The sequence below is a fragment of the Oncorhynchus kisutch genome, unplaced genomic scaffold, assembly GCF_002021735.2.
Source record: "Oncorhynchus kisutch isolate 150728-3 unplaced genomic scaffold, Okis_V2 Okis06b-Okis10b_hom, whole genome shotgun sequence".
NCBI classification, from domain to species: Eukaryota; Metazoa; Chordata; class Actinopteri; order Salmoniformes; family Salmonidae; genus Oncorhynchus; species Oncorhynchus kisutch.
The window spans coordinates 1,022,233-1,137,114 of record NW_022261983.1 but is presented as its reverse complement, the minus strand read 5'-3'; the positions used below and the strand labels follow the sequence as shown (position 1 = coordinate 1,137,114).

Here is a 114,882-nt window from a genome sequence, read left to right as displayed (position 1 = left end):
ATCAAAGGTTTAAAAAGTTTTAATAGGAGACAGAATGTGATCGGATAATTATCTAATTGGCCTTCACATAACTCTCATAAAATTTTCACGTGGACAAGGATATTGGAAATTTACCCAAAGTTTACTGGAGGACAATTTATTTTTAATTAAGACAAAATAATTTATAACAGAATTTTCCCAGTGCAATAAACAATACCAGTCAAAGTTTGGTTCACCTACTCATTCCGGGTTTTTCTTTATTTATACCATTTTTACTATCTTCTCTATACCACCCTACCTTGTCACAACACAACTGATTGTCTCAAACGCATTAAGAAGGAAAGAAATTCCACAAATTAACTTTGAACAAGGTACACCTGTTAATTGAAATACATTCCAGGTAACGACCTCATGAAGCTGGTTGAGAGAATGCCAAGAGTGTGCAAAGCTGTCATCAAGGCAAAGGGTGGCTACTTTGAAGAATCTGTATTTGAAAATAGATTTTGATTTGTTTAACACTTTTTTGGTTACTACATGATTCCATACGTGTTATTTCATAGTTTTGATGTCTTCACTATTATTCTACAATGTAGAAAATAGTAAAAATAAAGAAAAACCCTTGAATGAGTAGGTGTGTCGAAAACGTTTGACTGGTACTGTAGGTTCAGCAAATCCCTTATTGTTTGGGAAACCTTTAAATGTACCTTCAGAGGTAATTCAATTCCATTTTCATCAATAATACAAAAGCAGTTTCTGTCTAAGGAGACAAGATTAACAAGGGAAATAAATTAACTAATAGTACAGGTAGATAGCAATACAAATGATACTACAGAGATACAATATAAGTTAGAGGAAAAACAAAAAGAACTGGAGGAACTTATTCAAGAAAGATCTAATGTAATCTATTACACAAATAAAGCAAACTGGATGGCAAATGGAGAAATATTCACCAAATTCTTCCTGAATCTCCAAAAATAATATTATAAAGACGGAGTCATCTATGATTCTCTGAATTATAAACTCAGCAAAAAAATAAATGTCCTCAATGTCAACTGCGTTTATTTTCAGCAAACTTAACATGTGTAAATATTTGTATGAACATAACAAGATTCAACAACGGAGATATAAAATGAACAAGTTCATCAGACATGTGACTAACAGAAATGGAATAATGTGTCCCTGAACAAAGGGCAGGGGGGTCAAAATTAACATCAAAAGTAACAGTCAGTATCTGGTGAGGCCACCAGCTGCATTAGTTACTGCAGTGCATCTCCTCATGGACTGCACCAGATTTGCCAGTTCTTGCTGTGAGATGTTACCCCACTCTTCCCCCAAGGCACCTGCAAGTTCCCAGACATTTCTGGGGGGAATGGCCCTAGCCCCCACCCTCCAACCCAACAGGTCCCAGACGTGCTCAATGGGATTGAGATCCGGGCTCTTCACTAGCCGTGGCAGAACACTGACATTCCTGTCTTGCAGGAAATCACGCACAGAATGAGCAGTATGGCTGGTGGCATTGCCATACTGGAGGGCCATGTCAGGATGAGCCCGCAGGAAGGGTACCACATGAGGGAGGAGGATGTCTTCCCTGTAACATACAGCGTTGAGATTGCCTGCAATGACAACAAGCTCAGTCCTTTGATGCTGTGACACACAGCCCCAGACCATGATGGACCCTCCACCTCCAAATCGACCCCACTCCAGAGTACAGGCCTCGATGTAATGCTCATTCCTTCGTCGATAAACCCGAATCTGACCATCACCCCTAGTGAGACAAAACCGCGTCTTGTCAGTGAAGAGCACTTTTTCCAGTTCTGTCTGGTCCATCGACAGTGGGTTTATGCCCATAGGCGACGTTGTTGCCGGTGATGTCTGGTGAGGACCTGCCTTACAGCAGGCCTACAAGCCCTCAGTCCAACCTCTCTCAGCCTATTGCGGACAGTCTGAGCACTGATGGAGGGATTGTGCGCTCCAGGTGTAACTCGGGCAGTTGTTGTTGCCATCCTGTACTTGTCCCACAGGTGTGATGTTCGGATGTCCTGATCCTGTGCAGGTGTTGTTACACGTGGTCTGCCACTGCAAAGATGATCAGCTGTCCGTCCTGTCTCCTTGTAGCGCTGTCTTAGGCGTCTCACAGTACAGACATTGCAATGTATTTCCAAATAATAAAAAATTGAAAATTAGCAAATGTACAAAAAGATCAGCACTAAGGCCAATTTACAGAGGAATAACTTTTGAGGCTATTAAATCCTTTCATTCTGAAAAAACCTCAGGGCTTGATGGAATACCAGTAGCCTTTTTAGACATACTAAAAGCTCCATTGTTTTCTTGTTTAAACTACTCCTATAGAAATGGTGGTTTGTCAGGTACACATCAGGAAGTTCTGATGTCACTATTATTAAAACAAGACCCAGGTGGCAAATATAATGATCCAGTCTGTCTAAAAACTGGAAGCACTTCAATGTTGTGATGCAAAAATACTAGCGAAATGCATAGTACACACCTGGTTTTACCAGGTATTGTTCATTCTGATCAGACAGGTTTATTACATGGAGGATACATTGGAGATAATGTACGGCAACTACTATAAATAATAGATAAACATGAAACATCTAAGAAGGGTGTCCACTGTCACCATATTTAATCATTATGGCCATCGAAATTGTTTCCAAGTAGATTACTAAGAAAAGCTCATCCATTGTTGTTGTGGAAATTTCCTCTATTTACCAAGTCATGAGAGCAAACCACACACAAGTCAGAGTTAGTTATCAAAGTCCATCTTTAATTATATGAGCTCTATCACAACCCTGTGACTCTCAGATCAATTCAGTGTCTATCAATGAATTCTCTGAGAGTCCCTTCCATATTGCAACTGAGATCCTTTAATAGCAAAAAACACACATAATTTATCGTTCACCTTTGTCTCCTAAACTATGTTCTCTTCTCTTCTCAAACTCAGGACCATAAACAAATCCTCTATATCAACAGCCATATATCAAATCCATCCTATCTTGACAAGATCACAGAGACACCCTGACTGGCACACAGACATTGTGGAGCCAAGAGATACACGCTTGACCTCTCCCCTTTCTCCGGCCCAAACAACTTAGTCTTGACATAGAACAGATACTGAAACCCCGCCACAGTATTATACAAAAATAACATTCTGATGAGAAGTAACTTACAAACATATGATGAATATAAAACATATTACCTATGTTACCAACCAATTCTGATTATTCCCCAACATTGTTTAAAAATGTCATTTTTGCATTTGTGCAGATTGCCATGTCCCCTTTCCAATGGCTGAATTCAAATGTGCTGTTCGATAAAAGACCCGTATTTATGGAAAAGATGTTTGAAAAGGGTATTTTGTTTTTAAATGATATTGTAAATTGGAATGGTAGTCAAGGCTCAGGAGAAGACTAAGATGAAGACAGATTCGAAGTAACAAAAGTTTATTACAAAAACAGGTGGGTCAGGCAAATGACAGGTCAAGGGCAGGCAAAGGTCAGTTATCCAGGGTGGTGTGATAAGGTACAGAACGGCAGGCGGGCTCAAGGTCAGGGCAGGCAGAAAGGTCAAAACCTGGAAAAGTAGTAAACTAACAGACTAACGCAAGCCAGGAGCATGGGAAAAACCGCTGGTAGGCTTGATGAAACAAAACGATCTGGAAACAGACAACACAGGTACAAATACGCTGGGGATAATGCGGAAGATGGGCGGCACAGGGAGGGGGGTGGAGATAAGCACAAAGACAGGTGAAACAGATCAAGGTGTGACAGGTAGAGTTATGTATTTCATGAAGTAATCAGAAGGTCTTCTCAATCGAAGATTAAAACAAATTGATTACAGCATTACCCCAAAAATGGTGGAGGGATGTGGCAGCGGGAGGAAGTAGGGAACTTGCCATTGTTACTCTAACTTCCGCGACGCATATAAGGCCCTGCCCCGCCCTCCTTTCGGAAAAGCTGACCACTGACCACGAAGCTGATCCTTGCCTACAGACAGAAAATAAAACAAGAAGCTCCCACGCTGAGGTCTGTCCAACGCTGGTCCGACCATGCTGATTCCACACTCCAAGACTGCTTCCATCACGTGGACTGGGATATGTTTCGTATTGCGTCAGATAACAACATTGACGAATACGCTGATTCGGTGTGCGAGTTCATTAGAACGTGCGTTGAAGATGTCGTTCCCATAGCAACGATTAAAACATTCCCAAACCAGAAACCGTGGATTGATGGCAGCATTCACGTGAAACTGAAAGCGCGAACCACTGCTTTTAATCAGGGCAAGGTGACTGGTAACATGACCGAATACAAACAGTGCAGCTATTCCCTCCGCAAGGCTATCAAACAAGCTAAGCGTCAGTATAGAGACAAAGTAGAATCTCAATTCAACGGCTCAGACACAAGAGGTATGTGGCAGGGTCTACAGTCAATCACGGACTACAAGAAGAAAACCAGCCCAGTCACGGACCAGGATGTCTTGCTCCCAGGCAGACTAAATAACCTTTTTGCCCGCTTTGAGGACAATACAGTGCCACTGACACGGCCTGCAACGAAAACATGCGGACTCTCCTTCACTGCAGCCGAGGTGAGTAAAACATTTAAACGTGTTAACCCTCGCAAGGCTGCAGGCCCAGACGGCATCCCCAGCCGCGCCCTCAGAGCATGCGCAGACCAGCTGGCCGTAGCACTCACTTCCGTCATCATGAAGTGCTTTGAGAGACTAGTCAAGGACCATATCACCTCCACCCTACCTGACACCCTAGACCCACTCCAATTTGCTTACCGCCCAAAATAGGTCCACAGACGATGCAATCTCAACCACACTGCACACTGCCCTAACCCATCTGGACAAGAGGAATACCTATGTGAGAATGCTGTTCATCGACTACAGCTCGGCATTCAACACCATAGTAGCCTCCAAGCTCATCATCAAGCTCGAGACCCTGGGTCTCGACCCCGCCCTGTGCAACTGGGTACTGGACTTCCTGACGGGCCGCCCCCAGGTGGTGAGGGTAGGCAACAACATCTCCACCCCGCTGATCCTCAACACTGGGGCCCCACAAGGATGCGTTCTGAGCCCTCTCCTGTGCTCCCGGTTCACCCACGACTGCGTGGCCACGCACGCCTCCAACTCAATCATCAAGTTTGCGGACGACACAACAGTGGTAGGCTTGATTACCAACAACGACGAGACGGCCTACAGGGAGGAGGTGAGGGCCCTCGGAGTGTGGTGTCAGGAAAATAACCTCACACTCAACGTCAACAAAACTAAGGAGATGATTGTGGACTTCAGGAAACAGCAGAGGGAACACCCCCCTATCCACATCGATGGAACAGTAGTGGAGAGGGTAGTAAGTTTTAAGTTCCTCGGCATACACATCACAGACAAACTGAATTGGTCCACTCACACAGACAGCATCGTGAAGAAGGCGCAGCAGCGCCTCTTCAACCTCAGGAGGCTGAAGAAATTCGGCTTGTCACCAAAAGCACTCACAAACTTCTACAGATGCACAATCGAGAGCATCCTGTCGGGCTGTATCACCACCTGGTACGGCAACTGCTCCGCCCACAACCGTAAGGCTCTCCAGAGGGTAGTGAGGTCTGCAGAACGCATCACCGGGCACAAACTACCTGCCCTCCAGGACACCTACACCACCCGATGTTACAGGAAGGCCATAAAGATCATCAAGGACAACAACCACCCGAGCCACTGCCTGTTCACCCCGCTATCATCCAGAAGGCGAGGTCAATACAGGTGCATCAAAGCTGGGACCGAGAGACTGAAAAACAGCTTCTATCTCAAGGCCATCAGACTGTTAAACAGCCACCACTAACATTGAGTGGCTGCTGCCAACACACTGACTCAACTCCAGCCACTTTAATAATGGGAATTGATGGGAAATGATGTAAAATATATCACTAGCCACTTTAAACAATGCTACCTAATATAATGTTTACATACCCTACATTATTCATCTCATATGTATACGTATATACTGTACTCTATATCATCTACTGCATCCTTATGTAATACATGTATCACTAGCCACTTTAACTATGCCACTTTGTTTACATACTCATCTCATATGTATATACTGTACTCGATACCATCTACTGCATCTTGCCTATGCTGCTCTGTACCATCACTCATTCATATATCTTTATGTACATATTCTTTATCCCCTTACACTGTGTATAAGACAGTAGTTTTTTTTTGAATTGTTAGTTAGATTACTTGTTGGTTATTACTGCATTGTCGGAACTAGAAGCACAAGGTAAGTTTGAATGACACGGAGGGGCACTGTTGCTACAACTAATGCCTGTTTGCCCAAGGCTGATGCTGCACAGGTGTTTGTACACATGCATATACAAACACTCTCATTCATGTGCACATACACGGACACTCATACACACGTGTAAATAGTGCCATACATGCACTCAAACATAGTCAGTTGGCCTTGATGTCTTTAGTTTTTTATTACTGTTTTCCTTTGTTGGTTGTTGGCGCTTTGGGGGATGTGGGGGGTGGAATTATAAAACATTTCTCGGGGGGGTTAGTGCGGGGGGGGGGGGGGGGGGTTTGAAGGGCAGCTCTTTGGGAACTGGGGGGGATCTTGGGAGAGCTGGTGGCCTGGCGGTTGCGAGCTTGGGCTGATGGGTCGCTGGTTCGCGTCCCCGTTTTTGACCTTGTGGGAGATCTGTCGACGTGCCCTTGAGCAGGGCGTTGACCCTGGTTGCTTCTGTGGGTCACTGGATGGGAGTCTGTTAGATGACAATGTGATGTAAATGTTGAGCGGTTTCACTGCATGTTTTAAATAAATGTAAAAAAATATATTTAAAAAATAGAGAACAGTTGACTAAATGGTTTTCGATTCTCTCCTCAGGAACTCTCAGCTGTTCCAGTGGTAGCTCACATGATTCAACTTGTCAATTAACACATTAGCTATGGAATGTTAACAATATAAAATGGCTGACCAGAATAAAAACCCTGTATAACCATGGATCAAATGAATCTACAAAAAACATTGCAGATTGAGAAGGGTTCTATAAATAAACTTTCACCATAAAAGTTCTATAAAGAAGCATAAAAGCTCTTCTATAAAGATCCAAAAGAGTTGTAACCATAGCAGAACCCTTTGTTGGTGCTATGTAGCTTCTTCATATAACCTTCAAAAAAGGGTTCTATATAGCACCAAAAAGGTTTCCCCTATGGTTATAAGCCAAAGAACCCCTATCTGGTACTATTTAGAATTAGTTTTGTTAGTATGATCCAAGGTCCTAGTAGTATATCATAGTATATTGCATTTATATCTACATATGTTTGTTTAACAGTTTTTGAAAAGGAATGGAGGATCACACCCTGGGGGTACGTTTAAAAATACTGTGTACACTGTTCACCTCCCATCGAAACCTAACATTTAACTAAATGGCATCATTCCAAGTGTGTCTATTTGTTAAAAAGGTACTCTCGGTAATATGACAGCATCATACAAATGGGGCGACTTCCTGCTTACAGACATGCAGTAACAACAATAAAACAGACTGCAAACCAACCAAAATGGCCACTTCTGGCTCGTCACAAATTATGCCTTCCCAATTTATGTGTCAGTCTTGGCACATGCTGTTGATTTCTGTAAGCAGGAAACCGCCTGCTGTGTCATGTCGCTGAGTCTACCTCTAAACTTGTTCTCTACTCCCCTACGACAGTCAGAAAGAGGTAATACTGCAGAGATTGAAAGACTATGTTCCCGGAAACCCTGAAATTAAGAGTATCCGAGTCTTCCTCCATGGACCAGTCGGAGCGGGCAAGTCCAGCCTTATCAACTTCATCAACAGTGTCTTTCAGGGTCACACTACCAGCATTGCACTAGCTGACAGTGCTATTGCAGGTGAAAGCTTCACCAAAAAAGTTAGTTATTTACCAAGTGTTATATGAAACCCATTGATTGAAACCACAACATTACCACAAATGCCTATGAACTATTTTGAATTATTACTGCAAACTCAAAATTGCAATGCTTTCAAATCTGCATATAATTCATAAGAAATGCCACATCCTATTTTACAGTACCAAACCCACAAAATTGGAAAAGGGAAACATGGAATCTACTACCCCATTGTCTTCAATGATGTCATGGGTCTGCAGGAAAGCAGTGTGGCAAAGGTGTGCATAAGGATGACATAATCAACGCCCTAAAGGGCCATGTAAAAGAGGGTCACAAGGTAATGTGAATAAAGTAAAACACAATATCACCAAGGAATCTGTTTCAGTCAGTTAGTATTGATTAAAACACATTTTTATTCCTCATCCTTGGCTAGTTTAATCCCATGTCACCATTATCAGAAGAGGATCCTGGCTACATAAAGATCCCCAGTTCAGAAGACAGAGTTCACTGTCTGGTCATTGTCATGCCAGCTGATAAAATGGCTTTCTTGAGAGAAGGTGTTATCCAGAAGATCAGGGCCGTCAGACTAGCTGCCGCTGAAATGGGTAAGAGGGCAAAATGTTGTTTAGTAGTACTTGTTGGCTATACAAACGAATAGTATTATAGGTATACTGTGTCTTTGAGTATGAACATCATTGCATTGCCTGGAGAGAAAAAGGACTGCTGGATTAAATCAGTTTGCTCTGGCAGGGATTCCCCAAATGGTTATTCTCACCAGAGTGGATGAAGCCTGTCCATTGGTGAAGAAAGACCTGAAAAACATCTATCTGAGCAAGTACATAAAGGAGAAGGTGAGTAAAAAAAAATGCTTCCATACTAGAATTCTTTATTATAAGACAATAAGCCATAGACACACACACATATATACACTGCTCAAAAAAATAAAGGCAACACTAAAATAACACATCCTAGATCTGAATGAATGAAATATTCTTATTAAATACTTTTTTCTTTACATAGTTGAATGTGCTGACAACAAAATCACACAAAAATGATCAATGGAAATCAAATTTATCAACCCATGGAGGTCTGGATTTGGAGTCACTCAAAATTAAAGTGGAAAACCACACTATAGGCTGATCCAACTTTGATGTAATGTCCTTAAAACAAGTCAAAATGAGGCTCAGTAGTGTGTGTGGCCTCCACGTGCCTGTATGACCTCCCTACAACGCCTGGGCATGCTCCTGATGAGGTGGCGGATGGTCTCCTGAGGGACTCCTGGACTCCTGCAATCCTGGACAGTCTGTGGTGCAACGTGGCGTTGGTGGATGGAGCGAGACATGATGTCCCAGATGTGCTCAATTAGATTCAGGTCTGGGGAACGGGCGGGCCAGTCCATAGCATCAATGCCTTCCTCTTGCAGGAACTGCTGACACACTCCAGCCACATGAGGTCTAGCATTGTCTTGCATTAGGAGGAACCCAGGGCCAACCACACCAGCATATGATCTCACAAGGGGTCTGAGGATCTCATCTTGGTACCTAATGGCAGTCAGGCTACCTCTGGCGAGCACATGGAGGGCTGTGCGGCCCCCCAAAGAAATGCCACCCCACACCATGACTGACCCACCGCCAAACCAGTCATGCTGGAGGATGTTGCAGGCAGCAGAACGTTCTCCACGGCGTCTCCAGACTCTGTCACGTCTGTCACGTGCTCAGTGTGAACCTGCTTTCATCTGTGAAGAGCACACTGCGCCAGTGGCGAATTCTCTGGCAAATGCCAAACGTCCTGCACGGTGTTGGGCTGTAAGCACAACCCCCACCTGTGGACGTCGGGCCCTCATACCACCCTCATGGAGTCTGTTTCTGACCGTTTGAGCACACATATGCACATTTGTGGCCTGCTGGAGGTCATTTTGCAGGGCTCTGGCAGTGCTCCTCCTGCTCCTCCTTGCACAAAGGCGGAGGTAGCGGTCCTGCTGCTGGTTTGTTGCCTTCCTACGGCCTCCTCCACATCTCCTGATGTACTGGCCTGTCTCCTGGTAGTGCCTCCATGCTCTGGACACTACGCTGACAGACACAGCAAACCTTCTTGCCACAGCTCGCATTGATGTGCCATCCTGGATGAGCTGCACTACCTGAGCCACTTGTGTGGGTTGTAGACTCCGTCTCATGCTACCACTAGAGTGAAAGCACCGCCAGCATTCAAAAGTGACCAAAACATCAGCCAGGAAGCATAGGAACTGAGAAGTGGTCTGTGGTCACCACCTGCAGAACCACTCCTTTATTGGGGGTGTCTTGCTAATTGCCTATAATTTCCACCTGTTGTCTATTCCATTTGCACAACAGCATGTGAAATTTATTGTCAATCAGTGTTGCTTCCTAAGTGGACAGTTTGATTTCACAGAAGTGTGATTGACTTGGAGTTACATTGTGTTGTTTAAGTGTTCCCTTTATTTTTTTGAGCAGTGTGTATATATAGATATAGGCTACTGTCAAAGTGGTATAAAGGATTTGGAGACAGGTGCAGGAATACATAATAGGGCTTTTTAATATACCCAAAACAAACACGCATACAAAACACTGGGATGTACTCAAACAAAAGAGCGAGGGTAAACCTCGTAGAACGACACGGGACCTGTAATACACAATGCACAAAACACGCAGCACAACCGCTGAACCAACGCATAGGTACTCACACAACCAACGGACATGGAAACAATAACTAACGATACAACGGTGAACAGAGGGCACATATATACAATTACTAATGAGGGGGAAATAGGAACCAGGTGTGCGTAATTAGACAGTCTGGGGTTGGTGGTAATGAACCAGTTCAGTGAAACCTAGAATGCCGGTGACGTCGACCTCCGGACCTGGTGAACAGAATGAGCAGCAGTACCAGGGGATCCATGACAGCTACAGCTCATTCCATTGCATTCCAACTGTATTCTTTCATTGCAGATGGAGCAGTGCAGTGCCAAACTGGGAGTACCAGTGAACTGCATCCTGCCTGTGAAGAACTACCATGAGGAAATTGACTTGAATGAAGACATGGATGTGCTGCTATTGAGAGCACTGAGGCAGATGGTGGACTTTGCAGATGACTTCATCAAAAATATCCCTCTCAAAATAACCCCACAAGGTAACTGAGGATGCATGTAGATTAGGGCTGACCCCATTTAGTCGACTGGTCGATTAATTGGTCGATATGCTATTGGTAGTCGAATTGTTTAGTCCAGCTGTTTTTTTTGTGGCATGTCTTGATTGACGCCTGTCTCAGTGGACTAATCTATTGCAGAGGCCGTGGGGATGTCACACCAGTATCACTAGTAGTACATTTACCGTTAATTCCCAGAATTTCTAATCTACATTGTTTGTTTGGTGACCGTCATTTCTGTTAATGTATTCAATATATTATTATTAGTCTTTTACAGTTCTCATTGTTGAGCGGACACATTATTTGTCATAAAATAGGCCTACCTGATTACTTCTTATTCCTTGTGCAAATAGCCTACAGCTGTGTCTGTCCAGAGCTCACTGGTGCCGGAAACTCTGAGGGTCCAGAATATTTTATACAATGTTTTCATTTGTTGGCTTTAGTTATTTTACATAATTGGGAATCATTTTAATTAATCACATGACAATGATCAATGATTGCGATATGACGACTTTATTAATAAAACAAATGAAACTGTTGCATGAAAATGTGCATCTTAAGATCATAACTGGCACGCAGATCGGTAGAAATGTTAAGATAAACTGGCACTCCAAATGGAAAAGGTTGCCGACCCCCTGGTGAAGCACATTACCGACAACGGAGCATAATGGCAGAATCTGCAAAGGCCAGCAGCAGTGGGAGGAGGTGGTTCGGGAACAGGTTTTCACTTTGTAACACAATAAAATGTGAAGAAAGCCAAGGGATATGATTACTTTTTCAAGGCACTGTATATAAATCATTGTCTCAGACGATTGTCTTTTGTTTGGCTTTTGTTGGTTTTGGTTTTGGAGAGATGTCCCCCTCTCGCTATGCTCTTTTAGTAAATCACATGATCACATCAAACGTCTGTTAGAGACCTCAGACATCTCTAATCTGTGCTTCCTTTTCACATGAACATGGAATCAAGTAATAGAAAGAAATGTTAGAAGATAAATCTTGATGAAGGTCATTAGACTGAAACCTGGATTAAACAGATAGGACAATTTATTAAATGTTTTTTTTTCCCTCATCAATCTACATACAATACCCCATAATGACAAAACAAAAACAGGGTTTTCGAAATTTGTGCTTATTCATAAAAAAAAACTGAAATATTATATTTTTCAAAAGTATTCAGACCCTTTACTCAGTACTTTGTTGAAGCACCTTTGGCAGCGATTACAGCATTGCGTTCTTGGGTATGATGCTACAAGCTTGGCACACCTGTATTTGGGGAGTTTCTCCCATTCTTCTCTGCAGATCCTCTCAAGCTCAGTCAGGTTGGATGGGGAGCGTTGACTGCCTCGCCTGGTTCACCAACTACTTCTCAGAGTTCAGTGTGTCAAATCAAGGGATTCGGGTTGTCCTGGACGTGATACAGGAACGAGGCCACAACATCACATGTGATAAGTTCTTTACTTCGCACAAGATGGGACAGGAGCTCCTCAAGAGGGAGCTGACAATGGTAGGAAGAGTACGAAAAAACAAGCCAGAGCTCCCACATCAGCATACCACCCTGCATACCACTGCTGGCTTGCTTCTGAAGCTAAGCAGGGTTGGTCCTGGTCAGTCCCTGGATGGGAGACCAGATGCTGCTGGAAGTGATGTTGGAGGGCCAGTAAGAGTCACTCTTTCCTCTGGTTTAAACAATATCCCAATGTCCCTGGGCAGTGATTGGGGACGCTACCCTGTGTAGGGTGCAGTCTTTCGGATGGGATGTTAAACGGGTGTCCTGACTCTGAGGTAATTAAAGATCCCATGGCACTTATCGTAAGAGTAGGGCTGTTAACCCCGGTGTCTTGGCTAAATTCCCAATCTGGCCTTCAAACCATCATGGTCACCTAATAATCCCCAGTTTACAATTGGCTCATTCATCCCCCTCCTCTCCCCTGTAACTATTCCCCAGGTCGTTGCTGTAAATGAGAACGTGTTCTCAGTCAATTTACCTGGTAAAATAATGGAGAAATAAATAAAAAGCTATTGAATACAAGGAACAAGTCTATCAATTCCTCTAAGTTTGTGTTCACGGCCGACATGTCCTACGTGCCAAAGAAAGGTTGCTGTCTATATTGCTTGTAATTGATATAAATGACCTGGAGCCAGTGGGTCTGGCGATGAATATGTAGTGAGGGCCAGCCGATTAGAGCATACAGGTCGCAGTAGTGGGTAGTATATGGGGCTTTGGTGACAAAACGGATGGCACTGTGATAGACTGCATCCAGTTTGCTGTGTAGAGTGTTGGAGGCTATTTTGTAAATGATATCGCCGAAGTCAAGGATCGGTAGGATAGTCTGTTTTACTAGTGTATGTTTGGAGGCGTGAGTGAAGGAGGCTTTGTTGTGGAATAGAAAGCCGATTGTAGATTTAATTTTGGATTGGAGATGTTTAATATGAGTCTGGAAGGAGAGTTTAAAGTCTAGCCAGACACCTAGGTATTTGTAGTTGTCCACATATTCTAGGTCAGAACCGTACACAGTAGTGATGCTAGTCGGGCGGGTGGGTGCGGGCAGCGAACGGTTGAAAAGCATGCATTTAGTTTTACTAGCGTTTAAGAGCAGTTGGAGGCCACGGAAGGAGTGCTGTATGGCATTGAAGCTCGGTTGGAGGTTTGTTAACACAGTGTCCAAAGAAGGGCCAGATGTATACAGAATTGTGTGAATTAAGGCCTTCACTAAAGCAAAAGGAAAGTGAGATGCAGGAGCTCGTTAACAAAAAGGAAGTGACACAGACACAAACCAGACGACACAACCCTCCTCAAAACACAGTGCCAATACAGGGACACGCCACAGTATGGCACAAAGAGTTCAAGATATCCGGTCAAATAGGTGAACCATGCCAGATAGACAGACTCACGTTCTCCAGTCTAGCTCACCAAATCGAAAACGGACTGACTACAGGGTATCCAGAGATAGAAATAGTGGTAAGAGCTAGTGGTAAGTGGTAAGATGCAGTGGTAAGAGCTATTGCACCAGGGATGCAAATGTGGAGCTATCTGGATTGAAAGTCAGAAATTACTCTCCACACACGGAGGAGAATAGAGTGCCACAGTATGAGTCATAATAGTCAAACAGGGAAATGGGTCCAATCCTTTTTCCACCATTCATTTTAGAAACACTAATAATAAAACTGTGTTTTATGTAGGCTTACCCTAGCTTGACATTTTGATAACCGTGTAAATCTCTCTGGAACAAGGGAACTTTTAACAATATATTTGCCTGTATTTACCTCCAAAAATGAAACGCTAATTAGCTGCTAATTTGACTATTATAAAAACTACAAATGCCATGATGATCCGTACGAGACTGCTAAATCGAGGCAAAGGTTAGAATCTCTGGATTAACGATCTAATGTTAGCTTAATGCAGTATTGAAATGAATTGGCTAAATGGACAATTCTGTGAACTGCCTCGTGCAAGTTTTAAATTGAAACAATACTTGTTAGCGAAGGTGTCAGCTAGAGATGACGTGCAGGAGCTTGCAGGGATTTGTAGTTTTGTATTATGTCTACTTTGATGCTAATCAGAATTTTAAAATCTGAGTAGATAGAGCTGAATATATAGATAAGTCACCTTGCCCTAGACCTAGAGAGATTTTGGTTATCAAAACCTCACGGCAGGGTAAGCCTACACGAAACACAGACCTTATTTTAAGTGTGTATTGGAAAAATGTATGGTGGAAAAATTATTGGAACCATTTCTCCGTTTGACTGCTTCGTTTTATGGGTTTTATGAAACCTCCTGTAACGATCTTCTTCATCTGAGGTACAGGAAAGATCGGAACAAAATGTAGCGTGGTAAGTGTCCATGTTAATTTAATATCACTGAACACGAAATACAAAATAACAAAGTGAAACAACGAAAATCGAAACAGTCCTGAAAGGTGATACAACACAAAACAGGAAACAACTACCCACCAACACCAAGTGGGAACAGGCTACTATGGTTCTCAATCAGAGACAACGATAGACAGCTGTCTCTGATTGGGAACCATACCAGGCCAAACACATAGAAAACATAGAAAAACAACGTAGAATGCCCACCCCAACTCACGCCCCGACCAAACCAAAATAGAGACATAAAAGTCAGGGCGTGACACCTCCGCTGTGGGGCTCTATACTGAAATCTCTTTTATTTTTTTATATATTTTTTTTGTGAATTTCAACCCAATTTCGTGGTATCCAATTGTTTTAGTAGCTACTATCTTGTCTCATCACTACAACTCCCGTACGGGCTCGGGAGAGACAAAGGTTGAAAGTCATGCGTCCTCCGATACACAACCCAACCGCACTGCTTCTTAACACAGCGCACATCCAACCCGGAAGCCAGCTGCACCAATGTGTCGGAGGAAACACCGTGCACCTGGCAACCTTGGTTAGCGCGCACTGCGCCCAGCCCGCAACAGGAGTCGCTGGTGTGCGATGAGACAAGGACATCCCTACCGCCCAAGCCCTACCTAACCCGGACAACACTAGGCCAATTGTACATCGCCCCACGGACCTCCCGGTTGCGGCCGGTTACGACAGAGCCTGGGCGCAAACCCAGAGTTTCTGATGGCACAGCTGGCGCTGCAGTACAGCGCCCTTAACCACTGCGCCACCCGGGAAGCCCTTATACTGAAATCTCACTACCAAGAGAAAGGTGCAACAGAACCGTATAGCCAACTCACATCAGAAGTCCAGAGCAGCAAAGAGACCCCACAAAATTTTCTAATCCATTCCTTAGATATGAGACAGAAAATCCTATTTGCCTTACAGAAAGCAGTCTGTCCTCACATATGTCCCAGCAGTGGTCCAGAGCATGTTCATGCATACTGTCCTGACTGGTCAACAAAATAACAACATACATGCAGCCACATCTCCTAGACACAAAAACTACAGATGAGCTGCTTCTAGAGAAACTGAACACTGCATGTGCTAATGAGACAGAGAAACAGAACAAAAGGAAAATGGCTATGCCACAGCGGCCCGTCACCAACAGAACACACCAAAACTCCCCCCTGACCTGGTATTAGAGCTAAAAGAACTGAGGTCTGATATGATGGTGTTAAAACTTCTTATGGTTGGGGGGCAGTATTGAGTAGCTTGGATGAGTAAGGTGCCCAGAGAAAACTGCCTGCTCCTCAGTCCCAGTTGATAATATATGCATATTATTAGTATATTTGGATAGAAAACACTCTGAAGTTTCTAAAACTGTTTGAATGATGTCTGTGAGTAAAACAGAACTCATATACAGTGGGGAGAACAAGTAAATGATACACTGCCGATTTTGCAGGCTTTCCTACTTAAAGCATGTAGAGGTCTGTAATTTTTTTATCATAGGTACACTTCAACTGTGAGAGACGGAATCTAAAACAAAAATCCAGAAAATCACATTGTATGATTTTTAAGTTATTAATTTGCATTTACATGGCACTAGGTTAACCAGTAAATGCTTGCCTAACAACAGTGACCTTGATAAGGTGGCTAGACTTCACTGATGTAAGAGGGGCCTCTAACTTTTACTTTCACTATTGTCATGCCTGAAGCTGGTAGGGAAAACTGATTAGTAAGAACAGGTTATGTCCTTTTTGAAAGTAGACTTGAACAAACAATACCAAACAATCAATCCCATGTTGGTGTTCCACATGAGCATATTGTCTAAGTGTATTGACTTAGTTTAAATCATTATTTGAAAACACAATTTCTAGAGACACTATTTCAAACGGGTCTGTTTCTGTGTCCTCAGAGGTGTGTTGACGTTGCACAGTACCATATTTCCGATAGAGTTAGTTGACACTTAATTTATGAAATACATATATAGGACACATACCACTGGAATGCAAATTTTCAACGATGTCAGGTTAGTCGCGAGCCAGCAACCAGAGGGTTGCCAGTTCAAATCCCGGGTCCGATGGGACAATTCTGTGGGGAAGTGAGCTGGCAACCGGAGGGTTGCTGGTATAAAATCCCAGATGCCATAGCCTGCTGTTGTGCCCTTGAGCAAGTCACCCCACAACAACAGGTCCCAGGGCACACAGTGTGGCAGCCCCTCGCACCTCTCCAAAACCTGTATGTGTATGTATGTATGTGTGTCTTTCGGAGGGGTTGGGTTAAAAGCTGAAGTAACATTTCGGTTGGACCTTGTGTGCAATTGACCAATAAACGCATCTCAATCTATAGTCTGTAAATGTACAGTAAATTATCCAGGACTGCAACAATTATGACACTCACTTTATAAAATATGAGCATAGACATAGCTACTCAGCCATATCATACAGTAACAAGTTCACTTTGAACCTTATGATAGGTGTCAGGGATTTCCTCCTCTTCTTCCGAAGAGGAGAGGCGAAAAGGATCAGAGGACCAATATGCGGCGTGGTAAGTGTCCATGGTTCTTTTAATATGTAAATGTACACTACAAAACAATAAACATGAAAAACCTAAACAGTCCTATCTGGTGCAAAGACAGAGACAGGAACAATCAACCACAAACACACAGTGAAACCCAGGCTACCTAAGTATGATTCTCAATCAAAGACAACTAATCACACCTGCCTCTGATTGAGAACCATACTAGGCCGAAACATAGAAATACCCAAATCATAGAAAAACAAACATAGACTGCCCACCCAACTCACGACTTGACCATACTAAATAATGACAAAACAAAGGAAATAAAGGTCAGAACGTGACAATAGGTAAAGGAGGACTGAAACTATGGTTTAATGAATGTCCTACCAACACTAACAGACTTTGACAGACCATTCCCAGAGTAGAGGGACATAGATAAGCAAATTGGGAAGCAGTTGATTATACAGTACAGACAATTATAATTCAAACTCAAGATTTGAATGAAATTCTAAATGAATTTTCAGTTAGAAATCAGAAATGATGCCAACCCTTTTGTGGACGCACTGGACCATAGTTGGAGAGTAATCTGATCATGGGGATTGGATCACAAAAGTCAGGTGTAAATACCAGGTGTGAACAGGGCTTCTTTAGATGGAGGTATTATACAGTGACACGCTGTAGATCGAGAACTGTACATCCATCAGTCAGCTTGTGATAGCTTGAAGCCCTCTGCAAAGTCCACCATCTGCCTCAGTGCTCTCAATAGCAGCACATCCATGTCATCATCCAAGTCGATTTCCTCGTGGTAGTTCTTCACAGGCAGGATACAGTTCACTGGTACCCCCAGTTCATTACTACACTGCTCCATCTGCAAGAAAGAATATGGTTGCAATTCAATCAGATGAGTAGAATAACACTTGGACATGTATCTCCCAGGAAGACGAAAAAGCATAAATTAAAGTGCTCCCTCAAACCATTTATTTCATACTGTAGGCCAGGGCCTCTGGTCCAGGAGTGCTTATCTTGGCAACCCGGAACCAGTCCGAGATATGAAACTCATGAAAACTGCGAAATCGTATGTATAATCCAAATAGCCAGTAACACAAAACCAGCGCACCAAAATAATTGTTCCTCATTATCAGTCATATGACACAGTCTCCCGACAGACATAACTTGTAAATGTTTTCCTCATCAAGAGAGATTATGGAGCTCCAAATTTGCAAATACTTGCATTTCTAGCAAAACTTTCAAAATATCATTCACTTACCTTCTTCTTTATATACTTGCTCAGATAGACCTTTTTCAGGTCTTCCCTCACTAATGGACAGGCTGAATCCACTTTGGTGAGAATAACCATTTGGGGAATCCCTGCCAAATACATGGAAACCAATTGAATCTTGTGTCTCTTCCATCTTATTACTACTAAACGTCTAAAGTATCACATCAGTTTGTGAATGTATTAAATAATTTGTTAATTTTACATGAAAATATACTGTGTTATTAGTGAAAAAATGCATATTTAAAACTGGGTTCAAGACCAGGGCAACCTTCATTTTCCAAATGTTGTTGAATGTTGCAGATAGAAATGTCATGACCAGAGAGGACATGATTCCTTGGTCTATAGGTCAGAGAGGCATGTTTGTTCTACACTAAATATTTCTATCTGAACGATCCAAAACGTTGCATACTGCTGAACGCGCCCCAGGGTTCAAACTCTGCTCTGATATGGGCTGATAAGCACCGACTAGTCAAATGTATGATGAGGCCCCGCCACAACATTATATATTATAAACAATGTTCCATAAAACCTTGTTACCTATGTAACTTGCAGCTAGTCTGATGGTTCTCATCTTCTTGAAGATATCATTCGTCTCGTCATTCTTGTTGGCATTCATCATAGGTAGTTTATCAGCTGGTATTGCACTAACTAGGCAGTGAACTGTGTCAGATGGAGTGGGGGCCTTGACATAGTACTCATTCTCCTCTTCTAAAGGTGATGCAGGATTAAACTGGTGAAAAAGGAGGGGGAAACAATGTTTATTATAGACAGCAAACATATTTACAGACTGAGAAGTTGCTGTGTTGAGTTCATACCATGTAACCCTCTTTTACATGCCCTTTCAGGGCCTTGACAATGTCCGCCTCATCAACTCCTTTGTCAATACCATTCTCCAGCCCCATGACATCATAGAAGAGGAAGGGGTAGTAGGTTCCAGGTTTTTCTTTCACAATTTTGTGGGTTTCATACTGTAGAAATACATTGCAGAATTACAACTACGTACTGTATAAAAACCATACGGCATTAATTCAATACTCATGTCAGTTGTCTACCTTCTAGACCAGGGGTCGACAACAGGCGGCCCGGGGTTCAAAACCGGCCTGCAAGTGATTTTTCTTTTAGCAAATATTTTAAAATATTTGTTCCCAAGTACTCCCACAAATAAAAATAAAAGACGTGATCGTGTCTCAATGTAATCAATGTATGAAATGATAGTATTTGAAAATAACAATCTCTTTTGGGGCTTAGTTGCAGTCAATTTGCAGTGTACACATTATTATAATTATGTTCTAGCCCCCCGATCATACACTCTGACAAAAATCACCCTGTGGCTGAATCTAGATGCCTACCCCTGTTCTAGTCCATACAGTTACAGTATGTTAGATATAGGTTAATATATATATATATATTGTTGTGCTACTTTGAATGTCTCACATAATACCTAAGAATGTACCTTTCTTGTGAAGCTTGCACCTGCAAAGGAATTATCAGCTAAGGCAATGTTCATACATTTGTCCTGAAAGATATTGTTGATGGAGTTGATGAAGCTGGACTTGCCCGCTCCAGCTGGTCCATGGAGGAAGATTCTGATAGTCTTCACCTGAGGGTTTCCAGGCACATAGTCTTTCAGTTTCTGCAGCATTTCCTCTTTCTGACTGTCAGATGGTAGTAGAAACCAGAGAAAGTGTTAAAGAAAGAGTTAAAGGGTTAAAGAGGCTAAATCCTGATTAAGTTCTGAAGCACTTAATTCAACAACCCTCCACCCCTACTTAAAAATATGTCTCTCTCTGGTTCATCATAAAATATAAGTAGGTGTATTAGGGTAGATTACAACATAAACATCCACATTGGAGTTATAGTGACCTGAGACCAAACAAATTAGACTTGTGATCAATCTTACACTTCTCAGATTTGCATGTATTTTTGTGCATCTGAAAAGGTTAGTGTATGCTGAACTTACCCCCAAGGTGTGCGTCTCCATTCATTGCTAAAAGCTGTTAAACAAAAGAGTCAGTACATATTCTGATAAAGAACTTCTCACTAAATATTTTTCATTAAATATTGACATTTCATCCATTTCAAATTACATAACACTCCCCTGGACTAAATATTTAAAAGCAAAACTCTCCCCAGAACTGAAATTGAAAAGGCATGATACTCCCCAAAATTACTCCATGTACCCATTCCATAGATTCTGAAAGTTCCCTTAGCTATGTTACAAAACTATTTAGCCTCCTTCCTTGAGAAGCATTACAATGTCCTCAAACTCAAAGTAAAACCTTTTTACCTTAAGAAGTTTTATGCCTATATACAGTATGAAACAATAACGTAGCTGATGTTTTTGGTGGCTCTTTCTGTCAGTTGAAAGCAGCCCAGGTAAGGTAAGAAGTGTCAACCCTTTAGGGTAGCCTAGTGGTTAGAGTGTTGGACTAGTAACTGGAAGGTTGTCAGTTCAAACCCCTGAGCTGACAAGGTACAAATCTGTTATTCTGCCCCTGAACAAAAAGTTAACCCACTGTTCCTAGGCTGTCATTGAAAATAAGAATTTGCATGTATTTCAATGGAAGTTTAATACATTTCTGGAACAATTTTTTATGAAAAAGTTAACATTTTGGGAACATCACCATCAAGTACAAAATGGTGATTAAACCCCTGCATACATATAAACATACTAATTACCTGGTGATGGAGGTGGAGGTGGAGGGCTAGGTTTGGATTTAAACAACCCCATGCCTTTCTCCTCAAATTATTCTTCAGTTTGTTTCAACTGAAATACAAAATAAATACTCTAAACAAGCAAATAAAAACACACACGCACACGCACACACACACACACACACACACACACACACACACACACACACACACACACACACACACACACACACACACACACACACACACACACACACACACAATATAAAAATAATACATTTGATTTTCTTATTCACTAGCCTCGTTTATACCCAGTGCTCACATGCATCCTTTGTCTTCATCTTGTCCACTTTATAATTGTTCCCACATTTTTTTTTACAGGGTAGAAAATTAAAGACGCATTGTGATATGATTGTGATCTGATCTTACAGACCACTTCCGGAGGTAATCAGGGACCAATTGCATCTGTATATCAACCAAGTGTAAACAGATCTGGATGGTCAAACAATTCAAATCATAATTATACCGGCTTCTAAAATAATTGACAGGTAGCACCATTGACTTATGGCATCAATAGTTGGTGTAAACTAGAAAATATTATTTTGAAATAAAAAATATCTTTCAACAAATTTTCATACAGGCTGGCACCAGGAAATCTGGTCCCAATGCAACAAGAGACATATTCTAAAACCATGTCACTTAAAATATATATATCTATATGGACCTCCCGGTCGCGGCCGGTTACGACAGAGCCTGGGCGCGAACCCAGAGTCTCTGATGGCACTGCGCCACCCGGGAGGCCTATTTGGTCCTATCATACAACAAGTTCACTTTGAACCTTATGATAGGTAAAAGAGGACTGAATGTCCTAACAACACTAAATAGTAGACAGACTTTGACCGACCATTCACAGAGTAAAGGCACATAGGTTAGTAGATTGGGTAACTGTCACATTTTACAGTACAGACAATTTATAATTCAAACTCAAGATGTGAATTGGAATTCAAAATGTATCCTCAGTTCAATTCAGAACTGACGCAAACCCTGGTGTGGACTCCCTGGATCATAGTTGGACAGTAATCTGATCATGGTGATTGTATCACAAAAATCAGGTGTAAACAACAGGTGTGAACAGGGCCTTTTTAGATGGAGGTATTATAGTGACAGGCAGTTCATCCTTCCTTCAGCTTGTGGTAGCTCGAAGCCATCTGCAAAGTCCACCATTTTATTTATGCCTAATTTCTGAACATAACATCAACGGTAAAACAATAAACAAATGGACCAAAATTGTCTATAGCCTACCTCAAGTCTTCCAGTGATAAGATGTGTCAAGAATTCGATGAAGTCCCAAATAAGTGTCAAGGTTAAGTCTGACACTCCTTTTTATACCCTTCGAAGGATAGTTATTTTTGTTTGGTTTTTAGTTTCTGTTTTGGTTTCATCTGCATAAAGAATGTCCCACTCAGTTCTATTCTGCCAGCAGCACAATTGATGACATCGTCTTCATATGGTAACGAGGAAACCTTCAAAATACAATCCCACATTTCAACACATTGTAATATCATTAGCTGATAAGACATAATACATTTTAATCAAGGGCCACTTTTGTTGTGCCAACAAGAAAAGGAAAAAAGTCATTTATGAAAACAAATACAAAATCTGGTTTTAAAAACATATTGTAAGACCAACAATGACAAAATAGATTGGCTTAGAGAAATAACTATTCTGGGTGTAAGTAAGGAATATGTATTGTTGCTGGCAGATATAGCAGCTCTGCTTCTAGCTCCGAAGCAACTTTGCAGTATTCTTTGGGATGTGTTATTTCTTACATTATTATCCCAGAATTGTTTTTGTGCTATTACTTACAGCTGGAAATAACTTTTGCATATCAGAGCGGAGGTGAATCCCCAACATTACAACCAGCAATACGAATTTCCTAAATTGTTCGTACCCCCTACGGCAATGGAACTTTTCCCAGAGGCTGCTCCAAGACACCGCCGGCGGAGAAGAGATATACAGAGTGGACTTCTAGTCCGACTAAGGAGACGTGCACACCATCCGCAGCTTCTGAGTATATTACTCACTAATGGTCAGTCTCTGGGCAATAAAGTAGACGAGCTCAGGCGAGGATCCCCTTCCAGAGAGACATCAGGGACTGTAACATATTCTGTTTTATGTAATCATGGCTCTCTCGAAATATACTGTCCCTGTCCATACAGCCAGCTGGGTTCTCAGTACATCGCACAGACATAAATAAAGAACTCTCTGGGAAGAAGAAAGGCGGTGATGTATGTATCATGATTAACTACTCATGGTGTGATTGCGATAACATACAGAAACTCAAGTCCTTTTGTTCACCCGACCTAGAATACCTCACAATTAAATGCAGACCGTATTACCTCCCAAGAGAATTCTCTTTGGTTATAGTCATAGCCGTGTATATTCCCCCTCAAGCTGATAACACAACGGCCCTCAACGAACTACATTGGACTTTATGCAAACTGGAAACCACATAACCCGACGCAACATTTATTGTAGCTGGGGATTTTAACAAAGCAAATTTTATGAATGTTTTAAATTTTCCGGGATGTTTTAAAGGCCCTCCCCGCCCTGCCTTTGGCAAATTAGATCCGAACTCCATTTTGCTCCTCCCTTCCTATAGGCAGAAACTCAAATAGGAAGTAACCGTGCTAAGGTCTATTCAATGCTGGTCTGACTAATCGGAATCCATGCTTCGTGATTGTTTTGATCACACGGACTGGGATATGTTCTGGGTAGCCTCTGAGAATAACATTGACGTATACACGGACATGGTGACTGAGTTCATCAGAAAGTGTTTGGGCATGTTGTTCCCACTGTGACTATTAAAACCTACCCAAACCAGTAACCATGGATAGATGACAGAATTCACGCAAGTTGACTGGGAATATGGTTGAATACAAACAGTGTAGTTATTCCCTCCGTAAGGCAATCAAACAGGCAAAACGTCAGTACAGAGACAAAGTGGAGTCGCAATTCAACTGCTCAGACACACGATGTACTGTATTTGGCAGGGTTTATAGACAATCACGGATTACCGCCCCAATAGATCCACAGACAATGCAATCGCCATCGCACTGCACACTGCACTACCCCATCTGGACAAGAGGAATTCCTACAGTATGTAAGAATGCTGTTCATTGACTATAGCTCAGCGTCCAACACCAAAGTACCCTCCAAGCTCATCATTAAGCTCAGGCCCTGGGTCTGAACCCCGCCCTGTACAACTGGGTCCTGGACTTTCTGACTTGCCGCCCCCAGGTGGTGAAGGTAGGAAACAACACCTCCAATTCGCTGATCCTCAACACAGGGGCCCCACAAGCTTGCAGACAACACAACAGTAGTAGGCCTGATTACCAACCATGATGAGACAGCCTACAGGGAGGAGGTGAGGGCTCTGGCGAAGCGGTGCCAGGAAAATAACCTCTCCCTCAATGTCAACAAAACAAAGGAGATGTCGACTTCAGGAAACTTCAGAGGGAGCACTCCCCTAACCACATCAACGGGACCGCAGTTGAGAAGGTGAAAAGCTTCAAGTTCCTCTCCATACACATCACTGACAATCTGAAATGGTGATAAGAGCGCCTCTTCAACCTCAGGAGGCTGAAGAAATTTGGTTTGGCCCCTAAGACCTTCACAAACTTTTACATATGCACAATTGAGAGCATCCTGTTGGGCTGTATCACCGCCTGGTACAGAAACTGCAGGGCTCTCCAGAGGGTAGTGCGATCTGCCCAACGCATCACCGGGGGCACAAAGTGAACCCTCCAAGACAACTAAAGCACCCGATGTCACAGGAAGGCCAAAAAGATCCAGGACAACAACCACCCGAGCCACTGCCTGTTCACCCCTTTATCACCCAGAAGGCGAGGTCAGTACAGGTGCATCAAAGCTGGGACCGAGAGACTGAAAAGCAGCTTCGATCTCAAGGCCATCAGACTGTTAAACAGTCAGTCATCACTAGCACATTAGGGGCTAATGTTTACATACTTTAGAGGCTAATGTTTACATGCTTTACTCATCTCATATGTATGTACTGTATTCTATTGTATTCTATTTTAGTCAATGCCACTCCAACATTGCTCGTCCTAATATTTATATATTTCTTAATTCCATTCTTTTACTTTTAGATTGGTGTGTGTTGTTGTGAATTGTTAGATGCTACTGCACTGTTGGAGCTAGGAATACAAACATTTCGCTACACCCGCAAAAACATCTGCTAAATATGTGTATGTGACCAATAAAATGTGATTTGATTTGTCCTTTTACTCCACTCCTCCCATTCCATAGGCGGCCGAATCACATCAAGTGAGCTTACATCACTACAAAAAACCTGCTAACCAAACCACAGTGCAGGGCATGCGCACTGAATTAAAGGTTAACCACACCCAAAAATCGTTTCTTTGATTTTTTTTCCCAGATCTCAAAAGTCCTCCACTGATGTGGCTTAAGCATTGTTATGAACACAGAAAATCCAATTGAGTTGTTTTTCTATTTCAAAAGTGTGAAAGAATAGTGTAAACCAGAAAGAGAATGGGGAAATCCAAAACCTGTGAAAAAAATAAAAAACAGATTTGAAAAAGCCCTACCAATGTGTTTTGCTGTGCATGACTGCACTTTAGAGCGTGTGTCATCCTGCAGCACAGCATTTTGTGGAAGTTGAGGTCAGGTCCAACACTGACTACGCACCCAAGAGGGAAAGAGGTTGATATATCGTTTTAGTGATTATATATTATATATCAAATTTAGCAGCCGCTTTTATCGAAAGTGACTTACAGCCATGCGTGAATCAATTTAATATGATTTATAAGACCTTTTATTAAGGTATCATATTTGACCGAGTGGGTGATGTCACATTTGACATTGGTGATTATGGCACACAGTTATTCCACATTTATGAACCCTTTATAACGCATGATACACAGTTATAGATGATTTGTAAAATATTTCTGTAGTGTTTATGAAGGTTTTATCAAGCATTTAAAAGATTAACTTAATATAAAGTGGAACCAATCAGGGTCAATCCCACTTTGTAACACAATAAAATGAGAAAAAAAATCTAAATCCCACTTTGTAACACAATACAATGTGAAGAAATCCAAGGGGTATGATTACTTTTGCAAGGCACGGTATATAAATCACTGTCTCAGATTATTGTTTTTTGTTTGGTTTTGGTTGGTTGTACTATGCTCTTCTAGTAAATCACATGATGAAATCACACTTCTCAGTTAGAGACCTCTAACCTCAGACACCTCTAATATGTGCTTCCTGTTCCCATAAACATGGAATCAAGTAACAGAAAGAAATGTTAGAAGATACATCCTGATGAATGTCATTAGACTGAAAGGTGGATTAAATAGATAGGAGTAATTGATTTAATTGTACTTTTTTTTGTCATCAATCTACTCAAAATACTCTAATGTCAAAGTGGAAGAAACCTTTTTAAAATAAATTCATTCAGGATTAACATTTGCCTAAACAAATCACATACAGTGCCCGCGGAAAGTTTTCAGACCCCTTGACTTTTCCCACATTTTGTTATGTTACAGCCGTGTTCTAAAATTGATGAAATTGTTTTTTCCCCCTCATCAATCTACACACAATACCCCATAATGACAAAGCAAAAACAGGTTTATTGACATTTTTGCTGATATATATGTATTTCAAAAACTGGAATATTACATTTACATAAGTATTCAGACCTTTTACTCAGTAATTTGTTGAAGCACATTTGGCAGTGATTACAGCCTCCCTTCTGTATTTGGGGAGTTTCTTCCATGTTTCTCTGCAGATCCTCTCAAGCTCTGTCAGGTTGGATGGGGAGCGTTGCTGCACAGCTATTTTCAGGTCTCTCCAGCGATGTTGGATCAGGTTTAAGTCCTGCCTCTGGCTAGGCCACACAAGAACATTCAGAGACTTGTCCCTAAGCCACTCCTGTGTTGTCTTGGCTGTGTGCTTAGGGTCGTTGTCCTGTTGGAAGGTGAACCTTTGCCCCAGTCTGAGGTCCTGGGAGCTCTGGAGCAGGTTTTTATCAAGGATCTCTCTGTACTTTGGTCTGTTAATCTTTGCCTTGATCCTGACTAGTCTCCCAGTCCCTGCCACTAAAAAACATCCCCTCAGCATGATTCTGCCACCACCATTCTTCACTGTAGGGATAGTGCCAGGTTTCCTCCAGACGTGACGCTTGGCATTCAGGCCAAAGAGTTCAACCTTGGTTTCATCAGACCAGATAATCTTGTTTCTGATGGTGCTTTTCGGAAAAATCCAAACGGGCTGTCATGTCCTTTTTACTGAGGAGTGGCTTCCATCTGCCACTCTACCATAAAGGCATGATTGGTGGAGTGCTGCATAGATGGTTTATCTTCTGGAAGGTTCTCCCATCTCCACAGAGGAACTCTAGTGCTCTGCCAGAGTGACCATCGCGTTCTTGGTCACCTCCCTGACCAAGGCCTTTCTCCCCTTTCTTAGTTTGGCTGGGCGGCCAGCTTTAGGAAGAGTCTTGGTGGTTCCAAACCTCTTCCATTTAATAATGATGGAGACCACTGTGTTCTTGGTGACCTTCAATGCTGCAGAAATGATTTGCTACTGTGGTGGAAATTCACACCAGGGACACCTGAAGCCAATATTAAAATGAATCACTCTTTATTATCAGCAAGCTGGAGAGGTTATAACAAACACTGCACACTGTACAGGTCTATTAGAAGTTTTGTTGGGGCAGTCCCAGCAGTTGTCTCGTATACGGCATAATTAATTCATAACTACTGGTGGCTCGCACATATGACTGACCAATACCTCACGAGGCTCTCTCTCCAAGTTGAGACCTTGAAACTGACATACCTCGGTTGTTCCCATAGCAATATTCAGGATGAGGATGAGGATGATAGTGAGGATTCCTCCATATACGATCAGTCACCTGCATGAACCCATCTAATTAGTTATTAGAAAGTAGCATTGATTTGATACATAAACATAACATTTCCCTCAACTCAATCCTGTCTCAGAACTCTACAGACAATTCAATTGAATTTACCACAGGTGGACTCCAATCAAGTTGTAGATGATCAATGGAAACAGGATGCACCTGAGCTCAATTTTGAGTCTCATAGACATGGGTCTGAATTTCTGTTTTTTTAAATGATACATTTGCAAACATTCTAAAAACCTGTTTTCGCTTCGTCATTATGGGGTATTCTGTGTAGATTGCTGAGGATTTTTATTTATTTAATCCATTTTAGAAAAAGACTAACGCAACAAAATGTGGAAAAGTCAAGGGGTCTGAATACTGTCCCCTATACACACAAAATCTATAAGGTTCCTTAGTCAAGTATTGAATTTCAAGCACAGATTCAACTAAATAAACCAGGGAGCTTTTCGAAATCCTCATAAAGAAGGACAGTGATTGGTAGATGGGTAACAATAACAAATCAGACATTGAATATCTCTTTAAGCATGGCAAAGTTAATACTTATGCTGTGGATTATGTATTAAACAACCCAGACACCTCACCCAGACCTTTAAAACTGACCTACAGGACAGGAATGAAACTGCTCAGGGATGTTCCCATGAGGCCATTGGTGATTTTAAAACGGTTACAGAGTTCAATGGCTGTAATGTGGAAAAATGGATGGAGGATGGATCAACAACATTGTAGTGACTCCACATTGTAGTGACTCCACATTGTAGTGACTCCACATTGTAGTGACTCCACAATAATGACTTAAATGACAAAGTGAAGAGAAAAAAAATCTAAATATACAGAATAAATATATTCAAAACATGCATCTTGTATGCAAAAAGATTTTAAGAATGCACTTTTTAGCCTAATGCAAATTCTTATGTTTGGGGCAAATCCAACACCACACCTCACTGAGTAATTGCCTCCTTATTTTCAAGCATATTGGTGGCTGCATCATGCTATGGCTATGTTTGACATCAGCAAATACTGGGGAGTTTTTAAGGATAAAAAGAAACGGGATGGGGCAACATCCTCGAGGAAAAAATCTGGTTCAGTCTGCTTTACACCAGACACTGGGAGAGGAATCTACCTTTCAGCAGGACAATATATATATATATTTATTTTAATTTAACTAAGCAAGTCAATTAAGAGCAAATTCGTATTTACAATGACAGCCTACCAAGAGGCAAAAGGCGGGGACAGGGGCTGGGATTAAAAATAAAAATGGAGGATAAAACACACACCACGACAAGAGAAACATCACAACACTCCATAAAGAGAGACCTAAGACAAAACAGCATGGCAGCAACACAGCATGACAACAACAAGGTAGCAACACAACATGGCAGAAGCAGAACATAGTAGCAGCACAAACACAGTACAAACAATGTTAGGCACATGCAACAGCACAAAGGGCAACAGGTAGAGACAACAATACATCACGTATCAGCCTCAGTAAGAGTCCATGATTGAGTTTTGAATGTAGAGATGGAGAGCCCTTTCCTGCATTCAAATGACCTAGTGGACTAATGGCTGGGATGTTATTTCATATTTTTCATAATTTCTTTATTAAAAAACATTATTTTAAAAAAGCTTCAGAAAATCTGGTGTTTCTATGTCAAACAATTTAGTTATTTCAGTCTTCTGTGATGTATATAAAGTGTAATACTAATGTGCAAACTCAAAAAATGTATCTAACCTGGTATATGTCTTCTTTTATAAACCCATAACTAAATTCAGAAAAAAACGTCCCTTTTTCAGGACCCTGTCTATCATATATCAAAGATAATTTGTAAAAATCCAAATAACTTCACAGATCTTCATTATAAAGGGTTTAAACACCGTTTCCCATGCTTGTTCAATGAACCATAAACAATTAGTGAACATGCACCTGTGGAACGGTCGTTAAGACACTAACAGCTTACAGATGGTAGGCAATTAAGGTCACAGTTATGAAAACTTAGGACACTGAAGAGGCCTTTCTACTGACTCTGAAAAACACCAAAAGAAAGATGCCCAGGGTCCCTGCTCATCTGTGTGAATGTGCCTAGGCATACTGCAAGGAGGAATGAGGACTGCAGATGTGGCCAGGGCAATACATTGCAATGTCCGTACTGTGAGACGCCTAAGACAGCGCTACAGGGAGACAGGATGGACAGCTGATTATCCTCGCAGTGGCAGACCACGTGTAACAACACCTGCACAGGATCAGTACATCCGAACATCACACCTGCGGGACAGGTACTGGATGGCAACAACAACTGCCAGAGCTACACCAGGAACACACAATCCCTTCATCAGTGCTCAAACTGTCCGCAATTGGCTGAGAGAGGCTGGACTGAGGGTTTGTAGGCCTGTTGTAAGGCAGGTCCTCACCAGACATCACCAACAACGTTGCCTAAGGGCACAAACTCACGATCGCTGGACCAGACAGGACTGGCAAAAAGGGCTCTTCACTGACGAGTCGCGGTTTTGTCTCACCAGGGGTGATGGTCGGATTGGCGTTTATCGTCGAAGGAATGAGCGTTACACCGAGGCCTGTGCACTGGAGCGGGATCGATTTTGAGGTGGAGGGTCCGTCATGGTCTGGGGCTGTGTGTCACAGCATCATCGGACTGAGCTTATTATTATTGCAGGCAATCTCATCGCTGTGCGTTACAGGGAAGACAACCTCCTCCCTCATGTGGTACCCTTCCTGCAGACTCATCCTGACATGACCCTCCAGCATGACAATTCCACCAGCCATACTACTCGTTCTGTGCGTGATTTCCTGCAAGACACGAATGTCAGTGTTCTGTCATGGCCAGCGAAGAGCCCAGATCTCAATCCCATTGAGCACGTCTGGGACCTGTTGGATCGGAGGGTGAGTGCTAGGGCCATTCCCCCATACATGTCCGGGAACTTGTAGGTTCCTTGGTGGAAGAGTGGGGTAACATCTCACAGCAAGAACTGGCAAATCTGGCGCAGTCCATGAGGAGGAGATGCACTGCAGTACTTAATGCAGCTGGTGGCCACACCAGATACTAACTGTTACTTTTGATTTTGACCCCCCCCCCTTTGTTCAGGGATACTTTACTCCATTTCTGTTAGTCACATGTCTGTGGAACTTGTTCAGTTTATGTCTCAGTTGTTGTTATGTTCATACAAATATTTACACACGTTTTCTGAAAATAAAAGCAGTCGACAGTGAGAGGACGTTTCTCTTTTTGCTGAGTTTATGTGTGTGAGGTGTATACTTTTGTTTCAAAATAGATTTGTTTAAGACTACCAACAAACACTGTGTGACCCTGATTTAGCCCACTGCAGTAAAAGGTGAAGATAATGTGACTGGCAGAACAGGTGTTGTATGTGGAGGATAGGGGTTGCAGTAGGTATCTCAGATAGGGGGGAGTGAGGCCTAAGAGGGTTTTATAAACAAGCATAAACCAGTGCACCGGGTATACAGTGATGGCCAGTTTCCAGAGTGCAGTGATAAATCGGTGGCAAATCTGATGGCTAAATGGTAAAGAACATCTAGCCGCTCGAGAGCACCCTTAACTGCCGATCTATAAATGGGTAGATGGGTAGATGGTCATCTGAATCAGGGTTAGTTTGGCAGACGGGGTGAAAGAGGAAACCAAATCTAGGTGTAACCTTACCCTGCAGCTTGGATATGTGCTGAGAGAAGGACAGGGTACCGTCTAACCATACTCCCAAGTACAGTACTTGTACGCTCTCACATTTTGTACACAAATTTGTTTACATCCTTGTTAGTCAGCATTTTTCCTTTGCCAAGATAATCCATCCGCCTGACAGGTGTGGCATATCAAGAAGCTTGCACTGGGTACAATAAAAGACCACTCTAAAATGTGCAGTTTTGTCACACAACACAGTGCAACAGATGTTTCAAGTTTTCAGGGAGTGTGCTATTGGCATGCTGACTGCATGCTGACTGCCCATTTCTCAACAAGTGGGCAAAGTCGCTTCCAACATCGTTTTAGAAAATTAGGCACAACCGCAGACCATGTGTAACCACGCCAGCACAGGACCTCCACATCCGGCTTGGACTGAGGAGAACGGGAGCTACGGGTAGTACCAGGGTGTTAGTAGGTGACACAAGCACCCAGATGAAATTAAATACATTTAATGAAACAAAACCCCTACTGTAGCTGCCTACCTAACATCAACAGGCAGCACCAGTAGCGAAACAATTAAAAATAGACACTAAAAGTAAAGTTCCTGGTGATCATAGCGATCTGACTCCCCGATTCCGTCTGAACTTGGAATATTCCTGTTCACGGGCATTGGCCACTGACCCTCATCCTGGTTGTTCTGTTCTGCATTGTGTACTATTCTAATCATTTGAAGTTTGATGGAATAACCATTTTAACAACACTTGCTGTCTGCCATCTGCCCGGTACAGTTTAAACCGGGATTCATCAGTGAAGAGCACACTTCTCCAGCATGCCAGGGGCCATCGAAGGTGTGCATTTTCACACTGAAGTTGGTTACAATGCCGAACTTCAGTCAGGTCAAAACCCTGAAGACGGTTTCTGTCAGTTTGTGCATAAATTCCTTGGTTGTGCAAACCCACAGTTTCATCAGCTGTCCGGGTGGCTGGTCTCAGAGGATCCTGCTGGTGAATAAGCCAGAGAAAACACTGAGAGAGAAAGGTATGTGTTGCAGATTACTCCTTTGTAGAAGTCCATAACGTGAAATAAATCAAACATCCCAAGGTTAATCCTGTAGATATTGTTATAAGGGAGTGTGAGACTATTGAAACATGTAACTTTCAGAGTTGTATTGTTGTTATTAATATAGTTTACAGAGTGCTAAAAGTGCTGCTGTTGCTAGCTAGCATGCCTTTCTGTGATGCAGATGGTTAGCTGAGCTGCCAACTGGTGCTGGCGTTGCATTATGGGAGATGTAGTTTGGTCCTCTACGGTCCGAATGGAATAGAGGCGATTTCACGTTGTAACTTGTTTATGCTGCCGTGTTTTTTTTACATGAGTTGTTGTATTTTGCTACTGTCAACACTGAAAGCACCTAGTAATGTATTGGGCATGTGAGACAGGATATGTGTTTTACCTTTCTTCATGCTCCTGTGTAGAACAACTTGTCAGATGGTGCATTGGAGACTGATGTGTTCCTGTCCTGTCTTTTCACAATACTATTGCAGGTATGGTTATATTGTCTAGGAATTAAGATGATACATTCTCTGTATTAAGGACTGGTTATTATTTTATAGTATACATTATGGCTTTACGAATGAGTGTGATTGTGTGAGTCCGAGAAAACACTAAGAGAGAAAGAACAACTTGTCAGATGGTGCATTGGAGACTGATGTGTTCCTGTCCTGTCTTTTCGCAATACTATTGCAGATCAACATAAAAGTCTAAAAGACAGCCGTGGTGTCGCTCTTCATTTCTTGGTTCTCCTGTGGTACATAGGAAACCCGCTACACGAGCATGGCTTCGTTTGGGAGAGCGGTTTGCTGATGTCAACGTTGTGAACGAGTGCCCCATAGTGGCAATGGGGTTATGGTATGGGAAGGCATAAGCTACGGATAACGAACACAATTGCATTTTATCGATGGCAATTTGAATGCACAGAGATACCGTGATGAGATCCTGAGGCCCATTGTCAGGACGTTCATCCGCCGTCATCGCCTCATGTTTCAGGCCCCATGTCGCAAGGATCTGTACACAATCCGGAAAATGGCCCAGTTCTTCCATGGCCTGTATAATCACCAGACATGTCACCCATTGAGCATGTTTGGGATGCTCTGGATCAATGTGCATGACAGCATGTTTCAGTTCCCGCCAATATCCAGCAAGTTTGCACAGCCATTGAAGAAGAGTGGAACAACATTCCACAGGCCACAATAAACAGCCTGGTCAACTCTATGCGAAGGAGATGTGTCGCGCTGCGTAAGGCAAATAGTGGTCACACCAGATACTGACTGGTTTTCTGATCCAAGCTCCTACCTTTTTTTTAAGGTATGTGTGACCAACATATGAATATCTATATTCCCAGTCATTTAAATCCATAGATTAGGGCCTAATGAATTTGTATATGTTGATTAATTTCATTATATGAACTATAACTCAGTAAAATAGTTGAACTTGTTGCATGTTGCTTTTATATTTTTGTCAGTGTACATCATTGGTCAGAGAGGTATAAAAAGGAATGTCAGTCTTAACGTGACACTTCTTTAGGACCTCATCCAGAGTGGCGCAGTGGTCTAAGACACTGCATCTCTTTGCAAGAGGTATCACTGCAGCACCTAGTTCATATTCAGGCTGCATCACATCTGGCTGTGATTGGGAGTCCCATAGGGCGGTGCCCAATTGGCCCAGTGTTGTCCGGGGTAGGCTGTCATTGGGAGTCCCATAGGGCGGTGCCCAATTGGCCCAGTGTTGTCCGGGGTAGGCTGTCATTGGGAGTCCCATAGAGCGGTGCCCAATTGGCCCAGTGTTGTCCGGGGTAGGCTGTCATTGGGAGTCCCATAGGGCGGTGCCCAATTGGCCCAGTGTTGTCCGGGGTAGGCTGTCATTGGGAGTCCCATAGGGCGGTGCCCAATTGGCCCAGTGTTGTCCGGGGTCGGCTGTGATTGGGAGTCCCATAGGGCGGTGCCCAATTGACCCAGTGTTGTCCGGGGTAGGCTGTCATTGTAAAAAGTCATTTGTTCTTATCCTTGCCTAGTTAAATGAAGGTTAAAAACATTTAATTATTGGGGCATTTTATCAGTGGGAGACTTGAGGTAGGCTACAGACAATTTCTTTCCTTTAAAAAAAAAAGTATGTTACATTCAGACATTAGGCATACCATAATATAATTGAGTTACTTATTTTTTAACCACATATTTTTAAGGGTCATTTTAGTGTTGATTTTATTAGTCTACTGTTGATATGCAGCCAACAAATTGTGCATCAGCAGTAGTTTTCAAGATAGAGCACTTATAGTAAAAATCTAAAAGTGTGATTATAATATGTTTTGCATCATTTGAAGCATTTTGTACACTACACTCACATAGTCTGAGAAGACCTGGGTAAAAAATCTCAGATAAATAAAAAGCACCAATATCATAAGTGAAAGTACAAGTAAGAGACTTGTCAGTGTGTGGGTGGGTAGTCTGTGTTATGTACAGTAATTACATTGGACTTTGTCTTTGAAGAGATGTTGCTATTTATATCACCTGCACAACCTTTGCCTTGTATAGGTTAGTTGTGTAAGGTTCTGTACTTATTTTCTTAGTGAACCTTGTATTCTGTTTTGTTGTGTTCTTGAATGTATCCCTGTTTCTTTGTGTTCCCGAACGTAGCCCTGTCTTTAATTTTTGTTCATTGATTTCACCTGTGTTAGTTACTCACCTGGTCTCATCAGCTCCTTATTTAGTTCAGTTCATTCTGTTTGTGCCTTTGTGAGGCATTGTGCATTTTTACTCTACTAAGCCTTTTCCTGGCTCGTTTGTGAGAACCAGTTCTAGCGGTCAGTCCTAGTTTTGATTCACCTGCCTACTTGTGTATGACCATTGCCTACCTGTGACCACAATTCCCGGAATAAACACCTGCCAAGCTCTGTGTATGAATCGATACCTTTCTCTCCCTGACTATTCATTACAAGTTGTAGTGTGTTTGTACCTACAGTATGTGATGGACTTGTTTTTGATAGATACCTAATCACTCTGGTGTCTCTACTGTTTCAGGTTAAACTCAGTCTTATGTGTCGTGTGCATCATAGCAGCTCGGCACAGGATTTTATGCCCCCCTTATTAGCACACACACAATACTTATTTGGAGCAGTATAAAAATAAGAAACTAACAAATAAACAGAAATTGTTTAATGACACATAAGGAAGAGCTAAATGATCTAAGATCATAGTACTTAATCATAGTATGTTGATTGCATTTATTTCAACATACTCGACCGGTCAAAGGTTTTAGAACACCTACTCATTCAAGGGTTTCTCTTTATTTTTACTATGAAAGAACACTTGGAATCATGAAGTAACCCAAAAAGTGTTAAACAAATCAAAATATATTTTATATTTGATATTCTTCAAATAGCCACCCTTTGCCTTGATGACAGCTTTGCACACTCTTGGCATTCTCTCAACCAGCCTCATGAAGTAGTCACCTGGAATGCACCTCAATTAACAGGTGTGTATTCTTAAGTTCATTTGTGGAATTTCTTCCCTGAATGCTTTTGAGCCAATCAGTTGTGTTGTGATAAGGGGGGAGGGGGGGGGGGGGGGTACCTCTGCTGCAGATGGAAAGTCCATTTGAGTTACCAGCCTCAGAAATTGCAGCCCAAATAAATGCTTCACAGAGTTTCAAGTAACAGACACATCTCAACCTCAACTGTTCAGAAGAGACTGTGTGAATCAGGCCTTCATGGTCGAATTGCTGCAAAGAAACCACTACTCAAGGACACCAATAAGAAGAAGAGACTTGCTTGGGCCAAGAAACACGAGCAATGGACATTAGCCCGGTGTATCTTTGTCCTTTGGAGTCCAAATTTGAGATTTTTGGTTCCAACCCCTGTGTCTTTGTGGGTGAATGGATGATCTCCGCATGTGTATTTCCCACCGTAAAGCATGGAGGAGGAGGTGTTATTGTGAAGGGGTGCTTTTCTGGTGATACTGTCTTGTGATTTATTTAGAATTCAAGACACACTTAACCAGCATGGCTACCACAGCATTCTGCAGCGATACGCCATTCCATCTGGTTTGGGCTTAGTGGGACTATCATTCATTTTTTCAACACACCTCTAGGCTGTGTAAGTGCAATTTTACCAAGAAGGAGAGGGATGGAGTGCTGCATCAGATGACCTGGCCTCCACAATCCCCTGACCTCAACCAAATTAAGATGGTTTGGGATGAGTCGGAAGGAAAAGCAGCCAACAAGTGCTCAGCATATGTGGGAACTTCTTCAAGATTGTTGGAAAGGCATTCCAGGTTAAGCTGGTTGAGAGAATGCCAAGAGTGTGCAAAGATGTCATCAAGGCAAAGGGTGGCTATTTGAAGAATCTCAAATATAAAATATATTTAACACTTTTTTGGTTACTACATGATTCCATATGTGTTATTTCATAGTTTTGATGTCTTCAAAATAAAGAAAAACCCTTGAATGAGTAGGTGTTCTAAAACTTTTGACCAGTAGTGTGTTTGTTTAATAGTTTTTGATAAGGAATGGAGGATCACACCCTGGGGGTACGTTTGAAAATGAATGGGAGAAAAATATATTTTAAAATCATTTTCAGTTGAAAATGCTGTGTACAAGGACCACCTCCCGTGAAAAATTATGCAATAAAGTAAATGGCATCATTCCAAGTCCATTGCTTTTTTATTCACTTAAAGGTACACTCCGTGATGTGACAGCATCATGCAAAGTGGCGACAAACAAGTCAAAACAACAGATTACAAATCACCCAAATTATGTGGCAGTCTTGGAAGATTGGAATTTTGTTTTTGTTTTCTGTAAGCCTGCTGTGACATGATATTGTATCGCTGAGTCTACCTCTCTAAATCTGTCCTCTACTGCCCTCTGACAGTCAGGAAGTGGAAATGCTTAAGGAACTGAAAGACTATGTGCCTGGAAATCTTAAATGAAGACTATCAGAATCCTCCTCCACGGACCAGCTGGAGCAGGAAAATACAGCTTCATCAACTCCATCAATTGTGTGTTTCAGGGTCACATTACGAGTATCACTTTGGCCAACTTCGCTGCTGCAGGTCAAAGCATTACCAGAAAAGTAAGTTAGTTAAGTAAGCAAGTGTTATATGAAACCCATTGAGTGAAACCATAACATATTAAAGCAAATGGATCTGAATGTCAACCATTTTATTTTAATTATCAGTGCTTACTCATCAAATTGTATAATTCATTAGAAATGCACATCCTATTTTACAGTACGAAACCCACAAAATCTAAAAAAGAAAAACATGGAATCTATTTCCCATTGGTGTTCAATGATGTCATGGGTCTGGAGAAAAGTGTCAAAGGTGTGCGTAAGGCTGACATCATCAAGGCCCTAAAGAGCCATATAAAAGATGGCCACAAGGTAAAGTAAACAATGCGAAACACTATATCACCAACAAGGAATCTCTGATACAGTCAGTTAGTCAGTATTGATTAAAACACATTTTTACATTTTCACTCTTGGCTAGTTTAATCCCATATCACCATTATCAGAAGAGGATCCTGGCTACATAAATACCCACAGTTCGGAGGACAGAGTTCATTGTCTGGTCAGTGTCATACCAGCTGATAAAATGGCTGTCTTGATTGGTGTCATCCAGAAGATGAGGAACATTGGAGTAGGAGCCGCTGATATGGGTGAGGGTGCAAATTTTAGTGTCAGACCTGTGTTCAAATAGTATTTAGGATATGTCAAAAGTCATTTGGAAGTCAGTATTTTGATATATTTTATTTGAAAATACAAGTAGTTGAATATTGCAATATATGTGGAAATACACTTGGAAAGTATTGGCATGTATTTGAAAAAACACAAATATACTTCGATACTCCCATGCATTGGAACCAGGTCCGGTTGGCATTTGAAATAATCTATTTGGAAATAAGTATTTGAAAATACTTTCAAATTATAAGGTAAGGGTAAGCGTATGGGTAAAGGTTAGGGTTAGGGTAAGGATGTCCCAAGGAATCCTGGATTGCACTGACGAAAATGGTGCGTTGGGATGCTATCGAAAACTTTTATGTTTGAAACAAACATGGGAACAAGCATCAGTTGTTACACCTCTGTAATTACCACCAGTTACATGTTGTTATTACAGTGTAACTATGAATTATCACAATTCATTACAATTGCCTGGAGAGTAAAAGGACTGCTGGATTAAATCAGTTTGCTCTGATGATGAGGAACACTACAAAGTTTTAGGATATTTTTCAATGAAAGTAAAGGACAGTAATGTTAAGAGTAAAGTAGGAAGACCAGAAAATAGTCCATGTGTCATGAAAGGAGTGTGGCTATTTGCACTGGCAAAGCGGTTTTATGGGATCTGATAATTATGAGTTTTTCACTCCCCTGGTATTGGTTGGTGTCGGCAAGAAATGACGAGTAAAAATGTATCTGACACCAAGACAAGACCGAGACACTCCTAGGCCGGACTTGAGTAGGCTACTACAACACTGAAGATAACTGAGGGATGCATACATTATCCAGAGTCACTATCCTACACTGAATCATAATACAAGTGGGTCTGTCATACAGCCACATAAAACCCCACTGAATAGTGAAGGCTACTTCTTCCTGTCATTTCTTTCACATTGTTTGCTTATAACTGATGATCCCTCTTGAGTAGGACAATTTTGCCACTTGTTTTTTCTGTTGGTTTGTTTTTGTCTGTTGTTTAGGTCTTTGGGTTTGTGAGATAGTGGGTTACAAATACAATGTATAATTTATTGAAGAAATATGTTATTTATTGCATATATTATTTGTATATTTTATTTATTTATTATTTAGCTACTTTATTGAGGAAAACTTTACTTACCATGACTGATAGCTATCTTAAGATCAATGCACTAACTGTAAATCGCTCTGGATAAGAGCATCTGCTAAATAACTAAAATGTAATCGTTATTAGAGCAGGATCTTAAAGTGTTTTGAGGACAATGGAATTTAAATAAAGATGCCTTTATTAACAGTATACTTTCGTATTACTATGTTATTACTATAATGTGTTTGACTATATCATATGACTAGCCCTAGGCTTAACATTGTAGGCTACAAATATTCAGTAAAACCACATTGTCCACATAAAAAAAATGTGACGTCACCACGTCATACTCAGCTGGGCTGCATTCAGTAAGTTTTTACGTTCTGGAACGTTCAATTGAACGGAAATGGTACTGAACGACCAGTTGAATAACGTGGAGGTTGTGGGTTGGGGAAACTGATGTATAATAATAACGGTTGCGGGAACGCTGTCAGCATGGCCACTGCCCTTTAAATACGTCACTCGTTGCTTCAAGTCACACCTCACCACACCTACCAAACGGGAGCAAACGTACCTCAGTCTGTTCAAGAACGTACGAAAACGTTTTTGAAAACGTGTCGTTCAGTACAAACAGTTCCGCAACGTAGCAAACGTTCAAGTGAACTGAACGCACCACTGTTGTGAGAGGAGGGAAGCCGAGGGAAATTTCTTCCACGTCTATCGAACGCTTCCAGTGAGGGACAATTACACGGATATTGCCATTTCAATTGAAGCTTTTAAAGGGAATACACATTCGATTTTCTTAAAGAAAATAACAGAATTCATAGTGGCGGGGTAAGTGTAAATCCTATTTACAGGACCTATTTGTTCAAGGAAGGGAAGAAAATGGAGTTGGAGGACGGAGTAGTGTACCAGGACGACCCGGGGACATCAGCTATGATGTCGGAGCGGGTATCGGGCCTGGCCAACTCCATCTATCGCGAGTTCGAGAAACTGATAGGAAAATACGACGAAGATGTGGTGAAAGAACTGATGCCGCTCGTCGTGGCTGTGCTGGAGAACCTGGATTCGGTGTTCGCGGAAAACCAGGAGCATGAAGTGGAGCTAGAACTGTTAAAGGAGGACAACGAACAGCTCATCACGCAGTATGAACGGGAGAAAGCGCTGAGGAAACACGCAGAGGAGGTGAGTCCGGGCAGCGAACGGCGGAGAGAGGGAGTGAGATGGAGGACATTGACAGCGGATTTTAAACGCAGCCTCTAGCTGCAAGGCCACCCAAGCCAGTGGTTTTCATCACCAAAGCATCCCTACTGATGTCTATGTGTAGTGTAGAACATGCACGTGGTGCAACGTTGTCAACAAGGGATACCCACGAGGCTAATAATCGTATATTGTGGAAGGAGAGCCACGTTCGTAATATCTGCTTCCCAGTTAGAGGAGTAACTGTGTGATTAGTTTAGCATCATGCTAACAGTAGCCTACCCATCCATGGTGGATTGATTCACAGTAGCCTCAATTTCATCACGCACTAACACACAGAATGCCTGCGACAGATATGTTTTTCTCCTCTAAGTATATAGGTGCGCGCTTGATGTTGCCATGAGAGGACGTAGCCCCCAGTTAGTCAACCATCCATCCTTTTTTTGTCAGACTGTTTGCCTGCTTGGCTACAGTAGCCTGCAAAAACAGCTGTCAGCCGCTTATCACTTTGCATGCAAATATCTTTAGTATATTGTTTTTTCTCCAAAGATAAACAGAGCCACTGGGAGAACTGTCTTCCTGTCAAGGTAAATCCAATCATGTCATCAGAAACATCCCACCTGTGTTCTGCTCTCACACACCATTAGCTCCTGTCTAGACCAGTGATGTGTATAAACCCTGGATGACTGGCAGGGGGTGGTGTATTTAAACCACCTAGCAGTCTTCTTGGTACTTGTCACTTGTAAAAGAGACGACACATGTTACTGACCCCTACTTAATTCCATGTAATTTTGTTCTCGAAACATTTAATGTAAATACTGTAGAATTCCATTAATTCCTATGGAGGACTGCTCCTACTGGGGAGTGCCAGTGTGGCTTCAAAGCCTCTCAATTAAGTGATAATGCTCGAGAAGCCGGTGTTTGGAGAATATTTTGGAACGGGTGTTGTTACCGTGCCAATATATCCTCAAAACACTGTCTTCGAAGGCTTTGAATCACTTTTATACAATGGGTTACCAACATAATAATAATGATTGACATATTATTATTCCGTTATTATTAGAGGCTTGTGTCTTTTTTAATATGAAGGGATATTTCACTTTCTCTGGTCATAGGAGTAACAACATGAATTGGTGCTAAAATAATGCAGTGCAACTTAAGTTTGGCCATCAGCTGGAAGACTGTCCTCTTTTTTCAGTGAAGGGAGGGAGAGAGGAGGGACGGTAAGTCAGATGAGAGGCAGCTTCACGGCTGCTCTCTCCCTCCTCTCAGTGACCATCAGCTGGAAGACTGTCCTCTTTTTTCAGTGAAGGGAGGGAGAGAAGAGGGACGGTAAGTCAGATGAGAGGCAGCTTCACGGCTGCTCCCTCCCTCCTCTCAGTGACCATCAGCTGTAAGACTGTCCTCTTTTTTCAGTGAAGGGAGGGAGAGAGGAGGGACGGTAAGTCAGATGAGAGGCAGCTTCACGGCTGCTCCCTCCCTCCTCTCAGTGACCATCAGATGGAAGACTGTCCTCTTTTTTCAGTGAAGGGAGGGAGAGAGGAGGGACGGTAAGTCAGGTGAGAGGCAGCTTCACGGCTGCTCCCTCCCTCCTCTCAGTGACCATCAGCTGGAAGACTGTCCTCTTTTTTCAGTGAAGGGAGGGAGAGAGGAGGAACGGTAAGTCAGGTGAGAGGCAGCTTCACGGCTGCTCCCTCCCTCCTCTCAGTGACCATCAGATGCAGACCATCAGTCCCAGTAATTAAAGGCTGTATATTATGCTCACTCAGCAGTGCCAAGTAATACAACAAATTTTATATTACCCATGTGATCATGGACCTAAAATGTTCTATTACCCGTGTGATCATGGACCTAAAATGTTCTATTACCCGTGTGATCATGTACCTAAAATGTTCTATTACCCATGTGATCATGGACCTAAAATGTTATATTACCCGTGTGATCATGTACCTAAAATGTTCTATTACCCATGTGATCATGTACCTAAAATGTTCTATTACCCATGTGATCATGGACCTAAAATGTTATATTACCCATGTGATCATGGACCTAAAATGTTTTATTACCCGTGTGATCATGTACCTAAAATGTTTTAACATCATTTGAAAATGGTCTGAGAAAAATAAGGGTAATCAAGAGTAAATCCGATTATGTCGGCACACCCCACGTTGTCACCATAATAAGAGTTCAAAATGCCCACTGTGTTCATACAGTATTTCACAAGAACATATGAATTCTTTAGACATTCAGAATGGTGACAAATGCATGCTGAGGGCAAATAGAGAGCCACTCTACAAATGTCCACGAACTCAAACAGGTCTATAACAGATAAACATATCAAATATGTTCCAACTTCCCCCAGTCACACCTCACTAATAGTGAGCGAGCAACTTTCAAACAATGATCCCCACTTTTCCCTACCAGCATATCAAGGAAATGATGAGGAGCAATACAAAGTTTTAGGATATTTTTCAATGAAAGTAAATGACAGTAATGTAAAGTAGGAAGACCAGTAAATAGTCCATAAGATATTATAATAATTTTTTTCCTTTTGGAAAAGTTTTATTATTACATTTCCTTTAAAAACAGATCATTTATATTTGTACAACATTTATACACATAAAAACAGCATTTTAATATTACATTTACATTTGTTAAAAACTACATGCTGTTAAAAACAATAGAAACAACCATGAATAAAAGTACCTTTTCTTGTAAAACATCCAATCTGTAAAAGCTATTTAAAATGTATACTAATGATTTAACAAAAGTAATGCTAAGATATTAATGTGTCATGAAAGGAGTGTGGTTATTTGCGCTGGCAAAGCGGTTTTATGGGATCTGATAATTATGAGTTTTTCACTCCCCTGGTATTGGTTGGTGTCGGCAAGAAATGCAGAGTAAAAATGTATCTGACACCAAGACAAGACCGAGACACTCCTAGGCCAGACTTGAGTAGGCTACTACAACACTGAAGATAACTGAGGGATGCATACATTATCCAGAGTCACTATCCTACACTGAATCATTATACAAGTGGGTCTGTCATACAGCCACATAAAACCCCACTGAATAGTGAAGGCTACTTCTTCCTGTCATTTCTTTCACATTGTTTGCTTATAACTGATGATCCCTCTTGCGTAGGACAATTTTGCATAGTCAACATGCAGCGATGATGTATTGGGTCTATAGGCCACCTCAGAAACCTCATTGTTACAGAACTGTTTTTAATTGCTTAACATTGCATAGGTTTAGGTAAAAAAAAAAATCTGAGCGGTAGATCTCGGATTGCATTTTGACTCAAAGTGATTTTGAATCCGTTGGTGACCACTGCTCTAAACTAAAGCATCAGTAATCAGACAAGAGTATAGACAAATACAGTCAGGCTATTATACAGCGTCCATAAGTGGGCCGCAATTACCTATTGTAGTCTAGGAAAAGCCCTTGAAACTGTTTATGAATGAGTAGTTACACATTTACATTTATGATAAGTGAATTAGGCCTCATGTTATAGAGACAAACATTTGTAATCGGGCAAGGTACATTGGACACACGCACGCACACACACACATAGAGAAGATGCTGTATTCTGCCTCAGAAGCAGCAGGTTTAGTGACTCAGCAAATTATCAAGACTGCTCATCGGATGGAGAGAGGAGGAGAGGATGAGGTGAGAAAGGACAGAACAGAATTAAGAGGACAGGACAAGCGAGTGGAGAAGAGGGGAGATAAAACAGAACTGGGTTTTACTGGCACTTGCAGTATGAAGGGCTTTGGCTTTCATGCTATTTCTGTAGTTACACCTTTTCTCACTGTATCATCCTGAATGAGTTGTTACTTGAGTAATCATGACATTAATAGTCAAATATGTAAAAAAAAAAAAAATAATAATTTGGAGTGTATAATACTGTGAGAATAAAGTTCCATCCATCAGTCTGCATCGTTTCAACTGCTTTGGATATGCATCTTAAGCTCCTGTAGTAAAAGTAACATATTAAGCTCCTCCCTCTAGTAAAGGTAACATATTAAGCTCCTCCCTCTAGTAAAGGTAACATATTAAGCTCCTCTAGTAAAGGTAACATATTAAGCTCCTCCCTCTAGTAAAGGTAACATATTAAGCTCCTCTAGTAAAGGTAACATATTAAGCTCCTCTAGTAAAGGTAACATATTAAGCTCCTCTAGTAAAGGTAACATATTAAGCTCCTCCCTCTAGTAAAGGTAACATATTAAGCTCCTCCCTCTAGTAAAGGTAACATATTAAGCTCCTCTAGTAAAGGTAACATATTAAGCTCCTCTAGTAAAGGTAACATATTAAGCTCCTCCCTCTAGTAAAGGTAACATATTAAGCTCCTCTTGTAAAAGGTAACATATTAAGCTCCTCCCTCTAGTAAAGGTAACATATTAAGCTCCTCCCTCTAGTAAAGGTAACATATTAAGCTCCTCTAGTAAAGGTAACATATTAAGCTCCTCCCTCTAGTAAAGGTAACATATTAAGCTCATCCCTCTAGTAAAGGTAAAGAAATAGGCATCAGGAATAGAAGAGGAACTTAGCATCTGTCCAGGCCCATACATAGAGTCATGACCCTACCTCAGTGGGGAGAACGATCACCATAGAACTAAAGGTTGCCTTGCCCCTACAGCAGACCTAGGATCAGCTCAGCCTACCACAATTTTTTACCACAGCCATTTGGGGTCAAAATGACTATACTGAGCTTTGATCAGTGGTTACAGACAACTTCAAGACTGGGGCTTCACTTGCAGCACTGCCCAGTCTGGTTTGACCTATTTCTGTGTGTGTTTTGGTTTGTGCCCATGTGTGTGTTTGTTGGACCTCTTGCTGCCTGGCCCTGAGTCTTAGTGAGGGAGAGTTGGATGTGACTCGGACCGTTTGTCTCTCTGTAGTCCCATTGGAGCAAACTCAGCGTGTAGTGCTGTTTTAGGCTTCTCTGCTCTGTCCAGGCTGTGACACAGAAACAGTGAGACACACTCCTCCAGCCCGCCTTGGGTTTCTTCATCCCAGGAAGCCTTGTGTTCCCCAGAAAAGATGCAGATGAGGAGGGGGGGGGGGGGGGGGGGGGGGACCGAGGTTTTCGTATTGTTGGCTGTGTGGGTTATGATTTCCAGGTCATGTGATCCTTTGTGATGGCCAGAGGGAGAGACTTCCCTGTGCCTTGGCTTCTATTACGTACTCTTGGGCCTGGTGTTGCACCATAAACCATCCCCATTTTACTCAATATTGACCTACTCTGTTTCCAAGGGAATGGTTTGTCAAACCCTCTTGGATTTGATCCAGGAGAAAATAAAGAGCAACATCTGTTCCCCTAATGTCTTATAGGCCACTCTGAAATATAAAAAGGAAAACGCCACATTGCTGCTCATGTTCCTAAGTGATGTTATTATAACAACGTTTCCTCCCTTAGGTCTTCATCAGGCAACAGTACCTGGATGTGTGTTCTTCAGCTTTTATAGGCCCCTCTGCCACGCATTAATTCCGTTGTCGTTATTTAACAGATCGCTCAAATCGGAAACACAAACCTGGAAAAATAAAGAAGGGTGTTCAGCTGTGTGCATCTTCTCACCACTATGAGGAGTAAAGTCTCCATGATATAGTAGTTCATCACACAGTTCCCTTTGTACAAATCATACACTGTTTGACTGTTTATAGAAATGTGAGTGAGCGTAAGTAGATTTCACTCCAGTTCGACATTCATCCCTAAGGTGTGGTTATAAACTGACACTTTACAGACATGTGGCAAGTAATACTTCATCCTTAACCAATCTTTTGAATCACGATGAATCTACATGGATGCAAACAATGGCCGCTCCCTCATAGGTGGCACCTCTGGTTCAAAAGTGGTGTGGCAAAATTCGTCTGTGTCTTTTCTGTGGGGCATGGAGTTTTTCCTGATCATGACCTGGTCAGGTAAAACTCTGGGTCCTATTCGTAGGCTATGACAAAATATTCTTATTATACATAGCTTCCCTTTTCATCTGTGTTATGACTATAGGCCTGTGCTTTTAATTGTCTGGTCATGTGAATTGAAAACCATCTTTTTTATTTTATTTTATTTTATTTCACCTTTATTTAACCAGGTAGGCTAGTTGAGAACAAGTTCTCATTTGCAACTGCGACCTGGCCAAGATAAAGCATAGCAGTGTGAGCATACAACAAAGAGTTACACATGGAGTAAACAATTAACAAGTCAATAACACAGTAGAAAACGAAGGGGGGGTCTATATACAATGTGTGCAAAAGGCATGAGGAGGTAGGCAAATAATTACAATTTTGCAGATTAACACTGGAGTGATAAAAGATCAGATGGTCATGTACAGGTAGAGATATTGGTGTGCAGAAGAGCAGAAAAGTAAATAAATAGAAACAGTACGGGGATGAGGTAGGTGAAAAGGGTGGGCTATTTACCAATAGACTATGTACAGCTGCAGCGATCGGTTAGCTGCTCAGATAGCTGATGTTTGAAGTTGGTGAGGGAGATAAAAGTCTCCAACTTCAGCGATTTTTGCAATTCGTTCCAGTCACAGGCAGCAGAGTACTGGAACGAAAGGCGGCCAAATGAGGTGTTGGCTTTAGGGATGATCAGTGAGATACACCTGCTGGAGCGCGTGCTACGGATGGGTGTTGCCATCGTGACCAGTGAGCTGAGATAAGGCGGAGCTTTACCTAGCATAGACTTGTAGATGACCTGGAGCCAGTGGGTCTGGCGACGAATATGTAGCGAGGGCCAGCCGACTAGAGCATACAAGTCGCAGTGGTGGGTAGTATAAGGTGCTTTAGTGACAAAACGGATGGCACTGTGATAGACTGCATCCAGTTTGCTGAGTAGAGTGTTGGAAGCCATTTTGTAGATGACATCGCCGAAGTCGAGGATCGGTAGGATAGTCAGTTTTACTAGGGTAAGCTTGGCGGCTTGAGTGAAGGAGGCTTTGTTGCGGAATAGAAAGCCGACTCTTGATTTGATTTTCGATTGGAGATGTTTGATATGAGTCTGGAAGGAGAGTTTGCAGTCTAGCCAGACACCTAGGTACTTATAGACGTCCACATATTCTAGGTCGGAACCATCCAGGGTGGTGATGCTAGTCGGGCATGCAGGTGCAGGCAGCGACCGGTTGAAAAGCATGCATTTGGTCTTACTAGCGTTTAAGAGCAGTTGGAGGCCACGGAAGGAGTGTTGTATGGCATTGAAGCTTGTTTGGAGGTTAGATAGCACAGTGTCCAAAGACGGGCCGAAAGTATATAGAATGGTGTCGTCTGCGTAGAGGTGGATCAGGGAATCGCCCGCAGCAAGAGCAACATCATTGATATACACAGAGAAAAGAGTCGGCCCGAGAATTGAACCCTGTGGCACCCCCATAGGGACTGCCAGAGGACCGGACAGCATGCCCTCCGATTTGACACACTGAACTCTGTCTGCAAAGTAATTGGTGAACCAGGCAAGGCAGTCATCCGAAAAACCGAGGCTACTGAGTCTGCCGATAAGAATATGGTGATTGACAGAGTCGAAAGCCTTGGCGAGGTCGATGAAGACGGCTGCACAGTACTGTCTTTTATCGATGGCGGTTATGATGTCGTTTAGTACCTTGAGTGTGGCTGAGGTGCACCCATGACCGGCTCGGAAACCAGATTGCACAGCGGAGAAGGTACGGTGGGATTCGAGATGGTCAGTGACCTGTTTGTTGACTTGGCTTTCGAAGACCTTAGATAGGCAGGGCAGGATGGATATAGGTCTGTAACAGTTTGGGTCCAGGGTGTCTCCCCCTTTGAAGAGGGGGATGACTGCGGCAGCTTTCCAATCCTTGGGGATCTCAGACGAGATGAAAGAGAGGTTGAACAGGCTGGTAATAGGGGTTGCGACAATGGTGGCAGATAGTTTCAGAAATAGAGGGTCCAGATTGTCAAGCCCAGCTGATTTGTACGGGTCCAGGTTTTGCAGCTCTTTCAGAACATCTGCTATCTGGATTTGGGTAAAGGAGAACCTGGAGAGGCTTGGGCGAGGAGCTGCGGGGGGGGCGGAGCTGTTGGCCGAGGTTGAAGTAGCCAGGCGGAAGGCATGGCCAGCCGTTGAGAAATGCTTATTGAAGTTTTCGATAATCATGGATTTATCAGTGGTGACCGTGTTACCTAGCCTCAGTGCAGTGGGCAGCTGGGAGGTGACTCAAACTATCACAAACCTTGTTGTTATTCATTCTGAATATAATATCAAAACAGCCAGAGACAACAACTTCAATGGACAACATACTCTGTAGTTTAGTGGACTACTATAGCAGGGCTGAGCGTTATGCAAAGAATGGTTACAATGACTTTAAATATGAATTCCACACTACACACACACACATACACACACAATGTTAAGCAGTGGACTTTGAAAAATAAATACAGAAAGGTTTCAATGTAGAAAGTATACATTTTATGTCATCTGATTAATGATACTCTTCTGCTATTAATTCTGTAAGCTTTATGTAAGGCAGGCTTACATTTAACATTATACACGGTATACTTTGTAACAGTTTTTTATGTGTAAGTTATAAAACCACTAACCTTCTATTGTTGTCTGACAATGTTGTTATTATCATAGTTGGCCAGCCTACTGAAGCAAAGACACAGCCAAGGCTGACTCATCTACAAATCAACATACACTGCTCAAAAAAGTAAAGGGAACACTAAAATAACACATCCTAGATCTGAATGAATGAAATATTCTTATTAAATACTTTTTTCTTTACATAGTTGAATGTGCTGACAACAAAATCACACAAAAATTATCAATGGAAATCAAATTTATCAACCCATGGAGGTCTGGATTTGGAGTCACACTCAAAATTAAAGTGGAAAACCACACTATAGGCTGATCCAACTTTGATGTAATGCCCTTAAAACAAGTCAAAATTAGGCTCAGGAGTGTGTGTGGCCTCCATGTGCCTGTATGACCTCCCTACAACGCCTGGGCATGCTCCTGATGAGTGCTCCATGCCAACTCCTGGACAGTCTGTGGTGCAACGTGGCGTTGGTGGATGGAGCGAGACATGATGTCCCAGATGTGCTCAATTGGATTCAGGTCTGGGGAACGGGCGGGCCAGTCCATAGCATCAATGCCTTCCTCTTGCAGGAACTGCTGACACACTCCAGCCACACGAGGTCTAGCATTGTCTTGCATTAGGAGGAACCCAGGGCCAACCGCACCAGCATATGGTCTCACAAGGGGTCTGAGGATCTCATCTCGGTACCTAATGACAGTCAGGCTACCTCTGGCGAGCACATGGAGTGCTGTGCGGCCCCCCAAAGAAATGCCACACCACACCATGACTGACCCACCGCCAAACCGGTCATGCTGGAGGATGTTGCAGGCAGCAGAACGTTCTCCACAGCGTCTCCAGACTGTCACGTCTGTCACATGTGCTCAGTGTGAACCTGCTTTCATCTGTGAAGAGCACAGGGCGCCAGTGGCGAATTTGCCAATCTTGGTGTTCTCTGGCAAATGCCAAACGTCCTGCACGTTATTGGGCTGTAAGCACAACCCCCACCTGTGGACGCCGGGCCCTCATACCACCCTCATGGAGTCTGTTTCTGACCGTTTGAGCAGACACATGCACATTTGTGTCCTGCTGGAGGTCATTTTGCAGGGCTCTGGCAGTGCTCCTCCTGCTCCTCCTTGCACAAAGGCGGAGGTAGCGGTCCTGCTGCTGGGTTGTTGCCCTCCTACGGCCTTCTCCACGTCTCCTGATGTACTGGCCTGTCTCCTGGTAGCGCCTCCATGCTCTGGACACTACGCTGACAGACACAGCAAACCTTCTTGCCACAGCTCGCATTGATGTGCCATCCTGGATGAGCTGCACTACCTGAGCCACTTGTGTGGGTTGTAGACCCAGCATGTGAAATTTATTGTCAATCGGTGTTGCTTCCTAAGTGGACAGTTTGATTTCACAGAAGTGTGATTGACTTGGAGTTACATTGTGTTGTTTAAGTGTTCCCTTTTTGAGCAGTGTATGTAACTAGGCCTACTCATTATTATTTGTAAATTAGTCAGTCACCATTTACCCACAATGCATCACATATAAACCCAGCAAAAAAATAATCTTCCCCTTTTCAGGACCCTGTCTTTCAAAGATAATTCATAAAAATCTAAATAACTTCACAGATCTTAATTTTTAAGGGTTTAACACTGTTTCCCATGCTTGTTCAATAAACATGCACCTGTGGAACGGTCGTTAAGACACTAACAGCTTACGGACGGTAGGCAATTAAGGTTACAGTTAAGAAAACCCAGGGTCCCTGCTCATCTGCGTGAACGTGCCTCAGGCATGCTGCAAGGCGGCATGAGGACTGCAGATGTGGCCAGGGCAATAAATTGCAATGCCGTACTGTGAGACGCCTGAGACAGGACGGACAGCTGACCGTCCTCGCAGTGGCAGACCACGTGTAACAACACCTGCACAGAATCGGTACATCCGAACATTACACCTGTTACACCAGGAACGCACAATCCCTCCATCAGTGCTCAGACTGTCCGCAATAGGCTGAGAGAGGCTGGACAGGTCTTGTAGTCCTGTTGTAAGGCAGGTCCTCACCAGACATCACCGGCAACAGTGTCGACTATGGGCACAAACCCACCGTCGCTGGACCAGACAGGACTGGAAAAAAGTGCTCTTCACTGACGAGTCGCGGTTTTGTCTCACCAGGGGTGATGGTTGGATTCGCATTTATCATTGAAGGAATGAGCGTTACACCAAGGCCTGTACTCTGGAGCGGGATCGATTTGGAGGTGGAGGGTCCGTCATGGTCTGGGGCGGTGTGTCACAACATCATCGGACTGAGCTTGTTGTCATTGCAGGCAATCTCAACGCTGTGCGTTACAGGAAAGACATCCTCCTCCCTCATGTGGTACCCTTCCTGCAGGCTCAGCCTGACATGACCCTCCAGCATGACAATGCCACCAGCCATACTGCTCGTCCACTGTGCGTGATTTCCTGCAAGACAGGAATGTCAGTGTTCTGCCATGGCCAGTGAAGTGCCCAGATCTCAATCCCATTGAGCACATCTGGGACCTGTTGGATCGGAGGGTGAGGGCTAGGGCCATTCCCCCCAGAAATGTCCGGGAACTTGCAGGTGCCTTGGTGGAAGAGTGGGGTAACATCTCACAGCAAGAACTGCCAAATCTGGTGCAGTCCATGAGGAGGAGATGCACTGCAGTACTTAATGCATCTGGTGGCCACACCAGATACTGACTGTTACTTTTGATTTTGACCCCCCCGTTTGTTCAGGGACATGTTATTCAATTTCTGTTAGTCACATGTCTGTGGAACTTGTTCAGTTCATGTCTCAGTTGTTGAGTCTTGTTATGTTCATACAAATATTTACACATGTTAAGTTTGCTGAAAATAAACACAGTTGACAGTGAGAGGATGTTTCTTTTTTTTCCTGAGTTGAGATGTTCTTGACAGTGAAAACATATTTCACCCTTCAAGACTCTGCTTGCTTAGACTCACTGCACTGCTTCCAACAACACATTGTTGGGACATGAGACGGTCGATGAAACACCAACGTTTCAGATGACACAAACTGACACTGGTAGTACTCCAAAACATATTTTGCAATTTTAACCATCGGTTCAAGAAGTATCTCTGGGTAGGCCAAGGGGCCTCGTTCAGAAGAACAACATTAGATAACTAAAGTGCTGCAGTGGAGAGTGGAGATGATGACAGGGCAGTCCGTGTCCCAAATGGCACCCTATTCCCTATATAGTACACAAGTTTTGACCCGAGCCCTAAGGGCCCATTTGGTGCACTACATAGGGAATAGGTTGCCATTTGGGATGCAACCTAACTGTTGAACCGCATTAACCAGTCCCGATGAGGGGTGTTATGAATCATGGGGGTATGGAATGTTCAATGCTGTGATTCCTCATATGTATCCTCTCCTCTCTCCTTTCCTCTTTATTGTGTCCATCCTTCGCAGCATATTTTGGTTCCCTAGTACTCACGGTAGGAACTGATTTCCAGTCAAATCCATATATTCAATGATTAAATCAACTACTTTCAACATTTTAATTGAAAATAATGTATATTTCATGAAAATAATAATTTCCATGAAGTAGATTTTATTGAATGTTACTCATTCTGTTGCACTCTATTCTAACCAAACCTGCATTACCAGTTCATATCACTAGGTGTCACTATGCACTAGCTCGTCGAAAAAGATGGCTGCCTGTCTCTGTATTTGTGAAAGTTATGGTGGTGCTAGAATCCATAAATTCAATAAATCCTTTGTGAATAATCACCAGCAGTGCAAATAAAATAATATGCCAATGAACATTACTGGACGAACAAACTTTCCAGTAACTTCCGTATCCATTGTCCTTGGGTAGCAGCAGCAGATTGTTTCATCTTCTTTATCCTGGGCCAAACACATTTATTCAGTGAGTCTAAATCATAATGTTAGCTGCTGGCTACATGATTGCATCAACCTAGCTAGCTAATGTTAGCTAGCTAGCTATCTAGCAAGTCTACTCTAAAGCTAACATTAGTAGTTTTGTTAGCTAGCTAGCTATAGATTGGATCATTCTAGATAGTTTTAGATGACTAAACTGCTTTTATTAACTGCTTTTATTCACACATGCCTTGTTTTCCATGAAAATGTGTGTTCATTTGCAGGTTTAAAAATATATACTTGTGTATTGATTTTAAGAAAGGTGCACATTGGTGCAACGACAGAGCTTTTTTTCACAAATGCGCTTGTTAAATCACCCGTTTGGCGAAGTAGGCTGTGATTCAATGATAAATTAACAGGCACCGCATCGATTATATGCAACGCAGGACAAGCTAGATAAACTAGTAATATTATCAACCATGTGTAGTTAACTAGTGATTATGTTAAGATTGATTGTTTTTTATAAGATACGTTTAATGCTAGATAGCACCTTACCTTGGTTCCTTGCTGCACTCGCATAACAGGTAGTCAGTCTGCCACGCAGTCTCCTCGTGCAATGTAATCGGCCATGATCGGTGTCCAAAAATGCGGATTACCGATTGTTATGAAAACTTGAAATCGGCCCTAATTAATCGGCCATTCCGATTAATCGATCGAGCTCTAGTTTCCACTAGATAACACGACCACAAAGTCAGATTGCTCCAGGATTCCACACTGGAGAGGAGTGTGAGCGAAGAAATAAACCAAGTGCAGAGTCAAAAAACGATGTGCTGGTGCAACCAAACATAGTTGTTGAGAGGTGTGGTTAATTAGGGTCTGTAGGCTGTAGCTAGAAGACCACTGTGACTGACAAGTGAATCCACCTGTCACAGCGAGCGTGGGGGTTACCACATGAAATCCCAGGGACAGGGTTTTATTCACTAAACATGCAAACAGGCTGAAATTGGGGGAGGTACTATGTCAACTTGCCCAATAAGAAATGCCTGCTTTCTTTTCTGTTGCAAAATGTTTTTCTATGACGTCAACTATTGAATTTGTCTGGTAAACGTGTTCAGTGCCGCTGCATTCACACCAGATTGAAGTACTGGGGCAAATGCCGTCTTGCCACACGTTTTCCAGCGGCTCTGTGCTCCCTGGTTTGTTCTTCTAGGGGAGAGGAGCACAGAAGGCCTGGGTAATACAGTATGGTGGCCAGATGATTAGCTGCAGCCTTTCTAGCTGTGTTGAACATTACAGGTAGAAATGTATTCTATAGAATGTTATGGCTTTGTTTATTGATGAAAAAAGATCATTATCTGATGTACTGAAGGCAGCTCTAATTTCAATGCATCTATAAATGTGAAAACAGAAAAGAAGAAAGGAGAGGACTGAAGAGCAGGCTAGAGTAAAGTATTACAGCTGGCAGGATGTGAAAGCACACACACACACACACACACACACACACTGGATTTCTGTCCAGGACACACTTCTCTGACACACCAGAAGGATGTGGGAGTGGAGGGGACCTTCATTTCCGGGTGAACAGAAGACTTCCAGATCCTGGTCTGTCTATGTAACATAGTAGTAGACATTCCTGCTTCTTAGAGTGTAGTCTAGACTATGTTGTGGCAGTAGCTACACATGTACCCCTCTGTATAACGTACAGGGTGGTCCTGTATTTGGTCAAATAATAATTCTGCTCTCTATATTTGCAGTGTCTCTTTTAAACTGTATTATGTCATGTGTGTGTGTGTGTGTGTGTGTGTGTGTGTGTGTGTGTGTGTGTGTGTGTGTGTGTGTGTGTGTGTGTGTGTGTGTGTGTGTGTGTGTGTGTGTGTGTGTGTGTGTGTGTGTGTGTGGTGTGAGAGAGTGGTGTGTGTGTGTACAGTCATGGCCATTTTTTTAAGAATGACACAAATATTAATTTCCACGAAGTTTGCTGCTTCAGTGTCTAGATATTTTTGTCAGATGTTACTATGGAATACTGAAGTATAATTACAAGCATTTCATAAGTGTCAAAGGCTTTTATTGACAATTACATGAAGTTGATTCAAGGAGTCAATATTTGCAGTGTTAATCCTTCTTTTTCAAGACCTCTGCAATCCGCCCTGGCATGCTGTCAATTAACGTCTGGGCCACATCCTGACTAATGGCATCCCATTCTTGCGCAATCAATGCTTGGAGTTTGTGAGATTTTTTATTTTTTGTTTGTCCACCTGCCTCTTGAGGATTGACCACAAATTCTCAATGGGATTAAGGTCTGGGGAGTTTCCTAGCCATGGATCCAAAATATTGATGTTTTGTTCCCCGAGCCACTTAGTTATTACTTTTGCCTTATGGCAAGGTGCTCCATCATGCTGGAAAAGGCATTGTTCGTCACCAAACTGTTCCTGGATGGTTGGGAGAAGTTGCATTCTTTATTCATGGCTGTGTTCTTAGGCAGAATTGTGAGTGAGCCCACTCCCTTGGCTGAGAAGCAACCCCACACATGAATGGTCTCAGGATACTTTACTGTTGGCATGACACAGGACTGATGGTAGCGCTCACCTTGTCTTCTCCGGACAAGCTTTTTTTTTCGGATGCCCCAAACAATCGGAAAGTGGATTCATCAGAGAAAATGACTTTACCCCAGTCCTCAGCAGTCCAGTCCCTGTACCTTTTGCAGAATATCAGTCTTTCCCCGATGTTTTTCCTGGAGAGAAGAGGCTTCTTTGCTGCCCTTCTTGACACCAGGCCATCCTCCAAAAGTCTTCACCTCGCTGTGCGTGCAGATGCACTCACACCTGCCTGCTGCCATTCCTGAGCAAGCTCTGTACTGGTGGTGCCCCGATCCCACAGCTGAATCAACTTTAAGAGATGGTCCTGGCGCTTGGACTTTCTTGGGCGCCCTGAAGCCTTCTTCACAACAATTGAACCGCTCTCCTTGAAGTTCTTGAAGATCCGATAAATGGTTGATTTAGTTGCAATCTTACTGGCAGCAATATCCTTGCCTGTGAAGCCCTTTTTGTGCAGAGCAATGATGGCGCCACGTGTTTCCTTGCAGGTAACCATGGTTGACAGAGGAAGAACAATGATTCCAAGCACCACCCTCCTTTTGAAGCTTCAAGTCTGTTATTCGAACTCAATCAGCATGACAGAGTGATCTCCAGCCTTGTCCTCATCAACACTCACACCTGTATTATTGAGAGAATCACTGACATGATGTCAGCTGGTAATTTTGTGGCAGGGCTGAAATGCAGTGGAAATGTTTTGGGGGATTCAGTTCCTTTGCATGGCAAAGAGGGACTTTGCAATTAATTGCAATTAATCTGATCACTCTTCATAACATTCTGGAGTATATGCAAATTGCCATCATACAAACTGAGGCAGCAGACTATGTGAAAATGAATATTTGTGTCATTCTCAAAACTTTTGGCCACGACTGTATATGTTACTGATGAGAGAGAGTTACTGAGAGTCCTCTCTGTGTGTCTCTGAGCAGAAGTTCATGGAGTTTGAGGACAGTCAGGAGCAGGAGAAGAAGGACCTTCAGAACCATGTGGGCAGAATGGAGTCCCACTCCCGCCAGCTTGAGCTCAAGATCAAGAACTATGCAGACCAAAGTAAGTTTACACATCACTCACTCGCTCACTCACTCGCTCACTCACTCACTCACTCACTCACTCACTCACTCACTCACTCTCACACACACACACAGGCTGAATCCCAAATCGACCCCTTACCCTCCACTTCGCGTTCACATGCACCTCCGCCATTTGCACTAGTGTCCCAAAGCTGAGTGAGTGAAAGCTATTGAGGGTGTGTAGAGGCTTATTAGCCCCTCCGGTAGGCACTTCCACTGAGCCTGCAACACTGCCTGATCCATAGCAATGCGCAATCCCATAAAGCACTGCCTTATTTTTGTGTTCTCGCAATTTCACATAAAAGAATGGAGAGACGTGCCTAATGCATTTGTTTGTCTAATGTCGAAACTTGATACATGTAAAAGAAGAAATAACATCCAAATGAAATGTTTAACTGTTGCTGAGGTTTAGATTTTGTAAAACGACAGGGTGGATTTGTTCATTTGAATTTCCTGCTTGTTTTATTATTTAAAAGGGTAACATGAACTGCATCATTCAAGTCAGGAGTGTGTCCTGGCGTTGATGGGCTTATTGATCCCCTCGCCGCTCTCTGGAAGTCACCCTCAGAGTTTCGTGAGCAACACGTGACAACGGAGTGATTTGGTAGGGGCGAGGAGGTGGTTTTAGATTCACCATCTCACTCCTGTTTCTCCTCTCTCCCTCTCACACTGAATCCACACATACATTACCCACCCACCCACACAGCCACATACATGCATTTCACATCATTGGTATGCCTACCATTTAGCACACAGCAGTCCATATATAGCATCTCCATGGAGCCCAGTGCAAATGTATTTCCATGATATTCTCTGCCTCTGCCTTTCTCGTCTCCCATTAATCCGTCGGACAATTAATTAGACACATACACACACACACACACACACACACACACACACACACACACACACACACACACACACACACACACACACACACACACACACACACACACACACACACACACACACACACACACACACACACACACACACACACACACTATTTTTGGGTGACAGTAATGGGATTACAGGATTACTGTTACTCCCATCCTCTTTAAGTGGCAGCCAGGCACCACATCCCATTGGTGGATTTAGGAGGGGAGTCTGATGCGGTGCCTTTAGGGTACACATGCATCCACAGTGTGATGTGATAGCTCTAACCTCTGTCAGCAATGACTTATTGAGGAGGAGAGAACCATAGCTTCATAAACTGACATACTGCTGTTGTTCTTCAGTCTTAGGAAAATGACAATCTGACTGCCAGTTCCTGCTTCAGCCATTTCCTTTATTGTTGTCATGCTAAACAATTGCTAAAGCAGAAACAGACTGGCAATCCAGGCCTGGGAAATGCAGATCGTAATGGCACATGCCCAGTGTGTATAAACAGTCACGAGTCCTATTCATGTAGTTAACCATCTGTAGAGCACGCTGCCCTGGCTGCTGCCACTCCCAGTCTGTGGTGAATAATTCATGGGTCATTATGCTGTTCCAGACAGGCGTTCTCCAACCAGGGCAGAGTCCACAGCTACTCTATGTGTAGAGTTGCCCACAAGCTACTCTTGTGTGGATAGTCTTAGACTGCAGGCATCATCTCTTACTTGCCGTCTTACTTCAATTGGGAAGCTTGTATGGAGGAGAAGATGAGTGGACTTCCAGATCCGTGGTTACTTTGCAGGACAGTGGTACACTAGAATGCTGTTTAGACATGGTGTGTATCTGCTGCAGGGTTGTGGTCAATTCCATTTCAATTCCAGTCAATTCTGGAAATACACTGAAATTCTAATTATCTTCAATGCTTTTCAGTTAGGAAAATTGGAATTTGTTTTACGTTCTGAATTGCCTGGAATTAAAATGGAATTGAGCCCAACCCTGATCTGCAGACACAACTCTTGGTTTCTTTGACAATGCCGTTCATTGTCTTTTGTCAAAAAGAAACAGAATATTGCGTAGATGCAGTTCTTCCTCTCACCCAGTCCACCCAACAGAGTGAGCCAACGTTCTAAACACACTAACTCGGTCTACATCCTACCCACTCTCGCCACTCCTCAGAGAAGGACCACATAGCTGTCCTGCGGATGCCTGTTGGGCAGGCAGAGAGAAAGGCCCCTCACATAGCTGGCCACAGTCACTGTGGTTCATATGAATGGCTGGGAAGTATTTCCGCCACAATGTGCATGTTAATGTAATACACTGCACTGATGCTTAAAAACCGTGATGAATCAATCCATCCATATGTGGGAACAGTTAGACACCAGGCTAGACATGTACAGTATACATGGTATATGGGTGCAGTTGTATAGCACATGCAGTATATGGCTCTGGCTAATTAGCCCTAAGACAGGGAGACCTACCTACCTAACTAACTAACTAACTAATCTGGAGTCAGAACAATCTGTCCTCCTCTATGTGATGTGGAGTAGTGGTCCCTCATTCAGGAGATGTGTAATGGCTTGATATAATATCAATATCACAGTGAGATGATGTTAATTAGGGAGATGGGGATGGGGCCCTTATCCTGTAATCTACAGTCAGGTAGAATGAATTCATTGGTCCCTGCTATGCTGTTCCTCTCCACCAAAGAGGAACTGATCATACTGTAATGAAGACCCATGAATAACGACACGCTGCACCCACTACTGGACTGCACTGCCAGTCCGATGACATCATCATAAATGGCCCACCACCACAGCCTTGTGTGACATGCGTTCCTAGTGCCAGTCGGCTACATCATGGAAATGGTACCGTTGACCTTGTTGTAGTGGTGCCATGTTCCCATGTTATATCATTCTCCCAGTACGCAATTATCTGACTTTCCAGATTATTCTAGGGTTATCCCTGTACCAGAACATCACCATGAAAACCTCTAGCCTCTTCAACTCTGTTTCATCTAGACACAGAGTGGAGATGCTCTGTTTCATCTAGACACAGAGTGGAGATGCTCTGTTTCATCTAGACACAGAGTGGAGATGCTCTGTTTCATCTAGACACAGAGTTGAGATGCTCTGTTTCATCTAGACACAGAGTTGAGATGCTCTGTTTCATCTAGACACAGAGTGGAGATGCTCTGTTTCATCTAGACACAGAGTGGAGATGCTCTGTTTCATCTAGACACAGAGTGGAGATGCTCTGTTTCATCTAGACACAGAGTGGAGATGCTCTGTTTCATCTAGACAAAGAGTGGAGATGCTCTGTTTCATCTAGACACAGAGTGGAGATGCTCTGTTTCATCTAGACACAGAGTGGAGATGCTCTGTTTCATCTAGACAAAGAGTGGAGATGCTCTGTTTCATCTAGACACAGAGTGGAGATGCTCTGTTTCATCTAGACACAGAGTGGAGATGCTCTGTTTCATCTAGACACAGAGTGGAGATGCTCTGTTTCATCTAGACACAGAGTGGAGATGCTCTGTTTCATCTAGACACAGAGTGGAGATGCTCTGTTTGATCAGTATACATCAACAGCACATATCAATTCATCACATGAAGTTACCCCGCCCTTATTTTCCTTTCACATCAGAAACAGACACAGAATCCCTCTAGAATAGTCATGGCATTTTCAATTCAAACTTTACCATAACCTCACAGCAGTATTTTCAATTCAAACATTATCCCATTGTCCCAGCAGCGTTTGAAGAGTGTTAATGCCAGTGTAATTGATAGTATCCCTGTGCTGTTCTCCGGCTGTTGTGCTGCTCCACGCCAGGTTTAGGCTAAACCAGACAGACTAATGGGAGGATTAGGGGTTTTTGTCACCTCTTAAATCGGGCCTATTTAAAATCATTTGAGAGAGATTACTTCCTCTGTGCTGTGAGTTCCCCGCCCCATTGGCGTCACACAACAGTCTAGTGTCTGATGTCTTATTACCGTTGAACCGAGGACACCTAGTGGCAGATCATTGTCATTACAGGGAGTAGAGTATTGCTTGTCCCACATCTTTCCTTGCTGGGCTGCTTTCAATTGATGTTGATAATGTGGGCTGGCTGTAGTGGCTATAACAGCGTTGATAACAGACACAGTCGTCTCTCTGGAAACACAAGAATATGAAAGTATTTTATCTCAGTTCAAAGCAGTTCTATTTGTGTGGTCATTGAAGCTTTACCTTTTGTCACAATATGGTGTTACTAATGACTCATTGGTTAGCCTCTGTGTCTGTGTGTTTCCTTATAAGAACAGCTACTCATTTAACAGCTGACTAGACTGGCGTTGGAAAAGACTAACTGACTGACTGTCTTGTCTGTCTGACAAACGGATAATCTGATTAACTGTCTGTCTGAAAAACGGATCATCTGACTGACTGTCTGTCTGACAAATTGATCATCTGACTGACTGACTGTCTGACAAACTGATAATCTGACTGACTGACTTTTTTGTCTGTCTGACAAACTGATAATCTGACTGACTGACTGTCTGACAAACTGATCATCTGACTGACTGTCTGTCTGACAAACTGATAATCTGACTGACTGTGTCTGACAAATTAATCATCTGACTGACTGACTGTCTGACAAAATGATAATCTGACAGACTGTGTCTGACAAATTAATAATCTGACTGACTGACTGTCTGACAAACTGATAATCTGACTGACTGACTGACTGTCTGACAAACTGATAATCTGACTGACTGACTGTCTGACTGATGTTCTTTCTTCTCTTCTCCTTCAGTCGGCAGGATGGAAGAGCGAGAGTCTGAGCTGAAGAAGGAGTTCAACTCACTCCATCAAAGACACACAGAGGTAAAGAGAGAGAGAGAGAGAGAGAGAGAGAGAGAGAGAAGGGAGAAAATAGGGAACTCTTCCTATCTGTATTGTTTTCCTAAGAATAAGATTTCAAGTACCAAAAGTAAAACTAACCTCTCTGTTCTATCCATTACAGATGATCCATAACTACATGGAGCATGTAGAACTAACCTGTCTGTTCTGTCCATTACAGATGATCCATAACAACACAGAGCATGTAGAACTAACCTGTCTGTTCTATCCATTACAGATGATCCATAACTACATGGAGCATGTAGAACTAACCTGTCTGTTCTGTCCATTACAGATGATCCATAACAACACAGAGCATGTAGAACTAACCTGTCTGTTCTGTCCATTACAGATGATCCATAACTACATGGAGCATGTAGAACTAACCTCTCTGTTCTGTCCATTACAGATGATCCATAACTACATGGAGCATGTAGAACTAACCTGTCTGTTCTGTCCATTACAGATGATCCATAACTACATGGAGCTTGTAGAACTAACCTGTCTGTTCTGTCCATTACAGATGATCCATAACTACATGGAGCATGTAGAACTAACCTGTCTGTTCTGTCCATTACAGATGATCCATAACTACATGGAGCATGTAGAACTAACCTGTCTGTTCTGTCCATTACAGATGATCCATAACTACATGGAGCATGTAGAGAGGATCAAGCTCCACCATATGAGTGTAGTAGAGACTTCAGACTCTGGAACTGTGGGCAGAGTCAGGTAAGGCTTGGTGTTATACAGGTAACTGCCAAAATAATGGAAACACTTGATTAAATGAGGGTACAAAGTCTATTGAAAACAGGTACTTCCACACGGGTCTGTTTCCTGAGATAATTAAGGAATTAACATCCCATCATGCATAAATATTCTGGGCAGGCCATTATTTTGGCTACCATGGCTATGGGACAATGTCCCCATCCACAGGGGATGAGTGGTTTGATTATTTGACAATTTTTTTTTTTTTACCTTTATTTAACTAGGCAAGTCAGTTAAGATCAAATTGTTATTTATAATGACGGCCTACCCCGGACAACACTGGGCCAATTGTGCACTGCCGTATGGGACACCCAATCACGGCCTGATGTGATACAGCCTGGATTCAAACCAGGGACTGTAGTGATACATATTACACTGAGATGCAGTTCCTTAGACTGCTGCGCAACTCGAGAGACAGAGATGATGAGCATGAAAAAGTACTTCAGGAAAAATACAATAAAGTGCTACCTAAGTCATTTTTTGGGATCTGTGCTTTACTATTAATATTTTTGACAACTTTTCAAATAAAATAAAATTGTATTAGTCACATGCGCAGAATACAACAGGTGTAGTAGACCTTACAGTGAAATGCTTTCTTACAAGCCCTTAACCAACAATGAAGTTTTCAGAAAATACCCCCCCCCAAAAGTAAGAGCTAAGAGCAGCAGTAAATAACAATAGCAGGGCTATATACAGGGGGTACCAGTACAGAGTCAATGTGCGGGGGCACCAGTGTCGAGGTAATTGAGGTAATATGTACATGTAGGTAGAGTTATTAAAGTGACTATACATATATAATAACAGAGTAGCAGCAGAGTAGAAGGGGGGGGGGGCAATGCAAATAGTCTGGATAGCCATTTGATTAGTTGTTCAGGAGTCTTATGGCTTGGGGGTAGAAGCTGTTTAGAAGCATCTTGGTCCTAGACTTGGCGCTCCGGTACCGCTTGCCATGTGGTAGCAGAGAGAACAGTCTATGACTGGGGTGGCTGGAGTCTTTGACAATTTTTAGGGCCTTCCTCTGACACTGCCTGGTATAGAGGTCCTGGACGGCAGGAAGCTTGTCCCCGGTGATGTACTTTTACTTCACTACATTCCTAAAGAATATTATGTTCTTTTTACTCCAAACATTTCCCTGACACTCAAAGTACTCCTTACATTTTGAATGCTTAGTAGGACAGAAAATGGTCCAATTCGCACACTTATCAAGAGAACATCCCTGGTCATCCCTACTGCCTCTGATCTGGCGGACTCACTAAACACACATGCTTTGTTTGTAATGATGTCAGAGTGTTTGAGTGTGACCCTGGATATCTGTGAATAAAAAAAACAAGAAAATTGTGCTGTTTGATTTGCTTAATATAAGGATCTTTAAATTATTTGTATTTTTACTTTTGACACTTAAGTATATTTTAGCAACTACATTTACTTTTGATACTTAAGTATATTTAAAACCAAATACTTTTAGTCTTTTACTCAAGTAATATTTTACTGGGTGACTTTCACTTGAGTGGTTTTCTATTAAAGTATCTTTACTTTTCCTCAAGTATGAGAATTGAGTACTTTTTCCACCACTGCTTTAGGGAGATTCTGAAGCGGCGCCTGAGACTGCATTTCCTCCACCATCAACAAGACAACAAATGATGGAATTTCTTGTGGTAGAATGATGTCACATCCTTCCGATAGAGTTCCAGACACTTGTAGAATCTATGTCACGGCACAGTGAAGCTGTTCTCATGGAGGCCCAACACCCTATTAAGACACTTTATGTTGGTGTTTCCTTTATTTTGGCAGTTACCTGTAGATGATTGTAACAACTGTTATTTATAGCAGGTGGAATTTAATGACTTGGAACATTCTAAAAGTATATCTTTTTAAAGGTTTTATTTAACCAGGGGAGCTCATTGAGACCAAATATTAACATTCCAATAAAACATTTATAAACATTTAAAAAACTACAACTTCAACATCTGAGTAAATGTTGAAATTTTATCAAGACAAATGCAATTCCTATTTAACAAATTCAACATTAGACTCCTAAACTGCCCTAGCGGAACGAGGGAATCAGGACACTGGGAGTTCTGCAGGTTATTCCAAAAATCGTGGGCATTGAAACTGAAGGCGGATTCACCTAATTTGATTAGTAGAGCTTTGTAAACAAAAAGGGAATAGTGAAGTGATCTATGGGACTTTAATGAGGACCAGCCAACCTTTTGATACAGGATGCAGTGAGGAGTATTAAAACTGTCACCTGTGATAAAGCGAACGGCGCTGTGGTAGACGGCATCCAAAGGTTTAAGAGTAGTGGCTGCTGCATTCTGGTAAATGGTGTCACCATAGTCAACAACTGGCAGTAAAGTTGACTGTACAACCTGCTTCCTACTGTTTAGGGAGAGGCAAGATCTGTTTCTAAAAAAGAAGCCCACTTTAAGTCTTATCTTTTTAACTAGCTCATCAGAATGTTTTTTAAACGTTGTCAACACGAATGGCCAGATATATTTATAGTGTAGTTAGTGTAGCCAGTAATGCTCAACATGTCCCTCTGTATAATCTGACTGACCCTCTTCCTCTTCTGTCTCTCTAGGAAAGAGCGTCCCATGTCTCTGGGTGTCTTCCCCATGTCAGGAGGGGGGGCAGTTCTGACCCCTGACCTCCAGGCCAGGTCTGAGACGCCGGGCGCAGAGGCCTGGAGGTTCAACGACCTGGAAAATCCGCGCTCCAATGCCAGCCTCAAGGTGGGAGATGGGGACGGCTCGATAACAGATACACAGAGATGTGATTGACACAGCCTAGAAAAAAAGGGGGCAAATTAAACTGTCTATTTTAATGATCAGATACATTTGAATAAACCTGAGTCTGTTTATTTCTGCCTGGGTGAGGCTATAGGGCCCTGTTGAAATACATTTGAAATGCCTCTTTCTGCAAGAAGGGGGGGTTTGGACTAATCATGCACAGTGTGAGAGAGCAAGGGTGCACCTCAATAGTCTAAAGTGGCTGCCTCCTATTGTTTCCTTCCCCTCATGTGCTTAGAGCACAGGGCTTTGGACTAGGCACGCTTAGCATGCCTAATGAAGAGGCCTTTGGAAAGGGCTCTGAGAGGGGAGAGAGTCGGCACCCCTCTGTGATGTCTTCTAGAAGGATCTGACAGGGGTTTCTGTGTATTCATACAACCACCCTCCCCTCCTGCATGTTTCAGAGAGGGCCAACTTCATGAATATGCATAACTTAGCAGGATAGAATGCTCCTTATTTAGTCATTTGTCCTCATGCTGTTAGATGTCTGTCAGATGGTAACATAATGACATCATCGCTCTCTGGCGTTGGATGAGATTCTCAGTAGTATACGAAATGCCGTCACTCTCCCCCACAGACCCACAGTCACAAAGACTTACAGTGTGTTATTGTACTGTCCTGAACGGGGCTTTGCAGGTCCTTTACATAAGCGGTAGGAATAAGCATCACCACTTTGAATATTACTGCATGGAGTCTGTATACATATCTGTTTTTCTCTTCAGTGATGATGATACCCTAAAGGTGCCTGTGTTATTTTGGCTGCTGCTCCGCTTCGTTCAGAAGTGGGGCATGGTCTCCGTGACGAGGGGTAGATGGTCTGTGCCGTGGTACATTCTGGGATAGAGGCTGCTGGCAGGCACCCAATCACTGGGGGAGAGAGAGCGCAGGCCGGCACGTGATTGGATGTTTTGACTCTTTGTAAATGAGTAGTTGTATTGATTGTCAAACTGTTCTACTACATAACATTTTATGGTGTGGCCTACCTAGAAATAGCTTTTTCTTTATGGAATCGTCTATTGTCGACTGTAAGTGTAGTGACAGTGGTATCTCTTAGACTGTATTGGTTTTCTTTATATAGGCTAGAAATACTCAGTCCCAGCGGTCAAAGCTGGTTGCAATGATGTCATAAGAACAAGTTGGGGGTTATGTGCAAACCCCATGTTGACATGACCATAGTTTTCTGACATGTATTCTCTTCAGATGAACTGCTCTGAGTTCATTAACAAATGCCATCGGTCACTCACTACTATTGATTAAGCTCTGCTCTCGTCCAGCTGTCAATTCAAACAGCAAACATATGTCTCGCAGCCATGAACCAAATGCTGTGTGCCATTTCAACCAGATTACCACTGCTTCTGATGCCTGGACTTTTAGAATGGTATCGCATTGCAATAACCCGTCTCTTACCCATACAGAAAAACCTAGAAAAGGGAGATTGCAGCCACCAATGAAGGATGTGAACATATGTATTTTCAGATTTAGTTTGTAATTCGAGTGTGTTCAGAGTTTTTGGGTTCTCCCATAAATAAGGGCGACCTCATAAGCGTTCAACCCAAAGAGTCAGTATGTGAGTAACTCAAACCCTAAATTTCATTGACACAATAATACTCTGACTATGTAAGTAGGGTTCTTCTGTATGGTTCAGTGACTGGACTTCATAGGCTTCAGTCAGCTGTGGTGAGATGGTAGTCACTGGGCTAGTGGGTCGCCTCAAAACCTCCCACATGTTGAATCTATTAACCTTGACTTTCAGCCAGCCATCACCAGCTGTGAGCAATGTAGACCGACACTCACACACCCTCACACACACACGCACGCTTGGCAGTGTGTGTTGCCTCAGTGCTTCTGCAGAAATGCGCCTCTTCATTGTATCTCTCTTCCCAAGCAGTTGGATGCAGACGACCCCCCAGAGAAAAGGGATGGTTACAGTACGCTGCAGATCTCTTGGGGGAATTCTCTCCCAGACGACTGCAAGGTAGTTGTCTCTGTGGTGGTGGAGAAGAAAAGCGTCACTGCAACCCGCTTGTACATGCCATGGAGACCCCATGTTGTGTGTGTGTGTGGGCTTTAGTAGTTGTCTTCAGTGTGCTGATTCATTTTTTCAGAGCAAGCAGCATCTCTTTGCGCATTATTCAAAGTCCCTCACTTCACAGACCGCCTGAGCCCAATGCAACCATGTCAGGTTTCCCTTCAAATCCTAGTTAGATCCTCCTCAGTGAGCTAAAGGAACAGTCAATGATCACCTCCATTTAGTTTCCCCCCTAAAATGAGCTGTTTTGATCAGTCAGTGGTCTGTAGAGTGGGGAAGGCGTGGTTCCATTCAGCTTCTATGTTGTCGTGTTTCATTTTTCCAAACTGCATGGTACTAGCTGTACTTCTTAAACACGCTGTTGCTGTCCTAGCTCCGTTTCATTGTTTTCACGTGAACTTGGAAGCAAATTGTCTCACAGTATGTTGTTATCTCACAGTTTTAGCATGCATACCACTCTCCGTAGTTATAACACTCTGTAGTTTTACACAGTAGAACTCCACTCTGTACTTTTCTATCTTATTGTACTCTATGTAGACTTAACATTGGAGATTAGTTCACTTATTATTGTGTTGTCATTCATAGTGAATCTTGTGTTTGTTTCTGTTATGAGCTGACCTTTGAGTTGTGTGTGTGTTCTGTGTTGTCGTCTCTCAGTGAAGGAATGGCACTCCCCACTGGGCCCATGATTGGTTTATGTTCTGTGTTGACCTCTGACCTCTTGTGAAGTCCATGTGAACCCTGTGATCTGATGTGAAGTGTGAATTAGTGTGTATTAGCTGTTGACTGTGTTCTACCCTTTCTTGTCCCAGTCAACATGTTCCTGGTCCTGAGCTCAAACTACACAAAATAGATAATCTACCATCAAATTCATATTTGATTATTGTACAGAATAATGGATACCAATTTCAGTTTTTTAGAGCTTCTCCCAATGAAAAAGCCATCACTTCAAATAAATACCTTTAAGAAATGTTATATATTAAAATGAAACATCTTTACTCCCGAGTGGCGCAGTGGTCTAAGGCACTGCATCTCAGTGCAAGAGGCGTCACTACAGCTCCTGGTTTGAATCCAGGCTGAATTACATCCAGCTGTGATTGGGAGTCCCAATGGGCGGCACACAATTGGCCCAGCATTGTCCGGGTTTAGCCGGTGTAGGCCGTCATTGTAAATAAGAATTTGTTCTTAACTGACTCATAATAGAATACATTTTTAATGGAAGTTGATGGATCACAGGAGATTCTGTGTTTCTGTCTGTACTACTTGTATCCTCAATGTCTGTAACTAGTGCTTGTTTAGTTTTGTCCCCAGCTCCAGTGTGATTGCTTTAAGCCAGGCTGAGCTGTGGTGTTGTGGTGTCTCCCCTGTCGGACCTGTTACCATGGTGATGTCCCTGTGTTCCTTAGTTCCTGTTCTGTCTCCACTGTACCTAGCACTAGAGGCAGGAGTTTTTCCTCCGCACATGACCGTACCATGAAAAACTCTGGGCCCTACTTCAGGAAAATGGGTCAAGGTCAAGGTTAGGGTTAACCTTTGACTCTTGACCTCTCTATGACCTCTATGATGACCCTATCGGTTGTGGTTGCAGGATGAGCTGTCGGACCTTGGCCCAAAGTCGGTCACTCTCATGTCCACCACGGCCTCGGACGTCGCCATGGAGGGGGAGGGGCCAAACAGTAAGAGCATGGAGTTGCTGGCGGCACTGGGGAACAGGTCAATATCAGTGGGTATGAAATGTTACTCACGATACTGCAACTAAGTCCTCATGACAAGTATTATAATGGTAGATGACAGAGAGATTTGTCTTTATATCCATTCTTGATGATCTAATAGCACATAATGAAGGTCTCTTAGATTTGATTCTATTCCGTATGATATGTGTCCTGTAGGTTTGCCAGAGAACGAGGATAGCTCAGAGGTGCATGACATCATTGAGTCCACCCCTGAACTGGACATGGACCTCAGTGGATACAAAGCATCCAGGTAACCCCTACAGAACCATCACCATATAGTCAACTTGGGATAAATCCTCTCTTTCATTGACAAATTGAGACTACAATTTAGACCTTGAAATACATTGGGTATTACTCCTGTACAATGTGCTAAATGCTAACTGCTAATCCCTCCACTATGCAGCACCCCGACCAAAGGAGGCATTGGCATTGAGAACATGGCGTTTGACCGCAACACAGACTCTCTGTTTGCGGAGCTGTCGTCTGCAGGCATAGGGGACGTCATCGGAGACGTGGACGAGGGGGCCGACCTGCTGGGTAAGTGAGGGAAGGACCTCTTTCCTATGGCAGCAAAACACCTCCAAGGATGTGTAGTGTTTAGGATTGTAGTAACATTGTTATAACACTAGTGACTCTAATGAAATATAACACCTTTAACGATCTGTGGCTATTTTAGTAATGTTGTAGTAACATTGTAGTAACGTTGTGATAATGAATTACAACACAAGGATCCGTTTCTAAATAAGCTATTCTGTAAGAACTAAATTAAGCCTGACACCTTCAAGAAACAGTATTCATTTTCACCCAGCATTACAGCAACTTTTGGGAAGATTTATCTATTTAAAAAAATGGACGAACAAACTGTGTCCAAACAATTGGATTCATTTAAAAGTGTATCTTTAGAATATGTCTTTTGACAGATGGAGTTGAACTAGTTTTGGGATGACTTGTGTTAACCCCTTGTGAGTGTCTGAGTGTGTTGTTTACCCAGGTGACCTCCCTACGTGGTTCCTGCTTCTGTGTTCAATGCATGCTAACTCATGAATTACTATAGTAGCAGGCCACTGAGTTAGACAATAAACTGACACTATTTTACTACATTCAGCTCACTAATACACACTGGCTGTTGCACTGAAGTGAAATAACCGTTGCTGTTAGGTAAAAATAAAGCTAAACTGGATTTAGAAATTCTGCTTGTATAAGTTGAAAGTCATTCTCTGCTGTTAGCTCCATCAGTGTCTAACCCGCCTCTCTCTCTCCTCGTTGTGTCCTCTCCTCTGGCTCTTGTCCCTAACCCCAGTGGAGTACTCTGGTGTGTATTATGACCTCAAAACCTCTCCTTTGTTATTTCTCCTCTGATACCTCTCTCTATGCCCTCAGAGAAAAACTCTATTCCAGGGATGGGTATCTGCAGTTGTGGGTGCAGGATTTTGCTCCACCCTAACACACCTGACTTAATTAAAGCAAACACGGTCTATATTGGAAAACCATGGCTAGTTTATCAGGCTTTGTGAATCTGGTGTGTTTCAATGCTGGGCTGGAACAAAAGCCTGCCTGTATACACTGTGGCCCTTCAGGACCAGTTGCCCATCCCTGCTCTACATTTGGCCTGCTCTACATTTGGCCTCTCACCACCTCATATCTACAGCTCATTGCTCTACTACTACTGCCTTGACCTGCATTTGACCTCCGCTCCTCGCTAGCATTACAGTGGAAACAAAAGTTGATCACAAGATGAAACCAGACATATGAAAACTGTTAGAAGGCTAAATGCATTTGGAAAATGTTTGTTCTTCATATAACTGCTTTGGTTATACTGATTTCTGTCAAACATGCACCATAAGCATGAAGAATAACTCATCGTACAGCTTAAATAACACATTTTTTACTATACAGCTGAAGTAGTTTTAGTCTGTGTGTTTGTTTTTATAGCTTCTCTAGCTTTCCCAACTGTCTCGCTACCCTAGAACTGTAACTCATTCCTTTCTCCACTAGCCTGTTAGGAGTACCCTAGTTCTCATTCCTTTCCCCACTAGCCTGTTAGGAGTACCCTAGTTCTCATTCCTTTCCCCACTAGCCTGTTAGGAGTACCCTAGCTCTCATTCCTTTCCCCACTAGCATGTTAGGAGTACCCTAGCTCTCATTCCTCCGTTGTGTTTCTCATACATACCTCATGTCTCACTCTCTCCACCTCTCTCTCGTTCTCTTGCCTGACTTGGATTGCATGGTTTTATCAGACCTTAGCTTGCTCGGTAAGACCTCACCCGCTCGCTCCATCCTACTCTGTTGCGACATGTAACATGTTCTGTGTGGTGGCTGTTGGGGTTGTCCCTGTTTTGTACTTCTTAGAAATATCTCACTATGAGGTATTTAACACCCTGAATGGACTGATTCTTTATTATATCTATATGAATATTAAAGTCAGTCAATGTGACGATGTGTTCATCCATTGAAGTAAATGCACCTCCATAAATATAGATTTATTTTGGATGAAGATTTTAAAAACATAGTTGATTAAGAACTATTTGATACATAATAGAATCTATCCAGGCCTTCTACACATGCTGTTCTGTAAACTCCAGTTGTATGAACACAAAGCAGAAAACGAGGTCATTTCTCCCCTGGCTGGTGTTGCTCCTTGTTTACAGGTATGGGTCGTGAGGTTGAGAACCTGATCACGGAGAACACACAACTAATGGAGACAAAGTAAGAAAAACACACTGAGATCGGTGTACTTTTACATTTATTTTACATTTATACAGAACAAAAATATAAACGCATCATGCAACAATTTCAAGGATTTGATTTACAGAGTCCCATAAATTCATTAGGTCCTAATCTAGGGATTTCACATGACTGGGAATACAGAAATGCATCAGTTGGTCACAGATACCTTAAAAAAAGGTAGGGGCGTAGATCAGAAAACCAGTCAGTATCTGGTGTGAACACCATTTGCATCATGCAGCGTGACACATCTCCTTCGCATAAAGCTGATCAGGCTGTTGATTGTGGCCTGTGGAATGTTGTCCCACTCTTCAATGGTTGTGCGAAGTTTCTGGATATTGGCCGGAACTTTAACACGCTTTCCTACACATCGATCTAGAGCATCCCAAACATGCTCAAGGGGTGACATGTCTGGTAAGTATGCAGGCCATAGAAGAACTGGGACGTTTTCAGCTTCCATGAATTGTGTACAGATCCTTGTGACATGGGGCCGTGCATTATCATGCTGGAACGTGAGGTGATGGCGGCAGATGAATGGCACGACAATGGGCCTCAATATCTCATCATGTTATCTGCCCATACCATAACCCCACCGCCACCACCACCGTGGAGCACTCTGTTCACAACGTCGACATCAGCAAACCGCTCGCCCACGCGATGCCATACACATGGTCTGCGGCTGTGAGGCCAGTTGGCTGTACTGCAAAATTCTCTAAAACGAAGTTGGAGGTGGCTTATGGTAGAGAAATGAACATGCAATTCTCTGGCAACAGCTCTGGTGGACATTCCTGTAGTCAGCGTGGCAATTACACGCTCCCTCAATTTGAGACATCTGTGGCATTGTGTTGTGTGACAAAAAATGACATTTTAGAGTGGCCTTTTATTGTCCCCAACACAAGGTGGACCTGTGTAATAATCATGCTGTGTAATCAGCTTATTGAAATGCCACACCTGTCAGGTGGATGGATAATCTTGGCAAAGGAGAAATGCTCACTAACAGGGACGTAAACAAATTTCAGCACAACATTTTAGAGAAAGAAGCTTTTTGTTTCTGGGATCTTTTATTTCAGCTCATGAAACATGGGACTAACACTTTACATGTTGCATTTATAAAGTTATTAAAATGTTATTAGTCTTTTAAACTGGTCTAAAGTCTATTCCATATTTAGATGTAATTAGCTTTGTAGATCCCACTATACTGGACTATATACTGGAAGCACAACATAACACAAACAGCTTGCATGCAGTGTTGTAAGGTGTCACATTCATTCCTTTCCCCCCTTGTTTCCTGTAGGAACGCTCTGAATGTGGTGAAGAATGACCTGATAGCGCGGGTGGATGAGCTGTCGTGTGAGAAGGAAGTGTTGCAGGGGGAACTAGACGCTGTGACACAGACCAGGAAAAACCTGGAGGAGAAGAACAGAGAGCTGGAGGAGGAGCTCAAGAAGTGGGTGAATAACAACAACAACACACGATAACACACTACACACAACTGATCATGTAAGTTCTACACCTGTTGTATTCAGGGCATGTGACAAATCAGATTTGATTTGATTTGACAACAGCAACACACCATATTAATATGGCCACCCCAATTATAAGACTGTTTTTAGGCAAGTCACCAAGAGTAAACTGTCAACATGAACACATGGCATAGCATATTGTTGATGAACCAATTCTTCTGTTTTTCCAGAGTGCGTGTGGAGATGGAGGAGGTGAAAGGGAAGCCAAACGAGGAAGAGGATGTGAGTGCCTCTTACCATATGTATAACATTGTCCTGTATAATGTGACTGTACCTCTTCATGTCCTATAGTGGTGCCCTTTTCTATATTGTAATCACTGTTAAATGTATATTTTTATGATATTGCTGCAAAATGTACCTTCCTTAAAATTCAGCTTGTTACTATGATTGGTGCGTTGTATGTCCGACCAATTAAAAACACCCTCTCTCTCTGGTGTTTCAGAGTGACGTTCCTACAGCCCAGAGGAAGAGGTTCACCAGGGTAGAGATGGCTAGAGTCCTCATGGAGAGGAACCAGTACAAGGAGAGACTGATGGAATTACAGGAGGCTGTTAGGTGGACAGAGATGATCAGGTGAGGAGGAGGAGAGGAGAGAGTAGGATTGAAGGGAATCGAATAGAGCCAGTATACAATGCAATCCCTCAGCTAACCATGTATTTTTAAACAATATGGCCCATTAAACAATTTGGGAAATTATATCTCCACATTTTAAGAGGACTTTCCTCTTAATCTGAATGCTAGACTTGAAACTAGGCCACTGCCATACACTTGAGTCAGTGGCGGTCGGTGCCATTTAAGATCAGGGAGGACAATTTTTAATGAGCATGGCCTTATTTCTATTACAGCATATTGGATAAATGTTATTCACATTCCCCATTTAAGATTTAAGATTTGTTTTTCAACAGAATCGGCAGAATGAATACACCCCTGATCACCTGCAAACACAGTTCGCTTTCATAGAAGCCACATCCAAACAGCATAATCACTTTGCTTGTTGTATGATTCCTTCTCACATCCACGTTCTCTCCTCTTCTCACCTTTTCCCTTCGCTTGTGGACTTCATTGCACAACACAACAGCTGTCTGTGCCTAGGCGCAAATGATCGCTAACCACTACACCAAGCCTACATTGTTGTCACCATGTTAGCTAATGTCATAGTCAACATATCTACCAGAACTAATGTGCTACAATCATGCATTACGGTGTACAGTCAGTAAGTAGTTTAGCAGTTACACTGGTGAGCCCCGTGGCAATACATTTATTAAACCAAAAGCTTACCTTGACATGGAAGAGTTCCAATGTTGGATAGCCATAGCTAGCTAGCTAACGAGAGAGAGAGGCTCAATATATATATATATATATTTTTTTCTAGAATCAGATACCTACATGAAGGAATAGGCAAAGGACTATGGATACAACATATGAATCCTTTCCCCAGTTGTTTCCATGGCCTCTGCTATAGTAATATGCAGCAGTTGTTTCCATGGCCTCTGCTATAGTAATATGCTGCTGTTGCTTTATAACTGGTTCCCAGAGTGACGTCAAAGTTCATTGTTTCAGAACACCAAACTTCCAGAATGTTCAAAAGTAAATAAACATTTTTGGAGATCAAATGTTAATAAATAGAATGAAACATAATACTCTGTTGCCTAGTGAAGGGTTTCCTTCTCCACAACCCCTTTCATATACACTCTTTAAGCTCCACTCTGAGACTCCACTCTGAAATCATCCGTCTGCTCTATCCTTGCTCTACCAATTTAAATGAATGAGTTGAAGGGATAGTTCAGAGAAATGACATAGTTATCTAAATATCTCTATACTTAGAAGGCTTTTTATGGACAAAGAGTGACTGCGATCAACACTTTGGTTTGGTTAAACTAACCAATGTCGTAAGTAATTCTGCTGAACAGTCCCTTTAACATGATGCCATGTTGTGTTGTCTTACCAGAGCCTCCAGAGAAAACCCTTCCCTTACTGTTGTGTTGTCTTACCAGAGCCTCCAGAGAAAACCCTTCCCTTACTGAGAAGAAGAAATCCAGCATCTGGCAATTGTAAGCAGTTCTCCTTCAATGACTACCTGTACGAAATAACTCATAGGAATTCTATACATTTCTGATATGATGTATTCAACACTATCAACAAGATATCATATGCTAACATTCTGGAAATTCCATCCCTGTTTTCTTTCTTTTTGGATGTGCTATTAAATGTTCAGTCTTAGGTAAATGTTTTAAACATCATAGCCATCCCTCTCTTGTCCCTTGGTACAGTAACTACAGTCTAGCCATGGGTTTAAATACTATTTCAAATCCTTTCAAATCCTTTAGCTTTGCTTGATTGAGCTTGCCTATTGCAACGGAACCAATAGAAAATTCCCAACTGCGTATATCTCACCCACCTGGCAGTCCAGGCAGGCTAAAGCAAACGTTCAAAGTATTTGAAGGATTTTAAATAGTATTTGAACCCAGGTCTGCTACAGTCCCCTGAACAATAGACATATCCTGGATGTGTACTACTCTTTATGTTTTCCATCCAATCCACAAACAAATCAGTCCAATGTGATTCTCTTGCCCTCCCCCCCGCCTGCCCCTGTTGCCTTATGTTGTCCTGCTAGTCTGCTTAAAGACTGCTGAGAGGGAGAGGTCTATGTCAGCTGATTGTACCTCCTTCATGTCCTCTCAGAAGTTGTATTTGTTTACAGGAAAATATATGGACAAGTGCTTCGTTCTGCAATAGGCCTATAACCTGTTGTAGTGCGGAGATTTAAATATGTCCAACTCTTTATTAATGCGCATTCTTGTAAGATCTACTGTCCATTACAGTATGATGTGTAGACATATGAAGAAAATAATGAACAATATAATTGCATGCTTCTTTTGATCAACTGACAGAGGTGTCCTCCTTCATCCCTGTGAGTTTTACTGTGATTAACTGTCTTAACATGGGGCTCTTTCCTCTTACTGTGCTGTGGAGCTCATTGTAATCACATGTTATGCAGTCTATTGAAATCTATCTGCTTGATTACCATCTGTCCCACACTATCAGATTACTATCTGCTATCGACATTCAGATAACATATGCCAAAACGTATATACAAACACAGAAATACACAGGTGTAGGTGTCCTAATATACAGTACTAGTGTACTGTATGTAGGCTTATAATACTATATATTAATATGTATGACTCCCGTTCAGTTAAGGGGCCACGAGTGGTATTGTAATGGGTGGGCCTTGGCTTTGTTAATCAAGGTTCCCAAATCCCCAGCATGCTTCACTTCACTATACTTGAGGTGATGGTGGTGGTGGTGGTGGTGGGTGACTGTTTACTGTTGGTTGGTGGTTGACCCCCGGCCTTGCTCCTCCCTATACCAACCCCCCCTCCCCCTTCGCATCCCTATTGTTTCTTTCTCTCCCCCCCCGCAGTTTCAGCCGCCTCTTTAGCCCCTCCTCCTCCAGCACGGCAGTGATGAAGAAGGCGGAGTCCCAGGGGAGGGAGGTGAGGTACACGCCCCCTGCAGGAGGGGGAATGAAGAAGAGGAGCAGCACCTTCTCCCAGTTCCCCACCGAGAAGTCCAAGGCCTTCGACTTCCTCAACGAGGAGTGAGTAGTGACACAGCACTCATTCTATCATGTGTTAGTACTGTTGTAGCTCTCCTTATTCCTCTCTTGACCTCTGCCATGATGAGCTATGGTCATTCACTCCATGTATTACACAGCACTTATAATAGAATCATGGATATGTGGGTCAACTACTTATGATGGTTAGAACTGTTCATGACCTGTTCTATTATAGAACTGTTCATGACCTGTTCTATTTTAGAACTGTTCATGACCTGTTCTATTTTAGAACTCTTCATGACCTGTTCTATTTTAGAACTCTTCATAACCTGTTCTATTTTAGAACTCTTCATAACCTGTTCTATTTTAGAACTCTTCATAACCTGTTCTATTTTAGAACTCTTCATAACCTGTTCTATTTTAGAACTCTTCATAACCTGTTCTATTTTAGAACTCTTCATAACCTGTTCTATTTTAGAACTCTTCATAACCTGTTCTATTTTAGAACTTCATAACCTGTTCTATTTTAGAACTCTTCATAACCATGCTACACAAACGTTCATATACTCCTAGGGCTTGTTTCTCATGACCCATATTGGGCATATTTCTGGACCTCAAAGCTTTTTCATTGCAGAATCTCATTTGACAGTGCTTTCTAGTCCAGGATTCAGCAAACCGGCCCTTTTTGTCCTGTCTCCCTGTCAGAATGGACCCGTGCGCCTCTCCGTCCCGTAGGGAGCAAAAGAGGGCCCAGTACAGACAGGTCAAAGCCCACATGCAGAAGGAGGATGGACAGGTACAGGCCCACGGATGGAGTCTACCCAGCAAATCTAAGGTAGGAGAGGAGGGGATGGGAGGGAGAGAGTTTGCAATAATAACCATATCCAAGTTTTTATTTTTTATATGACATCTTGTGTGTCCTTTCAGGTAGTGAACGGGGGCCCAACAGAGAACAAAGAGAAGAATCTACCTGTGCCAGTCTACCTGAGGCCCCTGGACCAGAAAGATGCTTCTATGAAGGTGAGCACAGCACACACTGTGATTAAGTTCATTTTGATCTGTGAAAACATACATTACTATTGTGCACAATGCAACATTTGAATACCAAGTTGTGATACACAAGTATAATACATGTTTTGCAATGGAGGCTGCTGAGGGGAGGACAGCTCATAATAATGGCTAGAATGGAGCAAATGGAATGGCATCAAACACATGGAAACTTTGTGTTTGATGTTGTTGATACCTTTCCACTCATTCCGCTCCAGCCATTACCACGTGCTGTCCTTCCTAATTAAGATGCCACTAACCTCCTGTGGTGTATTGAGCTTTTTTAAATGCAATTTCTATAAATTTGACGTTGTTTGATTGATTGATATGTCTGCAGCTGTGGTGTGCTGCGGGTGTGAACATGTCAGGAGGGAAGATCAGAGAGGGAGGGTCCATGTTGGAAGGACAGAGCAGGAAGGGCTCTGTGAGCAGCCTGGACCATTTAGAGACAGAGAACAAGGTAAGGGGGAGGTGTTTTGAGCATGTTGGCCAAGGGGGGTGTACCCGTACCTTAAGCACCTTGACATAAGGAGGGTGTCTCATCAGGATCACAGGACAGTATATGGAAACTTCTGACTGTTTTAGAGAGCTTGTATATCAGTCAACAAAAGTACTGTATGCTGGAACTTTATACAATATAAGTGTTTAAAACAGTTTAATGCTGTTTTTGAGAGCTTGTACTGTAAATGACTGGAGAAAGCAGACTGGATGGTAATACATACAGACACAAGTTAAAGCTCTCATATTTACTGGCCTCAAGCCATCATGACAGGCCTCAGTCAAGTCAACATTGTTAGCCCTTATACATACTAGTCCTGGTATAATGGAGCTCATGATCAGTCTGTCCTGTCCTTGCTCATGATCAGTCTATCCTGTCCTTGCTCATGATCAGTCTGTCCTGTCCTTGCTCATGATCAGTCTATCCTGTCCTTGCTCATGATCAGTCTGTCCTGTCCTTACTCATGATCAGTCTGTCCTGTCCTTGCTCATGATCAGTCTATCCTGTCCTTGCTCATGATCAGTCTATCCTGTCCTTGCTCATGATCAGTCTGTCCTGTCCTTACTCATGATCAGCCTGTCCTGTCCTTGCTTCAGGAGCAGGAGAAAGGTGACCAGGAGAAGGAGAAGGAGCTGCACCTGCAGGATGAGATGTCCTGCAGGGTGTGGATCTGTACCAGTACCCACTCCTCTACTAAAGTCATGGTGCTGGAGGCCAACCAGCCCTCTGACCTGCTGGACAGCTTCTACGCCTGCAACTCACACGTCCTCTGCATCGCCAGCATACCAGGTATGTGTGTGATGTTTGTGTGTAGTTTGTGTGTGTATGTTTGTGTACAGTTTATGAGGAATTTATAGTATTAATATTCCTCATAATGTCTCAAGATGGGTCTGTATATGTCAGTGTTGGCTGGTGTTACGTTCAATCAGATGAAGGGGTCATTGTAACGTCTGAATGGAATGAATAAAACGGTACTGTGTGTGCTCACTTCTGTGTGTTTTCACATGTCTGTTTCTCAGGTGTGTTGGAGACAGACTACCCTGCAGGGGAGGAGCTACCTGTACCCCAGGACCTGGAGTCTGGGCTAGTTGATGGCGTGTCATTGACAGGCAGCGTGGCCAGTCTGGGCTCCGCGGGCAGCGACGGCGCCTTGGCAACGGAAGGGACCACCGCCGTCCTCCAGATGGCCGGGGCAGGGCTCAATGACCTCCCGGCCCAGCACAGCTCAGGTAACACAGACACAGGAACTGGCTGCGGTTCAGGACATTATAGCAGTGGTCACCTCCATCACTAGTCCTGGAGAGATACAGGGTTTGAAGGCATTTGTTCCTGCCCAGAACTATACCATTTCATTCAACCAGGAGTAGTTGAATGAGGGGTTTTAGTGTTGGCATTTTCACACTTTCACACACATTAAAACTGGGGTATGCCCTGGGTTCCACCCTGAATGATCCTTTTGTATCTAATGCATACTTACTGTAATATTTTCTCTCTACATATTCCCCCTACCTCCACCCAACAGTGGATCTGTCCAGAGAGCCCAGTCCTGCAGAGGATGGGGTCCCCACGGCGGAAGAGGCCACAGAGGCTACAGAGGAGGGGGAGGAGAGCCAGGGGCTGGTCGTCAGTCAGCCAGGCATCTACACAGAACACGTGTTCACAGACCCTCTGGGAGCCGGCCACCATGAGTCCTCCACTGCAGACACACAGAGGTGAGACTGTCTGACCTAGTACTAGTTAGTAGTGACCTGACCAGGGAGAACTCTGGTCCCTTGTTTAAGGCACTGGGTTTTTATACATGAGTGATTAATGTGTGTTTGATACACTAAAGCTCACCAGCCCTGTTCTTTCTCTCTGTCTCCCAGGGACCAGGAGGGGGTGGGTGAGGCGTCTCTTCCCGACGACATGCTCCCTGCTGGAGAGGACGTCCAGAGGATGAGCAGCGCCCTGCCCACCATGTGGCTGGGGGCCCAGAACGGATGGTGAGGACAAGGGAGTGGTCACCAGGGGCCACTAGGGCCACACAGAAATAAATGAGTATGGAATATATAGTAGAATCTCTTTGGTCAAGAAAAGAAAAACGCATTATACATTTTTTGTAATTTCGCTGTTAATCTTTATTTTTGTTTATGCACCCTGATCTGTATAATTATCTTTAGAAAATCAGCCCCATTTATTTGAGGATTGTGTTTCTTAATCTTTGTCTCCTCTCTTGTCTCCTCCCTCTCTAGTTTGTATGTGCACTCTTCTGTGGCTCGGTGGAGGAAGTGTCTCCACGCCATCAAGCTAAAGGACTCCATCCTCAACATAGTGTGAGTACTCTGAGGACTCCACTAGTACTCAGTCATTTATATACAATACCAATCAAAAGTTTGGACACATCTACTCAATCAAGGTTTTTATTTAATTTGAATATTTTCTACATTGTTGAATAATAGGGAAGACATCAAAACTATGAAATTACACATGGAATCATGAAGTAACCAAAATAAGTGTTAAGCAAATCAAAACATATAGAATATTTTAGATTCTTCAAAAGAGCCACCTTTGCCTTGATGACAGCTTTGCACACTCTTGGCATTCTCTCAACCAGCTTCATGAGTAATGCTTTTCCAACAGTCTTGAAGGAGTTCCCACATATGCTGAGCACTTGTTGGCAGCTTTTCCTTCACTCTGCGGTCCAACTCATCCCAAACCATCTCAATTGGGTTGGGGTCGGGCAATTGAGGAGGCCAGGTCATCTGATGCAGCACTCCATCACTCTCCTTCTTGGTCAAAATGCCCTTACACAGCCTGAAGGTGTGTTGGGTCATTGTCCTGTTGAAAAACAAATGATAGTCCCACTAAGTGCAAACCAGATGGGATGGCGAATCTCTGCAGAATGCTGTGGTAGCCATGCTCGTTAAGTGTGCCTTGAATTCTAAATAAATCATCAACCAGTGTCACCAGCAAAGCACCCCCACACCATCACACTACCTCCTCCATCCTTCATGGTGGGAACCACACATGCGGAGATCGTGCGTTCACCTACTTTGCATCTCACAAAGACACAGCGGATGGAACCAAAAATCGGAAATTTGGACTCATCAGACCAAAGGACAGATTTCCACCAGTCTAATGTCCTTTGCACTTGTTTCTTGGCCCAAGCAAGTATCTTCTTTTTATTGGTGTCCTTGAGTAGTGGTTTCTTTGCAGCAATTCGGCCAATTCACACAGTCTCCTCTGAACAGTTGATGATTAGATGTGTCTGTTACTTGAACTCTGTGAAGCATTTATTTGGGCTGCAATCTGAGGTGCAGTTTACTCTAATGAACTTATCCTCTGCAGCAGAGGTAACTCTGGGTCTTCCTTTCCTGTGGAGGTCCTCATAAGAGCCATTTCATCATAGTGCTTGGTGTTTTTTTGCAACTGCGCTTGAAGAAACTTTGCGGATTGACCGACCTTCATGTCTTCAAGTAATGATGGACTGTCATTTATCTTTGTTTATTTGAGCTGTTCTTGCCATACTATGAAATAGGGCTATATTCTGTATACCACCCCTGCCTTGTCACAACACAAATGATTGGCTCAAATGCATTAAGAAGGAAAGAAATTCCACAAATGAACTTTTAACAAGGCACACCTGTTGATTGAAATGCATTCCAGGTGACTAGCACATGAAGCTGGTTGAGAGAATGCCAAGAGTGTGCAAAGCTGTTATCAAGGCAAAGAGTGGTTACTTTGAAGAATTTCAAATATTAAATATATTTTGATTTGTTTAACACTTTTTTGGTTACTACATGATTCCATATTTGTTATTTCGTAGTTTTGGTGTCTTAACTATTATTCTACGTAGAAAATAGTAAAATTAAAGAAAAACCCTTGAATGAGTAGGTGTGTCCAAACTTTTGACTGATATTGTACATGATTGATATGATTTTTGGATTATTTCACACACAAAGGTTCCCAAGGAGAGACAGACAGTACTTGTAGTGAGTATTCAGGCCATGTATATCTCACCAGACATGTCTTGTAGTGAGTATTCAGGCCATGTATATCTCACCAGACATGTCTTGTAGTGAGTATTCAGGCCATGTATATCTCACCAGACATGTCTTGTAGTGAGTATTCAGGCCATGTATATCTCACCAGACATGTCTTGTAGTGAGTATTCAGGCCATGTATATCTCACCAGACATGTCTTGTAGTGAGTATTCAGGCAATGTATATCTCACCAGACATGTCTTGTAGTGAGTATTCAGGCCATGTATATCTCACCAGACATGTCTATGTGTGCTCTCTGTCTGCAGGCATGTGAGAGGAAGAGTCCTGGTTGCCTTGGCTGATGGCACGTTGGCTATATTCCACAGAGGCCTGGGTAAGGATGCATTGATTCAAGCCATATTGTGATGCAGGTTAGCGTTTTTGTAATGAATCTTCTAGCTGGCCCAGCCACAAAGTAATACAAAATTAATTTAAACCTAACCATAACTGTAACCACACTGCTAACCCTAATGCCTAACCCCAACCTTAAATTAAGACCCAAAAGCAAATGTGTGTTTATATGAATTTTTACAATATAGACAATTGTGACTTTACAGCTGGCCTATCTAGCGGAAATCACACAGTTCTGCCTCCAGGACCAGACTCTAATAAACGTTAACCTGTATTGTGATGCTCCCTGGAGTAAAACAGCTTGGCAGCCATTTTGTGTCACAAGCATATCACTTGTGTGTGTTTCTCCCTATGCAGAGGGACAGTGGGATCTGACCAACTACCACCTACTAGACCTGGGCCGGCCACACCACTCCATCCGCTGTATGACAGTGGTGCATGACAAGGTGTGGTGTGGCTACAGGAACAAGATCTACGTCATCCAACCCAAGGCCATGAGGATAGAGGTACATCATCTGATGTGGTTTATACGGGAAACCTTCTGATGGTAGAAGGGGGGACAGTGTAAAGCGATTTGTGTTTCAGAAAAGTGCTAGATAAATGGGAATCCTTATGACTTTTCCCACAGCAAATTCCCAAAAGGAAGTTTCACAAAATGACACTAAAGTTATTGTATAATCTCCCTTTTGGTTTAAAGATGTTTCGTGGTTCTTTTTTTACTAGGCAAGTCAGTTAAGAACAAATTCTTATTTTCAATGACGGCCTAGGAACAGTGGGTTAACTGTTCTGGGATTTGAACTTGCAACCTTTCGGTTACTAGTCCAACGCTCTAACCTACCCTGCCGCCCCATTCTAGTTGTCTACTTTTAAGACTTTCATCCATGAAATTGATAAAGGCCCTTTGGTGACTTATGGGCAAGACAATAGGTTAGAATAACTCCAGCCCACTTTGTCCTTTGAGATCTCATTGTCTTATGATCTAACCACTAGGCTACCCTGCCGCCCCAGGGTAGCCTAGTGGTTATAATGCTACCTTCTCTATTTCCTCCTGTGTAGAAGTTGTTTGACGCCCACCCCCGGAAGGAGAGTCAGGTGCGTCAGCTGGCCTGGGTGGGAGATGGGATCTGGGTATCCATCCGCCTGGACTCCACCCTCAGACTGTTCCACGCCCACACCTACCAGCACCTCCAGGACGTCGACATAGAGCCCTACGTCTCCAAGATGCTGGGTACTGTACATTGACTCACTGTTTAAATCAATACAACGTTATTGGCATGAAGTATTGACATTGACAAAGCAGAGGTGTTTTAGGATGATAGATGAAAAATAACTGTTTCAATAGAATGCATGGGGAATACGTGAATAATTGTGCTTAGGACTGTTGCGGTTACAGTATTACCACCACACCGGCGTCATGAGTCATGACCTCAGTAAAATTCCACATGACCGTTGATTCACAGTAATCTTCTCTCATGCACTCTGGACATGCGTTGGTACAGTAGCACCCAACTCGCTAATGACCGTCAGGTCACTAATGGTCTGGTGCTCAGGGCTCTATTGTCCCTCTAACCACTCTGACATCAATGCAAATGAAATCGAAAAACACATCAAACACATCATCAAAACAGTACCATGCTTATATATTTTGTCTTGCCCATTCACCCTCTGAATGGCACACAAACACAATCCATCTCTCAATTGTCTCAAGGCTTAAAACTCCTTCCTTAAACTGTCTCTTCCACTTCGTCTACGCTGATTGAAGTGGATTTAACATGAATAATGGATCCTAGATTTCACCTGGATTCACCCGGTCAGTCTGTCATGGGAAGTGTTTTGTACACTCAGTGTACATTGTTACCCTGTAACACTGCCAATTTAGCATGAGTTTAAGCAGTGTTATGACCCTGTCCTCTCTTCTCTCCCCTTCTCTAGGTACGGGTAAACTGGGCTTCTCCTTCGTCAGGATCACAGCCCTCATGATATCCTGTAGCCGTCTGTGGGTCGGAACAGGAAATGGTGTCATCATCTCCATCCCGCTGTCAGAAGGTAAGTCCATACCAGCTACATCTCAGTCATCTAAGATGGCCTCCTCTCCTCACCTTCCCTCAATCATTGTTCATTGCCCCTTGAAAATGTTCACGTCCCTCATAAGACCATGTTTTATAACAACGTAATGATCGACACATATTTTTCACGCCACTGTATAAAGTTGTTGGATGGTGAAAAGGTTTATCTACTTTAACTTGGCCCATTCATTCACGGAGGTTGGCGTTTATTGAGCGATTTCCACTTGATGGGCCAGCTGCAAAGTCAAAATTGGCTATATTGTACAAAGTCATTATCAGAAATGAGCTTTTTGGTCTTAATTTAAGGTTAGGCATAAGGTTAGCAGTGTGGTTACAGTTAGGGTTTAATGTCTGTGGCTGTGCCAGCTAGTGGCTATCCTGCTGAGCTGCCTCAGTACATGAGTCATCCCAATAAATACCAACCTGCTTAATTAACACTCATACAGTGAATGAAACAGCTCCAATTAGCTGTCTGTAAAGGAGAGAGTGGGTATTCATAGACTCTCTACTCCTCCGCTGCCCCATATATCCCTCCTCCTCTCCTCCCTCTTTCACTGAAGCTATAGGTCCTCCTCAGCATGGAGTCTTACTGAGGGGCCTCAGGGGTGAGTCTCCATCACACAGCAAGCTTAACCAGACTTTCCCTACTACTCTGTTTCTCTCCCTCTGTCCCTCTATCCCTCTTTCCTGCTGTCTTGCCCTTTCTATCTCTAGTGCTTCTATTCCTAGTCCTAGTCCTGGTTTGTGCTCTTTGGTCAGTTCTGGTCTCTCCCTGCCTGTTGTTTCTGATCCTAGTAGTGGGTCTCTGGTCTCTCCCTGCCTGTTGTTTCTGATCCTAGAAGTGGGTCTCTGGTCTCTCCCTGCCTGTTGTTTCTGATCCTAGAAGTGGGTCTCTGGTCTCTCCCTGCCTGTTGTTTCTGATCCTAGTAGTGGGTCTCTGGTCTCTCCTTAAGTTAGTTTTCTGCTTCTCTCTATGCGGCTAGACAAACAAACAGACCCAACTGACTGCTTCATTGTCTGTGCAGGGCAGTCACAGTCATTGTCGCTCTGTTGACGACCCATAACATGTCTTTTAGTTTGAACTTGAACTTAGTTTGAACTTGTCTGTATTGTTTCTAAATGTTTCACTCCATTCATTCATTTCATAATGACTCCTTCCTTTCCATGTGTAGCATGTTTACAGCGTGACCTTGGCTTTGGGTCTACTGTATGTGTTTTCAGGATGGCCTTGCTGTTCTTAGGCACAGCCCTTAGCCGTGGTATATTGGACTTATACCACAAACACCCAAGGTGCCTTATTGCTATTATAAACTGGTTACCAACGTAATAAATAAAATAAAAAAAAATTAGAGCAGTACAAAAATCGTGGTATACGATCTGATATACCATGGCTGTCAGTCAATCAGCATTCAGGGATCGAACATCCAGTTTATAATGGAGGCTTTGCAGTGTGCCGCTTGCTATGGATGGATAACAAGCTAAATGGATTCACTTCGCAAAACATTACAGTTAAGACATTCCTAATTTAAGGCCAGGAGTTTTTCCTGACATCATTACTCTATAGGTTTTGTTTTTAACTCCATAGTTGTCTTGTTGTTGTTGTGACGTTGTAGCCAACAAGACAGCGGGTGCAGTGCCAAATCGCCCTGGCGGTGCCGTGCGGGTGTTCAGTGAGGAGGGCACAGAGAGCACTTTGCCAGGCAGCTACGTGCCCTACTGTTCCATGGCACAGGCACAGCTGTGTTTCCACGGACACAGAGATGCAGTCAAGTTCTTTGCAGCCGTCCCAGGTAAGCAGCAAGGGGTATTGATCATTAGGGTGTGCAACGAGAAACATTTTGCAACAGAAAATTAAAATTATTCTGCGCAGGCAGTCCCTTCCTACCTGTTTCATTCAGTTTCTTCCTGAACTTGACCGAGGAAGTACTCAATACTTAACTTCCTGTTCCAGGTCAGGTGATCCCGTCCCCCGGACCCGGAGGGGATTCTGGGTCGGATGACCCCGCCTCTGAGTCGTCTGACATGGCGACCTCTGAACCTGCCAAAACCTTCCTGGTCATGAGTGGAGGAGAAGGCTACATCGACTTCAGAATGGGTGAGAGTGTGTGTGTGTGTGTGTGTGTGTGTGTAGGACATTATATGACGTATCTCTCCTCAACAGGTGATGATGTAGGAGAGGTGGATGGCAGCCTATCGGAACCCACCATGAAGCAGGCCACCCCCGCCAAACCAGAACGCAGCCACATCATCGTCTGGCAAGTCACTTCTTGCCAGGAGTGAGCCAATCACAGACTGCCACATCACTACTCGGTCGCACAACCCCCCCGCATGCCCCTCCCTTAGGTTTTAAGTTGTTATTATTGATATTATTATTACTACTGTGGATGACTACATTGTTGCTAAGGATTCTTTTAGTGTCTGTTTTAAATGTATCCATGAATTTGGGGCCTAATGTTTGCCAGGCAAGGTTAAAGTGAAGCAGTGAAGTCAACTCCTGATAAGTGCACATGGGATAGATAAGTGCACTCATTTTAAGTGCAGGGCACTTCACCGGGCCCTTTTCAAACCGTTGTTTTCACTTGCTCCAGATATCTGTAGCACATTCTAGAAGTCGACTGTGGTATAAAGGCAGCTCAGTGTTTTAAAGTAACTGTCCAGTGAAAATCTGACTGTTAGAAGTTTGTATTCTGTTAATTAACTCATACTCAAATAATATTGTTGACACTTCAAATCCCCCACCTCAAACTTGTATCTCAAACAGAATGTTTCAAAAATGCTTCCTATTTCCTCATTGAGGATGATGTCATCCTCCTGAGGAGGATGAGCTGGCCAATCAGCGGTCTACTCACATAAATATTTTTAATGACCGGTATATGCCCACACCATTCTGTTGTTGGGGTAAGTCCACACCATTCTGTTGTTGGGGTAAGTCCACACCATTCTGTTGTTGGGGTAAGTCCACACCATTCTGTTGTTGGGGTAAGTCCACACCATTCTGTTGTTGGGGTAAGTCCACACCATTCTGTTGTTGGGGTAAGTCCACACCATTCTGTTGTTGGGGTAAGTCCACACCATTCTGTTGTTGGGGTAAGTCCACACCATTCTGTTGTTGGGGTAAGTCCACACCATTCTGTTGTTGGGGTAAGTCCACACCATTCTGTTGTTGGGGTAAGTCCACACCATTCTGTTGTTGGGGTAAGTCCACACCATTCTGTTGTTGGGGTAAGTCCACACCATTCTGTTGTTGGGGTAAGTCCACACCATTCTGTTGTTGGGGTAAGTCCACACCATTCTGTTGTTGGGGTAAGTCCACACCATTCTGTTGTTGGGGTAAGTCCACACCATTCTGTTGTTGGGGTAAGTCCACACCATTCTGTTGTTGGGGTAAGTCCACACCATTCTGTTGTTGGGGTAAGTCCACACCATTCTGTTGTTGGGGTAAGTCCACACCATTCTGTTGTTGGGGTAAGTCCACACCATTCTGTTGTTGGGGTAAGTCCACACCATTCTGTTGTTGGGGTAAGTCCACACCATTCTGTTGTTGGGGTAAGTCCACACCATTCTGTTTTTTTTACATACTTTAATTTTTAAAACTAGGAAAACTATTTCACTCATATTGTCATTAATTATAGGTCATATTTCATTGAAATGTGGAAACACTGGACAGTTACTCTAAAGGGACAGACTTATTTTGCCAGGTTATTACATATGTACTGTACCATCATGTGTCGGTGCTACGTACTTCCTATAGTTCAATAAGAATCAAATCACTTCATTTTCCTGTGAGGCAAACTTCTTATATGATATTTACTGCACATACAACAATGGCACAGGATGAACAAATCATTCAAATAACAGTACAGTCAACAAAGATGAGGAACTGCATTATATTGATTTAAGATGACATTGAATAAGGGAACATCAGTATTGTATGTTTAGAAACAAGACAAAAGGGAATGGTTAAGGGGTTTTGCACTGAATTGATATCTGATGTTGTAAAGTTATGATATGGGACTGTATGTGTGCGGGTTCACTGTCGCCTTTACCGTGTCGAGCATTTTAGATCGTAACCTTTGAACAAAACACATTTATTTTTGCTACCTTTGTGGTGTTGGTAATGTGAGCAATGTTTGGGCACCTCTGTGTAGAACGGACTGTGAGATGTAATGTAGGGCCCTGTTCCAATACTTTAAAAAGCCTTTCTTATTTCCTCACTTTCTTGAAGTAATCGGGGAGAAAAGATCTATTTTGAAGTATTGTAACGGTGTCGAAGTTAGTATCAGCCTGCATGGGGAAGTCTTGTACTGTATCTCCGTCCAAAGGTCTGCCATTTTGGGTCAAACTCTCTGTTCCGCCATTTTGGGGAAATGTGCTCCTGCTGCAATTTAGGGTCTTCCCTCATGCTAGATCTCCCTGGCACTTTTAAACATAATGTAGGCCGCTTGAAGTAGAACACCCGTCCGTGGTAATGTTCACTTATACTAAAAATGTGCTAACTATTTTAGGGGAAAAGGGTGTGACGGACTATTTATTTCTGTCAAGGTGTAACCAGTTACCAAAGGACAAAAAAATGAAGTATGAAAAGAATACTAAATGTCATTCGTATCTAACATTATCCATTTGCATCTTCTCTGGGGGTTTTAAGTAAAGTCATAATAGCAATGATTTGATGATGAATATATATTTTTTAAGGTTTCATCTCTGAAAAATGGTATATTTCACAGGGAATTTATTCATGAACGTAAGTGTTTACGTTGCACCTTAAAAATCATTGTCCACACAGAACTAAATTTGCTTTGTGTTTCATTTGTTTTTGTGTTTTTACAAATGCATTCAAATAACTTTTTTGACTTTTGATGTTGTGCTCTTTGTACTTGTTGTCTGTGAGACACATCTGTATTTTGATGGTGTCTGTTACCCGAAAGCAGAAAAACCAATAGACAAGTGTTTCATTTTTATATATTTGAAGGAAAAAAACTGGGTTGGGATTGGTTAGGCCTCGGCCTATTTATTTTCCAATTCAGAAGAAATAACGTTCACATCGTGTTGTAGCCATTCCAGTATTTATTTTTCTTATTGAGCCTCGGTGGTTCAGAATGTAACTTTCTACATGAATAAACATAATAGGAGAATATTCAAAGTGATCAGTAATAATGGTGCCATAAAATGAAACCATGGTCAATAGAAAATGGAAAATACAAATATAAGGATCAACGCTAAACAGTCCTGTAACGTCTGTGGACTGATCAGGACAACTACACATTCATGGTACCAAGCTATGCATGTTTTTTTTAAAGAACACTGCTATGTATTGTTTGGTTCAAATCCTTGTTAACTGCCACCGTTTTGGGTGGGTAGATGTCTGCATGTGTGTGTGGCTTGCATTTGAGTGTGTGGGTGTGTGTGTGCGTGCGTGCCTGTGTGTGTGTGTGTGCGTGCGTGCGTGCGTGCCTGTGTGTGTGCATATGTGTATCTCCAGAGGATGGTCTGTAGTATGTACCAGGCCTTTCTCTGGGCCCATAAAGCCGTATGGCCATAACTGTGGTTTCTCCTGGTAAATGTTTGCTAAAACAGCATCATAGCCTTATTTTTAACAATCTATTAAACTCAATTTCATGGGGAATTCATGACGGTTGATTTATTGATTCAGCTGATTGATTCATTGATTGATTGTTTGATTGACATATATAAGTCAAGTTAACATAGCAGTTGTGCGTCAATGCCTTCCACAGGTGACAGCCAGGAAGCATAACATCACACAGAAATACTACATATCTGATTCAGAGGGGTTAAATGCAGAAGACACATTTCAGTTCAAGACATTCAGTTGTACAATTGACTAGGTATCCCCATTTCCCTTAATATATTATGAATTATAATGTGACCGTAAACCTAGTGATAACCTATTTCAAATACAGAAGTTACATGTAAAAACAATACATTCTCACTTTTATCTCAATGAGACAAATGTGTTGTAAAAAGTTTAGTAAAAGTGGATAGATGAGTGGCACAAATCCATTAGCAGCATTCAATGTAGCATTAACATTTTTAGAGCTTAGAGCCATGCATGTCCCATTCTCTGCCAGTAGGGGGCAACATTATTCTGCACACAGTCAAGTGCTACAGCACCTTAAAAAACGACTTCCCATGAAATTGTATTGTGATGTAATTTTACCCCACCTCCTGCTCCACCCAACTCCTCTCATAAGCCATACAGGGGCTGTGCCCAGTCTATCCTACGGACATATGTACACGCATGCTGACGTGCTTGGGTGTCTGATGTCACGCATAACCAGAGAGGGGATTCTGAGTCTGTTATGTAGCCAAGCGAGCTACTGCTATTGTTGCCATTCGTTCAGCCTCAGAGGGATGATGGTACTCTGTTAGAAAAACACCTATGATGTTCAATAGCCTGGTCTGCATCGTTTTAATGCTGTTGATGAAGAGAGAGACAGTTATAGTACACAGTCAGAACACCTCTGGCATGCCAGCTATAGCTAGTGTTTATGTAGATACATCTGTGTTTTTGTGTTCCACCCCCTCACCCCTTTCCCTCCCTCTCCTTCCTCTCCTTCTTCTCCTGCCTGTAGGTCCAACTGCTCTCCAGGTGATGACTCCACAGCAGCAGCGGGGTAACGGTATACTTGGTTATCAGGTGGATCTCACGGATCGTCTCCCACACACGTTACACAGAGGGAGATGGGGGGAGGCGAGAGAGAAAAAGAGACTGTTCCGGTGGGACATGCAGAGATACAGAGATAGAGAAAGAGATCCTGTGTACTAGGTAATATGGTGCTCTGTGGTAGGCTGTCGTTACAGCACTCAAGGGGTAGACTAGCCTAGTCTATCCTACCATATCTCCCAGACTAGCCCAGTCTATCCTGCCCTATCTCCCAGACTAGCCCAGTCTATCCTCCCCTATCTCCCAGACTAGCCCAGTCTGTCCTCCCCTATCTCCCAGACTAGACCAGTCTATCCTACCCTATCTCCCAGACTAGCACAGTATTTCCTCCCCTATCTTCCAGACTAGCCCAGTCTATCCTCCCCTATCTCCCAGACTAGCCCAGTCTATCCTCCCCTATCTCCCAGACTAGCACAGTCTATCCTCCCCTATCTCCCAGACTAGCACAGTCTATCCTCCCCTATCACCCAGACTAGCCCAGTCTATCCTACCCTATCTCCCAGACTAGCACAGTCTATCCTACACTATCTCCCAGTACATGGAGTTAGACTCGGCTGCAGTATTACATTACCAGACCAGCTGTTCTCTCTGTGTTTTCCATTTATCTCTGTCTCTCTCTTCCTGTCTGTCTAGTGGTCTCAGACAGAGGGTGGGATGAGGCTCTGGAGCCTGTGCCTTTCTCTAGTAAAACCATCTGTCTGTCTAACCCTGCCTAGAAACCAGCATAACTCTATCTCTCACCTGACTGAGCCCTAAGGATGAGGGAGTCAGATGAGGGTGGGAGGGGTGAAAAGTGAGAGACAAGGGAGAAGAGAGAGGGTGATGATATGTAGTGACAGAAGAGGGACTTGGCCCTGCTGCCAGAGAGGGGAGTGTCACAGGGCAAATAGCCAGGTCAGAGAGAGAGAGAGATGGTGGGAGAGGGGGAGGAGAGAGGGTAGATGAGAAAATGAGAGGGGGTAGATGGAATAGGAGAATAGATTGGGTGAGGGGAAGATTTTAAAGGAGATAGGAAAGGGGAGAGGCTGGGCAGATGACAGGAAGGAGAAGAGGAGAGAGAGAGAACTTCCTGTGTATGTACAGCAGCCTGTGTGTGCAAGCATGCCTACGTAATTCTGTGTGAGCACATGCACAAAATGTCTCCCACCTTTGTCTCCCCACAAACCGTTCAGCCACAGCTATTGTTGTTAATGTGTGTAAAGATGCTCACGTGTCCTGCCAGACATTTAACACTGTGTCTACTCCACAGAGCCTGACCAGACACAAAACACACACATACAACCATGTATTGAACTCTGCCCCCATAGAGGAATTCATGGACACCCATGTCCAGTTCAGTCCAGCAGTGACTGATTCCCTCTCTTCAATTACTGACCCTCACTCTAAGTGTTTCTGTGTACAGGATGTTCAGGTGCAGGGAGGGGCTGACCATTAACGGGGACAGGAGGACAACAGGACCATAAAAATCACCCTCTCACCTATTCTGCAGTGGGGATGTGTGCATGCGTACGTGCTCGTGTGTGCACTCACGTGTTTATGTTGTGTGTGTGTACCTCCTCCAGTGCTGTGTGATTTAAAGCCCCTGAATGAGGAGTGTGTGTACTCACGTGTTTATGTTGTGTGGGTGTGTGTGTGTGTGTGTGTACCTCCTCCAGTGCTGTGTGATTTAAAGCCCCTGAATGAGGAGTGTGTGCCCTTGTCCGCCCGTGGAAGCGTGCAGTATTTCACAGTCACGGCTGCAGTAAGCATTTTCCTAGCCAGCGCAGCACAGTTCAGCACATTATAGGAGGCACACACAACGCACACAAATAAACAGAAAACACAGGACTGGGCGGGGCTTGGACATGATTGACAAGTCCATATCGATCAATAAAAGGTCACGAGAGCAGGTAAACAATGATTGACCTCTCTGTATCGACCAATGAGAAGTTGTGAGAGCATATAAACAATGCTAGGGGGTGTGGCTGTGTCTGGGGACCCTGTGTGAGTTATTTGTAGACTGTGACAGAAGCGCTGAGGGGTTGAAAGGGGGATGGTATTCAGCGTAACACCATGTGCTCCGTGTGTGAGGGAGGTCATGTCCATATGGGTGCAGTGGAGAGAGACTGGTTCCTTCTATATTTATGCTGGGTTTAATGCACAGTCCTGTCAGTCCTACCTATCTGTCTAGGTGTATGCATTGGGGGTGTTGTTCTGTGGCCCACTTTTTCATGTTTTCTGAGCAAGAGAACATGGAACTGTGTTTTTCCTCTCTCTCTCTTCGTCTCTTTCTTTCAATTGAAAGGCTTTATTAGCATGGGAAACGTATGTTTACATTGCCAAAGCAAGTGAAATAGATAATAAAACATTAACAGTAAACATTACACTTACAAAAGAATAAAGACATTTCAAATGTCATATTATGTATATGTACAGTGTTGTAATGATGTGCAAATAGTTCAAGTGCGAAAGGGAAAATAAATCAACATAAATATAGGTTGTATCGTTCTCTCTCTCCATCTCTCCATCTCTCTCTCTTACTCCTTCTCTCTCCGTCTCTCTCACTCTTTCTCTTTCTCCGTCTCTCTCTCTCTCTTTCTGTCTCTCTCGCCATCTCTCTCTCTCTTTCTCTCTCTCACTCCTCTCTATCTCTCTCACTCTGCCCTCTATCTCTCCCTCTCTCCATCTCTCACTCTATCGCTCTCTCTCTCCGTCTTTCCCTCTCTCTGTCGCTCTCTCTATAACTCTCTCTTACTCCCTCTCTCTGTGTCTCTCTCCAACTCTCTGTCTCAGACTATTCCCTCCATCTTTTTATCCTATCTCTAAGCAGTGTTTCTCATGTGCCCTAGGGAGTGTGATAGCTAGGAGAGTATGAGGAGGTGAGTGAAGCAGAAGACAGGACTAGGGGGTTATACACAAGAGAGTGGGTGAATGAAGAAGTGAATAGGTGAGTTAGTGAGAGAGTGGTTTAGTGAGTATGTGAAGGAGGGAGTAAGTGTTATTGAATAGGTGATGAGCATCAGAGTGTAGGAGATATGCGTGTGTGGGGATAAAAGGGATGTGAGGGCGTTGGATTGTGAATATGTAAGAGTGAGTTGCCCACATGAAAAAAGACTACAATTTACTATAGAATACCACAGTACTTACTACAGAATTCTATACTATAGGTTACTATACTACACACTGTAGTATCCCTCAATCATGGATAATACTTACTATAGCATGTTGTAGTAGACTGGAGAATACTACAGTAAAAACTACAGTATTACAGTGCATTTGTAAAAGTATTCAGACCGCCTAAATTACAGCCTTATTATAAAATAGATTCAATTCAAAATGTTCCTCATCAATCTAAACACAATAACCCATGAAGTGAAAACAGGTTTTAAGATTTTTTTAGCAAAAAAAAACAACCTTATTACATAAGTATTCAGACCCTTTGCTATGAGACTCGAAATTGAGCTCAGGTGCATCCTGTTTCCATTGATCATCCTTAAGATGTTTCTACACTTGATTGTAGTCAACCTGTGGTAAATTCAATTGATTGGACATGATTTGGAAAGGCACCTGTCTATCTACAGTGGCATGCGAAAGTATTCACCCCCCTTGGCATTTTTCCTATTTTGTTGCGTTACAAACTGGAATTAAAATATATTTTGGGGGGGTTTGTATCATTTCATTTACACAACATGCCTATGACTTTGAAGATTCAACATCTTTTTTATTGTGAAATAAACATGAAATAAGACAAAAAAAATAAACTTGAGCGTGCATAACTATTCACCCCCTCCCCCCAAAAGTCTATAATTTGTAGTGCCAGCCTTTGCACCAATTACAGCTGCAAGTCTCTTGGGATATGTCTCTATAAGCTTGGCAATCTAGCCCATGGTATTTTTGCCCATTCTTCAAGGCAAAACTTCTCCAGCTCCTTCAAGTTGGATGGGTTCCGCTGGTATACAGAAATCTTTAAGTCATTCCACAGATTGTCAACTGGATTGAGGTCTGGGCTATGAATAGGCCATTCCAAGACATTTAAATGTTTCCCCTTAAACCACCCGAGTGTTGCTTTAGCAGCATGCTTAGGGTCATTGTCCTGCTGGAAGGTGAACCTCTGTCCCAATCTCAAATCTCTTGATGACTGAAACAGGTTTCCCCCAAGAATTTCCCTGTATTTAGCTCCGTCCATCATTCCTTCAATTCTGACCAGTTTCCCAGTCCCTGCCGATGAAAAACATACCCACAGTATGATGCTGCCACCACGCCTCACTGTGGGGATATGTTCTCCAGGGTGATGAGAAGGAAACCTGTTTCAGTCTTCAAGACAATTGGATATGACGAAAAGGGGGTACGTGTATTCCAATTTTTGGGGTCAATGGGTATAATGTGTATGTATATAATGTATAATAGTAATATTTAAATTACTAAATCGGGTAATTTTGTATACATTTATTTAAAATTGTATCGGGGTGCTTCTGGGGTGATTCTGGTAAGATGCAAAAGAAAAGTCTGCTGAATTCCGGCAGATGGAAAAGGCCTGATGTACTTGGGCCGATTCTGGGCAGTCATTCATTTTGAGGACGTCCTCTAGGGTGTGGATGTTCTCCCCATCAAAGGCCATTCCGGGTCGATTCAATCAGTTCCAGCACCCCGGAAGAGCTCCACTTCTGGGCCAATTCCTCATTGCTAGCTGGGGTGTGTGTGTGTACAGTACGTCAGTAAGTACATTCGTGCATGTAGGGTCTGATTCTGGGTCCTTGTGTGTGTGTGTGCGTTCGTAACTATGTGCATGCATCCGTGTCTTAATGTGTCTGTGTCTGAGTGTTGGGACGTGAGTGATTGACATCAGCACCTAGTGGAGCGTGACGGTAGCTGGGGGCAGCAGGAGAACATGGGTAATATAACACGCCTTCTCTTCTTTATAGATCCCCCTTGGCCCCGGCTACTGTTACACAGATGACAAACACACACTGCCTGCTGTTCTCACTCTCTCGCTTAACTCTTTCCCTTCTGTCTGTCTGTCTGTCTGTCTGTCTGTCTGTCTGTCTGTCTGTCTGTCTGTCTGTCTGTCTGTCTGTCTGTCTGTCTGTCTGTCTGTCTGTCTGTCTGTCTGTCTGTCTGTCTGTCTGTCTGTCTGTCTGTCTGTCTGTCTGTCTGTCTGTCTGTCTGTCTGTCTGTCTCTGTTTCTCTCTCTCTTCTTCTCCCCCTCGTCTCATTTGTCGTACCACACATTCCCTCTGCTCTGGTGTGCGTCACATGTCCAGTAAACACTCACCCAACGTCACCTGACCCTCAGAGACCTGACCAACTGCTGGGCAGTGGGTGAGAGGAGAGGAGGGGGGTGGACAGTTGTTGTCAACTTATCTCTCATTCCTTTTGCTCCCACCTTTCTCAATTCACCCTTTACCCTTTTCTCAGTTCTACCCTATGGTTCTTCTTCTCTACCCTGTTTTCCCCACAACCCTTCCTCTCTCTGCTCTCCTCTCCCCAATCTTTCCTTTCTCCCTCTCTCCTGTCCCCAACCTGCCTACCTCTTTCCATCTCTCCCCTCCTCTGTCCCATCCCCATTCCCTCTCCCCCACCCCTCTCTCCCACTGGACCTAAAGCTCCCCTGACCTTTCCCCAGCTCCATGGCCTGCCCACCATCGCCCCCTCACTCTGAATCACACTGACGACCCTTGAAGCCTCAGCCAGGGGGAAATACGGACTCTGTTACATCACATTCTCCATTACTCTGCCAAGCTGTAGAGCATTATGTGTATCTTTGTGTATGTCTGTGTGTTGGTTCTTTGTGTGTTTCCTCGTGTGCATCTCACCCCTTTGTTTTGTCTGTCATTACCCTTTAATGAGGAGGTGACATGAGAGCTTCCTCCTGTTCCTTTCAGCACCCTCTCAGACGTGTGTGAGTATATATAAACGGCACGACCGTTTACGGAGAGTTTAAAAAAATAATTAATGACACACTACAACTGGCAAACGAGGCACAATGACCCACACCTTTAACTAATTTAGCAGAACCAGACACCAGATCTACATCACTACTGGCCCATGTTTTGCTTTACACTCAGATTGCAATTCTATAACAAACATTTGGCAAAACACAACACACAATTCTCAATCTTTGGCACAACCTTCACAACTACGTTATTGAAAACCTTGCCATCTTCCATAACATCAGAGGGAGCTTATCAACCACAGTCCTCCATCCTTAAGAAACACCATCTCCGGATGAAGCAAATCTACAGAGTCCCATTTGAAAGGAATTCCCAGAGTGAGGGATAAATGGTGTGCAAGTAAGCAATGTAGTAGTACTACACTCTTGAAACATTAGAGATGTTGCCAGTGAACTTTACTATACAGCAATTACAGTATTTACTGTCCTTTCAGAGAATCATGGAGTTGGATGGAAGTCCCGTCCCCCAGGAACTCGTATTCATGAGGATTCAATTTAGATGAGGAAGGAAGATCATTGGTCAACGCGCCATTATTGAGGTACTGTACCTGGCCAGCGCTGGGGAAATGTCACCATATGAGCCTCAATGGGGTTCTCCACTACCATGCCACCCTTGGACCATACAACAATGCCCATCTCCTTAATTTCCTGAACACCTTTTCAGCCAGAGCAGAGCGGGCCAGGTGATCCTGAGCAGCAAATGTATGTTCTAATTTGGGACAAGGTTTCCATCTGGCTGCTCAGATCTGCAACTGGTTCCATGACCATCCCAGGTTTACAGTTCTCTATCTCCCACCATATTCCCCAGTTCTAAACCCCACTGAGCAGTTGTTTTCAGCATGGCGGTGGAAGGTGTATGATCGCAAACCCCATGAACGTATGGCCTTTCTCCAGGCCATGGAGGAGGCCTGTGGTGTCATTCCAGCAGAGTCCTGTCAGGGGTAGGTGTGTCATGCCAGAACATATTTCCCCCGCTGTCTGGCAAAGGAGAATATTGCCTGTGATGTTGATGAAAATCTGTGGCTGGAACAAAACAACAGACATTTCGGATTATGATCTTGATTTTACTGTATTTTGACAGTTTCTTTAACTATTCCATACAATTGATCTAACATACAGTATTTTATTCCTTTGCGTATGCTAAATATATTTACTGTATGTTTGCATTTTTTCTGTATGTGTGCTTACAGTATGCTGTTTGACATGTTGTCATGTTGAAATATAAAACAAAAATTGTTGTATTTGTGTTTCTTTCTTTTTGGAGTACACAAACAATATACAGAATAGCAACAACATCGTAGTCTTTACACTGAAATAGGTTCTGATAGTAGTGTTCTGAATATGTCACATTAGTGTCATCTCGGTTGTCACTAAGTTAGACGAATTTGATGTGTGTGTGTGTTTCATTTGTATGCGGAGTTTCATTTTGAGCAGGGAGTACAGGATTTTGATTGCTGTGTTTCATTTTGCACGATGTCTGTGGGGTTTGGGGAAATTGGCTAACTGTTTTGTTTTTAGAGTTTTGAGTACCTGAGATGTACTTTCAGCAAACGTGTGTTAACAACTGGGAAAAACTGTAAGTCAGGAGGCGTGAAGTGAGTTGAGAGCCGCTGCAGAAAGGTTTCCAGACGGTCTGTGTGTGTGTGTGTGTGTGTGTGTGTGTGTGCGTGTGTGTGTGTGTGTGTGTGTGTGTGTGTGTTTACAGTGCCTTGCGAAAGTATTCGGCCCCCTTGAACTTTGCGACCTTTTGCCACATTTCAGGCTTCAAACATAAAGATATAAAACTGTATTTTTTTGTGAAGAATCAACAACAAGTGGGACACAATCATGAAGTGGAACGACATTTATTGGATATTTCAAACTTTTTAAACAATACAAAAATTATTCAGCCCCCTTAAGTCAATAATTTGTAGCGCCACCTTTTGCTGCGATTACAGCTGTAAGTCGCTTGGGGTATGTCTCTATCAGTTTTGCACATCGAGAGACTGAAATTTTTCCCATTCCTCCTTGCAAAACAGCTCGAGCTCAGTGAGGTTGGATGGAGAGCATTTGTGAACACCAGTTTTCAGTTCTTTCCACAGATTCTCGATTGGATTCAGGTCTGGACTTTGACTTGGCCATTCTAACACCTGGATATGTTTATTTTTGAACCATTCCATTGTAGATTTTGCTTTATGTTTGGATCATTGTCTTGTTGGAAGACAAATCTCCGTCCCAGTCTCAGGTCTTTTGCAGACTCCATCAGGTTTTCTTCCAGAATGGTCCTGTATTTGGCTCCATCCATCTTCCCATCAATTTTAACCATCTTCCCTGTCCCTGCTGAAGAAAAGCAGGCCCAAACCATGATGCTGCCATCACCATGTTTGACAGTGGGGATTGTGTGTTCAGGGTGATGAGCTGTGTTGCTTTTACGCCAGACATAACGTTTTGCATTGTTGCCAAAAAGTTCCATTTTGGTTTCATCTGACCAGAGCACCTTCTTCCACATGTTTGGTGTGTCTCCCAGGTGGCTTGTGGCAAACTTTAAACAACACTTTTTATGGATATCTTTAAGAAATGTCTTTCTTCTTGCCACTCTTCCATAAAGGCCAGATTTATGCAATATGCGACTGATTGTTGTCCTATGGACAGAGTCTCCCACCTCAGCTGTAGATCTCTGCAGTTCATCCAGAGTGATCATGGGCCTCTTGGCTGCATCTCTGATCAGTCTTCTCCTTGTATGAGCTGAAAGTTTAGAGGGACGGCCAGGTCTTGGTAGATTTGCAGTGGTCTGATACTCCTTCCATTTCAATATTATCGCTTGCACAGTGCTCCTTGGGATGTTTAAAGCTTGGGAAATCTTTTTGTATCCAAATCCGGCTTTAAACTTCTTCACAACAGTATCTCGGGCCTGCCTGGTGTGTTCCTTGTTCTTCATGATGCTCTGCGCTTTTAACGGACCTCTGAGACTATCACAGTGCAGTTGCATTTATACGGAGACTTGATTACACACAGGTGGATTGTATGTATCATCATTAGTCATTTAGGTCAACATTGGATCATTCAGAGATCCTCACTGAACTTCTGGAGAGAGTTTGCTGCACTGAAAGTAAAGGGGCTGAATAATTTTGCACACCCACATTTTCTGTTTTTGATTTGTTAAAAAAGTTTGAAATATCCAATAAATGTCGTTCCACTTCATGATTGTGTCCCACTTTTTGCTGATTCTTCACAAAGAAATACAGTTTTATATCTTTATGTTTGAAGCCTGAAATGTGGCAAAAGGTCGCAAAGTTCAAGGGGGCCGAATACTTTCGCAAGGCACTGTATGTCATGCATCGGAGAAAAGTGGTGAGCTACTGATTAGTTCCAACCCCCAAAAGATGTTACCCTCGTGGGTTAAAAATCTGTCAGCCTTGGGGGTAAGCTAACTCAAGCCCCATAACACCTTGAGTGCGAGCTATGGTGGGAAGTGGAGAAAGAGGGGCAGAGGGAGGTGTAGGGGAGAAGTGGATTGTGAAAACAGGCCTAAATTGGGAGAGGGGACCCAGTCAGTGTGGGTGGTCCTGTTTAAAGGATGTACAACCTGAGACCATGAAAGTGTTACTCACTAATATATACATAGACATTCTATAGATACAGAATACGTGCTTGTATATATTAGTCTACACATTCTACCTATACATGGTTTATGGAGTGTCTTTCTATACAACTGATGAGACAATGCGGCTTATAATAGAGCCTAAGCACCGCATCTTTTACACAATCACCAGCTGTGAACGCCCACACGTGATTCTGATTAAATGGACCACTGGAGAAATGTAATTTAATAGATGGTGTGGGTTCTTCCAAGAGATCTGTTTGATGATGCATGATGATGAGATGATTCATTAAAATGTAGATAACATATTTTACAGCTATGAGGATCTCTCTGTCCTTGACTGCGACTTCTAAACTGAGGCCATCTATTATTTTGCTCTGTTCAAAGAATTCATGTTCACATAAATTGTGTTCACATAAATTGTGTTCACAGGAAAACATCTTGGCAGCATGTGGGCACGAGATAAGGCAAATCAAATAATCTGAGACAGTTACAGACACTCAGTCCTAACTGTAACTGTTTTTGAGGGAAGCTATGAGATGTGAAAAAAGGAACAAGTTGACACCTTGTAATCAAATCAAATCAAAGTTTATTTGTCACGTGCACCGAATACAACAGGTGTAGGTAGACCTTACAGTGAAATGCTTACTTACAGGCTCTAACCAACAGTGCACTTTAAAAAAGTATTAGGTGAACAATAGATAAGTAAAGAAATAAAAACAACAGTAAAAAAGATAACAGTAGCGAGGCTATATACAGTAGAGAGGCTATAACAGTAGCAAGGCTATATACAGTAGCAAGGCTATATACAGTAGTGAGGCTATATACAGTAGTGAGGCTATATACAGTAGCAAGGCTATATACAGTAGTGAGGCTATATACAGTAGTGAGGCTATATACAGTAGCGAGGCTATATACAGTAGTGAGGCTATATACAGTAGTGAGGCTATATACAGTAGTGAGGCTATATACAGTAGCGAGGCTATATACAGTAGCGAGGCTATATACAGTAGCGAGGCTATATACAGTAGCGAGGCTATATACAGTAGCGAGGCTATATACAGTAGCAAGGCTATATACAGTAGTGAGGCTATATACAGTAGCAAGGCTATATACAGTAGTGAGGCTATATACAGTAGCGAGGCTATATACAGTAGCGAGGCTATATACAGTAGCGAGGCTATATACAGTAGTGAGGCTATATACAGTAGCGAGGCTATATACAGTAGCGAGGCTATAACAGTAGCGAGGCTATATACAGTAGCGAGGCTATATACAGTAGCGAGGCTATAACAGTAGCGAGGCTATATACAGTAGCGAGGCTACATACAGTAGCGAGGCTATATACAGTAGTGAGGCTATATACAGTAGCGAGGCTATAACAGTAGCGAGGCTATATACAGTAGCGAGGCTATAACAGTAGCGAGGCTATATACAGTAGCGAGGCTATATACAGTAGTGAGGCTATATACAGTAGTGAGGCTATAACAGTAGCGAGGCTATAACAGTAGCGAGGCTATATACAATAGCGAGGCTATATACAGTAGCGAGGCTATATACAGTAGCGAGGCTATATACAGTAGCGAGGCTATATACAGTAGCGAGGCTATAACAGTAGCGAGGCTATAACAGTAGCGAGGCTATATACAGTAGCGAAGCTATATACAGTAGCGAGGCTATATACAGTAGCGAGGCTATATACAGTAGTGAGGCTATATACAGTAGTGAGGCTATAACAGTAGCGAGGCTATATCCAGGCACCGGTTAGTCCGGCTAATTGAGGTAGTATGTACATGTAGGTATGGTTAAAGTGACTATGCATATATGATAAACAGAGAGTAGCAGTAGTGTAAACAATGCAGATAGACCGGTTAGCCAATGTGCAGGAGCACTGGTTGGTCGGGATAATTGAGGTAGGATGTACGTGAATGTATTGAATGTATAGTTAAAGTGACTATGCATATATGATAAATAGAGAGCAGCAGCAGCATAAAAGAGGGGTTGGGGGGGGCACACAATGCAAATGGTCTGGGTAGCCATTTGATTAGCTGTTCAGGAGTCTTATGGCTTGTGGGTAAAAGCTGTTGAGAAGCCTTTTGGTCCTAGACTTGGCGCTCCGGTACCGCTTGCCATGCGGTAGTAGAGAGAACAGTCTATGACAGGGGTGGGTGATTTTTAGGGCCTTCCTCTGACACTGCCTGGTGTAGAGGTCCTAGATGGCAGGCAGCTTAGCCCCAGTGATGTACTGGGCCGTACGCACTACCCTCTCTAGTGCCTTGCGGTCAGAGGCCGAGCAGTTGCTGTACCAGGCAGTGACACAAAATGCAAAAATGCAGATGCCCAAAATAAGAAGGCCAAAATAGCTATATGAGCATTAATGGTATACTGTAGCTCATTTAAGGTGCACCATAAAAACATACAGATTATTATTAATATATATCCTAAATTATAAATCACCAACCCTAAATGTTCTGACATGAGGTGTGAACAGTTTGTTTTTCCTCAACAATAGGAGTCCTGAAGTGTTCATCTGGAAAATAGTCAAGTGTTAGAGGTGTGGGCTTCCTCTTTTATTTGAAGGTGTGCATGAGTGTGTGCATGTATCACCCTCAGACCTCTCAGCTGTAACCTACGTCTGTTTGTATTGGGCTACTTTACAGACACGGGCAACTTGACTTTCCATATAGGGCCTACAAGGAGTGAGAACACAATGTGTTGTTTACAGTATGAGTAGTCTGCCAGTGGATGTGATGTATGGCATGGTAATAGAGATATGGCAGTCACTATGCTACAGTCTGCACTGTGGAATGGGCTGACGTCATACCATTAGTAGGCAGAGATAAGGGATATCAGCAGGCCTGAGGTCACCAGCCATTAGCCCTGACAGACAGGGTAGGGTTGACATGCAGCAGGAGACGCCCAGCCAACCCAGTGTCACACTGACACACTGACATGTCAACACCTAGGGATGTGGCTGGAATGTTAATGTATGGGTTGGACTGAGGTTGTGACTCTCTCTCTATCACGATGTCTCTCGTTCTCTTACTTTCTCTGTCATGATAGACTGAGGTTGTGACTCTTTCTCTATCACGATGTCTCTCGTTCTCTTACTTTCTCTGTCATGATGGACTGAGGTTGTGACTCTTTCTCTATCACGATGTCTCTCGCTCTCTTACTTTCTCTGTCATGATGGACTGAGGTTGTGACTCTTTCTCTATCACGATGTCTCTCGTTCTCTTACTTTCTCTGTCATGATGGACTGAGGTTGTGACTCTTTCTCTATCACGATGTCTCTCGTTCTCTTACTTTCTCTATGTCATGATGGACTGAGGTTGTGACTCTTTCTCTATCACGATGTCTCTCGTTCTCTTACTTTCTCTGTCATGATGGACTGAGGTTGAGACTCTTTCTCTATCACGATGTCTCTCGTTCTCTTACTTTCTCTGTCATGATGGACTGAGGTTGTGACTCTTTCTCTATCACGATGTCTCTCGTTCTCTTACTTTCTCTGTCATGATGGACTGAGGTTGTGACTCTTTCTCTATCACGATGTCTCTCGTTCTCTTACTTTCTCTATGTCATGATGGACTGAGGTTGAGACTCTTTCTCTATCACGATGTCTCTCGTTCTCTTACTTTCTCTGCCATGATGGACTGAGGTTGTGACTCTTTCTCTATCACGATGTCTCTCGTTCTCTTACTTTCTCTATGTCATGATGGACTGAGGTTGAGACTCATTCTCTATCACGATGTCTCTCCTTCTCTTACTTTCTCTATGTCATGATGGACTGAGTGTGACTCTCTATCTCTCTCTCTCTTCATAACATGTCCTTGAGTAAAATGAGTCTCTGTCTTCGTGTTCTCTATGAGTTTCTCTCTGCTTATTTCTTACCCTTTCTCTGTCACACTCAGTAATATAGAACACGTTCACCCTCTCATGTCTATTATGGTGTGATTGTGTCATAGAGACACTGCTTTGAGGTAACATCTGCTAGTCTGCATTACCCCTGGAATGGGGTATGAAGTTCATACATTCAATGCTGCAGGGCTCAACTGAAAAAGCGAAAGTACACACCCGCACACAAACACCGTAGAGCAATGAAGAGTTCAATCTAACCGTCCCTCCCATGCAACCGTGTGCTGTTTGGGAGATATTATATACATATCCGACTCCAAGGAATGCAGAACATTGCTGACTACATGTATTTTTTCAACACAGGCTTGGATCATATTGGAAAATGCAATTCAATATATGCAGACTAAAAAGCTGAGGCAACTGCTTAGCCTAAAAATACATACAAGGATTTAAGAGAAAGACGGTATCAGAATCTGTTTGGCTCTAAGCTCATACAGGAGGCCTGATATCCCTGGCTTTTGAATTTCATACAAATACACGTGGAAGGTGGACCCAAATGTGAGCACAGACACACATAGAGAAACACACATGCAAACAATATTATCCCTAACACAATATCTCTCTCTCTCTCTCTCTCTCTCTCTCTCTCTCTCTCTCTCTCTCTCTCTCTCTCTCTCTCTCTCTCTCTCTATGGCCTATGGTATGATGTGTTTAGTGTGTAGTGTTGAGTGCTGTGTAGTGTACTTGTGGTGAGACTGTGTGATAAATCTCTGACAGGGAGGCAGACATGAGAGCAGAACCCCTGAGTCTGCAAATCATTTACCATAAGACTTTTTACCCCTTACTATACATCATTCTCACTACTACAGGAGAGAACTATACATCATTCTCACTACTACAGGAGAGAACTATACATCATTCTCACTACTACAGGAGAGAACTATACATCATTCTCACTACTACAGCAAGAGAGAACTATACATCATTCTCACTACTACAGCAAGAGAGAACTATACATCATTCTCACTACTACAGGAGAGAACTATACATCATTCTCACTACTACAGGAGAGAACTATACATCATTCTCACTACTACAGCAAGAGAGAACTATACATCATTCTCACTACTACAGCAAGAGAGAACTATACATCATTCTCACTACTACAGGAGAGAACTATACATCATTCTCACTACTACAGCAAGAGAGAACTATACATCATTCTCACTACTACAGGAGAGAACTATACATCATTCTCACTACTACAGGAGAGAACTATACATCATTCTCACTACTACAGGAGAGAACTATACATCATTCTCACTACTACAGCAGAGAGAACTATACATCATTCTCACTACTACAGGAGAGAACTATACATCATTCTCACTACTACAGGAGAGAACTATACATCATTCTCACTACTACAGGAGAGAACTATACATCATTCTCACTACTACAGGAGAGAACTATACATCATTCTCACTACTACAGCAAGAGAGAACTATACATCATTCTCACTACTACAGCAAGAGAGAACTATACATCATTCTCACTACTACAGGAGAGAACTATACATCATTCTCACTACTACAGCAAGAGAGAACTATACATCATTCTCACTACTACAGGAGAGAACTATACATCATTCTCACTACTACAGCAAGAGAGAACTATACATCATTCTCACTACTACAGCAAGAGAGAACTATACATCATTCTCACTACTACAGCAAGAGAGAACTATACATCATTCTCACTACTACAGGAGAGAACTATACATCATTCTCACTACTACAGCAAGAGAGAACTATACATCATTCTCACTACTACAGGAGAGAACTATACATCATTCTCACTACTACAGCAAGAGAGAACTAGGTAACTTAGGCTTGGATGTATATGCCACTGTTTTGTGGAAGCTACGGGCCATGTGACCTGACAAAGATGAACACTGTTTTGTTTTGAGAGAGACAATCAACATGCCAAAGCCACAACTGTCTGATGAGTTTTAATCCTGGCCAATCTCTGTCACTGTGAGTAGACTCCTTTGCCTCCTCTCCTTGTTGTTCCCATGACAACCTTCATACAGCATCAGGGACGTGAAGCCTTGTCAGAAAGTATTAATGGGAGTGTGTAAAGAGAGTTCAGGTGGGCTCAGAGTTTTCTGAAGGCTGTTTCAGTCTCTAGTATCTATACTGCAACAGTTTATGTGCTGGGGGCTAGTGTTCTGCTGTCTTATCTGGTGTCCTGTGTGATCTTAGGTATGCTACCTCTAATTCTCCCATCTCTCTTCCTCTCTATCTCTCTATCTCTCTCTCTCTCTCCGGGGACCTGAGCCCTAGAACCATGCTTTAGGATTACCTGGCCTGACGGCTCCTGGCTCTCCCTGTCTCCAGTCCACCTAGTCGTGCTGCTGATCCAGTTTCTGCTGTTCTGCCTGTGGCTATGGAACCCTGACCTGTTCACCGGACGTGCTACCGGTCCCAGACCTGCTGTTTCGACCCTCTTCCCTCACTCTCTCTCTTTCTCTGTCTCCACCCCTCTCTCTCCCTTTCTCTTTTTCTCTCTCTACCGCACCTACTGTCTCAACCTCGGAATGCTTCGCTCTGAAAAGCCAACTGACATTTATTCCTGAGCTCCTGACCTGTTGCACCCTCTATAACCACTGTGATTATTATTTTACCCTGTAGGTCATCTACAAATGGTTGTACAGCTTGAACATCAATCTGGCCTTAATGGCCATGTGCTTTAATCTCCACACGGCAGAGCCAGAAAAGGACTGGCCAACCCTCAGAGCCTGGTTCCTCTCTAGGTTTCTTCCTAGGTTCCTGCCTTTGGGATTTCCTAGCCACCGTCCTTCTACTGTACATCTGCATTTCTTGCTCTCTGGGGTTTTAGCCTGGGTTTCTGTATAAGCACTTTGTGCTGATGTAAAAAAGGTTTTATAAATACATTTGATTGAATGTGATGATTGTAGAAAATGAATATGGAACGTACATGGAGTTTTGTTGTTCAAATGTTATGTGGCGTATGTGAGTGCAAATGTGTGTGTGTGTGTGTGTGTGTGTGTGTGTGTGTGTGTTGATATGGACAAGTACATACTGAACTATGTGTATACAGTTGAAGTCAGAAGTTTACATACACCTTAGCCAAATACAGTTAAACTCAGTTTTTCACAATTCCTGACATTTAATCCAAGTAAAGCTTCCCTGTCTTAGGTCAGTTAATATCACCACTTTATTTTAAGAATGTGAAATGTCAGAATAATAGTAGAGAGAATGATTTATTTCAGCTTTTATTTCTTTCATCACATTCCCAGTGGGTCAGAAGTTTACATACACTCAATTAGTATTTGGTAGCGTTGCCTTTACAATGTTTAATTGGGTCACACATCCAGGTAGCTTTCCACAAGCTTCCCACAATAAGTTGGGTGAATTTTGGCCCATTCCTCCTGACAGAGCTGGTTTGTAGGCCTCCTTGCTCGCACATGCTTTTTCAGTTCTGCCCACAAACTGAATATGGGATTGAGGTCAGGGCTATGTGATAGCCACTCCAATACCTTGACTTTGTTGTCCTTAAGCCATTTTGCCACAACTTTGGAAGTATGCTTGGGGTCATTGTCCATTTGGAAGACCCATTTGTGACCAAGCTTTAACTTCCTTACTGACGTCTTGAGATGTTGTTTAATATATCCACATAATTTTCCATTCCTCATGATGTCATCTATTTTGTGAAGTGCACCAGTCCCTCCTGCAGCAAAGCACCCCCACAACATGATGCTGCCATCCCGTGCTTCACGTTTGGGATGTTCTTCGGCTTGCAAGCCTCCCCCTTTTTCCTCCAAACATAATGATGGTCATTATGACCGAACAGTTCCATTTTTGTTTCATCAGACCAGACAACATTTCTCCAAAAAGTATGATCTTTGTCCCCATGTGCAGTTGCAAACTGTAGTCTGGCTTTTTTATGGCTGTTTTGGAGCAGGGGCTTCTTCCTTGCTGAGCGGCCTTTCAGGTTATGTCAATATAGGACTCGTTTTACTGTGGATATAGATATTTTTGTACCTGTTTCCTCTAGCATCTTCACAAGGTCCTTTGCTGTTGTTCTGGGATTGATTTGCACTTTTCGCACCAAAGTATGTTCATCTCTAGGAGACAGAACGCGTCTCCTTCCTGAGCGGTATGACAGCTGCGTGGTCCCATGGTGTTTATGCTTGCATACTATTGTTTGTATAGGTGAACATGGTACCTTCAGGCATTTAGAAATTGCTCCCAAGGATGAACCAGACTTGTGGAGGTCTAAAATTATTTTTCTGAGGTCTTGGCTGATTTCTTTTGATTTTCCCATGATGTCAAGCAAAGAGGTACTGAGTTTGAAGGTAGGCCTTGAAATACATCCACAGGTACACCTCCAATTGACTCGAATAATGTCAATTAGCCTATCAGAAGCTTCTAAAGCCATGGCATCATTTTCTGGAATTTTCCAAGCTGTTTAAAGGCACAGTCAACTAAGTGTATGTAAACTTCTGACCCATTGGAATTGTGATACAATGAATTATAGGTGAAATAATCTGTCTGTAAACAATTGTTAGAAAAATGACTTGTGTCAAGCACAAAGTAATGTCCTAACCGACTTGCCAAAACTATAGTTTAACAAGAAATTTGTGGAGTGGTTGAAAAATGAGTTTTAATGACTCCAACCTTAGTGTATGTAAACTTCCGACTTCAACTGTATGTCTCTTTCACACAGATCACATATATACCAGAGGAGGCTGGTGACGGGAGGATGTCTCATAATAATTTCTGGAATGGAATGGTATCAAACTACATGGAAACCAAATGTTTGATGTGTTTGATACCATTCCATTTATTCCTTTCCAGCCATTACTATGAGCCGTCCTCCGTATTTAAGGTGCCAACAGCCACCACTGATATACCCTGTATCCCTCACTATTCTGTGAGGTTGATAGAAATGACAGCTGATTGTCCTGTCAAATCTTTTTATGAACATGTCTCTGTTTTATTCTATTCATTCCATAGTGTTGTCAGTAGCACCATGTCTAGAGCTCAGCAGTAGAGATTCCTGCGTGTGTTGCTAGATCTCTAGCAGTAAAGAGCTCTCCCTGAGAAATGGCTATAAGAGGCCACATATTAAAACGGAATATTTCATGCCAAATAAAGAAATGAAATACAATATAGCTTACAAAGCTTTCCCAGTGAGAATTTAGATTTTACACACATTTTATTTGGTTTCAGGCCAGGGTGTGACATGTGTTTATTTTGTGTTGTGTTTATGTATGGGTTTTTTTCGTAGGTTTTGGGATTGTGGCTTAGTGGGGTTTTCTAGCATAGTCTATGGTTGCCTGAGGCGGTTCTCAATCAGAGGCAGGTGATTCTCGTTGTCTCTGATTGGGAACCATATTTAGGCAGCCATATTCTTTGAGTCTTTCGTGGGTGATTGTTCCTGTCTCAGTGTTTTGTATTTCACCAGATAGGCTGTATAGGTTTTCACGGTCCGTTTGTATTTCGTGTTCATCTTCATTAAAGATGTATATTATTAACCACGCTTCATTTTGGTCAGACTCTCCTTCGACGGAAGAAAACCGTAACACTACACATGCATGTTTGTATGTCCGTATGCATGTATCATATATTGTAATCAAAGTTCTGTATGGTACAGTATGCAAACTCTCCCAAATGACTCATTATTGGTTGCATTGACATGTGGAGACATGTTAGAGACTTGGCTGGACATGCTCTGATTCAGTGTGGACTTTGTGATAAGACAGAGAAAATACAACTCCCTCTCGCTCTTTCTCTTTGCTCCACTCCCTCTCTCAAGAATTTCTCTGTATTGTCTTTCAGATTCCTTGAACAACAATTACTTCACTAGAACCAAACTATTCCAAGTAGTCTTCCACCTCTGCGTGTCTCCACCACCAGCACCACCACTCTAACACAAGCCCCAACACATCCACTTTCAGACAAAACCACCGACAGCTTCATTGAGATACAATCTCCTCTGAAACTCCAATTTATTAGGTTCCCTCCCCAGAGACGTGAACCCTGCGGCTCGTAAATATTCCACTAAATGATAGTCTTCTTTCTTCCAGCACGCCCTGACATGTGAAATATAGCAGGGCTCCCTCCCTCTGCTTCCTAGGACCCTCCTCACCCTCCTTCTGAACTTTTTGTGTACGTCCCAAATTGCATACTATTCCCTATGTAGTACACTGCTTTTGACACGGTCCCTATTGGGGAAAGTAGCGCACTATGAAGGTAACGGGGTGCCATTTGGAACACGCCTTTGACGCCAGTACCTGTGCAGATGCATACATCTCCAAATGTATCGGGGTGAATCAAATCTTCTAATGTATCGGGGTGAATCAATATCTACTAATGTATCAGGGTGAATCGATATCTACTAATGTATCAGGGTGAATCGATATCTACTAATGTATAAGGGTGAATCAATATCTACTCATGTATCAGGGTGAATCAATATCTACTAATGTATCAGGGTGAATCGATATCTACTAATGTATCAGGGTGAATCAATGTCTACCAATGTATCGGGTGAATCAAATCTACTAATGTATCGGGGGGAATCAAATCTATTAATGTATTGGGGTGAATCAAATCTATAAATGTATCGTGTGAATCAAATCTTCTAATGTATCGGGGTGAATCATATCTTCTAATGTATCGGGGTGACTCATATCTTCTAATGTATCGGGGTGACTCATATCTTCTAATGTATCGGGGTGACTCATATCTTCTAATGTATCGGGGTGACTCATATCTTCTAATGTATCGGGGTGACTCATATCTTCTAATGTATCGGGGTGACTCATATCTTCTAATGTATCGGGGTGGGGTTGGAAACCATGATCTGTGGCCAACAGCAGTTCTAGTAATTCATGTTCTCGTGACAGTGAGAGAGAGCGCTAGGAAACATCATTCACTTTGCTGGCTGATGGGTGAAGCAGTGATGTATCGTGGGTTGGGAGGAATGCCACTTTTGAGTTAGCGAACACACCAGCGGGTATGTTTTTATTTTATGAGACTTCCCTTAGTCCTTGAAAGGAAGTGGCTTTGTGAAGGAGGTAAGGAGGTAAGGCAATAAATAGGCCATAGTAGCGAAGTAATTACAATTTAGCAAATTAACACTGGAGTGATAGATGTGCAGATGATGATGTGCAAGTAGAAATACTGGTGTGCAAAATAGCAAAAATAAGTTAATTAAAACAGTATGGGAATGAGGGAGGTAGTTGGATGGGCTATTTACAGATGGACTGTGTACAGCTGCAGCGATCAGTAAGCTGCTCAGATAGCTGATGTTTAAAGTTAGTGAGGGAGATATAAGTCTCCAACTTCAGCGATTTTTGCGATTTGTTCCAGTCATTGGCAGCAGAGAACTGCAAGGAAAGGCGGCCAAAGGGGGTGTTGGCTTTGGGGATGACCAGTGAGATATACCTGTTGGAGCGTGTGCTATGGGTTATGTTATTGTTATGGTGACCAGTGAGCTGAGATATGGTGGAGCTTTACCTAGCAAAGACTTGTAGATGACCTGGAGACTAATATGTAACGGGGGCCAGCCGACGAGAGCATACAGGTAGCAATGGTGGGGGGCTTTGGTGACAAAGTGGATGGCACTGTAATAGACTGCATCCAATTTACTGAGTAGAGTGTTGGAGGCTATTTTGTAAATGACATCGCTGATGTCGAGGATCGATAGGATAGTCAGTTTTACGAGTGTATGTTTGGCAGTGAGTGACGGAGGCTTTGTTGCGAAATAGGAAGCTGATTCTAGATTGGGGATGCTTTTATTTTGTTTTTGTTGAATTTTTACCCCTTTTTCTCCCCAATTTCGTGGTATCCAATTGTTAGTAGCTACTATCCCTACCGGCCAAACCCTCCCAAACCCGGATGACGCTAGGCCAATTGTGCGTCGCCCCACGGACCTCCCGGTCACGGCCGGTTACGACAGGGCCTGGGCGCGAACCTGCAGTACAGCGCCCTTAGCCACTGTGCCACCCGGGAGGCTGGATTGGGGATGCTTAATGTGAGTCTGGAAGGAGAGTTTACAGTCTAGCAAGACACCTAGGTATTTGTAGTTGTCAGAACTGTCAGAACTGTCCAAAGTAGTGATGCTAGTCCGGCGGGCGGGTGTGGGCAGCGATCAGTTGAAGAGCATGCATTTAGTTTTACTAGCATTTAAGAGCAGTTGGAGGCCATGGAAGGAGTGTTGTATGGCATTGAAGCTCGTTTGGAGGTTTGTTAACACATTGTCCAAAGAAGGGCCAGATGTATACAGAATGGTGTCGTCTGCATAGAGGTGGATCAAGGAATCACCCGCAGCAAGAGCGACATCGTTGATATATACAGAAAAAAGAGTCGGCCCAAGAATTGAACCCTGTGGTACCCCCATAGAGGATATGGTCCAGAGGCTCTGAACCACTGAACCAGAACACCGTTAAGCCCTCTCAGATCCAGTTTCATGTGATACATTTGGACACTATCACAAGGTAACACAATCACACGTTCACAGACCCAACACACAGGTCATGCATAATGATGAGGGAAATTAGATTGCATGGAACTGTATCTGTGTATAATAGGAGTGATGAGGAAATGTGATATCTAATCACAATGACACAGAGAGATAATGATGACGTTGGAGTGAAATTATAAAACAGTAACCATGGAGTGGAATGGACAGTGTAATTACATTACAATCAAACCCATAAAGCTTTCACTCTAAAAAAGGAGTTCCATTTACTTGAGCACTTGTATAGACACCTTTGTATAGACCTTGTATAGACACCTTTGTATAGACCTTGTATAGACACCTTTGTATAGACACTTGTATAGACACCTTGTCCACAAGGTTAGTTGTACAAGACATTGTGTGTGTGTGTGTGTGTGTGTGTGTGTGTGTGTGTGTGTGTGTGTGTGTGTGTGTGTGTGTGTGTGTGTGTGTGTGTGTGTGTGTGTAGACAAGTGTTTGACAAGCTTTCAATCTAAAAAAGGAGTTCCATTTACTTGAGCATACACACTTGTATAGACACCTTTTCTCATGACACGGCAGTCACTTTCATGAGAACGAAAAAATGTATTGCATATATTCTTTACCCATATTGGATTGGATATATCCACAGACAAATACACTGCTCAAAAAAATAAAGGGAACACTTAAACAACACAATGTAACTCCAAGTCAATCACACTTCTGTGAAATCTGTATGAAATCTGTATGAGGGCCTCCACAGGTGGGGGTTGTGCTTACAGCCCAACACCATGCAGAACGTTTGGCATTTGCCAGAGAATTCGCCACTGGCGACCTGTGCTCTTCACAGATGAAAGCAGGTTCACACTGAGCATGTGACAGACGTGGAGACGCCGTGGAGAATGTTCTGCTGCCTGCAACATCCTCCAGCATGACCGGTTTGGCGGTGGGTCAGTCATGGTGTGGGGTGGGGTGGCATTTCTTTGGGAGGCCGCACAGCCCTCCATGTGCTCGCCAGAGGTAGCCTGACTGCCATTAGGTACCAAGATGAGATCCTCAGACCCCTTGTGAGACCATATGCTGGTGCGGTTGGCCCTGGGTTCCTCCTAATGCAAGACAATGCTCGACCTCATGTGGCTGGAGTGTGTCAGCAGTTCCTGCAAGAGGAAGGCATTGACGCTATGGACTGGCCCGTCCGTTCCCCAGACCTGAATCCAATTGAGCACATCTGGGACATCATGTCTCGCTCCATCCAACAACGCCACGTTGCACCACAGACTGTCCAGGAGTTGGCGGATGCTTTAGTCCAGGTCTAGGAGGAGATCCTTCAGGAGACCTCATCAGGAGCATGCCCAGGCGTTGTAGAGAGGTCATACAGGCACGTGGAGGCCACACACACTACGGAGCCTCATTTTGACTTGTTATAACGACATTACATCAAAGTTGGATCA

General features: G+C 42.9%; 3 protein-coding genes across 10 annotated transcripts; 2 read left to right on the top strand and 1 right to left on the bottom strand.

Moving 5' to 3' along the window:
• Positions 1-7,469: 7,469 nt before the first annotated feature.
• LOC109877322 (interferon-induced protein 44-like) lies at positions 7,470-11,824 on the top strand. Its single transcript, XM_020469603.2, is given in 7 exon segments — positions 7,470-7,516; positions 7,701-7,902; positions 8,062-8,148; positions 8,151-8,216; positions 8,313-8,484; positions 8,630-8,730; positions 10,843-11,824. Coding segments are annotated over 7 exon segments (864 nt in total). The 3' UTR covers positions 11,032-11,824.
• Positions 11,825-17,703: 5,879 nt separating this feature from the next.
• LOC116360017 (interferon-induced protein 44-like) lies at positions 17,704-22,782 on the bottom strand. Of its 2 annotated transcripts, none has more exons than XM_031814460.1 (8): positions 22,641-22,782; positions 21,363-21,469; positions 20,644-20,677; positions 20,137-20,338; positions 19,499-19,651; positions 19,221-19,413; positions 18,672-18,772; positions 17,704-18,272 (listed from the first exon to the last, which is right to left on the bottom strand). In XM_031814460.1, exons 2-8 carry the CDS (start codon positions 21,412-21,414, stop codon positions 18,105-18,107), a joined length of 903 nt encoding a protein of 300 aa, XP_031670320.1. In that variant the 5' UTR covers positions 21,415-21,469; positions 22,641-22,782; the 3' UTR covers positions 17,704-18,104. The 2 variants fall into 2 exon arrangements, with proteins under 2 accessions (XP_031670320.1, XP_031670319.1); XM_031814459.1 differs by having other exon boundaries at positions 21,363-21,450; positions 22,641-22,781.
• Positions 22,783-40,430: 17,648 nt separating this feature from the next.
• On the top strand, positions 40,431-90,501 carry LOC109877343 (C-Jun-amino-terminal kinase-interacting protein 4). Of its 7 annotated transcripts, XM_031813999.1 has the most exons (33): positions 40,431-40,957; positions 56,871-56,991; positions 61,678-61,748; positions 62,401-62,495; positions 65,113-65,263; positions 67,209-67,295; positions 68,938-69,076; positions 69,239-69,332; positions 69,486-69,619; positions 70,383-70,394; positions 71,320-71,334; positions 71,731-71,788; positions 73,101-73,253; positions 73,500-73,551; positions 73,772-73,902; positions 75,324-75,380; positions 76,754-76,930; positions 77,594-77,723; positions 77,816-77,908; positions 78,273-78,395; positions 79,031-79,223; positions 79,454-79,663; positions 79,957-80,146; positions 80,300-80,416; positions 80,666-80,746; positions 82,724-82,791; positions 83,166-83,314; positions 83,865-84,036; positions 84,741-84,854; positions 85,435-85,479; positions 86,488-86,664; positions 86,826-86,969; positions 87,036-90,501. In XM_031813999.1, the coding sequence occupies exons 1-33, from the start codon at positions 40,658-40,660 to the stop codon at positions 87,152-87,154; spliced, it is 3,972 nt and encodes a 1,323-aa protein (XP_031669859.1). In that variant the 5' UTR covers positions 40,431-40,657; the 3' UTR covers positions 87,155-90,501. The 7 variants fall into 7 exon arrangements, with proteins under 7 accessions (XP_031669859.1, XP_031669863.1, XP_031669860.1 ...); XM_031814003.1 differs by lacking the exon at positions 67,209-67,295; XM_031814000.1 differs by lacking the exon at positions 71,320-71,334.
• The last annotated feature ends 24,381 nt before the right edge of the window (positions 90,502-114,882 follow it).

What these genes read in the sequence shown, in the direction of transcription:
- LOC109877343 (XM_031813999.1), top strand. Translation starts at nt 40,658, where the DNA reads ATGGAGTTGGAGGACGGAGTAGTGTACCAGGACGACCCGGGGACATCA. An exon ending in AGTGGATACAAAGCATCCAG is followed by an intron (nt 69,333 to 69,485) that starts GTAACCCCTACA and finishes TCCACTATGCAG; the next exon opens with CACCCCGACCAAAGGAGGCA. An exon ending in CCCGGCCCAGCACAGCTCAG is followed by an intron (nt 79,664 to 79,956) that starts GTAACACAGACA and finishes TCCACCCAACAG; the next exon opens with TGGATCTGTCCAGAGAGCCC.
- LOC116360017 (XM_031814460.1), bottom strand. Translation starts at nt 21,414, where the DNA reads ATGGGGTTGTTTAAATCCAAACCTAGCCCTCCACCTCCACCTCCATCA. An exon ending in GTGCAAGCTTCACAAGAAAG is followed by an intron (nt 19,652 to 20,136) that starts GTACATTCTTAG and finishes GTATTTCTACAG; the next exon opens with TATGAAACCCACAAAATTGT. An exon ending in GCAAGTATATAAAGAAGAAG is followed by an intron (nt 18,273 to 18,671) that starts GTAAGTGAATGA and finishes TCTTTCTTGCAG; the next exon opens with ATGGAGCAGTGTAGTAATGA.